The sequence below is a fragment of the Metopolophium dirhodum genome, chromosome 6, assembly GCF_019925205.1.
Source record: "Metopolophium dirhodum isolate CAU chromosome 6, ASM1992520v1, whole genome shotgun sequence".
In the NCBI taxonomy this organism is placed as follows: domain Eukaryota; kingdom Metazoa; phylum Arthropoda; class Insecta; order Hemiptera; family Aphididae; genus Metopolophium; species Metopolophium dirhodum.
In genome coordinates, this window is record NC_083565.1 from 26,323,011 (window position 1) to 26,444,906 (window position 121,896).

General features: G+C 29.4%; 5 protein-coding genes and 1 pseudogene across 7 annotated transcripts; 3 read left to right on the forward strand and 3 right to left on the reverse strand.

Annotated features, from left to right (window-relative positions):
* The first annotated feature begins 25,528 nt into the window (after positions 1–25,528).
* LOC132947587 (uncharacterized) lies at positions 25,529–26,815 on the forward strand. Its single transcript, XM_061017881.1, has 5 exons — positions 25,529–25,641; positions 25,699–25,800; positions 26,156–26,254; positions 26,432–26,677; positions 26,744–26,815. The coding sequence occupies exons 1-5, from the start codon at positions 25,558–25,560 to the stop codon at positions 26,813–26,815; spliced, it is 603 nt and encodes a 200-aa protein (XP_060873864.1). The 5' UTR covers positions 25,529–25,557.
* Positions 26,816–26,826: 11 nt separating this feature from the next.
* LOC132947588 (uncharacterized) lies at positions 26,827–27,843 on the forward strand. Its single transcript, XM_061017882.1, has 4 exons — positions 26,827–26,862; positions 26,948–27,069; positions 27,275–27,520; positions 27,716–27,843. Exons 2-4 carry the CDS (start codon positions 26,949–26,951, stop codon positions 27,841–27,843), a joined length of 495 nt encoding a protein of 164 aa, XP_060873865.1. The 5' UTR covers positions 26,827–26,862; position 26,948.
* Positions 27,564–29,633, forward strand: LOC132947099 (52 kDa repressor of the inhibitor of the protein kinase-like). 3 transcript variants are annotated; one of them, XM_061017297.1, is made up of 6 exons: positions 27,564–27,631; positions 27,716–28,209; positions 28,278–28,436; positions 28,537–28,729; positions 28,888–29,216; positions 29,292–29,633. In XM_061017297.1, exons 2-6 carry the CDS (start codon positions 28,153–28,155, stop codon positions 29,403–29,405), a joined length of 852 nt encoding a protein of 283 aa, XP_060873280.1. In that variant the 5' UTR covers positions 27,564–27,631; positions 27,716–28,152; the 3' UTR covers positions 29,406–29,633. The 3 variants fall into 3 exon arrangements, with proteins under 3 accessions (XP_060873280.1, XP_060873282.1, XP_060873281.1); XM_061017299.1 differs by having other exon boundaries at positions 28,278–28,364; XM_061017298.1 differs by having other exon boundaries at positions 27,581–27,631; positions 27,726–28,209.
* An 8,547-nt stretch (positions 29,634–38,180) lies between these two features.
* Positions 38,181–43,956, reverse strand: LOC132947589 (beta-galactosidase-like). Its single transcript, XM_061017883.1, is given in 8 exon segments — positions 38,181–38,422; positions 38,504–38,719; positions 39,019–39,156; positions 39,214–39,489; positions 39,555–39,892; positions 40,053–40,140; positions 40,142–40,249; positions 43,867–43,956. Coding segments are annotated over 8 exon segments (1,458 nt in total). The 3' UTR covers positions 38,181–38,218.
* A 3,243-nt stretch (positions 43,957–47,199) lies between these two features.
* On the reverse strand, positions 47,200–54,571 carry LOC132946711 (ring canal kelch homolog; annotated as a pseudogene).
* An 11,006-nt stretch (positions 54,572–65,577) lies between these two features.
* LOC132946764 (hillarin) lies at positions 65,578–110,556 on the reverse strand. Its single transcript, XM_061016823.1, has 12 exons — positions 110,216–110,556; positions 103,509–104,314; positions 95,546–95,662; positions 95,216–95,412; positions 74,452–74,719; positions 72,465–72,547; positions 71,977–72,120; positions 71,085–71,303; positions 70,259–70,467; positions 68,380–68,510; positions 67,067–67,324; positions 65,578–66,381 (listed from the first exon to the last, which is right to left on the reverse strand). Exons 2-12 carry the CDS (start codon positions 104,070–104,072, stop codon positions 66,025–66,027), a joined length of 2,547 nt encoding a protein of 848 aa, XP_060872806.1. The 5' UTR covers positions 104,073–104,314; positions 110,216–110,556; the 3' UTR covers positions 65,578–66,024.
* Positions 110,557–121,896: the final 11,340 nt, after the last annotated feature.

The following is a 121,896-nucleotide window of genomic DNA, read 5'->3' on the forward strand; positions in this document are numbered from 1 at the left end:
TATATTTTTAGCTCCATAATTTCTGTTAAAATATTAGGAAAATGTATTAAGTACCATAAAAGTGCTAAATTTGAGCTATTACTTAAAATATTATATTCATAACAAATTATCATAGAAGGTTATACCACATACTTATTATAGTTTAATTTAACTACAACATTCTAGTAGAGTCTGATAAAATTTGGTTTCACGACTTTGATCATACAAACTTTAAATACTATGGGTCTGAAATTTAGTTTATATAGATCTAAATAATCCAAAACATATATTGCTTCAAAATATAAAAATAAAGTGTCTTGTATTGTAGTAGGTAGCTTTCAAAAAAAAAACTAAAAAAAATCATACTTGAAATCTATGTATAATATACGTATATTGTAATAAATGTTCAAATGTTTACTATAGTACATTATAAAAAATTAACTTAAGTTCAATATAACACATTATAACAGGTGTTCAAATAAACATTTCATACCAAAAATGTTGTTAATTCACACAGTCTCTCTTCAATTTTAAATTTTTCTTCAAATCATCTACAAAACATAAATGCTTAGTAAATTGGAAGACTTGATTAAGTATTTAATAATTTATCTAAAAGAGATGTGCCGGGTCGCCACATTAGTATATCGAGGGGCCATGGTGCAAGTGTCGTCCATAAATATCATAAAATATATTATATTAGAAATACAAACTTAATATTTCACCAACAGTAAATAGTATAAAAAAATATTACGAAATATACTATACTCATATTATATTATGATTGTAGTAGTTACAAACTCTTGAATTAAGAGTTATGTTTGAGGATTTAATTAATTTCCTAAAAGGAAATGCCTCAAGCTTGCCTCAGTAAGTTGAGGGACCGTAGTTAAAGTGCCGTCCACCAATAAATGACCCGAAAAAAAAACGATTAATTCAAATATAGAAGGTACTTATATCATATACTTTTATCAAAATATGATTGTGTTAGCCACAGTCTTGTGTAAATTATATTGTCTTATGTTTTCCCAATCTAATAATATAAAATACTGAAAATTAATGAAATCACAAATATTAGTAGGTACAATAGAGAGACTGTGCATTGATTTACAAATTTGTCTTAAATTTACTTTTTGCATAGAGAATAATACGAAGGTGGGCTGGGCTTAGATGCTGATAAATCATTAATAGAGACGCGTTGATCGCTTTTATGTGCTTCAAATCAGTGGCGTAGCCAGGATTTCTAAAAAGGGGGGGGGGCAATAAAAAACTTATAAAAATTAAATTTTTACTGTTTTAATTATAAAAAATAATTGAGATAATTCGTATACTTATTATGTGACTACATATAACACTAAATACATCCGGCTGAAATTAACAAAATATTTAACAACTTTTTATTTATAATAATTTATTGCAAACAACTTAATAAATATAAGGTAAATATATTTAATACTATTATTATGTCCAATCTACAACTTTCATCCTCCTAGGAGATTTATTTATAAATGCAGTCATTATATCTTTTTCTACGTTTTCATATTCCAATTCATCTTTATTTATTGTAGCTAAGGCCAAACCATTCAACCTTTCTTCATTCATTGTAGCTCTTAAATATGTTTTCAGTCTTTTATGAACTGAAAATGTACGTTCTGGAGTAGCGGATGTTACAGGCAGAGTAGCAAATAATTGAAAAATCTTCTTTATATTTGGAAAAAGCTCTGTGCAGTGTTGAATTGCTTCTACAGCAGTCTCTGGTAAATTTTCTCTCAATTGCCATTGATTTCTCCGTATGAATAACTCGGCTTTCAAACATGTATTCATGCTAACTAAAAAGTCATCCTCGTAAATAGAAGCAGCAGCTAAGATTGCTTGGTCATCATAATGTGACAAATTAGATGGTATGAGTCCTTATAGTGGTATAATTGTTTCTAGTATTTTATCAAATCTTGAATGCAACTGTAAGATTAAATTATCAAGAAATGGTATAAATATTACTATTTTATAATATTCCTCTGCGTCTTTGGCATTGACATTGTTTCGGGCAGTTTGTCTCCCACAGATTCGAGGCATGCGTATTTCAATTTCAAGTTCAGAAGCTATTGTGGTAACATTTTTCATTATTTCCTTAAAGGATTTATCAGCATCTTCTCGAATGGCTTCTAAAGCTTCTCTAACAATCATAACATCATTTAAAGCTTTAGATAGGTCCTGCTGTTTACTTTGTAGTACTTGACTTAATTGTATTATATATGAGAAGCAAGTTACAGCTACTTCCAGAGAGATAAGGAAATCACTCTTAGTTATAGCACTCACATATAACGACGCTTTGGTTGACGTTTCAGGATTTGTATCATATTTCTCAAGATGTTCTAGAGTAGAAATTATATAAATGTACAGTTCTTTGAATGTTATAAGTGAATCATGTCGATCAACCGTTGTCGATCATCGTGTTTCACAAAATTTTTTTAATTTTGTTTTTTTTGTATTATGACCACTTTTATTAGAATTACCTGCATCAATGAAATGTTTTAATTTATCCATACGTTTCGCTGAATAAGAAAAAAATGTAGCAACTGTACCAATTATACCGTTCATATTTTTAATTGAAGATACCTCGCATGCCTTTGAGAGACAGAGGTTTAAAGAATGACTAAAACAGTGGGTTACTGGGTAGCCGACGATATATAAAATTCACTGCTGATCACCTAGACCAGTGGTGGCCAAACTTTTTTTACCTCGGGCCAGAAAAAAAAAAAATTTTTACCGCGGGCCATAAAAATTTTTTTTACTTTTAAGTAATCAGAATTTTAGGTATAGGTATATAATTTCATATTTAACGACGTTTTTATTGTACATAATAATTTTAATGTCTTTATTTAATACTTAACTTAATAATTACTACAAATGAAAAAAAATTAAATCGGCTTACATTTTCAAAAATTATTTTTAAATGAATTATTAACTACACATATAAAAATAAATATAAAATATACAAAATATCGTTTTACACTTACAAAACATATTTTAAAATGTATTAATTTGACTGATCACGACTGATCACGATTGCTGTAGAAACTACAATGTAGATAAAGTTGGTCGCGCCGGTTAGGTTAACCTAGACAAAACGATTGGTAACATTAGACGTGTTAGTAAGTGGTGATACCACGACGTATCACCACACTCACGTTTGTAACCGAATAGGTACAACTACAGCGGCACAGATATATATAATAAACACGATTTAAGAAGACCATCATAAATCGTGATAATGAATAACATTGCTACTTTTTTAATACTATGGACGTACTGATCTAAAAACAATAATAATAAAAAACACGGTCGATGGGGGGGCATGGCCCCTCTGCCCTCCCCCCCGGCTACGCCACTGCTTCAAATTGTTTACAAGAGTGAGCTGGGTATGGCTCCATCATAGATAATAAAGATATAACATAATGGTCTTATCAGCGGTCCTCGAGGGGAACAATTGAGGCCAAATAAAGTATACCAATATCGAGTATCGACTTTCAATATAAAGGAGCCTCAATTGCCTTTCGCGGGAACGCGGCCTAAAATGTATTTAACATAGGCGTGGACTATCCATATCTTTATTATCTATGGGCTTCATCCATAGCATGGATTAAGGTGTCAACAATCTAAGGATCAACTTGATAATCAAACACTTAAGTTCAGCAACCGGCAAATCAGGATCTTTTTATTCAATGTGTCCTAATAAGTCATAAGAAGGTTAGTTAGGTAAACCTACGGTTAGTTGAAGCTATGGTAATGATAGACGACTACCATCACCGGTCGTGAGCTTTGCGATGATCTTATCCTACTAACTATCAAGGTAATCGATATTGTAAACATAACAATGAAAGGAAATATTTAAATATTATTAATTTGGTTAGGTTAGGTTAGGATAGGGCAGGAAATTAGATGTTAACTAATTATCATAGTTTTTAACACGGTCTTAAAGACTGTCAGCAAGAGTTGTACCAGTATAGTTATTAAAAACTTAAATACAGCCAACATTAAATAATGATTTTTTTACCACAACAAATTATAAAATGTATTTTAAAATATAACAAAATATTATTTTATCAGGGTTTTATAAAGTGTTCAATACTTGTGAGTTTTTGTAAATAGAAAATGTATAAAATCAATAGTTTTAATTTAATATATGGTTTTGTGTTTTAATATCCTATTTTCAAAGAATTCTCAGGGTTTCCTTTCCACATTTTTTTACATTGTACTAAATCTAATTTTTTTCCGCACATATTTACAAAGACTAAAACTATGTTTTTATTTGCATTTAGATTTTATAGTTTGTAATTTAATATTGACTGTGGACCCACCAAACACAATATTATTTTAAATTAAACATTTTATGTCCTTCATAAATTACAATCACATAGTAGAGTCCGTGCAGGACCTTTTCTCATTTAATTTCTTTGCATCCTTTATAATTTACATTCATTTTTATACATTTTCTAATACATATATTACCGTGATACACCTCTGATCATAATAACTGTTCGCATTATTATAATATAAAGAACACCTAGTTTTTGGATTGTAGTTAATGTGTATTGCAGTATTTAGCTTCCAGCGTATTCTTTTGTTTAGTGTTATTTCACCCAGATTTCTCAAACAATTATTTTTACACCCTCCTTCAATTTTTTTTTTTCGGAATGCAACTCTAGTTGAATATTTTGTATTGAACTTGAAAATTGATTACTTGGTGCCCTATGAATAATCATTCTTTAATGAACTAAATATTTTGAATAGTTTCTTCTATTTAAGATTCTGGGCATTTAAGTTTGTACTTTGTAATGTGTATTCCTAGAGTTAAATTTTTCAAAATTTTTTTTTGGTTTCCTAAAATGCATTTGCCTGCGGGCGCCAACACCCTCTTTCAATTTTTTTTTTATGATTTAACCTCTAGCCAAATTTTGGAAACATTGACAATCTGGTACCCTTTGAATAATCCTTGTTTAATGAAATAAATATTTTAAATAGTTTTTTCTGTTTAGGAAGCTGGGGATTTTAGTTTGTACTTTGTAATGTGTGATCATACAGTAAAATTAATTCAAATTTTTTTTTGGTTACCTAAAATGCATTTGCCTGCGGGCGCCAACACCCTCCTTCAATTTTTTTTTTTATGATTTAACCTCTAGCCAAATTTTTTATACATTGACAATCTGGTACCCTTTGAATAATCCTTGTTTAATGAAATAAATATTTTAAATAGTTTTTTCTGTTTAGGAAGCTGGGGATTTTAGTTTGTACTTTGTAATGTGTGATCATACAGTAAAATTAATTCAAATTTTTTTTTGGTTACCTAAAATGCATTTGCCTGCGGGAGTCAACACCCTCCTTCAATTTTTTTTTATGATTTAAGCTCTAGCCAAATTTTTTAAACATAGACAATCTGGTACCTTTATATAATCCTTATCTTTAATGAACAAAATATTTTGAATAGTTTCTTCTGTTTAAGATTCTGGGCATTTAAGTTTGTACTTTGTAATGTATATTCCCACAATATAATTAATTTAATTTTTTTTTTCTTTTTATAAATGCATTTGCCTGCGGGCGCCAACACCCTCCTTCAATTTTTTTTTTATGATTTAACCTCTAGCCAAAATTTTTAAACATTGACGATCTGGTACCTTTAAATAATCCTTATCTTTAATGAACTAAATATTTTAAATAGTTTTAGATTCTGAGCGAAGCGATGAATGTATTGATTCTACAATGATGTGTGTTTTTTTTTTTTATTTTTTTTTTACTTTTTATTTTTTAATTTTTAATTTTTTTTTTTATTTTTGTGTCTGTCATCACCTTTTAGGACAGTAAAAGTGCTTGGATTTTCTTCAATAGTAACTTTTCTGATAGGAAAGTGAATCTAGTTGGTACTTTGTGGGGTCAAAAGTAAAAATTTCCCAGTAGTTTTCACAAGCGACGTGAAAAACAAAAGAAAAATTAAGGAAAAACGGGAATTTTTACGCAAAATCTGTTTTCGAGAAAATCGATTTTGTGTTTTTGGTGTAACTCTAAAACAAATGACCGTAGGGACATGAAATTTTGACTGAATGTTTATATTAGCATTTTCTATACACCATAAAATTTACAAAATATTTTGACTCTTTTTGAGCTGTTTACGGCCATTGTCAGTTTTCAATTTTTTTAGTTTTTTTTTCTATAAATATCAATAAAATTTTATCTGTTGAGTAAAAAAGCTTGAAAATTTAATAGAAGGCTCCTAGGTTATTGTTTCAAAGGCAGATGAAAAAAATTAAAAATCCTTAGTCACAGTTTTTATTTATAAGCATTTAAAGTTCAAATTTTGACAAAATACGGAAAAATCACAAAAAATAGCAAATTATTTTGAGTTGAGAATTCATAAAAATTTTTCTTTTTAAATCTAAGATTTGAAAATGTAATATAAGATTACTCATAAGTTTGTCTACCTTTATCAAAAAAAAAATGTCTGGAAGAAACTTAAATTAAATTTTTATGAGCGTCTGAAATTTATTTTTTTACAACATTTGATATTTACTCGATTTCTCATGTAACAATTTTCTTATTTTATTGTAATTAAAAAACGAATGACTGTAGATACTTGAAAATTTCACTGAATGTTTATATTAGCATTTTCTATACACCATAAAATGTTGAAAATATTTTGACTCTTTTTGAGCTGTTTACGGACATTGTCAGTTTTCAATTTTTTTAGTTTTTTTTTTCTATAAATATCAATAAATTTTTATTTGTTGGGTAAAAAAGCGTGAAAATTTAATATAAGGCTCTTGATATATTGTTCTAATAGCAGTTGAAAAATATTAAAAATTCATAGGCACAATTTTTTTTTATAAGCATTTAAAGTTCAAATTTTGACAACATTTATCAAATTTATAATTTATTAATTATTTTGTAGTTAAAAATTTATAAATTTTTAACTTTTATGGCTAAGGATTGAAAATTTAAAACAAGGCTCCACGTAAATAGGTTATATATAAATTACTTTATTCACAATAATATCATCAAATATACTTGGTAAAATCATAGGCTGACTGACCGTTTTCGCTCAGAATCGTTTTTCTTATACAATGATATTATATCATTGAATTCAAATTTAACACCATCCATTACAGTGACCCACTTGTAACCTACCGTACAGCAGAGCGACATCCACTTATCCACCTTTTTTTTTTTTGTTTAAGAAGCTGGGCTTTTAGTTTGTAGTGTTTGTACTTTGTAATGTGGAATCATACAGTAAAATGTATTCAAAATTTTTTTTTGGTTTCCCAAAGTTTATTTGCCTGCGGGCGCCAACACCCTCCTTCAATTTTTTTTTTTTGGAATGCAACTCTAGTTGAATATTTTGTATTGAACTTGAAAATTGATTACTTGGTGCCCTATGAATAATCATTCTTTAATGAACTAAATATTTTGAATATTTTTTTCTGTTTACGATTCTTGGCATTTTAGTTGGATGTTTGTAATGTGTATTCCCACAATATAATTTATTTAATTTTTTTTTTCTTTTTAAAAATGCATTTGCCTGCAGGCGCCAACACCCTCCTTCAATTTTTTTTTTATGATTTAACCTCTAGCCAAATTTTGGAAACATTGACAATCTGGTACCCTTTGAATAATCCTTGTTTAATGAAATAAATATTTTAAATAGTTTTTTCTGTTTAAGAAGCTGGGGATTTTAGTTTTTGTACTTTGTAATGTGTAATCATACAGTAAAATTAATTCAAATTTTTTTTTGGTTTCCTAAAATGCATTTGCCTGCGGGCGCCAACACCCTCCTTCAATTTTTTTTTTTTAGTAATGCAACGCTAGTTGAATATTTTGTATTGACTTTAAAATTGATAACTTGGTGCCCTGTGAATAATCATTCTTGAATGAACTAAATATTTTGAATATTTTTTTCTGTTTACGATTATTGGCATTTTAGTTGGAAGTTTGTAATGTGTATTCCCACTATACAGGGCCGTATTGCGGTTTGGTGGCACCCCTGGCGAATCACTGCATTTGCGCCCCCTCCCCCTCCTCCAAATTAAAAATATACATTAGTTTATAAAAACATTTGAGATATATAAAACATGTAAAAACACATAGTACCTATATATCAAGTAATAATAACTAATAACATACAACTATTGTGTTTAATAATTTTTAATTTATTTTTATATAATTTTTACACAATATTACAAAGGTACTTTTCTTGATTTAATTGAAGCAAATTGATCAATGACATTTTCGATGAAAATCACTTAATTCATGTTCAGAAATTCGAGGATTTAAGTGTTGCAACCAATCGGAAAAACCGTCGTCACAAAATGGAGATTTTCGCTTATGGTTTTTTTTTTTAAAAAGCAAACATGGGAAACAAAACAGAGCGTCTGTACTAACACTATAGACTAACCACTGTCTTCTCACATTTTCACCATTCGGTAAATATTTGAAAAACCATTTACCATCAAAATGCCTACCATCTGCATTTAATGGAAAGTAATGATTTACGTCAAGGTGATACGGTTCCTGTTCAACAATATAAGTTCGAATTTTATCTGTTAAGATTGGCCAATTTCCAGGGTCACTAACACATTTTGTATTAACAAACATATGTTCATCTTTCTGAAAAATTTGTTGTTCAATATTCTCATCTAGGTTTAGTGCATTTTTTGACTCTATGAGTGTCAAACTTTCAAGATCAGTAACACATTTTGTATTTACTAATAAATGTTCATCTTTCTGAATAATTTGTTGTTCAATATCCTCTTCTAGGTTTAATAAATTGTTTGATGTTGATTCAAGTACTGCACAAGGATTTTTTTTTCGCGATTTTCATTGTTCAGTTTTTTAGTCAACCAATTGGCCATATTGGTTGCCAATTTTTCGTCTAATTTTTTTTTTTGCTTCTTTCCTTCTCAAACCATGCACCTGAATGTTTTTTTGAAGTCATTTTATGTCTACCTATCCTATTCAAAAGAGGTTTGATAATGAATATAGTGAAAATGATAGAAATAATAGGAATTCTATATATTTATTCTTTAGTCAACACTTTTTAATACACATGGTATATGGTATACCTAATAAAAATTTTAATGCATGTAATATTTATAAAATATGTATCATGAAAGTTAAAACTAAGGTTGGGCGATCGTATAATACATCGTATCACCCTCCAAAAAAAGGTATATATGGGCATCTAACAGTAGATTATAAATTATAGAAAACTGAAAAAGTATTATAATTGAGGTAGTAACTAAAATATGAAATTTAATTTTAAAGTTAGATAAAATTGTGGAAATTTTGTAAAACCGGCATCGGGATCCTTAGTTAATTTACCTACTCTTCTTAAATATTATAGTTCGTACGAGTGCGAGTGCTTAAAAGCTAGAAAAATGAATTACCATAATGTTGTGCTTACGTCAATTTTTCGTCAACGAAACTACGTCGAGACTCGGCAACAATTCAATAGAAAATAAAACCGTTGTACTTCGATTGTACTGTACTTTATATTATTATTATATTATTACTATGATAGACCATAATAATTTGTTTACAGTTTTATTTGAAGAAACAGTACAATAACGCGATAACGATAAGTCGATAATACGACTGGCCCGACGACCGACATTACAAAACGATAATATCTATATTAAGAATTACGTACATCACTGTTTAATAGAAGCTCAAATAACATATTGCTAATAGTAATGTCTTAATCTGAATAACAGGAAATGTACATTTTGGACACGAGGATACGTACCTACAATACTTAATAGTTGTGCTATAATTACATACATATCTAATCTATTATATTAATACTAAATCATACGTATAAATACATATAATTCATATGCTCTGTCCATCCTAAAAGTTATTAAAATAAATATACATTTTTCAAATATTACGTGAAAAATATTACATGAGTAGTATTGAAATTTGCGCCCCTCTCAGAAGTTTTAGAATTGCGCCCCTGGCCCATGCCCTCTTTCCCTGCTCTGAATACGGCCCTGCCACTATATAATTTATTTAATTTTTTTTTCTTTTTAAAAATGCATTTTCCTGCGGGCGCCAACACCCTCCTTCAATTTTTTTTTTATGATTTAACCTCTAGCCAAATTTTTTATACATTGACAATCTGGTACCCTTTGAATAATTCTTGTTTAATGAAATAAATATTTTAAATAGTTTTTTCTGTTTAAGATTCTGGGCATTTTAGTTTGTACTTTGTAATGTGTATTCCTACCGTTAAATTTTTTTTTTGGTTTTCTAAAATGCAATTGCCCGCAAGTGCCGACACCCTCCTTCAAAATTTTTATTTATGATTTAACCTCTAGCCAAATTTTTAAACATTGAAAATCTGGTACCTCTTGAATAATCCTTGTTTAATGAAATAAATATATTAAATTTGTTTTTTCTGTTTAATATTCTGGGTAATTTAGATTGTATTTTGTAATTTGTAATCATACAGTTTAATTTATTCAATATTTTTTTTTCTTTTTAAAAATGCATTTGCCTGCGGGCACCAACACCCTCCATCAATTTTTTTTTTATGATTTAACCTCTAGCCAAATTTTTATACATTGACAATCTGGTACCCTTTTAATAATCCTTGTTTAATGAAATAAATATTTTAAATAGTTTTTTCTGTTTAAGAAGCTGGGCATTTTAGTTTGTACTTTGTAATATGTGATCATACAGTAAAATTTATTCAAAATTTTTTTTTGGTTTCCCAAAGTTTATTTGCCTGCGGGCGCCAACACCCTCCTACAATTTTTTTTTTTTGGAATGCAACTGTAGTTGAATATTTTGTATTGAACTTGAAAATTGATAACTTGGTGCCCTATGAATAATCATTCTTTAATGAACTAAATATTTTGAATAGTTTCGTCTGTTTAAGATTCTGGGCATTTAAGTTTGTACTTTGTAATGTGTATTCCAAGAGTTAAATTTTTCAAAACTTTTTTTGGTTTCCTAAAATGCATTTGCCTGCGGGCGCCAACACCCTCCTTCAATTTTTTTTTTATGATTTAAGCTCTAGCCAAATTTTTTGAACATTGACTATCTGGTACCTTTATATAATCCTTATCTTTAATGAACTAAATATTTTGAATAGTTTCGTCTGTTTAAGATTCTGGGCATTTAAGTTTGTACTTTGTAATCTGTATTCCTAGAGTTAAATTTGTCAGAATTTTTTTTTGGTTTCCTAAAATGCATTTGCCTGTTGGCGCCAACACCCTCCTTCAATTTTTTTTTTTACGATTTAACCTCTAGCAAAATTTTTTATACATTGACAATCTGGTACCCTTTGAATAATCCTTGTTTAATGAAATAAATATTTTAAATAGTTTTTTCTGTTTAATATTCTGGGTATTTTAGATTGTACTTTGTAATGTGTTATCATACAGTTAGGTTAGGTTAGGTTAGGTAAATGCAGGCAAATGCAATTTAGAAAACCAAAAAAAAATTTAGAAAAAATTTAACTGTAAGAATACACATTACAAAGTACAAACTAAAATGCCCAGAATCTTAAACAAAAAAAACTATTCAAAATATTTAGTTCATTAAAGAAGGAATATTCGTATGGCACCAGGTTAGGCTAAATTTATATAAATTATATTGTGGGAAAACACATTACAAACATCAATCTAAAATCTCCATAATCTTAAACAGAAAAAAATTATTGAAAAAAAATTGAAGGGAGGTGTGGGCGCACGCAGGCAAATAGATTTTAGAAATCAAAAAAAAAAAAAATTACAGTAAATACACACATTACGAAGTTCAAACTAAAATGTCCCGAAACTTAAACAGAAAAAACTTTTCAAAATATTTAGTTCATTAATGAATTATTCAAAGGGTACCAGATTGTCAATGTTTAAAAATTTGGGTAGAGTGAAAATCATAAAAAAAAAATTGAAGGGAGGTGTTGGCGCCCGCAGGCATATAGATTTAAGAAAACAAAAAAAAAATTTGTAAAAAAATTTAGAAAAAACTATTCAAAATATTTTGTTCATTAAACAATTTTCAAGTCAATACCTACTAGAGTTACAGTATTAATAAAAAAAATTGAAGGAAGGTGTGGGCGCCCACAGGCAAATAGATTTTAGAAAACAAAAAAAAAATTGGAAAAAAATTTACAGTAGAAACACACATTACGAAGTTCAAACTAAAATGTCCCGAAACTTAAACAGAAAAAACATTTCAAAATATTTAGTTCATTAAAGAATTATTCAAAGGGTACCAGATTGTCAATGTTAAAAATTTGGGTAGAGTGAAAATCATAAATAAAAAATTGAAGGGAGGTGTGGCGCCCGTAGGCAAATAGATTTTAGAAAACAAAAAAAAAAATTTGGAAAAAAATTTAGAAAAAACTATTCAAAATAATTTGTTCATTAAAGAATGATTATTCATGGGGCACCACCAAGTTATCAATTTTAAAGTCAATACAAATTATTAAAATATTCAACTAGAGTTATAAAACTAAAAAATAAAAATTGAAGGACGCAATTGGAAACTGAAGGCAAATGAATTTTAGAAAACCAAAAAAGTTTTAGAAAAAATTTAACTGTAAGAATACACATTACAAAGTACAAACTAAAATGCCCAGAATCTTAAACAAAAAAAACTATTCAAAATATTTAGTTCATTAAAGAAGGAATATTCGTATGGCACCAGGTTAGGCTAAATTTATATAAATTATATTGTGGGAAAACACATTACAAACATCAATCTAAAATCTCCATAATCTTAAACAGAAAAAAATTATTCAAACTATTTAGTTCATTAAAGAATTATTCAAAGGGTACCAGAATGTCAATGTTTAAATACTTTGGCTAGAGTGAAAATCATAAACAAAAAATTGAAGGGAGGTGTTGGCGCCCGCAGGCATATAGATTTTAGAAAACAAAAAAAAAAATTTGTAAAAAAATTTAGAAAAAACTATTCAAAATATTTTGTTCATTAAACAATTTTCAAGTCAATACCTACTAGAGTTACAGTATTAATAAAACAAATTGAAGGGAGGTGTGGGCGCCCACAGGCAAATAGATTTTAGAAAACAAAAAAAAAATTGGAAAAAAATTTACAGTAGAAACACACATTACGAAGTTCAAACTAAAATGTCCCGAAACTTAAACAGAAAAAACTTTTCAAAATATTTAGTTCATTAAAGAATTATTCAAAGAGTACCAGATTGTCAATGTTTAAAAATTTGGGTAGAGTGAAAATCATAAAAAAAAAATTGAAGGGAGGTGTTGGCGCCCGCAGGCATATAGATTTTAGAAAACAAAAAAAAAATTTGGAAAAAAATTTAGAAAAAACTATTCAAAATATTTAGTTCATTAAAGAAGGATTATTCGTGGGGCACCAAGTTTTCAATTTTCAAGTCAATACAAACTAGAGTTACAGTACTAAAAAAAAAAAATTGAAGGGAGGTGTGGGCGCCCACAGGCAAATAGATTTTAGAAATCAAAAAAAAAAAATTACAGTAAATACACACATTACGAAGTTCAAACTAAAATGTCCCGAAACTTAAACAGAAAAAACTTTTCAAAATATTTAGTTCATTAATGAATTATTCAAAGGGTACCAGATTGTCAATGTTTAAAAATTTGGGTAGAGTGAAAATCATAAAAAAAAAATTGAAGGGAGGTGTTGGCGCCCGCAGGCATATAGATTTTAGAAAACAAAAAAAAAATTTGTAAAAAAATTTAGAAAAAACTATTCAAAATATTTTGTTCATTAAACAATTTTCAAGTCAATACCTACTAGAGTTACAGTATTAATAAAACAAATTGAAGGGAGGTGTGGGCGCCCACAGGCAAATAGATTTTAGAAAACAAAAAAAAAATTGGAAAAAAATTTACAGTAGAAACACACATTACGAAGTTCAAACTAAAATGTCCCGAAACTTAAACAGAAAAAACTTTTCAAAATATTTAGTTCATTAAAGAATTATTCAAAGGGTACCAGATTGTCAATGTTTAAAAATTTGGGTAGAGTGAAAATCATAAAAAAAAATTGAAGGGAGGTGTTGGCGCCCGCAGGCATATAGATTTTAGAAAACAAAAAAAAAAATTTGGAAAAAATTTAGAAAAAACTATTCAAAATATTTAGTTCATTAAAGAAGTATTATTCGTGGGGCACCAAGTTTTCAATTTTCAAGTCAATACAAACTAGAGTTACAGTACTAAAAAAAAAAAATTGAAGGGAGGTGTTGGCGCCCGCAGGCAAATAGATTTTAGAAAACATAAAAAAAATTTGGAATTAAATTTACAGTAGAAACACACATTACGAAGTTCAAACTAAAATGTCCCGAAACTTAAACAGAAAAAACTTTTCAAAATATTTAGTTCATTAAAGAATTATTCAAAGGGTACCAGATTGTCAATGTTAAAAATTTGGGTAGTGTGAAAATCATAAAAAAAAATTGAAGGGAGGTGTGGGCGCCCACAGGCAAATAGATTTTAGAAAACAAAAAAAAAATTGGAAAAAAATTGGAAAAAAATTTACAGTAGAAACACACATTACGAAGTTCAAACTAAAATGTCCCGAAACTTAAACAGAAAAAACTTTTCAAAATATTTAGTTCATTAAAGAATTATTCAAAGGGTACCAGATTGTCAATGTTTAAAAATTTGGGTAGAGTGAAAATCATAAAAAAAATATGAAGGGAGGTGTTGGCGCCCGCAGGCATATAGATTTTAGAAAACAAAAAAAAAATTTGGAAAAAAATTTAGAAAAAACTATTCAAAATATTTAGTTCATTAAAGAAGGATTATTCGTGGAGCACCAAGTTTTCAATTTTCAAGTCAATACAAACTAGTGTTACAGTACTAAAAAAAAAAAATTGAAGGGAGGTGTTGGCGCCCGCAGGCAAATAGATTTTAGAAAACATAAAAAAAATTTGGAATTAAATTTACAGTAGAAACACACATTACGAAGTTCAAACTAAAATGTCCCGAAACTTAAACAGAAAAAACTTTTCAAAATATTTAGTTCATTAAAGAATTATTCAAAGGGTACCAGATTGTCAATGTTTAAAAATTTGGGTAGAGTGAAAATCATAAAAAAAAAATTGAAGGGAGGTGTTGGCGCCCGCAGGCATATAGATTTTAGAAAACAAAAAAAAAATTTGGAAAAAAATTTAGAAAAAACTATTCAAAATATTTAGTTCATTAAAGAAGGATTATTCGTGGGGCACCAAGTTTTCAATTTTCAAGTCAATACAAACTAGAGTTACAGTACTAAAAAAAAAAAATTGAAGGGAGGTGTGGGCGCCCACAGGCAAATAGGTTTTAGAAATCAAAAAAAAAAAATTACAGTAAATACACACATTACGAAGTTCAAACTAAAATGTCCCGAAACTTAAACAGAAAAAACTTTTCAAAATATTTAGTTCATTAATGAATTATTCAAAGGGTACCAGATTGTCAATGTTTAAAAATTTGGGTAGAGTGAAAATCATAAAAAAAAAATTGAAGGGAGGTGTTGGCGCCCGCAGGCATATAGATTTTAGAAAACAAAAAAAAAATTTGTAAAAAAATTTAGAAAAAACTATTCAAAATATTTTGTTCATTAAACAATTTTCAAGTCAATACCTACTAGAGTTACAGTATTAATAAAACAAATTGAAGGGAGGTGTGGGCGCCCACAGGCAAATAGATTTTAGAAAACAAAAAAAAAATTGGAAAAAAATTTACAGTAGAAACACACATTACGAAGTTCAAACTAAAATGTCCCGAAACTTAAACAGAAAAAACTTTTCAAAATATTTAGTTCATTAAAGAATTATTCAAAGAGTACCAGATTGTCAATGTTTAAAAATTTGGGTAGAGTGAAAATCATAAAAAAAAAATTGAAGGGAGGTGTTGGCGCCCGCAGGCATATAGATTTTAGAAAACAAAAAAAAAATTTGGAAAAAAATTTAGAAAAAACTATTCAAAATATTTAGTTCATTAAAGAAGGATTATTCGTGGGGCACCAAGTTTTCAATTTTCAAGTCAATACAAACTAGAGTTACAGTACTAAAAAAAAAAAATTGAAGGGAGGTGTGGGCGCCCACAGGCAAATAGATTTTAGAAATCAAAAAAAAAAAATTACAGTAAATACACACATTACGAAGTTCAAACTAAAATGTCCCGAAACTTAAACAGAAAAAACTTTTCAAAATATTTAGTTCATTAATGAATTATTCAAAGGGTACCAGATTGTCAATGTTTAAAAATTTGGGTAGAGTGAAAATCATAAAAAAAAAATTGAAGGGAGGTGTTGGCGCCCGCAGGCATATAGATTTTAGAAAACAAAAAAAAAATTTGTAAAAAAATTTAGAAAAAAACTATTCAAAATATTTTGTTCATTAAACAATTTTCAAGTCAATACCTACTAGAGTTACAGTATTAATAAAACAAATTGAAGGGAGGTGTGGGCGCCCACAGGCAAATAGATTTTAGAAAACAAAAAAAAAATTGGAAAAAAATTTACAGTAGAAACACACATTACGAAGTTCAAACTAAAATGTCCCGAAACTTAAACAGAAAAAACTTTTCAAAATATTTAGTTCATTAAAGAATTATTCAAAGGGTACCAGATTGTCAATGTTTAAAAATTTGGGTAGAGTGAAAATCATAAAAAAAAATTGAAGGGAGGTGTTGGCGCCCGCAGGCATATAGATTTTAGAAAACAAAAAAAAAAATTTGGAAAAAATTTAGAAAAAACTATTCAAAATATTTAGTTCATTAAAGAAGTATTATTCGTGGGGCACCAAGTTTTCAATTTTCAAGTCAATACAAACTAGAGTTACAGTACTAAAAAAAAAAAATTGAAGGGAGGTGTTGGCGCCCGCAGACAAATAGATTTTAGAAAACATAAAAAAAAATTGAAAAAAAATTTACAGTAGAAACACACATTACGAAGTTCAAACTAAAATGTCCCGAAACTTAAACAGAAAAAACTTTTCAAAATATTTAGTTCATTAAAGAATTATTCAAAGGGTACCAGATTGTCAATGTTTAAAAATTTGGGTAGAGTGAAAATCATAAAAAAAAAATTGAAGGGAGGTGTTGGCGCCCGCAGGCATATAGATTTTAGAAAACAAAAAAAAAAATTTGGAAAAAAATTTAGAAAAAACTATTCAAAATATTTAGTTCATTAAAGAAGGATTATTCGTGGGGCACCAAGTTTTCAATTTTCAAGTCAATACAAACTAGAGTTACAGTACTAAAAAAAAAAAATTGAAGGGAGGTGTGGGCGCCCACAGGCAAATAGATTTTAGAAATCAAAAAAAAAAAATTACAGTAAATACACACATTACGAAGTTCAAACTAAAATGTCCCGAAACTTAAACAGAAAAAACTTTTCAAAATATTTAGTTCATTAATGAATTATTCAAAGGGTACCAGATTGTCAATGTTTAAAAATTTGGGTAGAGTGAAAATCATAAAAAAAAAATTGAAGGGAGGTGTTGGCGCCCGCAGGCATATAGATTTTAGAAAACAAAAAAAAAATTTGTAAAAAAATTTAGAAAAAACTATTCAAAATATTTTGTTCATTAAACAATTTTCAAGTCAATACCTACTAGAGTTACAGTATTAATAAAACAAATTGAAGGGAGGTGTGGGCGCCCACAGGCAAATAGATTTTAGAAAACAAAAAAAAAATTGGAAAAAAATTTACAGTAGAAACACACATTACGAAGTTCAAACTAAAATGTCCCGAAACTTAAACAGAAAAAACTTTTCAAAATATTTAGTTCATTAAAGAATTATTCAAAGAGTACCAGATTGTCAATGTTTAAAAATTTGGGTAGAGTGAAAATCATAAAAAAAAAATTGAAGGGAGGTGTTGGCGCCCGCAGGCATATAGATTTTAGAAAACAAAAAAAAAATTTGGAAAAAAATTTAGAAAAAACTATTCAAAATATTTAGTTCATTAAAGAAGGATTATTCGTGGGGCACCAAGTTTTCAATTTTCAAGTCAATACAAACTAGAGTTACAGTACTAAAAAAAAAAAATTGAAGGGAGGTGTGGGCGCCCACAGGCAAATAGATTTTAGAAATCAAAAAAAAAAAATTACAGTAAATACACACATTACGAAGTTCAAACTAAAATGTCCCGAAACTTAAACAGAAAAAACTTTTCAAAATATTTAGTTCATTAATGAATTATTCAAAGGGTACCAGATTGTCAATGTTTAAAAATTTGGGTAGAGTGAAAATCATAAAAAAAAAATTGAAGGGAGGTGTTGGCGCCCGCAGGCATATAGATTTTAGAAAACAAAAAAAAAATTTGTAAAAAAATTTAGAAAAAACTATTCAAAATATTTTGTTCATTAAACAATTTTCAAGTCAATACCTACTAGAGTTACAGTATTAATAAAACAAATTGAAGGGAGGTGTGGGCGCCCACAGGCAAATAGATTTTAGAAAACAAAAAAAAAATTGGAAAAAAATTTACAGTAGAAACACACATTACGAAGTTCAAACTAAAATGTCCCGAAACTTAAACAGAAAAAAACTTTTCAAAATATTTAGTTCATTAAAGAATTATTCAAAGGGTACCAGATTGTCAATGTTTAAAAATTTGGGTAGAGTGAAAATCATAAAAAAAAATTGAAGGGAGGTGTTGGCGCCCGCAGGCATATAGATTTTAGAAAACAAAAAAAAAAATTTGGAAAAAATTTAGAAAAAACTATTCAAAATATTTAGTTCATTAAAGAAGTATTATTCGTGGGGCACCAAGTTTTCAATTTTCAAGTCAATACAAACTAGAGTTACAGTACTAAAAAAAAAAAATTGAAGGGAGGTGTTGGCGCCCGCAGACAAATAGATTTTAGAAAACATAAAAAAAAATTGAAAAAAAATTTACAGTAGAAACACACATTACGAAGTTCAAACTAAAATGTCCCGAAACTTAAACAGAAAAAACTTTTCAAAATATTTAGTTCGTTAAAGAATTATTCAAAGGGTACCAGATTGTCAATGTTTAAAAATTTGGGTAGAGTGAAAATCATAAAAAAAAAATTGAAGGGAGGTGTTGGCGCCCGCAGGCATATAGATTTTAGAAAACAAAAAAAAAATTTGTAAAAAAATTTAGAAAAAACTATTCAAAATATTTTGTTCATTAAACAATTTTCAAGTCAATACCTACTAGAGTTACAGTATTAATAAAAAAAATTGAAGGGAGGTGTGGGCGCCCACAGGCAAATAGATTTTAGAAAACAAAAAAAAAATTGGAAAAAAATTGGAAAAAAATTTACAGTAGAAACACACATTACGAAGTTCAAACTAAAATGTCCCGAAACTTAAACAGAAAAAACTTTTCAAAATATTTAGTTCATTAAAGAATTATTCAAAGGGTACCAGATTGTCAATGTTTAAAAATTTGGGTAGAGTGAAAATCATAAAAAAAAAATTGAAGGGAGGTGTTGGCGCCCGCAGGCATATAGATTTTAGAAAACAAAAAAAAAATTTGGAAAAAAATTTAGAAAAAACTATTCAAAATATTTAGTTCATTAAAGAAGGATTATTCGTGGAGCACCAAGTTTTCAATTTTCAAATCAATACAAACTAGTGTTACAGTACTAAAAAAAAAAAATTGAAGGGAGGTGTTGGCGCCCGCAGGCAAATAGATTTTAGAAAACATAAAAAAAATTTGGAATTAAATTTACAGTAGAAACACACATTACGAAGTTCAAACTAAAATGTCCCGAAACTTAAACAGAAAAAACTTTTCAAAATATTTAGTTCATTAAAGAATTATTCAAAGGGTACCAGATTGTCAATGTTAAAAATTTGGGTAGTGTGAAAATCATAAAAAAAAATTGAAGGGAGGTGTGGGCGCCCACAGGCAAATAGATTTTAGAAAACAAAAAAAAAATTGGAAAAAAATTGGAAAAAAATTTACAGTAGAAACACACATTACGAAGTTCAAACTAAAATGTCCCGAAACTTAAACAGAAAAAACTTTTCAAAATATTTAGTTCATTAAAGAATTATTCAAAGGGTACCAGATTGTCAATGTTTAAAAATTTGGGTAGAGTGAAAATCATAAAAAAAAAATTGAAGGGAGGTGTTGGCGCCCGCAGGCATATAGATTTTAGAAAACAAAAAAAAAATTTGGAAAAAAATTTAGAAAAAACTATTCAAAATATTTAGTTCATTAAAGAAGGATTATTCGTGGAGCACCAAGTTTTCAATTTTCAAGTCAATACAAACTAGTGTTACAGTACTAAAAAAAAAAAATTGAAGGGAGGTGTTGGCGCCCGCAGGCAAATAGATTTTAGAAAACATAAAAAAAATTTGGAATTAAATTTACAGTAGAAACACACATTACGAAGTTCAAACTAAAATGTCCCGAAACTTAAACAGAAAAAACTTTTCAAAATATTTAGTTCATTAAAGAATTATTCAAAGGGTACCAGATTGTCAATGTTAAAAATTTGGGTAGTGTGAAAATCATAAAAAAAAATTGAAGGGAGGTGTGGCGCCCGTAGGCAAATAGATTTTAGAAAACAAAAAAAAAAATTTGTAAAAAAATTTAGAAAAAACTATTCAAAATATTTTGTTCATTAAACAATTTTCAAGTCAATACATACTAGAGTTACAGTATTAATAAAAAAAATTGAAGGGAGGTGTGGGCGTCCACAGGCAAATAGATTTTAGAAAACAAAAAAAAAAATTGGAAAAAAATTTACTTTAGAAACACACATTCCGAAGTAATTGTTGAAAAACATTTTAAATGTTTAAAAAATTTGGCTACACTGAAAATCATAAAAAAAAATTGAAGAGAGGTGTTGGTGCCCGCAGGCAAATGAATTTTAGAAAACAAAAAATAAAAATGTGGAAAAAATTTTACTTTAGGAACACGCTTTAGGAGTACACGGGTACTCAGCGTTCTCCCAGGTATAGCCGGTTAATCTTAAAAAATATTTATAGATAAAAATCTACTAGAGTTCAATGAATTGAAAAAAAAATTGTTTGAGAAATCTGTGTGAAATAACACTTAACAAAAGAATACGCTGGAAGCTAAATACTGCAATACATATTAACTACAATCCAAAAACTAAGTATTGTTTACATTATAATAATACGAACAGTTATTATGATCAGAGGTGTATCACCGTAATACATGTATAAGAAAATGTATAAAAACGAATGTAATTTATAAAGGATGCAAAAAAATTAAATGAGAAAAAGGTCCTGCACGGACTCTACTATTAGATTGTAATTTATGAAGGACATAAAATAATGTTTAATTTAAAATAATATTGTGTTTGGCTGGGTCTACAGTCAATATTAAATTACAAACTATAAAGTCTAAATGCAAATAAAAACATAGTTTTAGTCTTTGTAAATATGTGCGGAAAAAAATTGGATTTAGTACAATGTAAAAAAATGTGGAAAGGAAACCCTGAGAATTCTTTGAAAATAGGATATTAAAACACAAAACTATATATTAAATTAAAACTATTGATTTTATACATTTTCTATTTACAATAGGTAAAGTAAGCATTGAAAACCTTATAAAATCCTAATAAAATTATATTTTGTTATATTTTAAAATACTTTTATAATTTGTTGTGTTAAAAAAATCATTATTTAATGTTGGCTGTATTTAAGTTTTTAATAACTATACTGGTACAACTCTAGCTGACAGTCTTTAAGACCGTGTTAAAAACTATGATAATTAGTTAACGTCTAATTTACTGTCCTATCCTAACCTAACCTAACATAACCAAATTAATAATATTTAAATATTTTCTTTCATTGTTATGTTTATAATATCGAATACCATTATAGTTTGTAGGAAAAGATCATCGCAAAGCTCATGACCAGTGATTGTAGTCGTCTATCATCGCACCATAGCTTCAACTAACCATAGGTTTACCTAACTAACCTTCTTATGACTTATTAGGACACTTTGAATAAAAAGATCCTGAGTTTCAGGTTGCCGAACTTAAGTGTTTGATTATCAAGTTGATCCTTTGTTTGTTGACACCTTAATCCATGCTATGGATGAAGCCCATAGATATGGATAGTCCACGCCTATTTTAAATACATTTCAGGCCGCGTTCCCGGAGGGAAGGCAATTGAGGCTCCTTTATATTGATAGTCGATACTCGACTTGGCATCAATTGTTCCCCTCGAAGATCAGACCGCTGATAAGACTATTATGTCCTATCCATTATGTTATATCTTTATTATCTATGATGGAGCCATACCCAGCTCACTCGTGTAAACAATTTGAAGCACATAAAAGCGATCAACGAATCTCTATCCATCTTGTAATGATAAAAAACAGAGTGCCCAATTTTAAGTGGAGCTATCCATCGACCGCCGCCCAGAAATACGGATTCCCCGACGGAACGCAAACGCCGCCCGTAACTACAGATGGCGCTATCCGAACGCGCTCCACCCGCAGGAAAAACTGAGATTTCCTTATGAAAATAACAAATTACAAGGACAAAAAGTACATATTCATAATCAGTGCATTTCAAACTATAAGATGGATACTATCGAACACTTCAAACCTGTAGCTGCATCACAAAACACAGAGAAGTGTCACACGATATTCCAATCGGGACCGGCAAGCATTGTACTACAGAAATACAGGCCGCCGACCGCCGTATCATCATTGCAAACCCTACCCACTATCATGGGTAGGCCAACAATTTTAAATAACCACCCTCACCAACTTTCGTCCTACTAGTAGAGGCAAAACCCTGGTATAGTTAACGGCATAACCTTCAAAGCAAAGCAAAGCGTATCATCATCATTCTCCCCGCTGAGAAAAAGCGAATAGTGAGCCGGACGGTATTACGCCACGAACGGACATTCTACAGTTTGTCCCGGCATATACCCTCCACCACCGCCGCAGTGAGTCGCGAGGTATATATTGTCGTTACGCGTCCACCGTTACTGAGCGCCGCCGTCCGAGCCGAGTCAGCCAGTTCCATCCGACCAACGTACGACCACCAACGGAACAGATTGTAAAAGGTCCAACACCGTTTGCCGTTTTTTTTTTATCAGCATACAGACATCCGAGCCAAGTCACACTGCTGAAGCCGCCCAGCTGTTCACGCCGGTAATAATTATATTACCGTGCTACTGATCCCGTCATAATGAACACCCGACCAAAAACCGTGAGTTTTATGTTCACGCCTTCCCCCCCCCCCACCCATGTTTTATGTGATCCTTTATTAAACTATTTTATCTGTACACTCGTAAGAGTATAATTAATTAATTCAAAATAAATACTGTACAACAAATTATTAAAATTGTGTCTGTATGAAAAATAATAAGTTTTTGAGAATAAACGCAACAACAATTCAACCAAAAACACCCTGCGTTTAATTTTCATTACAATCTCATATCTCAACCTTCATATTCTCTATGCAAAAAGTAAATTTAAGACAAATTTGTAAATCAATGCACAGTCTCTCTATTGTACTAATATTTGTGATTTCATTAATTTTCAGTATTTTGTATAGTTAGTAATGATTAGTAAACCTAACCTACTGAGGCAATCTTGAGGCATTTCCTTTTAGGAAATTAATTAAATCTTCAAACATAACTCTTAATTCAAGAGTTTGTAACTAATACAATCATAATATAATATGAGTATAGTATATTTCGTAATATTTTTTTATACTATTTACTGTTGGTGAAATATTAAGTTTGTATTTCTAATATAATATATGTTATGGTATTTATGGACGACACTTGCACCATGGCCCTTCGATATACTAATGTGGCGACCCGGCACATCTCTTTTAGATAAATTATTAAATACTTAATCAAGTCTTCCAATTTACTAAGCATTTATGTTTTGTAGATGATTTGAAGAAAAATTTAAAATTGAAGAGAGACTGTGTGAATTAACAAAATTTGTGGTATGAAATGTTTATTTGAACACCTGTTATAATGTATTATATTGAACTTAAGTTAATTTTTTATAATGTACTATAGTAAACATTTGATCATTTATTACAATATACGTATATTATACATAGATTTCAAGTATGATTTTTTTTGAGTTTTTTTTTTGAAAGCTATACTTACTACAATACAAGACACTTTATTTTTATATTTTGAAGCAATATATATTTTGGATTATTTAGATCTATATAAACTAAATTTCAGACCCATAGTTTAGTATTTAAAGTTTGTATGATCAAAGTCGTGGAACCAAATTTTATCAGACTCTACTAGAATGTTGTAGTTAAATTAAACTATAATAAGTATGCGGAATAACAGTACCTAACCTTCTATTATAATTTGTTATGAATATAATATTTTAAGTAATAACTCAAATTTAGCACTTTTACGGTACTTAATACATTTTCCTAATATTTTAACAGAAATTATGGAGCTAAAAATATAGAAATACCTATATTATGTCACGGTCCATAGTTGATAGTTTTGTTTCATTTATAATAATAATGCTTTTTAATATACTTTTTCATAAATTAATATTTATTACAGTTGGCTTTTATGATTTGTTTGAACTATTAGTACGTATTTTTTTGGGGAGATCCCTATTATTACAACACCGTTACCAATATGCGTTTTTTTCTGGTTAGTTAATATAATTGCATGTTTTCATGATTTCTTCGTATTTATGCTTATTTTCTTAAAATGTTTTTATATTTTCGGTTCATCCGTTACCTACCTACATACCTACCTACCAAGTGTGTAAATAAAGAATTTTTTGTGTAAACCAATTTGAATTATTATCTATTAATTTAAAAAAAATTAAATAAAAACGTTTTCATTCAGTATTTTTTTGAATATTTTTGAATATTTCAGTGCATATATTTGCCTGTTTTTAGTGCATACATGCAGGCAAATATTTAACACTTTTTCATTGCATTAAATTCACATCCCTGCTAATTACTTTTGTCCAATCATAATACCTACCACAATTAATGTTAAATGTCAAATTGTCAACAATCAACTGCTTCTTCAACTTGATAACACTTAAGAGGATCAGTGGCGTATTTACGGGGGGGGGGATAGATCCCCCTTGGCCTTTTTTTTTTTTTAGTCTGTTCCCATAAACCTTAATATACCTACTAGTATGCAAACCGCAACTGTAATTACCTGTAATCAGTAATCACAAATCACAACTAACGATGTATGAAATCTGATATTATTATAATTAATGAGGAGTGAATATAGGCAAAATTATACACAATCTCTTATCTCAGTGGAACAAATGATAACGTTTGTCCCTGATTTGTATCCACAGTGTCATGTATTCTATTATTAGATCATAAACAAATGTACGATATTTTGATAATATGATCTAATATACCTAACCTATAGTAGGTAATATTCTATTACACAGTAATTGTTTATGATAATCATTAATCTATGCATACTATTCGGTGTTCTGTTTATACTTCATTGCTCAAATGATAATAAATTGAGTATTAAAACAACTATTTAAGAAATATTATATTAATTCGTGATTGAAAGTGATATTTTATGGTCAAATTTACTTTTATTTATGTACGGTATTTTATTTTTCAATATAATTTACCTACTTTTTTCAATGACATCAAAAAAGAATACCTTGTTATCATTTTTCACAAGCAATAAAAAAATTCGAAGAGAAAATGAAAATAACGAGACTGAAGTAAGTGCTAATTTTTGTGAAATTTGAAATGTAAATTCAAGTTTTTGTGATATTTAGGTGAACTCACCAGTAAGAAAAATTACAGAAGTAAACAATTCTGCATGTACCACAAATTCTTTAGAAAGTTTTAGTGAGGCATCGAATTCACGATTACAGCAAGTAATTAATTATTTCATTGAATATATAAAAAGTTAATTGTTCAAATTTCAAATTTGTTTACTTTGTTATTCTTAAAAAAAAACTAAATTAGTTATGCTTATATAGGTTTATATGCTTTTATGATCAGTGGTCACAGCTTATAAATTTATAACTCACTTAAATAGATCTCTTAAATTATTTAGGCATTATATTATTTATATTATATATTATTATATATTTATTAGCTTCAAATAGCATGTTTTACTTGACATATGGAAACAAATACAATTTAATAATTTGGCTTAAAAATTGTTTAATATATTCTAGTTATTATTGTGGCATTAATATAATAATATGTTTCAATTATTTATTAAAGGATGATTTTATTTGTGAAAATAATCAAACGCTCGGCAATGCTAATGACATAGGTTATTTTGTAGAATGTTTATCTTTAACAGATGCTGATAAAAAGCTTGTAAGTTACATACTAGTTGATAAATTATTTCAATACTTAACACATTAATATTTATTGAATTAGTATTTTTTTTAAATTATGCATATTTATTTTTATTTAATGTCTATATTTTAAATTTAATTTTATAATATTTATTAAAACTAATTAGTTTGTTATTTAAAATGATATTTATTCAAGGTGCTAACTAATCTATGGGTACCAGATGTTGAATATAAATTCCCATTGCTTGCAAAAAATGAAAAACGTGGCTTAAGATTTCAGCATAAATGGCTAAAAGAATTTAATTGGCTGGCGTATTCAAATGTCAAAAATGGGACATTCTGTAAATACTGTGTACTGTTTGCAAAAAATGGTGGTGTTGGAAGCCAGCCTTTGGGTAGCCTTGTTACTGTTGCTTTCAGCAACTGGAAGAAGGCAAAAGAGGTTTGATAATTTAAATGATTTATTCCAGAGACATTTGCTAAAATATTTAATACATTTTTTTTTTAGACTTTTCGGGCTCGTGGAAGTTTGAAATATCATACATTGTCTGTTCTAGACTCTGAACACTTTTTAAAATAATAGAAAAAAAAGGAACTGTCTATAATAGAACGCATAGATAATAATAGGTAGGTAATATTAAATGCATAATATGATAACCCTTACTTTAAAGTTTAAATTTTTGAAGTACATTGATTCTGTGAATTTGTTTAGAATGGTACAAATTGAAGAAAATAGAAGGAAAATAGGACCAATTATTGAGTGTATAATTCTATGTGGTAAAGAAGAGTTGGCTTTGAGAGGACATAGAGATTTTGGTGATATCTTAGTAGATGGTAAGCATAAATATAGAAACTAAAAACTAAATTGTATAAACTTTTACCATTTAATAATAATAATACTTAAGTATAATTAAACTGAATTATCAATGTCATATAACTATTGGACAATAATGCTCCAGTCATGCTAATTATGGATTTACAATTATTATTGTAAAAAACATGTTATTATTGTTTGCAACTTTTAACTTTTATTTTTTAGATGATTCAAGGCAAGGCCATTTCCGTGGTATTCTCAAGTACAGAGCAAAAGGAGATGAATTTTTGCGTAATGTTCTTGAGGGTTCAGGGAAACGTAATAAATATACGAGTCCAATTATACAAAATGAAATAATTCAGTCATGTAACACAATTTTACTAAGGAAACTAGTTAATGTGATTAATAAATCTAAATGTTTCTCTGTTCTGGCTGATGAAACAACCGACATATCGACTAAAGAGCAACTCAGTATATGTGTTTGATATATTGATAAAAACAGTAAGTTGCATGAGAACTTTTTACGATTTTTTGAAATTGATAGCTTGACTGGTTATGACTTGGCTAACTCAATATTAAATGGTAATTGTAAATAACACATTTATGATTTATTTATTTATTCACTTTATTTATTTATATTATTTAATTACATTTTTTTGTTGGTAGGCTTAAACAGATGTGGAATTGATTGCAATTATTTATATGGCCAAGGCTATGATGGGGCCAGTAATATGGCTGGTCGATTTAAAGGAGTACAGACTATTGTGAAATCTAAATACCCCAACGCTATATAATATGTACATTGTGCAGCACATTCGCTGAATTTAGCTGTTTCAACAGCTAGTGGCATAAAACCTATCAGAAATTGTTTGGGGGTGATCGAAAAAGTTTATAATTTTTTCAATACCCCTAAAAGAAATTCTGTTCTTTTAAATACCATTGAGAATTCAAATAATGCACCCCAAGTAAAACAACTCAAACGGCTTTGTGCTACTCGTTGGATTCAACGTTATGATTCTGTAAATGATTTTTCTGAACTATTTTCATTTGTTCTCAATGCGTTAGACATTATATCTGATTGGAAAGAATCAACAGATGCTGAAATGCTTCAGAAAGCGTTAAAAGATTCAGAGTTTATGATTTCTTTGATTGTTATAAAGGTTCAGATAATATCTATTTTATATACATTTAGGTACATATATTGTGTTATTTTTAAATTTTGTTTTAGGTATTATTTTCTTATGGACTTCCGCTGTGTAAACAATTGCAAAAAGTTCAAATTGATTTGAAAAAGACAATACTCATAGTAGAAAATGTAATAGCTACTTTAAAATGTATCAGAGAAAATAATGAAATAGAATTCAAAATTATCTATAATAATGTCAAAGTAATCTTTTACTTTAATATACTGTTTAATATTTAAAATAATATTTATGATGTACCTACATCATAAATATACCCCCCCAATATTTATTAATATATTACAGAAAATGGCAGATGATGTTGGAATTGAATTGCTAGAGAAAAGAATTTCTTCTAAACAAACACATAGAGCTAATCCAAATTTACAAAATCATTCTACCGAACAATACTATCGTGTAACAGTATTTTTACCATATATTGATTACTTTATATCACAACTTACTGAGCGTTTTATAAATCATAAAAGTATTTTTGAAGGTATAAACTAGTTATTACATATTTTATATTATATTTTCAAAAAAAAATCTCTATTGACATTATATTATTATAAATTATAATATAAGTACAAATACTGAATAGCTATATAAATAACTAATTTGCCAAAGTATTTTATTATTTGATATTTACTGTTATAGGGTTCGATTGCATTTTTAAAACCCAGCCATTGCCACTAGAGATAAATGACCGAGAACAATTTAATAAGCTTGTGAACATATATTCACCCGTTGTAGATAAATTCAATAGCATAGCCGAATTCAATATGTGGAAAACAAAACTATTTACAGATAATATCATTCTTAGTTCAGGATTACAGGCATTAGAAATTTGTGATAAAGAATTTTATCCCAACATTTACATGTTGATAAAAATATTTTGTACGCTTCCAGTGTCAACAACAACTCCTGAACGATCATTCTCTAATTTAAAAAGAATTAAAACTTATCTCAGGAATAGTATGAATGAAGTAAATTTGCAGATTTTAAATTATGATATATTATTGAAAGTATTTATAAAATTGTGTATTTCATTGTTATTATAGACTAGACTGAATGGATTGGCTCTATTAGCATGCCATACAGAAACAAAGATTACACCAGATGAAGTCATTGATGAATTGTCTCTGAAAAATAGAAGACTGGAGTTTGTTTTGTAAAATCACTGCAAATAAATGGCTATATGTGCCTATGTGTTATATATACCTATGTAGATAATAGATATCAATGATCAATATAATTATATGATATTTTACATTTTTACAGAACAAATTATTAATTAGCTAAATATTTTATAAATTTATTTCATTGTGTTGATTATTATAAATCTATATTAAGCTATTAATATATTTTTTATTCATTAGATTATTATGTTAAACTTAAAATGCTATTCATTGATTAATATTGTCTTTTAAAATACCTATACTTGATTAGTGATTAAAAATTAGGGATTAGCAAAAAAAAAAAGTCTTGCATGACTGGTTTCTTTGAAAATGTATTTCTAATTTCTATATCCCCCCCCCCCCCTCAAGAAAATCCTAAATACGCCACTGAAGAGTATGTCAGATTTTTAGCGCACCATTTATTTCTCTCTCTGACCCACGCACAATCATTTTAGTGTTTTCTTAATCGTACATTTGGTATGCTACGCGTGGGTCAAAGATGGAAAACAAATAGTGCGCTGACATCCCAACCAGCAACAAGTTTACACGAGTGAGCTGGGTATGGCTCCATCATAGATAATAAAGATATGGATAGGACATAATGGTCTTATCATCGGTCTTCGAGGGGAACAATTGAGGCCAAATAAAGTATACCTATATCGAGTATCGACTATTAATATAAAGGAGCCTCAATTGCCTTCCCCTCAGGGAACGCGGCCTGAAATGTATTTAACATAGGCGTGGACTATCCATGGTGTCAACAATCAAAGGATCAACTTGATAATCAAACAATTAAGTTTGGCAACCTACAACTCAGGATATTTTTTATTCAAAGTGTCCTAATGAGCCATAAGAAGGTTAGTTAAATAAACCTATGGTTAGTTGAAGCTATGGTGATGATAGACGACTACCATCACTGGTCGTGAGCTTTGTGATGATCTTTTCCTACTAACCATCAAGGTATTCGATATTGTAAACATAATAATGAAAGAAAATATTTATCAACTGATTACGTTACGTATTACCTACGTATTGTTAACATAACTATTCTACCTTTACACTTTTTCTTCCCCCGTCTCTCACAGCTATATACAGGTTCAGCCACTCTCATTCCACTCCTCCATATGATCGGTATTCTGTCTATCCATCTCTTCTTCAGTCTTCTCGCCCCTCATTTCCCCCCTAAATTAACTTCTATAGCCACTCTCACTATCTCTTATCATACAGTGACCGAACCACCTAAACCTATTCTCTCTTGTTTTCACTACAATATGTACACTACCCTTAATTAATTCATTTCTTATTCTATCCTCTTTTGTACCTTAACACCTAACTTATTATTCTCATATCTGCTACCCTCACTCCACTTACCTACCCTAACCTTACATTTCTTTTTCATCTTTCCCTTTCATACACCAAACATTCTGAAATCCTGTTGACCCATTTCCTTATCTTCGCCATATCACACACTTCCTAATTCCTATTCACTCAGTCTCTAGTTACCTACAAGTCATCGTACTTGATTCTCGGTGAAAATATTTAAATATCATTGAGCGAATTCCCTACTCGAAATAATTACTTAAAAAAATAATATACCTCGCCAATTTTCTAATTTTTAACACGACTCTATTGATAGCCGGAATAGTGTTATACCAGTATAATTACAATACAAATATTGAAAAATTTCGGGCAATACATCCTTTGATCAATTAACAATAATAAAAAAAAACTTACTGAGAAATAAGAAAATACATACCCCGTGACGGAATCAAAACTGCTACGGAACTTAGTCTTCGAAGCACTGAAACGTTCACACATTTCAATCTGCTTATGATATAATATTATTCCCAGTTTGAAAATTTTCACTGACGAATACCATTTCTGAAATAACACGCATCTCATGCAGTAAAATGTTCAACAATATTCTAATGACCTATTCGTTACAGTCTACAGATATTATATAAACCTACCAATAAATACCTAATATTAATTTTTATTACACAGAGTTTGTATTTTTAAATGTTGTATTCAAGGATTTATAATTTTTATTTTTATACCTAACAAAAATTACATTTATTCACAAGTCAGTTATCAACTAGAACTCGACTACGAGTAAGACAGCGTTTGGATTGTTCGGACTGGCGAATAATTTATTATTATTATACATTGCGCCTTTGGTAGGTAGTAAACGTATATGCTTCTACGTTACTGAGTTAACAGATTTTCCGTGACAATAAAAATTTAATTCAAGTCTAAAAAGTAAGTAAATGTAAGCCCCAAAATAATATGAAAATAAACTAACACAACAATCGCTTAAAAATTAATTTAATTCAAATAATGAGATGAACCTTATTAGACCATTTAAATTTTCCAGAACAAGCCCCCAGTTGGTCGCATGCCAATTTTAACCATAACTAGACCATAAGTTTATAGACATTCTATAATGCATTATCCTGCCGGATACTACCACTAGACACTGTTGGGGAAATAATATTTCTTTAGTAATTAAATTACGATACGAATTATAAGTTACGTAGGTACTTGTCCAATACTCGACTACCAGAATTTAAATTAAAGAATGTGATATACCTAGGTAACCTATCGATCGATTCTAAAACAGAAACTTAACCTAGGTACAAATAATATCATAATATCAAATAGTGAAATGTGAAAATTTGAAGAAAATTTCCTATAGGTATATCCCGTAAAACCCCCAAAATAAAACGTACGTTTGAGGTGTTCTCTTAAAACCCAAATGTTTAATACCCGTATCCGTATGCGTCGAAAATGTATGTTTCACATTTAACGAAAACTAAAACTATCGTGACGGAACGGAATTACGAAGAACGTATAAGACAAAAATAATCGTCACCAAGTGGTAGGTATAATCTGCTATGTACTTACAAATCATATTAAATAACATTAATCATTATGTATTTTCTTATTTTATTAGGTATAGGTATAAAAACCTACCTTCCTACTAAAACCATTGCCTAATCATTGATTTCAAATTTTAAAAATTATTCTACTATAACAATAAATTAACAGTTGTAGGCAAAGTATTATAATTTAAGGTATTTTTCATAATATCTTAATTTTTGTACACCTATAACAACTGGATTTTAAAAACTACTCTACGCCTAGCGAGTATATAAGTTTGTCTGACAATAAATATTTACATTAAGTCTACCGCGTCAACAGAGTAGAAGAACAAAACTTACGTAATTATTTATTATTCCGGCGAAACGCGTTCCCTTCGAGTGTATAATATTGTCTAGTGTCAGAGCTGTGCATCTCCGCCAAGGAAAATGCATATCTCCGATCCAAAAGTTCAGTCTGGATGTATTGAGATTAATGACATTTATAAAAATAGGCACCTAGCTTAATAACCAGAATGGAACGAAATATGTGAGTACGTATTGGAATCGCTGTTCGTCTCAGACGATTGTCATTTGCCATAGATTATTTATAATTATAACCTCACCGTCCTAATCATAGCAAATATATATATGGTCCTAACCGATGGATGATGGATATTTTTACATTATCTTCAAAAAAACATTTATTTGTTTCTATGCGGTAAATTGAATTCAAATTTACAATATAGATAACGGTTTTTTTACTTGGTTTATTAACAAATTGTAATTGATATAAAATAATAATTAAATAAAAATAGTTTTATTGATCCCAATACTTAAAAATAATGTTTCAAATAAAATAATAAAAAGAATTTAAGAAATATTTTAAAATAAAAAACTTCGACAGTAATTCCATATTGGCAAGTGTTGTTTTCTATAGCTGAAAACTGAATAGTTATAGTATCGAACATAATGGGTACGTAAAAAATAGAAATATAAGTAAAATAAATTACCTTTATTTAATTGTATTTAATTTTTTTTTAATAAGTTTTTATAAAATTGACTTCAACCCATATAAATGTTCTAATTTTATTTTTCAATTCGTTGATAATATATGAAACGAATTTTTTGCTTGGAAAGCAATGTCATAGAAAATTCAGAAAATGCAGTTTATATTTAAATCCGTGGCCTAATTTTAAATAATAATTTCTGATGCAAACAATCAGTCGTACCGAAATCGAACATCTTAAACACTTAATATAAACAATTTTTCACACACGCGTCATGGTATGAAAATAAAAAATATTTATAATTCATATTTATACCGATTTTCTACCGATTTATGCCGATCTTCTATATTAATAATAATTATAAATATATAGCAATAACAAATCATTTTTGAATAGCGGCCCACCGGAAAGTTCCCAGTATCCCGCCGGCTCAGTCCACCCCTGGTTCATATTGTAACCAAATAATCTATTATAAACACAGTTACTTTTTACAGATATTATAAGTTAAAATTTGGACGAAATTACATATTAAAACCAAGAATAACGATTTTAGTTATTTTGTTGTAATTTAAAAATAGTAGGTATTCGCGGATTTATGAAACTTTTAGAGTATATTATTATAATATATATACACGATGACACTTTCAAATGTAATTTTTTAGGCAAAAATGACTTTATCCTACTAAATTGTATGTACTAATGCCTAATAATAAAATAAATTACTTTAATCTCAATATTATTTATTAGTTAACGATGTCTTTGCTCAGAATCGTTTTTCGTTTGTTCGTTTTGTATTTTAATAATTTATCCATGGATATATTATTATTACTAATAATTATAGTAGGTGTGTTTGTTCTATTTCATTAATTTATTTAATACTATACCAATAAATGTATACGTCCCTAATCTCTATGATATAGAATATAGATATTAGGTGAACAATAGAAGTTAAGTATGTGACACTAAATTAATAGTTACCTATAACTTATAACGTTGTATTTGGAAAAAAAATTATCAGTTATTAATTAAAATTGTATCTTATGACTATTATCAGTTATAAGCTATAACATATATTTCTATAAATTAAACCAAAACATATATATATTAAGTACCTTATATAGGTAAGCTCCTATTAATTATAATTATTCTACGAACAGGGACTGGAAAAACGACGACGACGTTTATATCTCACGTATTTTATACATTTCTAACTAAAATATGCGCATACAACACTTGGATAGCACATTTTTCGTGACATTAAATATTTATTTTAAGTCTTAAAAGTAAATTTAAGCCCCAAAAGAATATAAAAACAAACTTACTTTAATTATCGACTCTTTCGGCAGAATCCGTGACGTGTGTGAACTGTGACACCCATGAGGAAACGCTCCAGATTACGGAACTTAATATTGGAATTTATGAAAAATAAAATTATACGAAACGCAGTAAGTTTTTTGCTCAAATTTTCGTTGCTTATTGAAATTTTAGAATTTTTAATCGACTGTGTCTTCTGCAACGACTTGGAGATTTGCCATAGATAAATAAATAAATGATATAGATATTATACTAGGTACGTCAATATGATGAATCCACGGATATAATATAATGCAACTTTTTATATCAAAGAGTTCCGTGTTAAGGACCAATTTGTTTATTGAAATTTGATATGACAATAAAACCAAAATAGTTTATAATTTTGAATTTGAATTATAATAATATGATATAGGTATTATTTAAATTATTATTTTAGTTTATCAATTTAATTATTGATTAAGGTGGTGAATAGATATCAGAAGCACAATAATTTTTTTATAAGAGTATATTGTATTTTATGAATTATTAAATAAAAATGTGATTACTGGATTTTAGAGTTAACATAAAGCCAAACGTATACAGTAAATTCATCAAATACCATAATACCAACTAGATTTCTGAAATTCTAAGTATATAATTTTAGATTCTGAGCGGATCGATGACTGTATTAATTTTATAATGATGTGTTCTTAATTTTTTTTAAATTTTTAAATTATTTGTATTTATTTGTTAATAATAATTAAAACTTAAATATTAGCAGTAATCTTGTTCCTTTCACAAAATGTTTTTTAATTATTTTTAATTTAATTTACATTTATACGTTTGGCATTTATCCCAAAGTGATCTCTCAATTCAATTATGAATTTAATAGTTACATTCTCGGTTACATTAATTGGATTATAAATTAGAATAAACTAAAGTTTCCAGCTTCTACTACAACATTATTTTATATTTTATTTTATGTTATTAATTTTTTAAATGCAGTCTGCACCTTGTGTTGGTGATTTTACACGTAATATAAAAAATGTATACTAGTGATGAGTAGGTTAGGTTACCAACCTGATTGTTTAATCAAATTATTTACACGATTTCAATAAAAAAATATCTATGAAGTAAAACATCCGCATTTCTATTAACTATAAATTCATAATTGTATGAACTATACATGTTACATATATTTTTCGAAAAAATTATTTGTGTATTGTTATATTATATTATAATGAAATTAATAATTATAGTAAAATATATAATTGCAAGACATTTAATACCTATATCTATAGCCATCTATAGGGTATAAACTACACTAAAAAAGCTGTAAGTATGCTAATAAAATATATGGGGTGTATAATGTATTTATGTATATAAAAATATAAAATATAAAGATTAATAATATTATATTGTTTTAAATATATCGCGCAAACCTAAAGTGATACCCGGCGTATAGTATAACATGCAAAAAGTTGCGTATTAAACTTAACTAACCTATAACGAAGACGGTCTCGCGTATTTTATACATTGCGCTTTTGGGATTAAACTTATAAATGCTTCTACGTAACCCAGTTAACAGATTGTCCGTGGCAATAAATATTTAATTTAAGCCTAAAAAGTAAATGTAAAATAGTAATAATATGAAAACAAACTTACGCGTAAGCATCGACTCTTCCGGTGAAACCTGGCTAGAGTGCCGCCGTCACCGAAGAAACTATCTTTATCCATCTTCATCTCGCTCTGAACTGAAACTTGAAAGTATCAAAATATTTTATGAAAATAACCTGAATACCTGATCATAACGAAATGTGTGAGTTTGTGTTAGAACTTACATTATAATGTATACGGCTCATAACTGTCGGTCTATATCGATGGCTTATTACTTATTTGTTCACTGAAATTATTAAAATTGTTTATCGTCGCCGACGAATGTCGACAATTGACGATTGCCATAGATATTATAAAATATATTATTTACTATGATAAATCCATAGAACTTTATATTATACTAAGTATCTATACAGTGTATTGATAAATATTAAATCGAATGTACTTTTACAGAAAGTACTTTGTGATCAGCAATGTACCTATTCTGGTTATCTATTTCAGTTATAGTTTGCATGCCAAATGACTACCGGGATTTAAATAAAAAAATGTGATTTATAGGTAATCTATTGGCTATTGATCTATTATAAAATAGAAATTTAACCTATACCAATAATATCAAGTTTTAACAAAATCAATTTTAGTTTTTGGTGTAACTTTAAGTCAAATGATCGTAGATAGCTAAGGTACATGCAATTTCCCCTGATTGTTTATAATAGCATTTTCTATACACCACCAAAATATTTTGACTTGTTTTGGCTGTTTGCGGGCATTTTCAGTTTCCATTTTTTTTAGTTTTATTTTCTATAAATGTCAATAAAGTTTTAGTAGTGGGGTCAAAAAGCATGAACATTTAATAAAAGGCTCCTGATATATTGTTACAATAACAGGTGAATTTTTTTAAAATAAATAGGCACAATTTATGAACTTTAAAATTGAAAAATGATATTTCAACTTTTGTAGCTAAGGTTTGAAATTTGAAAACAAAGTTCCACGTAAATAGATTATTCTGTAACCAAAAAATCTAAAAAATTTTTTTAGAAAAAACACAGTTTTTCTTATACCTAGTTATTTTATATTTTTATAATCAAATTGGACGAAATGAGATATTTAAACAAAGAAGAACGATTGTAGTTCGTGCTATACCTATTTTAAAAATATTATTCGTGGGTAATTGAAACGACTAAAATATATTATTATATACAAATATGACAATAAACAAATAATAATAATTCAACTTAACCGTATCTATTCATACGTTGCAGATCACAAAGATTTCTGTAAAAGAACACACAATTTATCAATTGACCATATAGGTACTGAGTATTATATAAGTTTAATGGATTTATCATAATATACCTAATATATTTTGTATCATCTATGATAATCGCCAATAGTTATCGACATTAGTCGGAAACGATTAACAATTCTTTGATAATTTCGGTGAACAAAAAAAATAAAATGAGCCAACAATAGACGGACAGTTTGTTAAGCAGTAGGAATATATAATATTAAAATATAAGTTTATACCACGAACTCGCACATTTGAGTGCGTTCAGGTTATTTTCATAAAATAGATACTTTCAAATTTCAGTTCAGAGTACTTTTTAAACTTGAATTATATATTTATTGCCACGGACAATGTTTTTACTGGATGACGTATCGTCATCTGGTATGTGGTGATGGAATCACTAGAAAAAATTATGTAAATAAAAGTTTAAAAAACAACAAAATACCTAGGTACTCAATTTGAAGCTTCTAACGCAAAAACCATACTGTGGCATCCACTCACTTCCGTCGCAAGATACCTAGATTGCATTGCTATACACAATATATGAATTATGTAGGTATCCTAGCTGGGCCCTATCTAGTTGATGTTATGAACTGTGAATTATTGCTTGTCAATGAATGGTTTTATAGAATGACACACAGAGTTTAAAATCACGATAATTATTATATGATAAAAATAAAATAAATCAAACATTTAATAATTTTAATATATTTTTCTTAATCAATTATATAACATACATTTTATCTATGTCATTATAGGACCATCAAGAACAGGTTTATCCACAAATTTCACGGACAAATCTTGAGATGTACCTTCAAGTTCTAATATCACTAGTGTATTGGCATAAGGTGATGGTTTTAAAAAAGGAGCTGGCACATAAAGTGTAACTTGAGGTCCACCAAGTGGCCAATACCGACCTAGGTTTACATTGTTTAAAAACACTACACCCTGTAAATATCGAATATTATTTTTAAATTGTAAATATGTGGATAAAAGTCGACTTAACAGTATTAACTTGTAAGAACACACCTTTGTCCAGCCTGAAGTGTCCAAATAAGTGTCTAAACATTTTGTATAGTTAACTGTTAATGTAAACTGTGTTTTATAAAATGCTGGTAATTTAACACTGTTGACGTTTTCAACTGATTTGATTGAAGAAATCCATGATGTACCATTCAAAGGATATGCAGTCATTTTCCAAGGGCTTAATATTTTATTTCCGAGAATCACTTGATCAAAAATTCCCTAGAAAATATAATTAGTATTATTTTACATACAATATTTTAATTCAGTAATTATACTCAGTTGGTAGTTAAAATAAATATAATACAATCTAATTCAGTGATTGTAAATATTACCACTTTTGTTTCTAAAAAGGTAATGTAACCACTCGCCAGTCTGTATCTACACAATTTATCAAATATTAACTTCTATGGTAACTGGTAAGCATTATATTATACTATAATACTATAGTATACTATTATAAATTATACTATTTCAGTCTCAGACCATGAATAAAATAATTTATTGTCAGCTATTATTACCTTCCTATCTTCAATTAAGTCTCCAAAATTCATCCTTCCCTGATTCTCAATTAAAATGCTTAGGTTTTGAACAGTACGGTTAATGTTTAAGCTTATTGTAGTATTAGCTTTCAACCGATTCATAGTACCCACTTGTACCTAAAAAAAAATTTGAACACTCATGTTTCTAAAACTATAACTGCAATGTAACTCTACTTGATCCAGGTAAATGATTGCTCGATCTCTAACCGTGTTCACAGTTAGGTTTACTGGATTTTCAACATTTTTTTGATCATCTGTTAATGTTGTTTCATACATTACAAAACCAGTGTTAATATCTAAGTCCTCAAACGATAAAGGAACATCACTGATCACTGGTTTAATACGTTGAGCAACCTTTTCAAATATGCTAACCAAAGGTCTTAAATAGAATTTTCCATAGGCACCTTTGGGTGCGGGATTTGGTGATATCTCGTTTGTCACAGCATATTTCTTAAAAATAATTAATTAATAAACTGTATATGTATATTGGATAGTTAACTGTTATTAAAACTCACGGCTTCTTCAAGTGTCTGTTTAATTTTGAAATACTTTTCTGTAGGGTCTACAGCTTCATCCAATGGAGCATTATAATCGTATGAGGTCAACTGTGGTAAGTATCCAATACTTTCTTTGGTGTCATTTGTATTCGCTCCCGATGTGAATCCAAAATTTGTACCGAAAATTTTAAACGAAGCATTAATTGCCAACATTACTTTCATTTGTTTTACAACATCGATGGGGTTGACTATAGATACTGATTCTTGCCAATGAGTTAACCAACCGGGATAGAACTCTGAGTTCACTAGTGGACCTCCTTTTTGAACCTTTCTCATGAAGTCAAAACACTGAGAAGCTAAAACAAACATATAAAAATATACTATAATTCAAATCTGCAATAAATTTAATATTTATTAATTCAATTTTATAAATTGGCACGTCTTTCAGTGTTTTGATGATATTTTTAAATTTTTTCACACACCAAATAATCTACTTTGACTTTTTGTAATACTAACCGTTTGATGAAATTCCAAAATCTACAGTTGCGTATACTTCTGGAATAACGCCACAGTCAAAGTATGACTGACCACATCCATCAATTGTAATTTGTAAAAAGCGCAGCCTTATTTTCTATATAACTCCTAAATAAATCACGTATCCATAATTTATACCCAGAATCGAAGGCATAAAAACTTCCATACTCATTTTCTACCTAATGAAATTTATATATATTTTTTTCATCCTTGATTGACAATAGAACATTAAAGATATCTACCAGGCAATCAGAAAAAAATTCCCAAAATATTAAAAAAATAATTTCTGAAAAAATTTCTAACACTGTATAAGAACAAATAAATGTGGAATTGTGAAAATACAAAAACAAAAATGATTATATATACTTACTCGTTATTAGTTATTACTTGTTAAATTCCTGTTCGGTTTTTAATGTAGTATTAAAATATAATTTTGATCTGCAACATCATATTATGATTCAAGTTATTAACTTTGCTTATTAAAACTGCTTAGTACTGCTTACTTTCAACTTTTATCACTATTTTGTCACTAAGTCAATAACGTTCCGAAAAGTGCAAAAACTAGGATTTACCACATTGTGACTAAAGTGATGAGTACTGACTGTTTTAAAACACTAATACCTGAAATATATCTTTAACATTAATTTAAATATCACAGTTGGATTAATTTAATTATACCTTAACGGAACCAGTACCGGTTTTTCAAATTTTCCTCAATTCTATAAAATTTGAAAATTATTACGAAGTTCAAACTAAAATGTCCCGAAACTTAAACAGAAAAAACTATTCAAAATATTTAGTTCATTAAAGAATGATTATTCATGGGGCACCAAATTATCAATTTTCAAGTCAATACAAAATATTCAACTAAAGTTACAGTACTAAAAATGTTTAAAAAATTCGGCTAGAGTTAAAATTATAAAAAAAAATTGAAGGAAGGTGTTGGCGCCCGCCGGCAAATGCATTTTAGAATACAAAAAAAAATTTATATAAATTATATTGTTGGATTACACATTACAAACATCAAACTAAAATCTCCAAAATCTTAAACAGAAAAAACTATTCAAAATATTTAGTTCATTAAAGAATTATTCAAAGGGTACCAGATTGTTAATGTTTAAAAATTTGGCTAGAGTTAAAATCATAAAAAAAAAATTGAAGGGAGGTATTGGCGCCCGCAGGCAAATTGATTTTAGAAAACAAAAATAAAAGTTTGGAAAAAATTTAACAGTAGAAACACACATTACGAAGTTCAAACTAAAATGCCCCGAAACTTAAACAGAAAAAACTATTCAAAATATTTAGTTCATTAAAGAATGATTATTCATGGGGCACCAAATTATCAATTTTCAAGTCAATACAAATTATTCAACTAGAGTTACAGTACTAAAAAAAAAAATTGAAGAGAGGTGTTGGCGCTGTAGTAAACCCAAAAGCCATTATACTATTTTAAATAAAATAAGTAAAATAATAAATTATACATAGTATAATTTATGAGTAGAAACGTAGGTATTAATATAATCCTAAATAACATAATCCTAAAGGGCTAAGTAGATTGCGCACATCTGTTGGTCACTATGTAGCGTACTGTAAAAGAGGGCCTAACAATTGGGAATTATTTGATGACACTATCAAAAAGTCAAAAGCAGTCAATCAAAATACAGTTGTATTGTGTGAGCTTCTGATTTATACAGTATAATAAAATAAATTATCAAAGCATTTGTATACCATAAAATGTACAAATAAAACATTTTGATTAACTGAATTCAAATTGTATAGGTACTACATTAAAATAACTTGACAATAAATTGTTATCTATTTAAAAAAATTCCAACCTCCAAGTGTAACCAATTTTAAAAAATAAAATTTAATAAGATTGTTTACGAAATTTCTATTAAACGTTTGAAAAACTCTGTGTAAAGTTCTAATAAATACTTAAATATAATACTGCAGAAGTGTAATGAGTGGGGAATAAAATACTTCATACCTGTACTTATACAATAGGTGCCTATACCAATGGAGGTAGGAGGTATTTTATGATTCAACCAGCTTCAGCTGCCTGAGAAGAGGCCGAAAACTTATTAAATTGGGATAATAAAGCAAAATTATATGTTGATTTTGATTCAACGTGGATGCGTCTGAGTAAAACTAAAGTTAAATTAATTAAAATATCAAATGGGGAACTTTATTTCAAAATTTTCTTAACCAGAAATTACGTTTCGAAAACCTTTAATTTAAAAATATAAACTTGGTGCAACTCGAATTTAACTTTGTACACAGTTTTGTATTATTACCAAAATTAAAATCTTAGATTTAAAAAGAAAAATTTTTACAAATTCTCAACTCAAAATAATTTGCTAACTTTCGTGATTTTTGAACTTTAAATGCTTATAAAAAAAAAACGCGCGAAATAGTCGAACGTGTTTGTTCGCGAACCAGACACGTGCGAATTTCCGGGTATATCGTGCAAATTCGTGCTAATCACGTGCTACATTTTGGTATATCGAGTTTGTTATTATTTTTAATTTTTCACGTTGGGTGGTGCTGGTGAGACGTCTCTCCAGCACCGCACATCATTTTTTGTCATAGAGTTGTATACTTTGTCATGCAAATTTTGGCGATAGTCATGCAAATTCATGCTAATTACATGCTAATTTCCTGTAAAAAAAAATTGTAAAATTTTTGAATGGGTGGTGCTGGAGAGACGTTCGTCTTAAAAATTCTGGGGGGCTACAGCACACCTAACAAAACTATTAATTTAAAATAACCTATAAATGCCTTATATCTAAATAAATAAGGAATATTTTTTGGAGGGGTCTGAATCGTAGTTGAGGGGTGGGGGCTATAGCCCCCCTCTCCCCTCCCCTGTAGTTTTGCCTCTATACATGGGCCCTATATATTTGGTCGCACACCCACCAATATGTACCAAGTTGCGGCACTGCTGAAATTATGTATTTGTGTATTAATATAATATTATGTATTATTGTGCAAATGTGCTGTATACCGACACGGCTTTGTATACGATTTCGTTATTATGTCCAAGCGTTCAGCAATAATTAGTACATTTTCCGTCAGCGAGTTTACATGTGCCGTTGGTATTATCGATTGGGACTATAGTCAATTTGTAATTTATATGCAACAACGAATAAACAAATAAGTACAAATTTCAATAAATAGAGTACCTATATTATTAGTGGCGTGGCGAACTTCATAACTTATGAGTTATGAGACACAATAATTTATATTAGTAATTATAAATACTTATATAAATCATTACATATTTACATAAATGGTAACTGAGAATGATTGGCTTAGTCTTAGTGTGTACTTAATAAATTATTTACTATGTGCTTAAAATGTGCATGTGTGAAAAAAAAAACCAACCGATAATGCATAAAGTGTTAAAACGTATATTATAATAAACAGTACGACACCTTACTCGACCGACCTAGCTATTATTGGTTTTTAGAATATAGCAGAAGCTCAGCAAGTACATTATATAAACATTATGTTTACAATCTCTACCTATATAATATAATATATTGAAATATGTGAACGGAGACACGTAACCGCGCGAATTGTATGATAATAATTATTATATATTAGATAAATATACATACATAAAAAAAAAACAATAATAATAAAATATATCTGTAAGATAATAACAATATAATATTACGGTTATATTTATATTATATAGGACGCGGTGTATAAACTTTAAGATGTCTGAGGTATACAGAACGAGAGACAAGGGATATTATTCCTTATATATACACCTCGGAGTGTTTATACCTACAAGTGAACTGCCGCAAGAGTTAATTCTTTCGGGTCTACAGACGACAATGATCCATTGGTGAGTTTTCTTAAGCCGGTGGTGTGCTAGCATAAAGGTTGTCGGGGGTCCTTTGTACAGACGAGCCCTGCTACAGCCATATGTCCCTCGTCGTAAGTATATAACGGCAGTTAAAATTCCAGTAGTTTTCAAAAGCGCCGGGAAAAACAAAAAAAATTAAGGAAAACCTGTAATTTTTACGCAAAATAGGTTTTCCAAAAAATCAATATTCGTTTATGGTGTTACTCTAAAACGACTGACCGTAGATATATATAAACATTTAAAAAAAAAATGTTTAATTGTCTCGAGCTGTTTACGGACATTTTGAGTTTCCAATTTTTTTAGGAATTTTTTCTTTAAATGTCAATACAGTTTTATTCGTTTAGTTAAACCACTTGACAATGTAATACAAGACTGCCAATTAATTGTTAGAATAATAGTTGAAAAATATTAAAAATACATAATCACAATTATTTTATATGAGTATTAGTTCAAATTTTGAGAAATTACGTAAAAAATACGAAAATGTGCAAATTATTTTAAGTTGGAAATTCAAAAAAAATTTCGTTTTTGAATTTAAAATTTGAACATTTAATACAAGATGCCTTATAAGTAAGTCTACTTTTATCAAAAAAAAAAAATATCTACCTACTGGAAGTCAAATTAAATTTATATGAGAGTTTGAAGTTCAAATGCAGCCTAAGACATTACTAAGTATATTTTATGATGTTATTGTGAATTAAGTAATTTATATATATAACCTATTAACATGGAACCTTATTTTAAATTTTCTATTCTTAGTGGATTATTTTATACATTTTTACTAGGTACAAAATAACTATTAAATTTTGTAAAAATTTGTACTTTAAATTCTTATACAAAAAAGTGTGGCCTATGTATTTTTAATATTTTTTTCAACTGCTATAGTAAATTAGTAACAATATATCTAGAGCCTTGAGCAAAAAAAACTAAAAAAAAGGTGGGCAAGTGGATATCCCTCTGCTATACAGTAGGTTACAAGTGGGTCACTGTTTAATGGATGGTATTAAATTTGAATTCAATGATATAATATCATTGTATACGAAAAACGATTCTGAGGGGTGATGTTTTGTCAGTGTGGATATTTTATATTATATTTATATTGTTATTACTTATTATTAATACGGTAGCCAGTAAGTTGAATTAATATTATAAAATTACAAAAAATAAACTATAATCTTTATTCTTGGTTTTTACTTATTTAATATGTAGTGCTGTCCAAATTTGAACTTAAAATAACTAAAAAAAAAAACTGTATTTTTTTATTTTTGAGATTTTTTGGTTACAAAATGTTTTGGCTACCTACGTGAAATCTTGTAAATTTTTAGAAATTTATAATTCAAAATAATTTGCAAATTTTCGTGATTATTACGTTTTTTGTCAAAATTCAAACTTTAAATGTAAACAAAAAAAAAATTGTGACTTCATTTTTAATATTTTTTAAACGTCATTGTAATAATTTATTAAATGTATTAAATTTGCTAGCCTTTTTATCTTACACATAAAATTTTATTGACATTCATAGAAAAAAAACCTAAAAAAGTTTGAAACTGAGTATAATCGTAAACAGCTCAAAACAAGTCAACAATAAACACGTTCACAATTAAAATAGCACAACTGAAATAATTGCAAGAAAGCAATAAAAAATGTATTTATTTAGAATCAGAATGACATAAACAAATTTATGTATGTATATTATATTACCAAGTATATTTGATGATATTATTGTGAATAAAGTAATTTATATATTTAGGTACCTATTTACGTGGAACCTTGTTTTAAATTTTCAATACTTAGCTATAATAGTTGAACATTTTATACATTTTTAACTACAAAATAATTATTAAATTTTGTCGAAATTCAAACTTTAAATGCTTCTAAAAAAAAATTGTGGCTATGGATTTTTAATTTTTTTTATCTGCTATTGTAACGATATATCAGGAGCCTTGCATTAAATTTTCACGCTTTTTTAAATATTAATAAAGTTTACCCAACAAATAAAACTTTATTAATATTTAAAGAAAAAAAAACTAAAAAAATTGAAAACTGACAATGTCCGTAAACAGCCCAAAATTTTTTTTAGGTGTATAGAAAATGAAAATATAAACATTCAGTAAAATGTTCATGTATCTACAGTTATTCGTTTTTGAATAACAATAAAACAACAAAACCGCTACACGAGAAATCGAGTGAATATCCAATATTGTGAAAATATGAACTTCAAACGCTCGTAAAAATTTAATTTGACTTTCTTATAGACATTTTTTTTTTTTTTGATAAAGATGCACAAACTTATAAGGAATCTTGTATGTATTACATTTTCAAATCTTAGAATTAAAAAGAAAAATTTTTATGAATTCTCAACTCAAAATAATTTGCTAATTTTCGTGATTTTTCCGTATTTTGTCAAGATTTGAACTTTAAATGCTTCTAAATAAAAACTGTGACTAAGGATTTTTAATATAGTAGGAGCCTTGTATTAAATTTTCAAGATTATTTACCCAACAAATAAAGTTTTATTGACATTCATAGAAAAAAAGACTAATAAAATTGGAAACAGAAAATGTTCCTAAACAGTTCAAAACAAATCAAAATATTTTGAAAATTTTATGGTGTATAGAAAATGCAAATATAAGCAACTAGTGAAAATTTCAAGTATATACGTACATTTTTTTTATAGTTACACTAAAAACCAAAATCGATTTGGTGGAACCCCAATTTTGCGTAAATATTCTCGTTTTACCTTAATTTTTATGTTGTTTTTCTCGGCGCTTTTGAAAACTATTGGGAATTTTGACCTCCCAATGCACCAACAATATTCACTTTCCCATCCAACAAATACTGAAGTTGAAAGTTGAAGTTTAACTATAACTTTAAATCAACCGGTAATTGGTAACTATATAGGTACTATAGAAATACTATTGGCCATTGTCGTCTAAATGGCTTATGAATGATATTTTTTTGTTCTGAACAAATATCATACATAAGCTGTTCATAAATAATACAGTTATAGTCTATAGACTATTGTTGTAAATGTATTAATCAGATTTAAATTCTGTAAACAATATTACAAAATATATCACTTCATACTTGTATGGTACCTTACGTCCTTAAATCATTATAACCGCCAACCATTCTACATCATAGTGTAATTAATGTAAATACTGTATTTACTTTTGCTTCTGTTTAAGTGCTCAAATTACATAAATATAAAAACTGCATAAAAAATAAATGATAATTGATAAATAACTTTGCCAAGTCAGAACAATTTATTAGTTGCAAGAGTATAATTCAAATATAATTGGGTATTAAATAGTTTTATAAATTCTATAGGCTTGTTGAAAAGATTCAATAATATCTTGTCAATCAAAATGAAAAATAAAAAACTTTTAATCTAATTAATTTACACAAAATGTTAAATATATAGAATATAATAAATTATACATAAATATTAAACTAACAATAAGATTGTTAATGCCGATTATTTCTTAAATGTTAAATGTGGTGGCCTATCAACGACCACTGCTCCATAAATTGGAAGATGGCTGGTTGACAATGTTTTCATTGACCAGGAATTTGTGTTGGAATTGTAAATTTCTAGAGAATTCAAATAAATAGATCCGTTTTTTCCACCCATAACATACAACAATCCATCAAACACGACTACGCCTACATTTAAAAAAGTAATTATTAAATATATTTTTTTTTAAAGATTAATTATTAGTTACCAGGATTTTGTCTGCACAAATTCATATCAGCAATAGACGTCCAAACTCCAGTATTTGGTCTATAATAGGCCTCAACACTTTTTAGTGTTACTGACGCATTAGTTCCACCATTAGCATACATTATGCCATCTAAGACTCCTATACCAGCTCCTAAGCAACATACAGACATTTCTGCAATTGGGTTCCATGTATCAAGAATGGGATTAGAACATTCGACAAATTTCAAACATGATGAACCGTTAAAACCACCAACCTAAATAATTTAATTTAATTCAATTGATGACAAACTTAAAATAATAAAATTATTTACTGCATATAAGAGGTTATTGAGCACTCCAACACCAAAATTACTTTTCTTATTAGACATACTAGTTACCATTCGCTATTGTTGAGAACCAAAGTTAAAAACCTCTACACTGTTCAAATAATTATTTTCTCTAAACTGAGAAATATTGTAGTTAGCGTTATTAATAGTAGAACCTTCAACTTCACATCCGCCAACCTAGTATTTAATACAATTCATAATATTTAAAAGAAAAAATAGGTAATATATTAGCATAACTTACAGCGTATATACAGCCATCTAATACTCAAACGCCTACATTTTTTCGGCCAACTAACAATTTGACCTTAGGTATCCAACAGATTGATTGTGAGGATACATCAAGCATCTCAACAGAACGAGTAGAATTTTTATTCCAAGAATTTCCACCCACAGCTACCACAAATTTATCTTTAACAACGCAAAGACCAGCTCCACCACGCTGTATAAACATTTCTGGGGCAATCTGCAATAGGTTTTTGGCTGGGTCATACCAGTTTGTGATACATCTGTTTTCTGAATAAGACTAACTTAAACCTAGAACAACCTAATAGAATTAAATTATTAAACATAATTTAAAGATAAATAAATTAAAACTAGATCATACTTTTGGTAAACCACAAGACTGTTTACATTTACTCCGAATCATTTGCGAAATACAGAAAGGATGTACTGGCATCATTAAATTATAAAAAAGAGGTTCATCAACTACTTTTTCTAAAAAATACTCTTTTGAAGCTAAGGGCAAACGTTTATGTTCCATTAGTTTGAGCAAAAAATCTTTTCTAAAATTAAATTCCTGTTTTACCCAATTCATAACACATTCTGGTGTCTGCAGTGCTTGGTTGAGGTGTACCGAATATATTACTAGTTGGCTGCATGACTGGTGTTACAAAAGAGAATCCTGTTCCAACTGGTTTTGATTGTTCAAATGCAGTATTAGGTTTACTAGAGCCCAATAATCCACCTCCAGTATTTTCTCCTATCGAAGCATTTTGTTGGCCAAATAATCCTCCACTAGATGCCGATGTTGACGTAGGAGTACCAAACAGTGAAGATCCACAAGCTCCACAAGTTCCACCTGTATTGGAACCTAATAAAATACTTTCCTTTCATCTTATCTTTTACAAATTAACTATAAATAAAATTTAACCTACCTCCAAATGCAAGTGTTGTTGAGGTTGCACCAAAAAGTGGTTTATTATCATTCGCTCCAAATAAATCTGTACTTGTAGTTGGTGTAGAACTAAATACAGTTTTAGGGAATCCAAAAATTTCGCTTTCAATATCGCCCTATGATAAAATAAATGTGATTTAGTTTAGGTTATAATAATATGCTAACAATTATTGTAGTTTCAAATATTTGTCATAAATTATAAAACTAATATGAAAAATTAGAAAAAGTTACCGAAACATAAAATTATTCTTATTTTTAGGTTACCTGTTGTCCAACTTTGCAGTTTGCAGAATAATCTTCAAATCTAAGTATCTCAAATATTTTTGTTTCATATTCTTTCATAGTAGTTATTGATTGATGTATAGTATTATATGTTTGTTTTAAACCATTTATGACCATTGTATCAGTACCAGCCACAGGATTAAATTTAATGGTTGAACCGCCAGCACATGTTTCTTTAGATCCTGATGTAGCAGTAAAGGTACCTGTAAAATATTTGCAATGGATAACATCAGTTTAAAACTGTTCTAAGTCACTTTGTACGGTCGAGCATTAAAAGTGCGAAATGGTAAAAAGGTACATTCTAGAACACAGACACTTTGTACCGTTGGGTATAAATGTTCATTTCAGAATGCGAATAGGTACTTTGTACTATTATATACATAAAGCATATATTGTAAATAATGTATTAGGTATATAATAAAGTAATAAGTATATATTATAAAGTCAATCATTGAAATGAAAAAATTTAAAATTAAATAAAAAGTAAATTAAAAATGTTTTACAATAATATATTATATTAACAATAGTCAAAACAAAGTTTTTTTAATTAACTGGTTAGATGACAGCCAAATATCACTTGTTAACTACTATAATAATTAATAAATTAATTTAGGAACTTGATGTATTAAAAATCTTGAAATTATCAAAATAATCAAACAATTAAAAATTATAATTGTATTATATTATTATCAAAAGTTATGTTAAAAAGTAAATTAAAAATGAGTACAATATGAATATGTAAAAATGACAAATAAAAATTAATATTGATAGGTACCCACGATTTCCCCCTATTTGGAATGCATAAGAGTAGTATATAGAGCCTTCCAGCACACATAACACAAAAACATCAGTAAATTGATTTTAAACACATAAACATCAGTAAATTGATTATAAACACAAAAAATCAGTAAATTGATTTTAAGCAAAAAAACAACAGTCAATTCCTTTAAACACAAAAACATCAGTAAAATCAATTTAACACAAAAACATCACAATAAAGCACTACATTTTGACAATTTACACATAAAGATCATAAAGCAATACTTTTTATAATTAACTCAAAAAGTTCACAAAAACAATTATAAAAAAAGATGCGAAAAACATCACAAAGCGCTACAGTTTCATAATTAATGCAAAAACATCAGTAAATTGATTTCAACATAAAAACATCATAAAAAACTATTAAGTGAGGTGTCTAGCATTTTACTAGACACCTTTTCATAATCATCTTAATAAAGAATGTTTAATAACAAATTTCATAAATAAAAGAAAGCAACTACTTTTTCATAAATTTTAAGAAGATATTTTCAGGGATGATGTTTTAATAGCTCATTAAACAATAATCCGTTTCAGAAGTTAGAAAAAAAAAAATACTTCAACAGTTCACTAAAAGAACATTGGAAGTATATGATTTGATAGAAAAAATTCAAATGAATAAACAAATACAAAATATATTTAAGATACATGAAGCTAATTTTAAAGTATTTTTAGAGAAGCTATAGAGAAAATGTTAAAAATTGCCCGACAAAATTCAAATTATGAAAAAGGTAATCTAATAAGTATTATATTAATGAATCCGAAATTAAAGAGTTTTATATCTACTTGAATGAAATCGGATAATATTTTAACAGGTTTAAAATCACAAATTTCTAACATATTAACTTCAGACGAAACAATTGATATTACCAAAATTACTTTTAATATTCAATTAGTAAAAATACAAAGATGTTTAAAAGGAACTAAAATAATAAATTTATCAGAAAATATAAAAACAAAAAATAGTATTATTTAGATTAAGAACGATGATAATTTATGTTGCCCGAGAGCTATTGTTGTTGCATTATCTATTCAAACAAATAATATTTTAGGACATGAATTAGAAGAGAATAAAATTAAATAATTGAAGATGGATAGAAATTTCAAAAAGATTTAGATATAGAAATATGTAAAAAATTACCAGAATATAACGAAGAAGGATTCACATTGATAGATATTAAAAATGTGGAACTTGCACTAGATATACAAATGAATGTTATTTGTGCTGAGAATTTAAATACTGTAATTTATAAGGGTGAGGATAAAGAAACTAAAATTAATTTATATAGAAATGGTAATCATTTTGATGTATTAATTCAGCTAAAGGTTTCTAAGGGTCGTCTTATTATTGTGAAAAGTGTAATAAACCATATGACAATGAAAATAAACATAAATGTGTTCAAAATATAAATTTAGGTATGTAAATTGTGTAAGAAATCTGAACATTTAAGTAGTACCAAAAATAGAATATATTATAATCTATATAAATATATATATTATAAATAATATATTGTTAAAAATTTAATAGAAGATGTTATAATCAAGGATGTTTAGATCATCATAAATATGTATGTCAATAAGTATATAAATTTATTGAATGCAACAAAATAGTGTTAAGACATGAGCGACATAAATGTGGATATAGTGTAAGTAGAAATTGTGAACAAGAAGTGAAAATAAATTAACATCAATGTTATATGGTACATAGACTACAACAAAAAGGTGGTAAATGTACTGATCTTCATTATTGTACTAAATGTAAAGAAGGTTATAAAAAATATCAGAATTGTAATTATACAAAAACATATGTTTTTTGATTATGAAGCTCAACAAGAAACAGGAGCTAATATCGCAAATAAAATAATTGCGCATGACTTTGATGGAAATAAAATTCTAACTAGCAACTACAAAATAAGACAATAGGTAGGTAAGTAATGACTAATGAGTGATAACCAGCACTCAGTACACTATTTAAATTTGACAGGTCTAAATGTGATTAAAACGAGTTTTTAAGATCATAAATTAGGATCGCTATACATACTCGTTTGTCTGGGACTGTACCAGTTTTAAATAGTGTTGCACTGTCTGGATAGTGATAAGAAACAATTGTGCCGGAATTAAACTTCAATAATTATGTTAATATTTCTAACAGAAAAATAATATTGCTCTATAAATTATAAAATAATCAAGTTGAATACTTAATTGACTGACAAAATCAATTTCTAAATTATTTTTTCCAGCTCGGACAACAATTATTGACAAATACCTGTTTCCTCGCGACAATTTTTGTAATCACTTGATGCTAATATATAATTTTTCTATTTACTCATTTTCAATTTTAACAATTAGTTAGTTTTGATCTTATAACTGCATGTCATAGAGTCTTGTGTGGTTATTAAGTTACCAAAAAATAGAAATTTCAAACAGGCAGTTGACCGAGGAAGACTGGTAAGATTTTTTCCGTATAAATTACCCAAAAATGTTTGTCCTAGCTTAAATAAAATCAAATATGACAACCCTATCATAAATATCCCAACCTTAATGTTTATGCATATGGATTACCAGTAGTAGAGGCGCCTAACATTCTGGTGTTTGCAGTGTTTGGTTGAGGTGTACCGAATATATTACTAGTCGGCTGCATGACTGGTGTTACAAAAGAGAATCCTGTTCCAACTGGTTTTGGTTGTCCAAATGCAGTATTAGGTTTACTAGAGCCAAATAATCCACCTCCAATATTTTCCCCTACTGAAGCATTTTGTTGGCCAAATAACCCTCCACTAGATGCCGATGTTGACGTAGGAGTTCCAAACAGTGAAGATCCACAAGTTCCACCTGTATTGGAACCTAATAAAATACTTTCCTTTCATCTGATCTTTTACAAATTAACTATAAATAAAATTTAACCTACCTCCAAATGCAAGTGTTGTTGAGGTTGCACCAAAAAGTGATTTATTATCATTCGCTCCAAATATATCTGTACTTGTAGTTGGTGTAGAACTAAATACAGTTTTAGGGAATCCAAAAATTTCACTTTCAACATCATCCTATGATAAAATAAATATGATTTAGTTTAGGTTATAATAATATACTAACAATTATTGTAGTTTAAATTAAAAATGTTTTACAATAATATATTATATTAACAATAGTCAAAACAAAGTTTTTTTAATTAACTGGTTAGATGACAGCCAAATATCACTTGTTAACCTACTATAATAATTAATAAATTGATTTAGGAACTTGATGACCTAAAAATCTTGAAATTATCAAAATAATCAAATATGATTATAAATTATAATTGTTTTAGGTATATTATTATCAAAAGTTATGTTAAAAAGTAAATTAAAAATGTGTACAATATAAATACGTGAAAATGACAGATATCGATAGATAACCCAAGATTCTCTCCTATTTGGAATGTATAAGATACTGGAATGTATAAGATACTTAGTTTTACCAAATAATATTTCAACTTAATAACATGGCCTGGTTATGACTTGTTTATATTAAATTTATACTGTATGTATATTGTATATCATAGTACAAAGTGTCCGCGTTCTACAATTTAAAACAATGGACAGTGCTAAGTAATCATTCACTGTTTAAGATACCTGAAGTCCAGTAATTGTAATTTAAATTACTTTGTGTATTTACTTTAAAGGATCATCTTATACTTATAAGTACCTACTGAATAAATACTTTAATTTCATCTGATCTTTTGCAAATTAACTCTAAATAATGCCAGTGTGTGAATAAATGCAGGCGCAGCAGCAGTAGATGCAAATAATCCCGTATTAGTCTGTGTAGTCTGATTAAATGTATGTATTTATTTTACCAAATCCTGACGTGTTTTCGGTCCCTGCACTGGATAATGCACCTGACTCAGAACCTGTCATATTGAGTATAACATAACACATACTTTACCTACCCATGTTGGTAAATATTATTGCGTACACAGATTGATGAAATGTTATAATAAAAAAACTATAATTATTTTAATAATTTACTTATTGTATGTATAGCACTAATGTGGGTAATAACTAGTATAAACGAAATAGTCAAACCACTTACCAAACATTCTAGAGTCTCAAAAATCTTCAATTCAAAATCGTAATTATATAATGTCAAATCGGAGCTTTATCAATAATAATTAATAAAGAAATACACTATATAATAATAAAACAACGTGAAACTTATTCAAAAACACTCCGAATGAAAATATCCGAAATCTCTGTGACAAACGACAATCTTTTACAGTTATGCCATGATTGACAATTTTTTTAAGCAATGCTACTGAAAAGTGAAAGTTTGACACGGTTTATCTTTTATCTACGGGTGAACAATACCACAGGACACAGATAATATCATAGAACAATATTAATTATCAACCAACTATTCTATTCCGCGGTTATATTATACTGGTTATAGGTTCTCTGTTCCACGAGAGAATATTCCACGCGATGAGTCAGTACCTCGGTGCAGTCAATGCGGACCCCTATTCCGTAATTTGATAAAAATGTTAACACCGTTTTGTTCAGTATCATCCAATTATCTTTGTATAGTTAAATTATAATTATGTCTACCGTTTATAAAAATGGTTGGAAGTTGTGTTGTATGTTATCTACGTTTTGGGTGCCGATATCTACGTTATGTACAGAGACCGACATTGCCGGTATGATTTTTTAACATGCAAATCACAGCATTCAGTTTTAATTTCATCTCTGTGTTATAAGCCAGGTAGGCTTACAACGAGGTTTTGTAGAAAGTAAAGGTAACTCAAAATAAATAACAATTTGTTAATTAATTAAGTATATTTTTAAAATAAACACACACATATCGACAATGATAAAGTACGAGTCATACGCTTGTTGTAAGACTGTTCCTCTACTGCCCTTTACAATGCACTTATATATCTGAATTTATGTTATAATTAAACAGTTTATATTCGCACTACATACTTTTGTTACTTTCCTTATGACTATAATGTTTTGCACAATTGCACAACCATTCGCATAACCCTGATATCTGTTCATTCACCATTGAATATAAAGTATTGATTAGTACTATGTGTAATGTGTTAATAATATTACAACGACGTAGGTGGTCTTCTACATCTGAAAGCAGTGTATTTAGATACATATAAAGCGAATTTAGGAGTTAGTTGCCTAGTTATTAACCTAACCTAATATTATTAAATAAAAATGTATGTTGTTATAGCTTGGGTTAGTTGCCTATAGTTACTAACCTAACCTAACTTAACCGTAGAGTCAACCACCCAAGTCCGAAGAAGAAATAATAATATAATATCGCTTTGATGCGTCTAAGGAATCTTTTAAAGACACTTTTACACGATCTATTCGACAATTGCGCAACTACAATATTATAAATAGACAATAGTGATAACCGATAGGTAGGTAGGTACCTATAATGTATTATATCCTCGTATACCACTCACGGTGCACCACAATTACATAATTATATATAATATATAATAGATATTTTATATTTTATCGGCACCCGATAATTGTTGTATAGTGCTTTATCCACGGACCAGACACGATGGGTTTATCATTAAAATATGTTTGTATGTAACCATCTAATATCTATATATTATTTTCCTTGGATATCGCGGTGATCGCGTCCGTAAGTACTAACCTGGCAAACATTTAAATAAACAATATTCTTTTTCGTGAGCTGAAAACTAAATGTGTGATCTACTTTTAGCTACCGATAGGGTTCGAAAAAATAAGCTATAAAAGTATAAACGCCCTCCAAGTTTTTTGTTCAACTTTAATTGAAAAATTTTTTTTTGAAAACTCTTGCCCCCCAAAATATTGTCATATTTTAATTTTGTAATAGGTATTTTTATTCTAACACCAAAATTGAGCGAGTTGTATTCAGACTGCGTAAACGCATTTTGTTCATATGGGTCCATAGTTCATGTAATCGTGTATTAAACTGATAATTCAGATTCATCAGTAGGCTTAAAATCGAACTATATCTGATGTTCCAAAAAAAATAAATAACGACTAACAACCACTAAATAGGCCCCGAAAAAAGCGTTTAGCACAAAGCCCCGATATTTACCAAACAGGCCCTGAATCTAATGTTTTTAATTGTAGTAATTGTAGTAATATAACATGTTATATATATTGTTTATATTAAACACTGATTTGTTTTGAAAAAATACTACCAGTTTAAATTAAGTTAAATTTTTAATCAATTAAATATATTTATTATTACTCGTATTATAATAATTTATATTTATATTACTTATTATTACAAATATTATTATTTATTAGTGTTAATCCAACGACTGTTACACATAACAAAGGCAATATCCCATGGCAATAGTCTCAATACCTCATTATATTAGTTATTAATATCCAATCATTACTAAATATGAATGTATTATACATTTATACTATTTCTAGACATCGGCCAATGATAAACTAACTTAAAAACAATTTTAAATGTTTTAAAATATATTATAATCAGCAATAACTATAAAGTATGTTATTCACAGTTATAATAGTAATTACAAATTATCTTACTTTATAGTAAAAGAGATGGATTCTGTAAAACGTGTTTTACCATGGACTAGTGGCCAAAAACAAGTTCTGAAAACCAACGGATGTAAACCTCAAATATACATAAACAGCTGTCACACTCACAGTTTATTTGAAGTCCTATAAAGTTAACGCAGGTACCTGTGACGTTTTAGTCATTTTAACTACTCATCTTAGATCTATGTGTTAGTTTTAATTCATGATTATTCAATGAAATTCAATTGCACCACTTTCGTACGCGTAAGCACATGTCAATTTTATAAAAATTTTTTACACGAATATTGAATATATTAGTACTCGTGTTCATAACTCATCGTTAATAAATGTAGATTCTCACAAACGGTAGTATGAAAAAAAAGCATCCAAGTACCAAATATTTAAAAATGTGTATACCTAATATGGATGATTGATAAAATACTTACATTGACGTACCTATAGCCGAGCTGACGCGATAAAACTATTGTTTACGCAAAAAATGGAAAAATTATGTTGATGTGAATTAATATTAATTATATACTTGTAGGTATTTCCATTAGTAGATCCGATGAGTAGGTAACCATCAGTCACCAGAGAATATTCACAAGACAGGCAAAACCACACTCTATAGAATTAGCTAGTATTATATTAATATGATCGAAATGCAAATCATAAAATCTAACATCGAATGGATGTTTCTGATTGAACTATATTATGTTTCCCAACCACCCAGCGACATGGAAATTATACATTATCTTAACCAACAGAAATATATTATACGTTCGAATATATTCAACCTATCTTTGAACTTCAATCGCTCATATAAAATGTATGTGGCTTTACCCCAAACATATTTTTAATTAATTAGTTTTTTTAACTTTGTAGGTATACCTTCGATACATTTTCAGCTTATCGATGCACCCATATATTTTGTTACCTTAACCTAGTTTAATATACGATAAACCTATTGTATAGTATTAATAAGGGGCCTGGACGTGACTTGTTTTTTAGGTATGTGGTGAAGTGTAAGTTGAGTGTGTATGTGTTTGTTTGGTAAAATTTGAATAATTATAGTAAAATAATTAATAATTAATTTTTAAATAATTTTAAAAACTCACGGTCGTCGGTACACTGCTGGCCAGCTGCTACCATATAGGTACACTATATAATAGGTATAATGTCACTTGTACAGTTGTACCCCTCGTGTTCTAGGCGCCTAGACTTTATTCTGTGCCACGATTAAGAGAAGTTATCTTCTCTGTATTACTTATTATTTGTAAATTATAATAACGACTGACAAATTAATAATAATATTGTTTTAGATTTAATTTTTCGATGCAGGTAAGTGGTAACCCTGTTAATTTTGTATACAAACCTAACATAGTTGAGATAGAATTATAAATTAATAATAACACATAACTAATATAAATTTTATAATATTGCTGTACAACATAATATTATAATTATAGTTGAGTATTGACTAATGTAATGTCTTATGACATCCGGTCAGTGCCGCAACAACCGGGTGTGTTGCGTGTATCAAACACACGGGCCCAGGGCCCCAACCCATAATGCCCAATGATAAAATTTTAAAAATATATAAAAAATAAAACCATTTTGTTATAATAATAATTATTAATAAAGATTTAACATGATTGAACAATAAGAGATCATAAGTCAAAGTATGTTTCCAAATTTGGAAAAATTTATTTTACAATAGTCAATAGGTTAATTTTTCAATTTTCAAGAGTAAGGGGGGGGGGGGGGGCATTCATTTTATTTACACACGGGCCCAAATTGGCGTAGTTACGGCTCTGCATCCGGTCCAAATGTTATTTTGTCCTCAAAAATACACTCTATGAGAATAATAAATTATCCTGTCCTGCAGAATCAACCCAATTCGATTATTTTTATATTATTAAAAGGGAAATATTCTACAGTACACGATAAATACTAAGCTATTTTTACAAATTATTTTATTCCATTAGGTATTTGAAAAAGTTAAATAAAAAATCAGAGTTCAATGTGGGGCTGTAGAAAGTCTTCTTTCAGATAAAAAAAAACAGTCATCAAAATCCGACAGTTTTTTTTTTAATATCGTCTATTGACCGTCGTAAGGCATTAAAAATATTACGATAAGTAGTTGAAAGTTGATTGTTGTGTGATATTTAATTGCTACTTTTTCTCTAAACATTTTTAAAAACTAAGCTTTTTTATGGTGTTATATGAATCCAATTTATTTTCATCAAAATGGTTAACTACCTATATTATATGGATTTAATTTTTTTCAGGACTTAAAAAATGAGTATAACCTTAGTGAAACTTTAATAACTTTATAAATTTAGGTAATTTGAAAACCTACCTTATAAAACAAATAAAATACGTCGGGCAATTATTATTAAACAGGTTTATTTTATGCACACAAATACAATAATTACAAAATATACAATACTTATAAAAAATATACCAATACAATAATATTACAAAAATATACAAATAAAATAATTTTACAAAATATACAAATGGTTCAACTGAATACGAATTATACACGGCCCCCGCGCTCGGGTACAGTCTCGTTAACATCATTGCCCGAAACGTCATTCTCCGACGAGTTTTTCGTCACGGTCTCCTACAAGAGCACACGTCATTAGTAATTTATTATCTATTAACCGATATTTTCCTGTATATTTTACTTTCGAGAAATAAGGTCTGTGGCCTTAGTCTGCCTAGCTTGCAGCTGTCGGGTTTTTCCCTTGATTTTTTCTCGAATTCGTCGGTGTTTTCTAAACGAACGGAAACGACTAATGTGTGATACTGTTAAGGGTATAGTCAGGTCGATATATTATATAATATTACTTTCCGCGGACGTCGTCTCAGCATTTTTCAGCTGGTCGACGCTTCCTATTAAACGGTTTAAATCCATTTTGGCGTTCGACACTTCAAGTCTCAAGCTGTTAATTGACAGCCGCTGCTCGTTGACCGCTGTTTGTAAAGTGTATATGGCGTCAGCCATATGATGTTTTAACGCCAAGGATTGCATTTTACAAACTTTCAAACTGTGCTGAAAATCAAATCAAAACCGTTTATCAGTACCGCGATACTATGATTGCATTCGATTGTACTAAAGTCGTTATTCGTTTCATACTTGTAGATCCCTGATCGACTTTTTATCGTCTGCGTCCTTAATATACAGTTCTAGAAAGTATAGAATTATATGAAAATATTTTTAATTAAAAAATAAAACTCAATATAATTTAATTATATATGGAAAACTAACCTTCTACTGATTCCGATCGCGTCCTTTTAATCAAGTTTTCATTACTAGTGGACCGAACACTTCCCGTTTCTGCATTGAAAAACTCGTCCGTGCTCTATTAATATAAATAGGTACCTACTATTATATATTATGTACTACTCAGTTTGTATTACAATTTACAATGTATATGATGTACCATATTTTATATATTAAATTATTACGTACCTTTAAATAATATACACTATAAAAAAATATTTGTGTAAATGTACACAAAATGTGTGGCAGCACACATTAATAACACCCATGTGTTTATAAATTTACAACACATTACTTGTAAATATACAATCATAGCGAAGTTGACCACATTTGATGTGTACAATTATCAGTAGGTCGCAGTTGAAATTTACTTATCTTATGATTTTTAAATTTAACTATTAATGTGGGTTGAAATTTACCAATACATAATGTGACTTGTAATTATTTCATATTAGTTACAGATTAATAGTTAAATGTACAATAGTTAAAAGTTAGTGAATTTCAATTGTTACTAATAATTAAATTTACAAATTCATGAGTGTAAATTTGCACTTATGGTAAATATATTTATCTACCTATCTAACCTAAAAAGTCTAGAATTGAAGGGTCTGGTAAAAACCTGGTATGTCCTTGTTTTTAAAAAAAAAGCCTGGAATTGAAGGGTTCAGTGCAAAACCTGATATTTTCACTTCTTAAAAAATGTTTTTTATTGTGGTTTCCTGATGGAGAAATAAAGCTTCATATTTCGGTGTAACAAACCGTTATGTCTGATTATTAGTTACGGAGATATAAGCAAAATGGACTTACCAGGTTATTGCGTTTCAAAGCAAGAACCTGGTATGTCCGGACATACAAGGTCTTTGCTCTGAAACTTATTATGTTGGTCATACTATAAAAATAATAAAAATCGAATTTATGAGCAAGAGTAAGCCCATATATTTATCCTATTTATAGGTCATAAAATTGTTTGTGTTAATATAATATTGTAACTTGAATACATAACGTCAATAAAAAAAAAGTAACACTACATGTTTTCTATATAAACATAAAATGTATGACAAGTATTTAAGAATTTAAGCGTTTATTTCTTCTCCTGAACAATTTACAAAAGTGGACATACCCGGTTATTTGTGTATCTCTTTGTAGCTACCAGTGAATAATGACTTTCCTGAAATCAAATATACCTATCGCCTTAGTACGTTTCCGAAAACATAAAGTGAAATAATGATGGACCTTTCACAAAATGTGTTCGTCGTGATAATAGAAATGATATACCAGCTGCGCCGATGCAGGCAAATTAAATTCCGGCTAACAATTCTTTAGAGCAAAACATTTTGGAGCTAAGGTTTTAAACAACAAAATATTATGAGTACTATGAGTTTATTTGTAATCCGTAGTGATGTGTATATATTATTATTATCACGTTATATTTTTATAAGCAATTAAGCCAGATAGTATATTATTATAACAAACAATTATCGTTTAATTTATAAAGTCTTAGTTTTTTATCGAACTGCATTCACAAATTATTGTTATAAAAATCTGAATATGTATAAATTACGTCCATGCAGTGGCGGACTGGCAAGGGATGCCAGGATGCGATCACTTCCCATGCCCCCATGTGCATTTGGAAAAATAACTTAAATAAAAACTGCTTAAAACAAAATAATTATTTCTAATCATTGTATTTGTCTTCGACAAACGACCATGTATTATTATCATTGAATAAATGATAGATTTAATATTGTGCACTGACATGGGTCCATAGCTGTTGTTTGATTATTTTTATTTTGTTATATTATATTATATTATATTTATTTTATAATACAATAGTTATCTAAGACATATATTATTATTTAGGCATTTTTTACCCATATTAATATTACAATATACTGTAATAAAGTGATTTAATTAAAAATTTATAAAATTTTCATCTTTTATAGCTAAGGATTGAAAATTTAAAACAAGGCTCCACGTAAATAGGTTATATATAAATTACTTTATTCACAATAATATCATCAAATATACTTGGTAATATCATAGGCTGACTGACCGTTTTCGCTCAGAATCGTTTTTCTTATACAATGATATTATATCATTGAATTCAAATTTAACACCATCCATTACAGTGACCCAATTGTAACCTACTGTACAGCAAAGGGACATCCACTTATCCACATTTTTAAATTAAATTGTTCAATAATGAACATGATAATATTATGTAAATATGTTTGGTGATATAGCCGAGATTTTAAACTGTCGGTATTTTGAACCGTCAGGGTTTTAAGCTGTCGGTATTGTGATTTGTCGGAATTTGGTATGTCGAGATTTTACATATCGGGATTGCAACTGTGGGGATTTTGACACAGGCCCGTGGATTTTTTTATGTTGTATATATTGTGCATTTTTAAAGTTTAATCTCGTCTGAAGTACTAATACATTAACACGAGCGTCGCACGTCATCGGATGATTAATGTAACGTCCGTCGTATAATCGTCTAGCATATTATAATGTGCCTATCGGTTGTAAATCTGACGGACGACGAGTGTGTGACCGTCTGCTGTTAGTAATCGCCAAATTCAACAACTGACGTAACGTACCTACGTCGATAAAATGCTCTTGTGACCCCAACCTAAACCCGCAGTTTCCCATCGACCAGCTCGTAAACTCAATAAAATTAAACTTTTGCAACGTTTATTTGCAATAGTAACAGAATGAAGGCCGTATATGTCATAGATGTTTGTATTGTTGTTCTACGCATAGTAGTGTCTACGCTTGCATCCTAGTGTGCCTGGACTGGCCCTCCAATTTTCGAAAGAATAGAATTACGTTGACACGGCGCATTAGATAGGCAATTCGGGCACACAAACTTCGCGTGCGGCGTTTTTTTCAATATTATTATCTAATGTTTGATCTTATGCACGAATATAAGTTAGCTCACGCAGGACTTACAAACATAAAGTTTTTAAAAATGATGAAAATCCTCTTGAGTTGCTCGTCAAAGAATGAGTCCAGGCCTGAGGCCCAGTGCTTGAAGATAGCTGTTATCGTAGATAATATGTGTATTGTGTTAAAATGTATTACAAAAATTATTAAACAATTTATAAACGATTTATTATAAAAATAACAATTATAACTTCAGACTCTTAAAAATTTACTACATTTTCCGTGATTTCGTTTTTCCATTCTTATTTTATGTCCTTACAAAACATTATCTTTTGGTTACATTTTATATTGTTCATATTATATATGCATAACGCTTAAAATAAATTAAACCAAACTGTTTCTTTTATGAAATATTGTTTTCGTAGAATAGTTTGGTTGTTGCATATTATAGATCCCTGCAATACCTTTGCTGTGATCGACGACCACAGAGGCGTGATAAAAAAATAGTATGTGTGGCTCGTACAGAAAGGCAATTTCAGTCTTGATCGCCGCCGACTGAAAAAGCTCACTTCCCGTCATTGCTACGCAATATACTATTTTTGTTAAGTCATTTAATTTGTTTTTATTTGGTATAATATATTGATAATAAACGCCAAAACGGTATTATAAAATTAATTTATGAAAATTACAGTTAAATTTGTGACTCCCTATATTAAATGAATAATACATAATGCCGTCCAGTGCCGTACTTTGAGGGGGGTATGCAGAGAGGGTGTCTAATCCCTCCCCCAATTATGATCTTTTAATATTTAGTCGGAAAATATGACGTTTGGTCAAAGTTCTCGGCACCGTCGGTATTTTAAGAGTATTTTTATTATTTCCAAAAAATATTTATATATATTTATATTTATAGTTTTTATTTGTATTAAACGACGCCGACATTTCGAATACCTACACCGAAATCTAAAAATAGACGAGTTTATCTGCAATTAGTGTACTGACGAATCGCCACTGACACGAGATGTAGTGCCACTGTATAACCCGCTTTCTATGTACTTATTCTGTGCTATAAATCAGAGATTCCCAAACTGGGTGGCAATTATTGTAATATATTATGTTTTGGTGGGTCATGGAAAATTTTGAAATATAATGTTTATTTTTATAATTGTATAAATGTTTAATAAAACATAACTTTTTACTCTTTTCTTGGTCCTTTTCAAAATAAAAACTAGGATTAATGTATTGATGAACAATTCATTTTAAATAATCACGGAAATCTTTTTGATAATCGAAATTTATATTTTTGTCGTCTTACATAGTTTTGTGTTTTCATCACTATATTTATAACAACTGCGCTACTCAAAGAAAAGAAAAGAAATAATAAAATGGTTACCAACACAGTTTATGGTGGATCTTTGATTGAACCCATTGGTCTTTATATAATAAAAATATTAAATAAATATATATATCATTTTTTGATTATTATTCTAAACATTTTCAAATTAATACAAATGTTATTTATTTTAATACAGCGAAAATTTGACAATCCAATCTAATTAAGATATTATGTACTAATAATACTGTGTAACTTAGATTAAAAAATAATTAAAGTAATTTGTAAACTTTTTTTATTTAGGACCTAATTTTTTATGCATATATCTGCATATTTTGCTGCTTTTATCCTGCATGTTTGCATCATATATAACCTCTTTTTAGTGCGTATGATTCCATCTTTAAGTCGTATAACAAAATATGGTATAACTACGTAATATTATTACTCTTTAGATTAAGAACTATACCTCTAATACATGTATGACTTGTAATTATTGTAACTTGCTTGTAAATAGTCTTGCGATAAATAAATAAATACTGAAATAAAAAAAATGTACATAAAAATTATTAGGCGGACGAGCTTTGAGTGGTTCCCAGTTCAGCCTTGTTTTCCTCTTCTTTTTTTGAAAAATTAGACTTGTCTGGATTTTCGCAACAAGCCCTTCGATTTTTTTACGCTTGACGGTAGGTAAATAAGTAAATCTGAGTCATCGTCAATATTCTCAAACTCTTGCAACATATTATGCCAGGTGTCTAAACTCATTATTTTTTGAAAATATTCTTTCTTTACATACCTAATTTGTTCAAAAACAACATTCCTGAAGAAAAAATAAAATAATTTTCTATTTTTATCGGTATAATTGTATTACTTTTTAATGAGACACCGTACATTTTTTATTTCATATTCTGAAGCAGAATAATATTCAGAGTATTTCAATCTATGACAATCAAATGTCATACTAGCAGTTCATTAGTTATAACTTTAAATACTTATATAAGTCATAACTAATGAACTACGCTTGTCCACAATTTGATGTTGATGGATTAAATGCTCCAAATAATATTTCGCTTCAGAATTTTAAATTAAAAATGTACGGTTTAGTTCAAAAAACTTGAAACTTTTTGAAATAATGAGTGTAGACACTTACGAATGGATCACCTGATATAGAAAAATAAAAAATACTTTCACAGTGGTCGGTACTTGTTTCGTTTTCAAACTTATCGTTATTATTACACAATAATATTCAATAGGTATGTATAATAAATATATATATTTATATATTTTCAGTATTTAACATTAATACATTATAATATAGTTGTCTAGAATCGCATATATGTATATTATTATGTTAAGTTATTGTTTTTTTTTTCAGCGTTAAAAATATTATATATACGGTGTAGGTAGGTATACAATATAAAATATATAATAATATAGACAACGATTTACAACGAACAATTTTAATTCTAAAATAAAATTCGTGAATTATATTTTGTACTTACCCTATATGCGTACATATATACAGTTATATGTATACAGTATCATAAGTATATATATATACACACAGTAAACACGAACCTACGACAAATAATTGTTTACTTGAGAACATAATTATTCGTATACTATTATATGCTTATACGTATAATATAGAAACGACGATACATTATTATATTATTATAAAATGTGTTATCAATAATACGTAATGTTAATTTCGTTTCGAACTGTTTATCAAGTATTTGCAACAGTGGGTGAGCAGGTGCTTTTCGCCGTGGATGCCGTTGCCGTTGGCGAGCCGGTGCTGGTGCTGGTGGTGATTGTGGTGGCCGTTCTCGTCCGACTTGTGCGACGATATCTCTCGCGTGTACACGTCCAGACCGTACTGGCCCTCTTCCGGGAACCCGATCAGGAACGTGATGAAATCGTCCACGATCGTGTGCGATATGTACTTGGACAGCCGTTTCTCCTCCACGCCGTTCTTGTGCAACGTGGCCATGAAATCCGTCAGCGGCTTCGACATCCGGAACTGGATTTCCAGTTCTCGGCCGGCGAACACCAGTGGGTCCTTGATTTAAAAAAAAAAACGATTAAAACGCATTCAATATCTGTATGACGTTATATTATGAAAAGCGTTATGTGTTCTGTATACACAAATCTACTAAATAATATAATTGTATACTTTGTACCTACACCGGACAATCGTTAAACTTTTGCAAATATACAGGGTGTAACAGATAGAACTGACTTTTGAAATAACTTTTGTTCTAATCTATATTTTAATTTTTTTTTTTTATACATAATTTTTATAGTCACTTGCGCCACACATATATTATACGAAAAATTATTTTTATTTTTTAACTGAAAATAAAAAATTTTAAATTTGATTTAAATTTTTTTGGATATATATTATATTCAAAATAGCCAATTTGTGAATCTGATTATAAGAACAATTTTGATAGTAAAAACATTTATCTAAGTCAAGTAGTTTATTTTTTAGAATTTTTTTTAAATATCAATATTTTTTTGATTAAATTCATTTGGAACGTAATAAACGATTTCAAAATATTTTCTTTGGGAATTTGCTGACATGAGTATGTTTCTTATTAATACTAATCATATAATTTTAACAATTTTTGTCATACGTTTAAATAGCATCATTTTTTTTTTTTTTTTTGATCAGGTCTTTTTAATACTCCTTATATATACATAAGTGTTAGACATTAGGTGGGTATTGCACGTGCGTTACATACCTGATGTGATATGGGTATGAGGCCAAAGAGCCGCGTGGCCTTCGTAGGACCCCATTCGCCGCTGGCGCAGTCCGGCAACGGCACCATGACAGTTTGCAATTCTTCACAAATGATTTTGAACTTGCATACGCTCTTAAACTTCATCGGCTCACCGGTCAGATACTCCTTGGGTGTCACCGAATTGGCGAATATGTCCAACAGGAACGCTCCGCTGTTGGGCGCGTGCACGCGGAACGACACGATATTGCCCAGGACAGACTTGAACCATACACACACACACACACAGATGTATATTATAATATAATAAACGCACAATAATGATCATTACACTATAATAATAATATTATGTTATACATATCGGCCAACTGGTTCGCTTAAATACATACAGTGGCGCCGATCCTTATACCCAAGTTTGGCGAGTGTCATGTAGTGAATTATATCTGCGTTCCTCTGCGTACACATATTACCAATTAGTAGGTGGGTAGATTACCTACTATTAAAATTTGATACTCGCCATAGTGATTTTTTTGTAGTTCGGCGTCACTGCCTACATATTTAAAGGAACCAGTAGAACACAATTCCCATATAATTAAATAATATAGGCGCGTATTATAGAAATTCACGGCCGATGCGTTGTGACCTAAATCACCTAATACCTATATAGTGATTATAATGTTGTAAAGCGAGCTCAGATTTTCAAAATACAAAACAAAATATATCGACAAGATTTTACGCAACCATATTGAAGCCTCTAAAGTAAAAAAAAAAATGTTCACAATTTTATATCCAATTCTTTAAAATGTTGAAATACATAAATTGAATAGAAAAAAATTAACAATTTCTGTATAAATGTCTATTATAAAATAAGTATAGCAACTGTAGAAACATCTTCTTCGATGTTATTATACTTAATAGATATTTCATTTGAAAAACAACTTTAATTTATCCTTATTATTTTCAAACTCGCGAGTTTCGAAAACTGATAGATATACTTAATAGAAAGAATACATGTTTCTAATATATGAACAACGTTGTTAAACAATGTACTTCATATCAAATAATCTATCATTATTTTAATTGTATAATATGGTACCCAATTCTAAAGACTAGAACAAATTTTAAAACAAGTTTTAAAAAAACCAAAGTAAATTTAATTGTTTTTAATACCGGGAGACACTTGACGGCCAAGTACCTATATTCCTGCAGGATATCCAAGCACCCTGTATGGCTATGCATATAAAACATAGCCACCGTATGATTGTAATGGATTTAAATTTTATTTGTAATATAATAATATAAATAACGTTCTATACCTGCATGACAAAACGCTTCAAGCTCACTCCGTCGTACGTGTCCCCTTCGCTCTCGTAGAATTTCAAATTGTAGTGGAATATCAGGTTGGATTGCATGTTGGTCGGTATCGCTATTCTCACTGTAGCGGCTCCTGAAATCGTAAATTTATAAATATCAGCTGGTGCACCGCGAGCGAAAGTTTTGAATAATATTTTCACGCCCTCCTGGTTTCGCACGGAGGCAAATGTAACGCGATTATAATTATTAAGGACATCATCGCAGTATCGCATACGCCGGAAGAAGTCCGTGCGTCATTTCGAAACCGCTACACCGCGCCGGATAGAATATCATTATTACTTTACTCAGTTATTAGACTTGACTCGCCAAATAATTATCTCGATTCTCCAACGTCACTAATTGACCACGGCGTCAATAAGTAACGATATTAATATAATACATAAAATATTATATTATCATACAAAAAAGTATAATAATACGAGCTTGGCGTATATGGATCCATATAAATTTATGTCTAACACCATCTGATTTTTTTTATCTACTTTATCGTGACACCTAAAAAATATGCGTATTTTTAATTTATGGCCCGCCCAACAAGACGTATATTGTCGAAAAAACGAATTAATTTTAAACCGTCCACACGCGTGGGCCATATTGAAAATACAACAAAAATATTTTAAAAGAACCAAATATATTGTACGCGCGAGTTTAGTTGGCTTGTATACAAATTAATGTTTCCGCCTTTCCGGTACATAAATCGATGGAATACTGCAAATCTATGCCACGCAAAAAATACGGTTTCCTAGGTACATAGTATATACATAATATATATTATATGCTGTCATTATAGAAATCCACTTTTGGTGGTCTTGTATAGGTACGTATATAATATTCTTTTGCCGATTTACCACGCTTTTTAATGTAGAAATCGCTAGATTGACGAAAGTCTGATTATAATTGCGTGGCATTCGACAGGATTTAGTGTAGCGTGTTGCGAGACGACATCGATTTGCATAATTTATAATATTACAGGTATAGGTCGTATCATAAATATTTTATTATAATATAGACTGCACAATATCATTACGCTAAACTACCGTGCGATTATATTATACCTTAAGATAACCATTTGTAATTTAAGGTATGTTAGGAATTTTTTTTTTCATAACTTTTAATTTTGCTTTAATACTATACATTTCCAGATGCTCTAACTTCTAAGTCTAACCAATCAACTCGAGGGGTTAGTTTTCATCACGCAGAAGTTACCCAGGAAAATCAGTTCCACTTGAATAAAAAATTAATGTCAGAATTGTTGATAAATATGTACAATGAATAATAATGTAATATAACGTATAAAAATAAGAATTTTTTATCATTTGTTTCGTGATTTTGCATTCAGTAGTTATAAATTAAAATTCATTTTTTTCAGCCAACTGCACCTATACTCAAGCAAGTTAAAAGTAAATTTACTTCCTCATTAGTCTAGGTAATTTGTTAATTTATGATAGACAATAGGTATAGTTCCTATTTCTTATATTAATTTATACTTTATACTACCTACGCGTGATATTATTTATGGACTGTCGTAACTCATAAGTGTATTATATGGGGCCTTATTATGTTGCTATAAATACTCTAAACTTTAAGGTTTAAAATCTTAAAATAATATGAATATGATATGTATATTGTATATAACAAGAACAATAATAATTTAGTACACTAGTAATAATAACAATAACGCAGTATCACCTTAATTAGTCATTACTCATTAATTATATCATATTTCCATATTTTTATAGGTACAGTTATATTTTATTTATAATATATAAACTACCTACCATAAAAGTAATTAAGTCATATTATATAGGTATAATATATTACCTGTTGCGTCCGTATACATGACAGCTTTTGTGTTGGAGTCTGGGAAGTAGAGGCCGTATCTAAAGAACAGAGACCTGACGAATGGTAAATCCTCAAAATCTCGTTGAGTGATAGGGTTTTTGAGTAACTGCCATTCGGGTTGCAGTGGAAAAAATTCGTAGATAAACTCTCGTGGGTCCGTTAGGAAGTAATGGTCGTCGTATTCATACCTGCCAAATATCGTATTGGTATTAAATATTAATCATTAATATTATATTATTGTGTTGTATAAAATCGATAAACAACAAAAATATGAGTGCTGGCATTTCATTTTTTTAAAAGCGGGTATCGTAAAAAACACACTTTGAAGTTTAAATAAGTAATAACTTTAAAATAGTTATGATTCAAATAAAACATTTTGCACTTTAATCCAAGTAAAATAATATTGACAATGAATAAGTATAATGGTGAGCGTGCAACTTCTCAATTTAGGTATTTTAAAATACATTTATTATAACGTGTAAGTTATAATAAAAAATTGTTTTCACATAAATATATTATATGCTCCATAGTACGCATTTATACAGGATTGAAAGCAGACAGGTACCTATTGATGTATACTGACTCGGAAATCGTTTCACGGTTCAAGACATGAGACGTTAATAATTGTTATGAGAGTTGTTACTTATTACTTATTAAGTATATAGGTATAGGTAGTTACCTACCTCGTACCTACTCACACCACGTTGTAAATTGTGATGTCAAACAAGTAGGTAACGTTATTTGTATATGATGAAAACGCGAAAAAATCCTTAAATAGCTAGTCAAGATATAATTCATAGCTAACCTTAAACTGTCGGATTTCCCTTTAGCTCCCACTTTGGGCACTTCTTTGGCGTTGACTAGATGCCGTGCGCCCCAATTGCATTGCACGAACCGCCATGCGCCGGCTACGTAGACGGCGTTCCACGAGTTTCGGAATCGACTGTCTTCGAAATGAACACCTGGTTGGTAACCGGCCGACTTCGAGTAGCCTTTGATGACGACGCAGTGTAAACCAGCATAGCTGCGCATTCAATTTGTTATGAATTTTAGGTTGGTAAATATGATAAATGATGCTAAATTTAACGAGGCTAGGCATTACCGAGTTAAAAGTTAAAATTAAGTTAAAACTTTAAATTTATTTTAATTAAGTTAATTAACTCGTTACCTTTTTTCAAATTAACTTTTAACCTTAACTTTTAATTTAACGTGTTATCATCAAGTTAGTTTTATTCAAAAGTATCAACATTTTCGTCCGAAGAATAATGCAATTTTTTTAATGAGGTTTTTCCTTTGATGTATTATTTTAAATTTCTCCAGTAATTTTCTTGAGTGTAAAGAAAAACTATCTAATAAACCATAATATTATGTGTCTGGAATTTTTTATTTTTGCAAATTTGAAAATGTTAACTTAAAACTAAGTTAAGTTACTTTTTTCAAAGTCAACGAGTTAACGAAAAAAATATGAATAACTTTTAACTGAACTTAACTTTATTATTTTAAAATAACTTAACTTAACGAGTTAAAAAACCCGTAAACTTGCCCAGCCTTGCTAAATTATATAGCGTCCCAAAGTGTTTCGGACGGTCTTTGGCATTAAATCAATCATTCAATAATATATTGTAGTATTAAACCTAATTATAATACGTGTTAGGCGTAAAGACCACTACAGTATGATGATTATTTTGTAAACGTACCTGCATAGTCGTTTGAACAGTACGTGGTAACTTTCCGTTCCGTGTTTAATACCTCTGAGGAGGCCCATTGGCGTGTCACCCCTCAGATTGTCATCGAAATTCATTGTATTTAAGTTTTTGACAGTAATCCATCGGAAAATCGTCCTAGATAACAACAGTCGTGACGAAAATTGTAATTTATTATTTACGGTTTAATTTGAATAGTAAACACTGGGTTGGAATGAAAATACAGAATACATTTATAAATAAATTGTATGAATTAGACATCTGCAGTTTTTAAGAAAATAAATCGAATGCAGTTATCAAAATCTAAAATTATTCATTATCTATTTTGATATTTTCAATATATATAATTAATAAGTGCTACCATTTATTAAACATAGTGGTATATTTAATCAATGGCACTACAACTAAATGCTTAGGTACATATAATATGTAATATAATATAATGTTATATACATTAACTTTTTAAAAATATTATATATTACCTGGCTTTTTCTATGTCTGAACCGCATTTTCCCACCAACATCCTTACTAAATCTGTAAAGGTTTTTTGGTCTTCTTGCGCTACCTGTGAATATCATCATCAGGTACAATATAAATATATATTATATAATATTATTAACTCATTAAATTGAAAAATTAAAATTGTTATTTATGTTTTATACATATTTTTATATTACATTAATATTAGAATTTATTTTGTTCTATTCTGTGAATATATTGTAAAAATGATTTTGTAGTTACACAATATATTACTATTTTTATTTATTAAAATGTCATAAATAACTATGTTATTATAACATGATCGTATACATGGTGGGAGTTTTGGGGGATAGATCCCCTCCATTATCTTTTTTAATATATAATATTACTACCTAGAGAGCACTACCCTGCCATTTATCTTAGACAATATAACAAATTTCCCCCCTCCCAAATTAAAATTCCTGTCTACGCCACAGATTGTATTTATATACGAGGGATTAACAGTTAGTTATGACAGCAGGTAATCGTATAACTTATAATATAATATAATGATGCTCATAAATCGTAATACCTAGTGGATAAAATATAATTGATAAACACATCAAAACTGCTGTCAAATATATTCGTTTTAATATTTCTCAAGAAACGTAGAAATGTAGCGCTAAACGTTATTGTATGTTTTCTTGTCATTGTATACTATACCAGAACGAATCGAAAATAAAAACGGTTTTAATAACGGAAACTATCGTTTGAAAAGGATCATCAAAGTCTATAGACAGAGTGTTTAGTCACTTTTTCCCGTGTTATAATGCCTACCTTAGGTTATACACCTACTTCAGCCATCGTACCGAGAAAGCTTTTTTTTCAAACGAGTTCAAAAAAATCACTGTAAAATATTCGAAATGGATAAACCATCATCTATTAAATAGGCATTATTAGTTTGCAGGTACTTCGTTGCTATACATTTTTCAATAACTATAGAATTTATAATAATACATATAGTAACTATAGGAGGTACCTATAGCTATTTAAAAAAAAAAAAATTTTGACTGTTAAAAAAGTATTGGTTGCTTTAATGTAGGAAACGTTACTATAGTTTCTTTTTGGACCTCTACAAATTATTATTTAGGTTTATCACTATACATCACTCTTAAGCTATTTAATATGGTTTTCGAACAAATTACTAAATATTTTATAGTTCCTTCTAATTACTATAATTACTATTAAAAAGGAGTTAAACCGTTAACCTACGATGATCAAACAAACAAACATTATCTGCAATTAATGGTTACCATATACGTTTATTAATAATTAAAACCCAAGTCCGTGTAGGTAGACTGATAGGTGTTTTTAATTCAAAAACAAGATAAACCGATAAATATGATAGAATTAATTGTGTTTGGTTAAATGTGTACCTATTATCATTATTACTTTTAATTGTTCTGTATCTCGACACAGTTATCACTGCTAACACAATAATATAATAAAATAATAACAATAAAATTATTAATGAGGATTGCAGGTCGAGTGTTGACTGTTTAAATACCTATGGCCTACAGATATATCCGACTGTAATATTTTATTATGATGGTGTACTTGAGTAGCCTGCAATAGGCATATAATATAAACGCGACAAGTGGTTGACGGGAAAAAGAGCACGACTTACGGACGGTTGCCTTACGTGCTCACATTTTGTTCGAAACGCCATATAAAATTGATATAATAATCAGGGATAATCAGTCCTAGAAAACTTGTATCAAGCGCTACGATCGATTACCTAACCCAATATCCTTTTAATTGATAAAATACCTAAAATATTATGGTCTTGTCTATATAGAGTTCACTGTGTTCATATATATGTGCAATGTTTTAGTACCCGTCATACCTTTACCTAGGTATTAACTTTTGCTGTTAGGACATTTATTAGCAATTATTACAGCTTCGACGAAGCTTTCGATATCTTTCGTAACATTTATACCAGGGTCTTACCGATATGGCGATCTGGTCGATGTGCGCAAACTCCAACGGGTCCGAGTACAGCTGGAACTTTGCTTGGGCCACACCGTGCGGCGACGGGGGCAGCGGCGCCTTGCCCGGATACGGTTGCACGTTGTCGTTGAGCGCCTCGGCCGTCTCGTCCGGTATCGTCGAGTCGTCCAGATAAAGCGATTCGGCCATCATGTACTCGCTGCGCTTCTCGTTGATCAGCTCCAACATTTCGCTGCTCTGCTTCTCCACCAGAGCCGCAGTGGCAGCTCTGCAAACGACAACGATTTATCATTATTATAACTTATAAAGACCGGATTTATGTGTACAAAAAATCCTCAAAATATGCACTTAAAATTGAATCGAAAATATTTTATTTGAAAATAATGAAAAAAATAAGTATTAAAAAAGGTATAGAAAGATTTTAAAAGTATAAAAAGTATTTCGTCGTCTCACTAAGTTCTTTGCCATATAACATATTCTTTATCTTCAATATATATTAAATATTAGACCACATTAATAAAAAGTGAAAACTAAGATAGAATTCATATTTTACCTTATTGCTCTGGATGATCAGAACTCAGAAGTTGTTTAATGCAAATTAATTAATCTATATAATGTAATATATATATATGTAGTATATGCAGTGCCGCAACTAGCGGGGGGACTGGGGGTGCGTAGCACCCCCAAATAGGTCTCCTTTCCACTTAAGTGGGGCCCCCAAAAACGGCAAAAACACAAAATGTTTGTTTGATAATTATATTTATGTGTGGAAATTAAATCAACAATCAATCCATAGAGTAGGTAATAAAACTACAAGAATAAAATATTATAATATTATGTAATAATTTATTTGTTCATATTTAGTATTTAATATTTAGCTTATATTGTGATTGTGTGTATTTAGACACATCTTCTAAGACGTTTTATAATATTTTATTTAGGTACATACTTAATATTTTTATGATAACAATTTATGACATTCATTAGTCATTACAGTGTAAATGCTTAAAAATTAAGTTGAAATTACAAAAGTAAGTAATTTATTGCATACTCTTTTATAATGAAGGTTTAATGTTTAAAAAACAATAAGAACAAGAATATTTAGAAAACAAAAAAAATTGACTAGGTACTCTATAAAGAATTTTCTCTAATCAAAGTAAAAATATTTTTTAGAAAAATTATAAATATAATTTATTACAGTAATAAAATTAAGTTATGACAAAATCCCATTAAAAGGGCCCCACAATAAAATTTGCACTAGGGCCCCCACAAAGCCTAGTTGCGGCACTGAGTATATGAGTATTTCATCTCATCTTTGGCAATACAGACTGGTCGTAATTTTATCGTTATTATGTGGCTGTGAACGTGAAAATACGACGAAAAACAAATATAATATGTGCTATAATAATAATATGCACTATAAAACTACAAATATGCATTAAATATGCATTTAATATGTAAAAACGTTGAATACAATTAGCTTTATTTTAATAAGAATGATCTAAATCGGGGTCAATTCTCATCAGATTTCAAAAAGCTTATTCCAATTCATATATGCATTTGCATGTATAAATCCTGTCCGGGCTGTCCCTAATCATTATAATAATAATAATTATTATTATTATTCGTTTGCACAATTGCACTGCATAATTATATTAGGTATCATCGTATACTTCATCCGTTTGTGGTGTTCCAAATTGTACTTTATTCTACACAGAAAACTGGTTCGTGCCCCATAACGATTGCAGCCGTTAATATTATCGCAAAAGTACGAAATACATATTATATAAGTAGCATTAATATATATTAAGAGGCGTCGGTTTAACTAGTGGGACTAGGAATAAGGCTTAGTCCTTCAATGCGAATTTACTTTTTAGCCCCTCATCCTTGATAAAAAATTAAAAATACTATCACGGGTTCAAAGTGTAAAATAATTTACGTATGACTGTACGTAATATAAAACATACATCAGGTCGACTATGATCCAAAAAAGATTCAGTGTTCTGACTGTAATAATTATAGAAAGATAATTTAATAATCATTTTCATAAGATAATCAATAATTATATTTTATAGACATTTGCAGTTTAAAAATATATAATATCATAGGTATTTATTTTATTGTTTACATTTTATTTTTAATGACAAGAGGACGCTTATCTATAAATTCGCTAGGCTAAATCGGTGTGAAAAAAATGCACCAGGATGTTTGGACCACAATATTATCATTTACATAATGGTTTATTATCTCGGTGCGGTATGATGCTGTGTGATAGTTTTAAATCGGTTCAGCCTAACTAATTTCTTGTATGGGACTCTTTATGGTTCATTTTCAACTTTTTATTTTACAGAATTCCCTCTTAACTGGTTATAGGTGTTATAATATGTTTCCTCTCTTTTTAGAGATAAATATAATTATCAGGTCACCCGAGATCCACGAGATTGCATATTAGACTATAAGCAAACCACGGTAGATTATAATCTACCGTAAAGTAAACTATACTAACTCATTTCAGTATATTAATGCGGAGAACACAAGATTATTATTTATTATAAACAAGACCCATATCAAAGATCAAACGAAATGTTTACATATGTGATAGGTATGGTTATTGGTTATTAATTTATTATAACATGGTTATACTAAATATATGTGTATAACTGTATGAGTATAACGTCCAAGACTTCAAAAACCTCCTAAAAAAATAGTTATAAAATATAGGTACTCAGCTGCTGCGATTCGTCTGAGCAAAGTTTCAGCTTCTTATCATCAATAATTTATTTTATCAACACTATAAAGTGTAATATTATTGAGCGTGCATGCACGTAAAGGAATTCAAGTCTTCAGAATTAATTATACGTAATGTCACAGTAGAAGTTAGCCTTACGCCTTTACCCGCATATTATAGATACCTGCAATGAATTTACTTTCAACAGATAAAATTGTGACATCAGAAATAGCGATCTCGTATACGCACTATAACAGGCACGCCGATGGAAATAATACATTAATAATGAGCTGTTAAAACGTGACGAAAACGCGAACTAAACCCGTTAAAATACACATTCGCAGAGTACCTACACAATATATTATATACGTACCTAATAATAATATAATACAATATAATTACACATACGAACGCGCGCTAGATGTTGTTACCTAGCTATAATATCTCGGCAAATCTGTTAGAAAACGAGTTTTTTTTTCCTTCTAGTTTTACTTTATGTCATTGGCGACCGCGTCTAGCGAAATATTTTAATCCCCACAGACCGTCAACCCGACGAACCAATTCAATATAATAGGTTACGTCTATTGTGTAACGACGATGCTGTAGCCATTTATTTCACGTGCGCATCATTGTCACAGTGTCGCGGTACATCGAATAAAAATGTATATACGTATATGGTATATTACCTGTATAATATAATGTAAGTTATAAACGGCTTTCGGCATGACATTCAGTATATTTATATATAGGTATACGTGTGCAGAGTGATGTATTAAACTGGTCACACTAATTTAAGTCCATTTTTTGCTTTTTAAAATGTGCTAATATGAGTAATATGATAATAAATTATATTATAGTTATAGAAGTATTTATAACGCTACACATTGTTGACCAAAAATCTAATTTTTTTTACTTCTATGTAGGTATATAATAATATATGTGCGATTTGGCCACATTTTTATATTGTTATATTGATGTAACCGAGCCGAATTAAAAACAATTACAACATGGTATATATGCCTACTGTTTAAAAATAAATAATTTACAATGGTTTCCTTAGATTAAGTTGTACGTATCAATAAGTTTTAGAAATGTAACGATTTTGTTGGTGTTGTCTTGGATTGGGCTGCTTATTTTTGTTAAATCGAATATATGATAAAACAATGAAAGTATATTATTTACTGCTATATACTATTATAACGTGGTCTGAGAATAATCAAAATTTCATATCCCCTTTAAAAAAAAAGCTGAACACGCCACTGCGTCATACGTGATCCAGGAATGGTCGGGAAAATTGTTAACGGTTCGCTGTGGGCTGTGGGCTGTGGCGGTGCCGATCAACGCGTAATCACGCGATTACCGGAAATGTGTACGACGAAACACCGCCGATTCCGCGGAAATATAGTCGTCGAAACTATAGCGACCGGAAGTGAAACCCCAAAGTCCTCCGTTGGTCCTCGACTGCGACTACGCCCCAGCCAGGTCTGTTAATCGAACGGTTTGAGGTCGGCGTATGAATTGGTAGATTTGTACCTATTGTTGTAATAACGGTGGCGTGTGGTCATAATATGTAGACATATACCTACTATTCATATATTATATAATTATTCGATAAATGGAAAAATTTAAAATAATGTAAATAAATAAACAGATATTATATAGCTGGTGTTGTAAATAAATCGCATTCTGTGTAAAATAAATCATTTCGAAAATGACTGTAGGCTGATGAAAAAAATCACCGGGTATAAAAAAAAAACGTTACCCCTCCCGATAAGTTGTTGGGGGCAGTGCGCGTTGAGTAAAATTAATGCGTGAATAATTATTAATTAGTATTCACATTATCATATTCTATATAAGGCATAGCGATAATTTCTGAGCTCACATGTTTATAATATATCATTACGTAGTAAAATACAATTTCGTAATTTTATGGAATATCCGACATTTTATAACTGCAATACAACTGTCGCGCCAGCGCCAATATTTATAACAATATTATATTGTTATTAAAAAATAAAATTTTTATAATATTGCCTCGTCGATGCGTGTTGTTCGATCATTTAGATTGCATTCTATAGGTTATAAGTCTAAAGACCGGATTTATATGTTTTTACATATCGTTACTGGGTCTATGCAGTCTTATGAGAGTAAAAAATGTGGATGATTTGTTCAATTCTGAATGCATAGAAAAAAGTTTTTTTTGCATATTTGAGAATATTTTATGGGTTAGAGAATATTTAACTCATTTAGCATATTTTGGAATATTTCGTAAATTGTGAGAAAAAATTTGTATTTATTTTTAATTTTAATATTACGGTACCAAGAAAAAATTTTTTTGAACATTTACAATTTTTTATTTTATCATTTCCAACTCTTACTAAAGTGCAATAATATTCCATTAGAATACGAAACTATGAATACCTAATAATTAACTCACTATTAATATAAAATTGAAAAAAAAAAATGTTAAATGCATATTAAAGTAAATATAATGATGTTTATTGATTATTTTTGCATATTTTTGCTTTTTTTTTGTATATTTTTTAAATTTTTAAGAGAATATAATGAGAATATTTTAAGGTTTTTTCGAGAATATTAGCATCATATTTAAGGTATTTTAAGAGAATATAAATCCGGTCTTTAGTTATAACACTATAATAATATGAGTATTCGATGTAAACATTCTAATTCGATTCATAACTGCACCGTGCAATATGCGATGGATGTGACATCGATTAATCAAACGGCGTCCTACCCATAATAGCTATATATGTAGCTACATTATTGCAACGAACTAATAGGTACGCGTATATGGCCTCCAAAAGCAACAATTGGTTCTAGGCGACTTGCAACCGCGGGTCGTGTAGGCATATCATCGTTTATGTCGATGAATAGCAGTACAAGACGTGTACAACATACCTATAAGGCCTACGTATCTATATATATATATATATATATATATAATATATTATTATTATTATTAATTATTATTGTTACTATATACAATATTATCGCCTTGCTATTCAATATTCATAATATTATATTATTGTGTCGGACGCGTATTGTATTATTGTCTATAGGCTATTTATCGGATGTTATGAGATATTATCATGTTATAGAAACACGACTATATGAGTGGATATTATATTATATAGGTACACCGTTGCAGTGTTCAATTAATGGCATGGTATAATATACTATATATTGTTATTATTATCTCGATGGAGATACAGATGTCGCCGCACAGGCATTTTTGACATATATACCTATAAATCCTTTGCCTATAAATCCCGTTAAATTTTTTACACGACATTATATCCTACAACACCATCGTCCTTCATTATTTATTTTACAATAACTGACAACGACACGTCGTAAACCTGCGAGATCAAACTATAGAAATATTAAACATTTAAAACTATACAAACTATTATTAATATTTAAAATATACAAAACGCGTATGTTTACTCGAGGGATATATCTAAACAGATTTAGTATATATAATCAAATTAGCCGGATCATAATTTACGAATGGGGACCCGGGTTGCTACTTGGTCTATAGCACTCTGGGCAGGTCCACCTCCTTCTGTGGGCTGCAGGAAAACCCCGTCAAAATCGGTTCACCAGTTTCGAAGCCATATTCCGGTAAAACAGATAAACAGAAGGTCAGACAGCCAAATATTATACATTTATGCGTATTTCGCGCACCATCACATATTTTAATCTTTTGCGTTCAAAAATCGCAGCGCATACAATTTGAATACTTAATATATTTTGTAATGTACAAGATATATAAATAAAAACAATAATACAATTTTAAATAATTGCAAAGTAGGGAATTTTCCAAAATTGTGCGGTCATGTTGTTAGTAGGTACGTACATATTTGTAAGTTTGCAGCCCACTGCCTACCGTATGAGAAAAGCGATGATTTTCCAAATGAATCCCCGACGGCCGACGCCTATATTTATTTATATCAAGTTTCCATGAAATAAACAAAAAATCTGATCAAATGATAATGGCTATTTTATTTTGTTTAACCGATTCCAATAACCGACTCCAATAACTCTAAAATATATAAACGAAAAATATTAAATTTTCGTGAGCAGAAACAAAATTCACGTTTGAGCCAACATTTAGGGGTTGAATTTCGGGATGAAAAGTTACTAACTACTACAAAAAAGACCGAAAGCCCTGAAACAACTGCAGGGGAGCCAACTTATAGTCAACACAGGATTTTTTGAGTTTTGAGAAATCTTTGCAGACGTATAAATTTCAATTATTGAATCAACGGGTTTAAAAAAGTGTGCTAAGTGATACGGACTCACTATGAACCGCGCATTCAAACTTAAAAGTGCAAATCTGGTGCAATATATTATGTCGATTAGAGCGAATATTTTTTCAAAATTCAATGAAACGTGATTGAAATAACAAGACGAGCGCTGTTAAGGGACCCACCCTCTTATGTGCCAACCTCCAAAAATACATTCATATGACAATAATATGCACAGCGTGTACCTATTTACGTTGCACTGCAGCAGGTCCTCTATATACATTTGCATAGGTTGGTTCTCGGTACCGTTTAGTTATTAATGTTATTTATTATATACTATATTATATACGATTCCATACGTAATATCATATTGCGGTATATACATACTCTATGTATATTGTACATATATATATATATATACAGCGCGAAAAACCTGTTGTATCGATGCGAACCGATACACAGCCGTTTCCCACGCGTGTTTTTACACACTCTGTGCATCGACCGCGATGCGTGTTCGACTATAAAACGACCAAAACGAGTGTGGTGGGTATTATTATGTGCTGTGCAGTTTCGATTTTTTAATTTTTTTGCCATTTCGGTTTTGGAGGATTAAAAAACGATTTTCCAACGGGCGCGAAAGTGACCGCGGGGGATTCGCGACGTCGGGCCGAACGAATATAATATGGGTAGGTATATTATATAGGTAGGTACTACTCGCGGTGCGCGAAAACAATGACAAAGACGATAATATATTATAATATAATACATAATATTATAATGGAAAAATAAACGATCATCCGACCCGTAGAAAGTGCGCACACGCACGTACGCGGCGGCGTATATTTATACTATAAGGTACGCGTTTGTAAGCGCGGCGGAATGTGCGCGCGACTTTAGCCTATTTGCCAAGAGGCGTGACACGCACGCACACAAGTCGGTCGGTGCCAATACATATAATATAATATTATACCACTGCTGCAGAATGCACACACGTGCAGATGTATAATATTATTATCATCCAATAATGGTACATTATCTCTGTCCACATACAATCCGTGTGCAATATTATATTATACAGTTTGTAGGTACACACGCGGTATGTGCACATTGTACAATTATTACCTATGTAGGAGGTATATGCGATGATAGGCGCGCGCAGAGTTTCGAGTCAGGCGCAGCCGACATTTTTGCCGGCTCATATTTTCACTCGGACGCGGCCTTATACGTGACCATTTAGTTGACATTTTTCAATTTCAACTCAAAGAAAAAATGTAACCTTTGTCGCGACATCTTGTATTTGTATACAATATTACAATGTACTGTGGTCTGTGTTAAGGATAGGCTGATACTGAAAATATCTGCTCGGTAATTCAATACTCACTTTCGACAGCCAACTTGTACATGTTTTTCATAATTTGAGCATTACAAGAAGACCCAACTTGAACGGTTATAGACCGGTTCGGCCCTTAAAAATCTATTCAAACCGTTCACGGGCAGTAAGAGCACACCCATGGGTATATTGCAGTAATATAATGGTATCTGAAGTCTGCAGAAATAAGTGAGGAAATCGTGAAATATTTGATTTTTTTTAAATCGATTTGTTTTTTTGAAGACAATGTTGATTGTGTAATAATATAGTAAGTAATAAGTAATAACTTGTGGGAATAATGACGAGATTGTACTTTATTGTTGTCGTCTGCAAATCATTAGACTTTGCCTTTTGCAGCAGATAGGTATGAACTTGTAAGTTAAAACAAAAATAAGACTGATATATTTGGTGATAAATTATTAGATAACAAGGAAATAGGTATAAGGTAATAGGTTCATAAGTAAAATATCAGTGGACAAAATATTGTAGGAATTAACGTAGTGTGATAATATTGTTAAGTTATTAAATGTATACATTATATCCTGTAAATTAATAATACAAATATATAACAGTAGTCAATAATCAATATACAATATATAATATTTTATATGTATAATCTTTCCATTAAATGTTGATGATATATAAATATATTATATAGGACCAAATGTTAAATAACTGGTAGAAAGTGATGGAGATTCAGTTGAAATGTTGTGGAGTAGGTACCTACTATCAAAACTCAATCTCAATTTACGCCACCGTATACGGTACAGCCAGTTGTATATTTTGATTTTCTTCACCAGAACAGTTAAAAAAAATCTAAGAAGGTATTTGAAAATTAAGAGGTCAATTATATACTATACTTGCTCGAATCAGAATTTTAAATCAATCTAAGTATAAGTTAAGATCACACTCTACAAACTATAGTCTTTATATAATACCGTAGAATGTATACAAAACCACTGCAACAGCAGAAAATAATAATGTAATTTAACATATTATTATTAACGTTGCGTAGGGTGTTGCAGTTATTATACACGATAGTCGCCGTGTGGTCATTAAAAACAACAAAAAAGAAGCTTTTTGCATAACATGTAGATTGTAGGTACTCGACTAACGTCGAAACGAAATCGTCCAAGGTGCAGTTGATGGGTATTGAAAAATACATATATTAGTACTTATACTGCACATTAGTTGTGTATATATACTTTACATAATACATAGATGGTTTTATTATATTTGGATGTATACATATCTATATATTATGCATATTGTACCTATATGATCGTAGAAGTCGATTACAAAACTAACGCGACCCGTTTCCGTCTTGTAATAATATACCAAATAATATAACCCAATAGGTAGGTATAGTCAATAATATAATAATATAGTATTAGGTGTATACTATATACATAATAAATACAATGATAATAGTGTTGGCGACAACGACCTGACCTGTAGCATATATTTCGGAGACAACTGGTTTGCAGGTTTTCGGACATCGGGAGGTATACAGTCTATACATAATAATATACGTTTTTTAGTGTATTACGTATACCAGCAGTGGGTAACATGTCTAATGATTTCGAATTTACAATACATTTTTTAAATCGCAAGCGGAAAACGATAATACACAACGCCGTCGATACTTTGTCGACATAATAGGTAATATTGCAGCAGTCATTCCACTCAATCGGCATGGATCGTGTCAACGATAAAACTGTGTTTATTTAATATTATTTTATTATATAAGTATACGAGTCGATCTCGTAGTCCAATACTCCAATGCATCGTGCGGATTTCGTATTGTATAATACTATATCATGGTATTATAGTTTTATATTATGGTCCATGAAGGATGATCATCGATAGCCATATACTATATAATATTATGCGTATTATATACATATTACCATTGACTCGGCGTAAACTGTAGTTAGTATATATAATAACATGTAGTAATTGATTAAGTTCTGTTCAAATCGTCAAATGTCAGTGTAAATTATATCTCAATTATCATCCGACCACGCTAAATTGGTCAACACGATAGTAAAATATATATGCATTTAAAGAATAAAGTACCTATATTCAACATTGAGTGTCTTAATAATTTAAAGAGATTTAAGTAACACTCGTGTATATCTACTACTAGCTATTGATTGATTGGATTCGTATACGTGATTACATTTACGAAGACTTTAATTCTGTTCTATAATATAAAAATTATTGGACGAAATTATCATTCAACAGTATAATAATAGTGGCTATAGGTGGAGTGTTCATTTAAAAAAAAACTTATTAAAACATTAAAAATCCATGTTTTAACCCCGATTATGGTTTAAAATTTATATAATTTTAATCGAGCATGGAATTAAATAAGTAGTATCATACATCCAATTACATATATATAATATGTTACAGTTTATGTTTTTATTTATTATATAGTATACATGATGCCTACTGTTTTATAGTTTTTATTTTGTGGGAATTTTCAATGAATTTTCTATTAGCAACAGCTTCACGCGTTCTATTATATACTAATGTTTTAATTGAATGCAATTATGTTATTTAGGCCAAGACTAGAAGTTTTTTATTTTTAATTCAGAACTTTTCCTCTGACTGGCGCGTATTGCCATTCTAACTGATCCGAAACTAATTGACGTTCCTATTTGCTTCACATAAAAAAAAAAATTATCATTCTTTCTTTTACCCTCAGACGTGGATAAATTCGTTTGTCACGACACAAGATGTGAGTTTATGAATTTAAACTGTAACGCAGTGTAACGCGGTGAATTAATACGGAGGTCTAACGTCGAAACACAAAGATGAGAACAACAATATAGTTGCCAGTATAAATAATGCACTGATATAACTGATTAAAATATTTTTCTGAATTTTAGAAATGTTCATGACAAGAATTAGCATACAATAAATAATAATATTGTACTAATGTATTATGTAATATTATCACGGATGTCCAATAGATAGAGATGTTTAGTAGATGTTTTAAATTCCGTTTTATACATGCACTGGCCGAGAATAAACGAGATAATATCTAATTTATCATATAGAAATCATGTCTGCGAGACAGTGACTATAATTGTGTGTGACGAACATTTTTGTTCACAACTTTCTGACATCTGAGCCTGCACCCATCATGTCCTAAATGTAAGTATGTTCCATTCAATTAATTATAAATATATATTGATACAATAATTTAATGACGTTTTCAAAATCCTTATCGAGTCTACGCATTACAATAATGATTGAGTTCTCAGACAATCACTATATCTAACTCATGTTTTATAAACAGTTTTTTTTATGTATTCATATTTTGCGATAATTTTAAATTTAAAAAAAGAAATAGTATTATAGCTAATAAATGGTATATCCTTATAAGCAACAGCTGGTATAAACTAAATGTAATGCAATATATCGTCATTGAAAATCTCATGAATTACGATCGCATCGGGCTTAAAAGTTTGTTTGCAAGTACTTAACGTGAAGTATAATTAATGTTTATTGAAAAATAGCTAAATCCAAAATAGTATCAATATCGTTATAATACCAACGGTAATACGAAAGGCCGGCCTTAATCATACATAATATATTATTATCAGGCACCGCAGCTATATCGAGTTTGTCTATTTATATTATTATATTATTTTTTTTGTTTTCACGGGAATACTACATAAACCATAATATCTAAAGTCGGTGTTTAGAAAAAAATAATAATATTAAAAAAAAAAACCAAAGGAAAAAAAGGTGGATAAGTGGATGTCGCTCTGCTGTACGGTAGGTTACAAGTGGGTCGCTGTAATGGATGGTGTTAAATTTGAATTCAATGATATAATATCATTGTATAAGAAAAACGATTCTGAGCGAAAACGGTCAGTCAGCCTATGATTTTACCAAGTATATTTGATGATATTATTGTGAATAAAGTAATTTAAATATAACCTATTTACGTGGAGCCTTGTTTTAAATTTTCAATCCTTAGCCATAAAAGTTAAAAATTTATAAATTTTTAACTACAAAATAATTAATAAATTATAAATTTGATAAATGTTGTCAAAATTTGAACTTTAAATGCTTATAAAAAAAAATGGTGCCTATGTATTTTTAATATTTTTCAACTGCTATTAGAACGATATATCAGGAGCCTTATATTAAATTTTCACGCTTTTTTACCCAACAAATAAAAATTTATTGATATTTATAGAAAAAAAACTAAAAAAATTGAAAACTGACAATGTCCGTAAACAGCTCAAAAAGAGTCAAAATATTTTCAACATTTTATGGTGTATAGAAAATGCTAATATAAACATTCAGTGAAATTTTCAAGTATCTACAGTCATTCGTTTTTTAATTACAATAAAATAAGAAAATTGTTACATGAGAAATCGAGTAAATATCAAATGTTGTAAAAATATAAATTTCAGACGCTCATAAAAATTTAATTTAAGTTTCTTCTAGACATTTTTTTTTTGATAAAGGTAGACAAACTTATGAGTAATCTTATATTACATTTTCAAATCTTAGATTTGAAAAGAAAAATTTTTATGAATTCTCATCAAAATAATTTGCTATTTTTCGTGATTTTTCCGTATTTTGTCAAAATTTGAACTTTAAATGCTTATAATTAAAAACTGTGACTAAGGATTTTTAATTTTTTTCATCTGCCTTTGAAACAATAACCTAGGAGCCTTCTATTAAATTTTCAAGCTTTTTTACTCAACAGATAAAATTTTATTGATATTTATAGAAAAAAAAACTAAGAAAATTGAAAACTGACAATGGCCGTAAACAGCTCAAAAAGAGTCAAAATATTTTGTAAATTTTATGGTGTATAGAAAATGCAAATATAAACAACCAGTGAAAATTTCATGCATCTACGGTCATTTGTTTTAGAGTTACACCAATAACCAAAATCGATTTTGTTAAAAATCGATTTTGCGTAAAAATTCCCGTTTTTCCTTAATTTTTCTTTTGTTTTTCACATCGCTTTTGAAAACTACTGGGAAATTAAAATTTTGACCTCCCCAATGCACCAACGATATTCACTTTCCCATCGAACAAGATACTGAAGTCGAAAATCGAAGCATTATTTCGACTACTTATCGTGTACACAGACACAAAAATAAAAAAATAAAAAAAAAAAAAAATAAAAAAAAAAACACACATCATTGTAAAATCAATACATTCATCGTTTCACTCAGAATCTAAAATATTCCAATAGATAGAGAGGAGATAGTCAAGGTCCGGTGCGCAAAAAATACACTGTGCGGTGCGTTTACCGCTACGTGCCGGTGTTTACCGTTCGGGTCGATCAAATGTGTTCCGTCACTGGATCGGAACACATGCGGAAACCGTATGGTGTATGTATATTGTGTATTTATAATATATAATATATATGTAGCTAAGTACTTACCAGTGGCACAGCAAGTTAAGATTTTTAGGATGGGGTGGGGTTGGGGTGTCGCATTAACGACTATCGTAACGGTGTGACACTCCCCCAACGCCATACCATGTTAATAATAGATGAATTTCCATAGATTTAAAATATCTCATACGATTTGAGGTAAAATTTACAAGTTCTCGTGATTTTATTTGACTAAACATTATATAGTATAGGTTATACAGCATGTCAATCGATGCAATTAATCTCTATTAGACTAGTATTTATGTATGTTGATTCATTTTGGTATGTACTGAAACATTAACAATGTTTTAGATTCTGAGTGAAACGATGAATGTATTGATTTTACAATGATGTGTGTTTTTTTTTTATTTTTTTTTTTATTTTTTTTTTTATTTTTGTGTCTGTGTACACGATAAGTAGTCGAAATAATGCTTCGATTTTCGACTTCAGTATCTTGTTCGATGGGAAAGTGAATATCGTTGGTGCATTGGGGAGGTCAAAATTTTAATTTCCCAGTAGTTTTCAAAAGCGATGTGAAAAACAAAAGAAAAATTAAGGAAAAACGGGAATTTTTACGCAAAATCGATTTTTAACAAAATCGATTTTGGTTATTGGTGTAACTCTAAAACAAATGACCGTAGATGCATGACATTTTCACTGGTTGTTTATATTAGCATTTTCTATACACCATAAAATTTTCCAAATATTTTGACTCTTTTTGAGCTGTTTACAGCCATTGTCAGTTTTCAATTTTTTTAGTTTTTTTTTCTATAAATATCAATAAAATTTTATCTATTGAGTAAAAAAGCTTGAAAATTTAATAGAAGGCTCCTAGTTTATTGTTTCAAAGGCAGATGAAAAAAATTAAAAATCCTTAGTCACAGTTTTTAATTATAAGCATTTAAAGTTCAAATTTTGACAAAATACGGAAAAATCACGAAAAATAGCAAATTATTTTGATGAGAATTCATAAAAATTTTTCTTTTTAAATCTAAGATTTGAAAATGTAATATAAGATTACTCATAAGTTTGTCTACCTTTATCAAAAAAAAAATGTCTAGAAGAAACTTAAATTAAATTTTTATGAGCGTCTGAAATTTATATTTTTACAACATTTGATATTTACTCGATTTCTCATGTAACGATTTTTTTATTTTATTGTAATTAAAAAACGAATGACTGTAGATACTTGAAAATTTCACTGAATGTTTATATTAGCATTTTCTATACACCATACAATTTTGAAAATATTTTGACTCTATTTGAGCTGTTTACGGACATTGTCAGTTTTCAATTTTTTTAGTTTTTTTTTCTATAAATATCAATTAATTTTTATTTGTTGGGTAAAAAAGCGTGAAAATTTAATATTAGACTCCTGATATATCGTTTTAATAGCAGTTGAAAAATATTAAAAATACATTTGCACAATTTTTTTTTATAAGCATTTAAAGTTCAAATTTTGACAACATTTATCAAATTTATAATTTATTAATTATTTTGTGGTTAAAAATTTATAAAATGTTTAACTTTTATGGCTAAGGATTGAAAATTTAAAACAAGGCTCCACGTTAATAGGTTGTATATAAATTACTTTATTCACAATAATATCATCAAATATACTTGGTAATATCATAGGGTGACTGACCGTTTTCGCTCAGAATCGTTTTTCTTATACAATGATATTATATTATATCATTGAATTCAAATTTAACACCATCCATTACAGTGACCCACTTGTAACCTACCGTACAGCAGAGCGACATCCACTTATCCACATTTTTTTATTTTTATTTATAATATTGTTCGATTATTATATTAATTACTAGATTTTGTAACTCATCTCTACCATCATCGCAAACTTGCTTACAGGTGGTAGATAGATTCATCTTATTATACTATTGTAAACTTGTTCTTTTGAGCTCTGTATAATTTATAATAAATTAATTTTATTTAATAAAAAAAAAAAATTAAGATAATGACCTATGTGTGAGAAAATTTTTTTTATATTTGTTCCAACTTCATAATAATCTCCCAACCCCCTTCCTCCCTACAAAATACCACGCCATTATATCGGCCCACCTATATATATATATATAACCTACTTAATTTTTTTTTTATTGAAATATAATTTTATTATATTTTGCAACTATTTATTTTAATTTAAAGTACCCACCAAAAATATGGAAAATATGAAAAACGATTACTATTGATTAGATAAGAAACTGGATCAATTCACATAAAATGTCAAACCAATTGTATGACTAGGAGAGCCAAAGTGTATTTAAGTGTATGGTGGTGAGGTCGTAGGGGTTGGTTATTTGTGGCTATTGAGAATATAATATAATATAATATATATATATATATATATATGAGAAAGGGATGGAGTCGGTAATCTGAGACAGGGTAAGTAACCTGTAAAAAGAGTGAACAAACTCACTTCACGACTTCGTGTACTCTTCGTTGTGGAACGACAGAACGTGCAGTGGGGTATCATAGTGTTGAAGTCTATAATAATGACGAAGAGAGGAAAGATATATTTTTTCTTATAAGGACGAAGCAATTAAACCGTGGACTAAAAGGCAGAGAGAAGTCGATCATTTTATATTGTCGACATTGAAGCATTTTGAAGGAGTGTTTAGCCCTCACTGGTATCATTTCGCGTGGAAACTATTCTAAATTATTATTATTAATTACTATATTACTAGCTGTCCCGCCTAGCATAATTTCCCGTGCCAAAGCTTTATTTTTTTTAAAAAATACTACTTATATAATATCCACCATATTTCTAAAAATTATTATGGTAATATAGTATGTAGCCAACGGCAATCCCATAAATAAATAGAGTTCATACAAATATCCCATAGAAAAAAAGCGCTTACAGATTTTGCCGGATTTTCCAATTTTTCGGGCAACTATTCCAATTTTTCTTTCCGTAAAAACCTTATTCGGACTATTACGAACATTTCAAAAACAAAAATAATAAGCCAAATAGGTCCAGCAGTTCCAAGGTGATTACCAACGAACACTATTTAATTTTATTTTATATAGATGTACATCGATCTATAATTACACCGCTGGAAAAACGTCAACCCTTTTCCCGACTCGAGCGATGACAATGACTTTCCCCTCGCTCGACTCGCTCGTGAATTATAATTTTAGGTACCTATACAATTTTATATAAATGCGCACCCATATATACATATATATATATATATATTAAGTATTAACTATATAGTATAGCATATACTAAGTAAGTACATAGTATATGCGTGTGTGTATGTGTGTGTGCACGTATTTATGGTACCTATATAGAGTTTCATGGTTATCGTCGATCTCGTTTTTTTTTTTTACCTTCTCCGCTGGTTTAGTCTGCGTCATAATTTCGTGCACGAAAACCAATATTGACGCGGTTATTAATTATTATTATTTTATTATCGGTATAATATTCTTTTTTCCTATAAACATACAAGTATGGCGTAGAATATTAATAATCATAATATGGAAAAAAACGGGGTACTTGTAGGTATATAATAAATATATATGGTGATTGTTGTGATTTCTCTGAACAATTGGAATTTTCTAGAAATTTTCGAATATTATATTACATTAAAATAATATATAGAACCACGACAGGCTGACGGCGGTATCGCACGATCCTAACATTCGTTCCGATTCTTAAATATGATATATCGCATAGTTCGTGCGTAATTTTTAAAAAAAAGTGAAATCCCATGTAATATTCCGAGTACCTACCTATATTGAAAATTAAAGTATAGGTAAAGCTGTAAAGGGTATTAATGGTATTTATAGAGTAGTAGAGTATACGTACGCGTTGGCCGTATAGATTTTAATTATTATATTATATTGGTGGAAACCTAATATTATTGTTCCAAGTAATCGAGGGGAATAATTCAGATAAGTTGCGTAGCTTGATACAACTTATACATTAAACGAGAGAAAAAATTGTCTATTTATATCGATAATATGAGATATGTAATAATTATATATTTTTCACAAAATACAAATAATCAACCAGTTTTTATAATTTTGATCGACGAAAGTGGATTTCGTGCTCACGATTTAAAATTGAAAGTAGTTCACATATACACGATCAAGTCGAACACACAAGACATGATATGTTAAGTGTATATCCCACCTTAAATTTACAATTATATAGTTAAAATATTTCTTGTATTAGAGAATTCAAAATAATATGTACATGTTAATTTTTACGTTAGCTTGAGCCAATAAGATTATACATATTTTAACAGAATATAAGCCAGTACCTAATAATGTTTTGTAAATAAATCGTATCTGACTTATATGTTATACAATACCAATTCAGTAGAAACACGAGAAAACAAAAACGATGTAGATTAAGAACATATTATAATGATACAGAATAATAATTGGTACATTTGGTGAATATTTTATATGACTGTGGATATTTTATTTGTTTTTGCAATGTTTTTCAATCACTGAATACCAGATTTTCTATCATTAAGCTTAACAATATATTAACAACCGCTAAGTCGGAAACGCTAACTCGACATTAACGATAAACGATAATCGATAGGATTTAGAAACTCTTGACAGCAATAACGCATGACTCACTGCAGTCACTACTCGCTATACCAGCTGACACCTCGTGTTTTCGTTACCTACCTAGCTCAATCGTGGACCTCGGGGGATATCCGCATGTCTTGAGAATTTCTCCCGCGTACGTGATTTCATAATATTTATTATTCAGTTACCTACAGATACGACGCGAAATACACCTATACAGGTATAGGATACGTATAATACAAGTACCTACAGCCGCAACTACAAATCGTTCTGTCCATACACACGTCCAAGCTTTACCGACTGTGGTGAAGGGGGATAGGGGGCGTACATGTATATATATTTACATACATAAAATGTTATTATTATTGTTTTGTATACGTAAAAGCTAGCTGGTAGGTACCCACTATATAATATGGTACGCCTACGAATACCGCAATCATCACTATATATATATATATATACTAGGTATATAGTTGTTGCGATACCGCGGTATAATATATACAAGACCGACTGTTATCTACGGCACGAATCGGCGGCAATCGAGAGCCATATGCGGAGAAGAGAAAAACGAAAATCGCGCGATCGATATTGCCAGACGCGGACGCCGCTGCGGCGCTTTTAAGCCCGCGGTGCATAATACTCACGAAACGCGCGATGACGAGGCTCCTCGCCGAGGAGCTGCATTCCATCGAAGTGAACAAACCCGTCCAGGATTCAGTTTCATTACGTCCATAGGGGGCATCATTTTGTACACACACACACACACACACACATAATATAAATATAAAATATGTAATATATGTTTAATGCGTTTGCCGACGGTTCTCGTCGGATGTGTGAGTGCGTATGTGTAGTAGGTATACCGAGTGCACTAGCCGACGAATATTATTATACATGTTGTGTGCGCACTCTATTATAAATTATAATATGTATAGCAGTATAATCTGGTTTGGAAATAATGCACATTATAATCATAACATAATATACGCGTGTATACTATAATACATACCTACCACACATTCCGTTAATCCACCCATCCCCCTCCCATCGCTGCAACCCGTCCGTCAGGGTGACCCGTTCACAGCTGCTTCCAGCTCCGTATACCTACAGAGAGTCGTGATTTTATTCTGTTATTTTTCTTTTGAAATCCCCTGTCGAAATAAATAAAGAGTGATTCGTTCGCCCCTTTTATCCTTATTGAGAATGAATCCGTCAAAATTGTGGTTTTTCAAGAAAATGTGTACTTTACACTATAATGTTAATCTTCGTTTTCCCCCTTCTTTAACTATTATTATTTACATATTATTTAACTGTACATTTATGACTTTTTACTAGGAGCGCATTATATTATTATGTATAATTTAATTAATTAGCAGTACAAGAAACGGATTTTTTCGTTTGAAGTTGTCTTCTTTCTATACCTAGATGATACTGAGAGAAACTTGTAATTATACCAACGAGCTACCAAACTAAGTATCAATATCCAGAAGACAAAACAAATTAATATCTTATCACTCCTATCAGTTATAACTTTATTGACAATTAATTTAAAAAATCAATATATCAAGAATTTGTGGACTTGCTAAACAATAACTATAATACTGTACAATATTATTATATTTACCTGCTAATACTGATAACAACATCTATCTAAATGTTATAATGAATATCGTGTTATACATATAGTCGGGAATTTTACTTTTTTATAATATAACGTCCATCCTATCCCTGTGGTAGATTTCGAACGTAACATAAATATTTTTTTTCGTTCATACAAGCATGATTTTTTTGGCTTTTTCATTATTATTATTATAATAATAAATTGTTACATTAACAACATGAATTAATTTCGTTTAAAAATAATATAATATTGTCAATATCATTTTATTATTTAGCTATGATATTGTTTTCAACGACAATATACGACCGTAATGAATTAAGTACAAATGTACAGTTGGAATCCTCAATCATACACTTGTTAAAATATGGTTAATTTTTGGACGTGCTATGAAAAGAATAAAAATATTTTTCTTATTAAATCTTACAAGAGGCTATGATGTCGACTATGCTATGGTATGCATATAAGCTGATTATACATAAACTGACAAACAGATTTATTAGTTTAAGTTTGCAGCATCGTTGCCCACTGGCCACTAATTTCAATAGGCAAGTTTTGTTTTTTGTAGTACATTATACTTTGGTGTTAACTATGTATAATATCATGCATGCAGGCATATACCTAATCACGTCTACACATAATTTGAGTTATAATATATTAACCATCTATTGCAATTTGTAGTATTGTGCAAAAAAATCCAAAAATGATATTTTTTATAAGATATCCCGTAAAAATTTTAATAAATTGTATTATCTACTATCGAGTATATATTTCATCCACACATGACTCTTACCTCTCATGTTCCAAGAGTTTTTTAGTCAGCGACTCTTTCTTTTTGTCCCTCCTTAGTGTCATATTCTTTTCAAGATTGTCTCGTTCTTGTTGCAACTTTATCGTGAGAACTTTTTGTTCATCCGGCCGTTTTCTTTTCGTTTGAAGTTCTTTCTCAAAACGTATGGTCAGCCTTTCCAATTCTTTTTCCCATTCGTTCTACACGTCATCATAATACCAAAATGTAAAAAAAAAAACATGAATTTAAATATGAATATTTTTGTTCACTTTGACAATTTCTAAATTTGAGTTAAAACAATTAAAAAATGTTTATGATAATTATTATTCTCACGTTTATCTCTTCCTTTATACGAATGTCTTCGGCTTCCCGTTGCTTCGCAAACTTCCTGTACAAATCGTCTTCTTCTTTACGATGTTTCATTTCTAACCTAGTCTGTTCATCTTTATCCTATAAATACATAAAATAAAAAAAACAATTATTAACAAAATATAATAGTAAACTTAAGTCGTAAAAATAACTAACTTGAAGTTTTGACATTATGAATAGACACTAAGTTTAGAATCAATATTCTATGTTTGGGCCTAAATAAAATATTGGTGAAGTGCGGACAAAACTACTTTTATACCTATACATTATATATTTTTTAATTAATGAAGAAAGTAAACTTAAATACATTTTAATAGTTGTTGTAAAATATTTAATATATATATTAAATAAAATTCCCCCAAACTTTTAGTCTGCAATCACTGCAAAATAAATATTAAAAAATACTCGACAGTCTATTTTTCGTTTTAAATTAATACACAGTCAATATTATAATCTCAGCCTTACAGACAAGCTCCGTTAGATACCTACGGTTGTTGCCTTATATAGTATTGGTGTCGGAGGATTATTTGAAGCAATAATTAATACGCACATCCGTTTCTCGTGTAACACGACATTGGTGAATTCCACACAGATCGGTGGCAAGAACGATTATTTAAGATGCGATTGCATAGCCGAAAATGCTTATCGAAAATAAATTAAGGGGAGAGGAAAAAGACGATCCCGCGGGAAACAGCCGGGTAGGTCTTCGAAATCGTTGTAATAGTGAGATGACTCGTACTTTACGACCGTTCAATTTATATAACATATAGGTACCTAGGTAGGTACTCGCAATACTTAATATATTATTAAGGTACCGCTGGTCGCAAAAATACCGCGGCACCCAGCAGTAATCGCACCTACTTATACCATATACGGTAACCACTTACCAAATTAAACTGTACGTAGGTACCAATGTACCATATAATATGTACGCATACCGCGTGCCCGGCCGTACCAATATATTATTGTGAACGCGTATACCTACGCGTCTGTCAACGTACGGCGTAGGTATATACCGTGTATACCGTATTCCTACCTGGCTACCTCACGATTATAATATACGCGTACGACATGATACATATTGACTCGTGTGCGCGCCGTGTGTACCTACTACTAGCCATATACATTGGTTTACAATAACAATAATAATAATAATAATAATAAAATGCGTGTATATGTATATAAATAGGTGTGTGACCGGCTGACCTTAATATCGCGGTGCCTTGGTATTGACATTGTACAAACACGTAAATTTCGTGCCGATTTTTCACGCCTGTAAATCACCCAACTCTATACAACACATCAGTATTCTCCCGGCGTGCCACATAATATTATTACCATCACTGTACTATATAGTGTATATATATATATGTATTATATATACCATATAATATGATGGGTATGTACTATGTATATATCATACATATATAATACTACTGCAGACGAAGGTACGTCTAATATTCGCACACCGGGCCACTGACGCCACTCGTCCAAGTCGTATATGTAGGTGTGCAATGTGTACTTAGTAATTAGGTGTGGGATAGTTAATATTACATATTATATGCAATCAACGTCAAGTCCAATTCATATATATTCGATTTTCTAAATCGTACATTGAATATTTGTTTAATTCTTTTATCGAGAGATCAATGTTCCGAAATGTCGATCGTCGCGACAATATTAAAAAGTTTTCAAAAAATAAACGAAACCCTGCATTAAACATGATCATTGCATTATTGACAATTGCTAAATAATATTATCAACCTTTTTTTATCGGATTGAAAGAAAAAATGCCAACTACAAAATAGACGGAAAAAAGCAGTTTTATTAGATATTAACGCGTGTGAGGAGAAAAAAATTTCACCGACCGTTTTAGCCCGCGGGGCCTAAATGCCTGAAAAGTCCAAAATGAAAAAGAAAACAACATTACTCCCATGCAGCGCGCGGGGGGGGGGGGGAGGAGGGATATAAAATTCGTAGACGTGCGTCGAAACAAAACCGGTTCACGGCGCGGTTGGACGAAGAAAGTAATACACATAATATATATATACATGTAGGTACCCACAATGTGAGTTAATAATATTATATATATGTATGTAATATTATTATTGTATATCCATAGGGAGGTGATGATTGAAGCATGACGTCATGGATACACAATACGTTTCGGGGTAAGTTCGGCAACATCGCACTTTAATATACATTTACCGTGTTGAGTCATTGTATACCTAGTTTTTATTCGAATTTTTAATTGACTAAAACAGGAAACGGCCGCGTTGCTCAACGTCCAATAACAGTGATAATAATAATAATAATATATTATAATGCTGTACTGCAGCAGTGCAGCAGCAGCAGTATTGCATACAACAAATTAAGAATGCTCGAGCGTGTGATTTGGAGTTTCAGAGGCGTACTCAAGGGTTTGAACCCCCCCCCCCCCCTACAATGACCTCACTAACCGGTGCACTTTTGTGCGTTCTTGCTTAGCTTATACATAATATTATAATTTATAATTCACAGGAGCAATTTTCTAAACAAAATTTTTTAAGAAGGAGTTACTCCAGGAGTTTATTACATTGTTATACATTTAGCAGTGATGATCACTAATTATTAGTGTGAATTAAAATCGCTCGGCACGAAATGCGGAGCGTTCGCTGCATAGTGCGTATCGGACGTTTCAAGAACATTATAATGGCGCGCGTAATTCGTGCGATTTATACGATCGTCGGCCGCGACTACTGCACAACGATCGCGGGAGATAGCGTTACGCCTTTTTCGGCATCACCGTAGTACACAATATTATGCGCGTACAACCGCATACCGTACGTTTTTTTTTCTGGGTTAAAATGAAAATCCGAAAATCGTGAAATATTGTGCGCCACGCGCAGTCGCATCGTTTAAAATAATAATAACATAGGTACCTACCTATAACCTACCTACCTACATCTTCTATACATAAATTATGTATGGTTTATCGTTTACTTTTTGCGAAAATACATGTTTTTTTTTTAATCGTGTAGTCTTGGAATTCAACGGTTGCGTGACAGTCGTCTTTGACTACTGTATATATATATATATAAAATCCTTGGAATGCTTCACATATTATACACATAATATAATAGAGGACACATGTTTAAACCGTGTTTTTCACGATTCATTTAATGTCCCTAAATATTCTTATTGTTTAGATTTTTAGAAAAGGTACCTAGTGCAAAAAAAAAATAATAAAATACAATACATTATTATTTAGTGTGACCTGCACGATATCCATTAAATATTATTTCATAATATTAAAATATATGTTCTTTTCTAATGTATCGTTAACGTCTATAAAATTGAGTTATTATTATAATAATATATTTTAATGCCACATCAATGATTAATGTATGGACTTTATTTTCGTTGTTTGTTAAACTCGAAAACTTCTTGTGTTTTTTTTAAAAATAGTATTTTACAGTATACAAGTTCGCCATATTAGTATTATCAATTATCACACAAACGAATTTTCAATTTAAAATTATTATGACCCAATAACTTAAAAAATTGTGACGAAAAAAGATATTTTCAAAAACGTAATCACTTTTTGAGATAATGTGTATTATAAGTTAAACGAATCGCCCAGTATATATGTTTTATTTTATGGGATAGTGCGTGAGGCGATTACAGCCGTATATTTCACCATAGATATACTGTAGGAAATATCAAGTGCCTCAAGGACACAACTAATCTAATTTGTTCAATATAGCTATGGTTTTGTGTGAAAAGCGTCTAAACGAACACGGTTAAACTTAACCTAACCTGACTTGTATAGGTATATCGTTCGTGTCTATGGTAATGAATAATGATATACCTGTACATTTTAAAACTGCAGGTACATATTATAACAGTGTATTGCTATCGTCGTCGGTAATACGATGAAGATGGTTTTGTTTTCTGTTAACCACGGTGATTATCTTTTTGCATAATATCATATGTCCTTGTGGTGTTGTGCTAGGTTTCTAGTACTTGTAGGCCGAAAAGACCTAACCCACGTCCCCGCTGCGAAAACGGCGTACCTACACATGCGATGGAATGTGTCACATACACATGATATTTTATTGTTATACATATATAGGTAGATATTATATACGTCTACAGCGAATTCGTGACGGTTGTTAAAGTCACCGCGGTGTCGCTCGCAGTCAAATTATTATATTATATTGTTCTAACGTTTACATGCGGACGTCGAACTAAAAAATAATATTATGTTAAATCAACTCTCATTACCGCAATTTTTTTTTTTTAATTTCACAAAAATCGAATCGACTCAGTAATGTATTTTTTTTATTTTTTATTTTTTTCGTCCACCGCATCTTCTTTTTCGTTTATTATTATTATTATTCGTATTGTAATTCCGTTTCAATATTTACCGTATCTAATACACTGTGTGGTTGTGTGTGTGTGTGTATATATATATATATATATATTATATATGAGCCAAATAAAGCGTGAACTAGAAAAATAAATTGCAATAGGTCTGCGCACCGCAGCCAGAGAGAACCGCAAAATTCTAAAAGAACACTGTCATTGCACTTCATTCCCCGAGTCGACATTCCATTCACCACGCGCAACGATCGGTACGCTACCTGCACCTCCGCCACCGATGTATCTATATAGTCGTTGTCGTCGGCTATTATTTACTATTATACTATGTGTGTGTGTGTGTACACGAGAGAGAGAGAGAGAGACTATCAAAATAATACCAAAATTAATAGAAGTGTTGTACGTATATAATAATGATATATAATATATATATATAAAAACGTTGGGTCTTCGCTTTTCTACCGAATTTATACGCTCGTAATGAAATTAATCGTCATGATTTTCAGGGCGACGGCGTTGAATACCTATACACAATATATTTCCTTAATTTTATTCTCGCCACCTGCAGGCTTGCGCGTTGCATTTGGGTACCTATTCTTATTTTTTTTTTTCCGATGTTCGTATATGGCTTGAACCACAGCTGGGATGGCGCCCAGTCATTTCCGACCGATTACAACAGCCCAACAGCCGAACGATTTTGTTTTCACTTAGAAAACTTCCTGCTTCCTGGACCGTTTGAAAATTAAATTCGCCTTATTCGCTTTCTTATTTGGTAAACGATATCAGCAAAATATGACCCGTCATAATGTTTTTTTAAAAATTATATCATGATTTTTCTAAGTAAAATAAAATTATCTTTAAAACTAACAAATTTTTTTTAATATATTATCACTTTTTATATAAAGTGAAATAAGTTAAATGAGGTGAAATTGTTCAATACACAGGTATACGAGAAAAAAAACAGATTACTCGATATTAAAATTAAACTCTTATTGTGAACAATGTAATAAAAACAATAATAATTAATATTGTTTATGATTTTTCAATTCGGTATATTTATAAGTAATATTAGGTATTACACATTATTTAATCTATATATTTTGCTTTTTTGAAATTAAATACACAAAACAAAACGTTTCAATACCAGAATATTGTAAATGTCCTACCAATGTTATTGGTATGTACCTATACATATTATACCGACAGGCTTCTATACTATCATTTTTTTATTTAACCAGAATAAAATAATTGTTTTTGTTCTTACTCTATTGATTATTTCATTGACGTTAAATAAAATGAGAAAATTGTACTTAATTGTATTTAACAGCAGTACCTACTACTTTCCTTCCGAGAGTAGCAAATAACTATAGAGTTCTAAGAATCCAGTATTAAGTGAAATACTCACACACATTGACATAATACTGATAATTGATGGAGCATTTAACTATTGGGTAAATGTTTTTCTTTTAGCTTTAATGGAACTGATGTGTTGAAAAAAACTATTAGTGAATGACAAATAATGATAATAATGAAGCGTATCATATGTATTTTGCAGGTTTTTTTTAAAAAAAAAAAAATAGAAGAAGCACGGAATAACCGATAACGGGTGTTACATTATATGTATTTTTTTTTAAACTGCTTTAGGATATAAACAATTTAATTTTGGGTTATCTAATTAACTAATTTATCAATGAATTACACCCAAACCATAATATTATATAATAATTCAAAATCATATAATCCTTCCATTATTTATATTTTATATTTAACACATTATACATCATGAGTAAACAATATGAGTATATTATGACATAAACGTTACTAGTTAGGTATTCGAAGTTTAGAATAATATTTATGACTGCTTTGTGAAGTCGTAAAAACAATTAGTAATAAATTCGATGGCAAATCGATTTTTGTACATAAAGATAAATTGCATTAACGATGCTATACAACACAGATTTTCTTCTACTTTTAACACTTTATATGCATAGTAGATACTGTAAGTAGGTACTACAGACTTAAATTTCAACATATTTCAATTATGGGAAAAACGATTGACGAACGATGTACATATAATAGAAAGAGGTTTGGGTGTTAATGTTCTAAGCATTCCAAACGTGTGCAACGCGTGACTCGAGTATATTACGTAAAATAATCTAAAAAGACCTTTCGCCGATTCTTAATTGTTTTAACCACAAATGGTTCGCACACATGATGAGTATACACGTAAGTATAATAATGTATTCGTTGTATTGTTTCGTGTTATGCAAATGATGTAAGTACACGCGTACATGCAGACTAAACATTCGAAAATAAATTAAATAGACAGAAAAAAAACATAGTAGGTGCCTCCTATAAAATATACATCGAAAACTATTAAGCATTTCAATGTTCAATGCATACAATATTATATATTTATATAGGTGCATAATTGACCTATATATCCATAAAAATATAAGGGCCGAATAATTGATCGTATAATTGTATTTATTCGACGGAGAAGATTGTTGTATATATATCTTGAATTATAAAATTTACAGCAAGTTTAATATCCGTGCGCTTTTATATAGACGGAAATAAGGAATTAGGAAGAGATTACAAAAACTTCCTTATACAGACTGTTTCAATAAAATTATATACGTACCATCATGAAGTAGTAAATTTAGGTACCATTTATATACAATCCTGTATATTCCTCTAGAGTCTAGTTGTAAAATACGGGATGGATATAACTTATAGAACCATCGTTAGATACGTTTATACGTATCACGTACCAATGTATATAAATATAATATTATATTATACACCGGGTGCCGGGTACTGATATATCTCAGTGTTTGTCTCCGTCGATACATTTTTTTTCAATTAAAACTTTACGTAGGTAGGTATTAAAATGTGTCATTTACTCTTATTAGAAATAATGTTTTATTTACTTATACTCAATGTTTGCGTTGATATTCCATAGATCACTAATTTAAAATTTCTAAAATCAATTACTTTGTTACCTAAAAAAATGTTTGGTTTCAGTATAGGCACTTGCGCCGAGACACGTGCAAAGAGGTGCCAATGTCACTAGGGCCAATGTCACTACAGTGAGATTAACAAAATTAATAATAATACATACTAATAACGACTAATAAGTAGTTGGTAGGTACATATACTTAAAATAATTAATAATATAGGTACCTATTAGTAGGTATAATTTATAATTTGTAGGTATACGATAAGTACCTTATAATGTTATTGTTTATATATAAATCAAAAATGATTTAAAAATTAATAACTGTATAAATACGCACGTACGTATTACGATACAAGCGTATGTTCGGTTAACTTTGAGATAATATTATTTAAGGGGAAGTTAGCCCCCTACATTTTGAGAAATTGTATGGAAAAGTATGTCTACCGCGTACGGCGCCCAAAAACACACAATATAATAATTAGCAGGGCTGTGAATTTAACGCACTAAAAAACCTTAAAAAATGCATTAAAAATGTCAAAAAAAATGCAATCAAATATGCATTTATGCATTACACATTTATTAATTATACATCGGAACACTCACCAAATAACAGTGTATGGGCTTCTCCCGGATGCCGTTCTTGTTCGGGTACGATTTGTGGAGTTCGGTGGCGCGGAGCGCGTGCGCAATGTGCAGCGCCGAGGCGTCGAACCGGCCGTACTGGTAACCGGTGTCCGGGGTGGACGAGCCGATGTACGGCACCGGTAGCGGCGACTGCGCGCGGTTGTTGGGCGTCGAGCCGTTGAGGTGCTGCTTGATGTTGAGCGCCTCGGCGTCGAACGTGCCCTTGCCGCTGCCGCGTATCTGGTCGTTGACGTACGTCGTCGACTTGGGCACGTTCAGCGCGCTCCTGATGCCCACCGACGTGCCGTCCAGGTGGCCCGGCCCGATTTTCGGCACGTGGCTCGAACAGTACACCTCCTTGTCCTCCTGCCGGTGCTGGTTGTTGTAGTACGTCTTCAGCGTCAGCTTCGTACCGCACACGACGCACTTGAAGCATCCGCTGTGGAAGAACGTGAAGTCCTTGAGCGGGCCCACCCGGTCCACCTGGTACACCGTCTGGTAGCATCGCAGGCACGTGCTCTCGTAAAAGTTCGACCGGTACATGGTGCTGCAGCGCGAGCCCCTGCAGTATTGCAGTCGGGGCGACGGGGGCAGCGAGATCGTGCGCGTTATATCACAATAATATGGTCGGCGGCCCCTCGCATCATTATATTATTCTTATCGTATCGGAAATCATATACCTAGGTAGCGTATAACGATTTAGTGTGATAAACGATCAATGAACTGCACCAGTGACCTTACGCTAGACCGCGGTTGCGGGTGAACGTCGTCGTCGTCGTCGAGGCCTGCAAAACATATTAATAATATTATTATTTATAATAGACAAAAGTATAACCAACAGCGTGTATCATAAATGTGGCGAAAACAAAACCTCTTGTATACATCTTATAATAAAAATAATATATTATATTATATTATCTTATATAATGACGGAACACCATAGGTGTGGCTGTTACCGAATTGGTTCTCGTTTTTTTAAAACGTATTTTCAGGCGACCTGAGTTGGTTTCCGTATCTGTTCAGTTCCGTTACCAAGCTAGTATCAATAGTTCAGATTTTATATTTATAAAATAATTTTTGCGATATGAAATCCTGCTGAAAAAAACTGTATACGCGATGATCGAAATATTTGAAGAAAGTTTGCTTAAAATGTTCACCCCGACAACCTTAAATTTCAAATACAGTTTATTTGTTTTAAATTATTATTATTATCTATTACTAAGTTGGCAGTCCTAGGCCAGTAAAAATGGGAAGGGAAATGTGCGTACTTGCAGGCCATTATCTTACAGTGAAAAGAGGGAACCAACTCGACCAGTAATGGGATACATCACACATTTAAACGGGAATCAAATAGGCCGAATGGGAACCAATTCAGCTGTAAGCTTCAGTAAATACTCAAAATCGTTATGGACGAATACCTGCAGTAGGTATATTATGAGAAACTCACAATTTTTAAAAGTCAGCAGTAGACATTGTCATTTAATGTTACTATATAAATAAAAGCAAGCGTTATGTAGTTATCCGATCTATACGCTATACCCACAGAAATATTGACCCAAGTACGTATTGATATACCTAACTACACGTTGATGCTTACATACGTGTACTTACTTTTTAAAATTATTTTTCAACTCTACAATATAATTATTAGTTAGAATAAAGTAAAAAAAAAAATATTAAAGGATGAAAGCAGTTCCCAGCATATATATACTGTTAAATATATAGTTTCTTGTGTAATGTTTGTATAGGTACTATCGATGTACCTAAATATAAAATGTTTTGTGGTCAAGGAAACTCTCTCATAAAAATGTTAATAGCGTATATACTGTAATAATTGAACAACCACAACCGTGAGTATTTAATAATAACACAGCGTCTAAAATACAACTAAAAACGTAGAGGTAGTACAGGTACATAGTAAATAGTAGTATTATATATATGTATCGTAATTTATATTTAACGGTCGAATGTACTCCTATTTACTCTTATATTAGGTATTGTATGCCATATGGTTCATGATATTAAATAATATAAATATATATTTATTTATGTAATTCGTAGGTATATTTTTATCATGCATAATATATGTTCATTTTAAGCTTAGTAAGAGTGACGACCAAAAATATAGTTGTATTCATGGCATAACAAATTATACCTTTAACGCACTGATAACAGTACTATAACAAAGCAATAAGACCCTATGCAGATACCAAAAAAAAATAATTACTTTTTAAAAATATTGATTTGTGCTTACAACTGAATATAATGTAAATTTAATGTAAATATCACTATATGTCTATATGTATTATCTACCTAAATAATCAAAGTCCAACTGTTATAATAATTATTGTAAGCTAATCACCTTATAATTGATACATAAACAATAATAAGAAAAAAAACTAATATCATAAGCTCTACTTACATAATACAAATATTATAATTCGATATCAATAGGTACTGAATGAACTATTGACAAGGTAAATAATACATCAGTATGAAATCTGACGTATTTATATGTGTAGTAAATTAAACTACAAACATGGATAACTGGTTACACCCATTAAGGATTATATTATTATACAACCTATTGAATGAAAAACTGTAATATATATATGGATAGTTTATTCTATAGTTATTTGCTTTATACTTTTTATAGCGTTTAAACTGTTTTCAGTATTTTACTAGGTACACGGTTACTGGTACAAAGTCAGGGATTAGTAAACAGTTTTTCAGCACTCTCTAAATCAAGTAATTATTTTAAAACCATTTTGGCTACCCTAAAGGCCTAAAGCATGTTAATTTAGACTATGTAGTATGATTTGTTCCCCCGTTTATTCAAAGTTTAAGCCACGAAGTCGTGTCGTTAGATGCATTTTTGTTGAACCAAATGATATTCTTGTTTTTCTACGTAATTCTTAATTCCTATAATATAAAAATGTAGTCACTACTTATTTGTTATTAATTTTTAGTAATTAGGTAACTAAATTCAAATATATTATTAACGATATTTTGTTGAGGCAAACGGTGCAACGAAATACACCCACGTTTTAAGAGATTTAAATTACTCAAGATTGGCATTTGTTGACCGAAACAGTAGAAAGACTGGAAACAAGAAAAACAGATTGGGATATCAAGTTATTTTACACACACATATATATATTATAATAGATCTGCAATTGTTTTCAAAACGTTCGAAAAGTACCTATTGTTACTTGACAGTTTCGAATCCTTGAAAATGAATATGATATTTGATATTATTATTAAATAAATATGAAATGTTGTATTATTTCGTTATATTATATAGTCACATAATACCTTTTTATAAAAATGAATTAATCTTTATGGGAAAATATAATAAATTATAGTAACAAGGCGTTTAGGCGTTAATTATAAACTTTTTAAGAGCCACTTATAATGTCTATTCAAACCAGTATAATATTTTAGCTGATGAATTTTTTACAGTTATACATTTTCATACATGCGTATTATTAATGTAATATAGACGTATACTGTACAGTGTCTGTAGTAGGGATGTAAATCAGCAAAAAATCTTTTCTTTAAATTTTAAGTATACGGTCTAGGACATTTAAGTAATAGTACATGTTGTATTGATAAATGCAAAATAATGTGCAACAAATATTTAAATCATATACCTTCAACAAATATATAAGTATTTTTCATATAACATATTTAATTTGTTTTTTATTTTACATGTATATTTACAAAAACGAATTATCTTAATTTTGTCGTTACCTAATGAATATTGTGTATACAATAAAACTCTTTGTTATTGGAATTTATCTACGTAATAAATAAATTATTAGTGTTATTATTAATAATAATGTAACAAACAGCGCTTGGTGCATAAAATATAAATTAATGCATATCAATAGATTTTAAGGTAAGCGAGAGAACTAATGGTTTAGAAACTATGTAGGTATGCCATTTTTAAAGGACATTTCTCAAATCTATTTTTAGGCAGTAAAATAACTAAAAGTTATATAAAGCACCTCGATTGCTTGAAAACAGAGTATAAATTATACTCAAATATGCTGGAAAATGTTTGAATTTTTCCAAAAATGTCTACCAATTATTATTACTTTTCACATAAAAACAATTTATTTACATTGTACCACTTAATTATGGATATAATTTTTAAAAGTGCAGCAGATACTGAGATTTAGGCTTGTCGTCTTTATTGAAAAATGTTTTTTCTCCAAAATGATTTTAGTTTTTAGTGGATTTCGTGAAAACTATTGCTAAATAGTAAATATGAAAATAATAAATTGTATTATTATGTGTAACCATCCGTCTACATCATTGACTATTTATAGGTAGGTACTCCATAGAACTTATTGGTTTATGTTAATACTCAAAAAAGTGCTTTTCGAAATAAATCTATAAAAAATTGCATGGTAAAATCAATACATTCTTTGTTTCTTTTTTTTTATCTAATTAATATTTATTTTAAAATACATCTCTAACATAATTCTATCAACATGATAGTAAAACCATTTCAAAGTGTTATTTAATTATTACAGTATTTAATATACAATTTGTTATTTTACTACTTATTAAAAATTCTATTTAAAATTCAAAATTTTAAAATAACTTTAATTTTGAGCTTTTTTAATTCTTAAATACTTTTTAGCGCCTATTTAGTAGTGGCACAGTATTGCAAAGAAAAATCAATTATGAGAAAAAAAATACTAATTGGATGTGTTATAATAACAATAATAATTATCCTTGTAACGATTAAAATACACGTATCGTCTAAATGAACCTTCGCTTTTCAGGTGCAAATACATGTCCAAGTATCTGATGATTGTTTTATACATATTCTAGTGGAATTTATATTTTATAAGCATAGAATGAAGATATGAATAAATTAAAGCTCAATAAGAAAGTCCATAAATATGCATAGAAATATACACCTACATATAAAAATAAAAATAAAAGGTATACCTATTTTTAATTACCTATCATTAACTGTCAACATTTTTGCTATTTAAGTCTCGACTGTAATTATTGGAATCTAAGTTCTTATTGCGATTTACATCTTCAATTATTATAATATTAATGTATACGACTACAAATAGAAAATCGGTTATTGAGAGAAATACTATGCCGGGTTTGTTGCAACTAGTCTTAAAATGTTCTATTGATTGATAACTGATACGTACTTATTTTAAATTAATAACGTTTTAAAATAAGAACTTATTTTATACACATTTTACAAGAGCAGAAAACAATCGGGATATAAAATTAGAATAATAACTTTGTTTGATACTTGATTATACAATTATAATAATTTAAACTTGTACCTATTTAATTTATTATTGATAAACTGATAACATTAAATATCGTAGTGTTTTACGTATCTACTCCGTGTAAATGTGTAAGTCAATATTATAAACTATTGTATTAATAGTATCTAAATACCTATAATTATTTATATGAGTACAAGATTTTTTTAATATATTATAATTTATATCTTTGATCCACACGCAACATAGAAAATTTCGTTCAGGAAAATCAACCTCGTGTTGTTAGCTTTAATATTAGAGTACATTTAATTATTAAACTTATAAAGTAAAGAACATTATCTGTGTCCAAACATTGCGTTTTTTACGGTATTTCAATTTATATGCTATTGCTAAACCTATATTATGTGCATTTCTAAATTGTAATACTATACATAGGTACTCATAACTTACATAAAAATTTAAATATCGTAAAAAAGCAGTTATAAAAATTACAAAAACCAATAATATCACTAACTGTAAATTTGATAATAATATGTCAACTAAATCTAATATGTAAACTATAACAACAAAAGCTGCCGAACTCAAATTTACTGTGTTGCCGTGGGTTAGAGTGATAGAACAAATAACACACCTGTCATATCATCTTAAACCTTATACACATTTAATATTTCGATCTAAAAACAACATAAATTTAAACTATCTTTTAAAATTAATGAATTTAGTTACTGCTATAGATTTAGTAACTGTTAAAAAACCTTTCCTTTTATCAAGAGTGCCTGCAGTGTTGTAAACATTAAAAAATACAGTTTATTGTATTTGTTTATGCTCAATGCACAGACGTTTGAGTGATTACATGGCGATATCACAGCTTAAATAAAACATTAATTAGAAGAATTTTAAATGTATGTAAATAAATTATACGGAAACATGTTGTGCAATTGTGCGTATATAACTACCTACATTGTATGTAGTCTTACATAACATTTAAACTTATTACAATTAAGAACAGGTCACTTATTAAGTTAGATTACCAATCAAAAAATATAGTCTAAGCATCTATAATATATTTAAATCTACAGTAGATTTGGACGAATATTTTTCGTTATTGGTATTAAAATGTAAGTTTTAGGCATAAATCTAGGTATGTGTATCAACGTATCATATTGTGTAGTAATTAATATTGTTTTACGATAAATGATTTAGAGACTTTAACGGCGGATCAAATGGCAAAAATACTCCCTATAAGTTGAGTATACATTTTATCAAAAACAACAATTGTTAAAATTATATATGTACATTATATATAAATATTTCTAGAACTACAGTCTTACAAAGCACAATCCAATTTCATTAAAACATTTAAAATCTAACTTTATGGTTTTGTAAATCTATAATATATATAGTGTGTAAAGTACCTACCTTTGTTTATTCTAAGAATTTGACAGCATATATATGCATTCGCAATTTTGACAGATTCTTATTATCCACTTGCACACACACACACCGCGCACTTAAAGAACCACGACTGCATTATAACTCGGCCATTTTAGTTATTTTAACGTTTGGTTTTTTATTTAAGTGTCAATAAACATAAAAAAAAATATGTACGTAAAGTCACTCGAAAAACCAACGTGGTCGCGCACAATCACAAGCTCTCGATTTGTATTTATTTTGTTTTTAAAATATTTCACTTTTTTTTTTACTACCGACGTCGAGCGCGACACTTTTACCACGGTCCAATGTATTCTCGGTACTAACCGTGTTGCCGGAGCCGCGAACGACCTTACCAGTGGTTTTCTGGTTATACGGTTTCACCTGTGCTCCTCTCTACCAGTACCTATATGCTCGTTGTGTACGATATCCCCCACCATTCACATTAGTCTTGTATTCATGCTCGGATACTCGCAGTACCTGTATTGAAGATAAAAAAAAATAATCATTGCAAATAACACAATCATTTATTTTATTTTTCCAGAAGATCATTTTTTTATAGTACAAGTTTTAATTGTATCTAAACGTAAATACACGAAATGGGAAAACCTAAAAAATGTTTATGCATTTTATAAATTACGCTGTGCCCAGCAATGTAATAAAAATAAAAATTAATAAGTTAGTTGTAATATATATTATACAATAGACATGTTTTACGAATTCTTCTAAATAATTTCAAGAGATAAAGCAACACTGTTAACTATCTTTATTCGTTATAAAATGTCGAGACTATATTATTATAGAACCGTGTACAATTTTAATTATACGTGGATTCCTATACCAGGCTATACATGTACTAAATCGACTACCCCTTTTAAATTCTGAACGGAGCGATGAATGTATTGATTTTACAATCTCATAGGGATTTTTTTGTGTCTGGAGACATTTTCAATTTCCATATCTTTTCTGATATGAAATGAATCTCATTGGTCCCTAGGGATTAGGGAGTCAAAAGTAAAAAGTTCCCACTACTTTATTAAATTATTAGGAAAAACAAAAGAAATAATAGTGAAAACGGACGTAAACACTATATAAAATCAGTTTTTGACAAAATCTTTTGTTTTTATTCCAAATCAAATTACCGTAGAACATTGACATTTTTTACCAAATGTTTTAATTAACATTTTCTATACATATGACATAATTTTTTTAATATTTTGAGCTACCTATTTTATTGTATATAAATACAATTTGGCTAGGTCAAAAAGCTTTAAACTTGAATACAAGGTCTCTAATAAGTTGATATTATAGCTAGTTGTTTAAAAAACGTTAAAGATATATAGGATCAATTTTTTTTTAAGCATTTGAAGTTCAAAATTGAACGAAATTTGATATTTTATCTATCAATAACCGGTTTAATTATTTTGTGACTAATTCAAAAATTTTGTTCATGGGGGGACTTAAGTACTTAACTTTAATGTTTATTATTATATTTTACGATATGTACAATATATACTAGTTCCTATTTATACCACGAACATATTCACACCGTTCTATTGTTCTAATACAATAAATGAGTAAGTCGGTATTGATTCAAAAGTTAATATCAATAATATATTAAATTATATAAATATTAATATACACTATAAAAATTATTAATTATTAATTTTTTCCAATAAATTATTGTTGGTACAATGGTATGATACATAATACTATGTTAAATACCTAGGTTCCACCTATATATTATTTACTAACTAGTATTTACTAAACATTTTCAAAAGGATACTTGGATCTCGAAGATTCAGAATATTTACTATTTACAAGTATTTATAATCAATACTACTTATTGGTCGAGACTTTATTTTACAATAATTAATCTTCGATCGATGGATGCTTATATAACAGCAGTATTATAATTGAAATTAAAACTATATTTATTCAATTATTAAAATGAACGATGTTACAATGATACAGCATTGTTATAACTATAACTAATATAATTATAATACATTTAAAAATAAATATTTAAAATTACTAATCTGAGTATTTGACCCAATATTTGGATACAATTCATAAATTCAGAATAAACCTTATTAACCTAATACACTTTCATATCTTTTTTCATACATAAAACTGGCATAATGAATTGTAAAAAAAAAGTAACAACTGGCAATAATTTTTAAACACAAACGATAAAAAAATGGAGATTTATATTGTTGAAATCATTGTAATATAGTAATAGGTGTATAGTATAGATGATATATAATACTTGTAGGTATTAAATAAGTCGTAGGTATAGAAATAAAGAGCAAAAATAAATAAAACTCTAATTCGCCGAATTAAAGCTGAAAGCTCAATACTATTAGAATTTATAAGATGCGTAAAAGTCATTCAACAGTATAGGTATTGACGGTTCTACTAATACTACACGATTTTATGGAATATAACGAAACATTTTGGGGAAAATTAAAAAAAAGGAACTTATAAATTAATATTATGATATTTAAATTTGTTTTAATAAAATATTTAAAATATGTTTAAAAAACGTAACTATAGGTACCAAGTTAACGCGGATTTGTAAGTTAACAAACTTTATTTTATTCATACGAAATAAAAGAAAACCTATAGGTACTTATAACCTTGTATTATGGATATGTTAACTTAAGACAATAATACTACTGAATGTATATGGGACACTTATACATACTGGGGGCAATATATTTTAGAGCAAGGGATGTCGTAGCATCTCAACCAGTTCACACCTGGACATTGATACCTAATATATAATACAATTTTTCATTTGAATCAACCAATATACATGCCCATTTTTTATATGTACAGGTCAATTGGATATGTATCTCAATTGTATTATTTGTGACTGGAGTCATTATTAGTATAATCATATTATTTATATAAAATATATTAGTATTTTACACTGTTACTATTTGTTAGACACCTATTATTATTGTAACTTTGTATTCTTCTGCACAAAAATATCGGTTATCGCAACTATTTTCATTCTTAATAATGGCCAAAATCTTAAAAAAAAAATTATTATTATTCCTACTAATAGATTATTGTAATCTATAATTTTTAATCGACTGGTAAAAGGCAATTTTTTCCTAGTGACATTTATATGGGCTAAACAATAATGTTGCATTTTATGGGATGACCGAAGCTTTCTAAATTTTGCACGCGGTAATGTTCTACTGGCCATGATGAAATATTAAATTTTTAATTTTCTGGACAAGCAATACATCTGTTAACATAAAAATTTGGGTTTTGCTTTTCTGTAAAGTATTGAGACTGTCACTATTAGCTCATTTTGCATTCCACCAGTAGAATTGTATCTATAAGACATAATCTACATTCTATTAAATTTACGATCAAAAAGAACGTGTGAAATTTTATTTGTCTGCAGGTATCAACATTGTTATTGAATGCACAAAAAATATATGTAGGTAGGTACGCCATAAACTGCATGTCAGTACATATTATATGGAACTTATTTACATGCATATACGACTTAATTTTTAACAATTGATGACTGTCAAAACCGGATATACAAACTGTGAAATATGTAAATCGTAAACTAAATCGGATGTAGGCTGCGTAGTGCATAGTGCAGGTATATCCAATAACAATATAGCCATATAGGTAAATAAACGACAATATAATATATTTTATATTTTATGCACTATGTAGACATAGCTTATTCCAAATGTAGGTACCTACATGATTAATGATTATGGATGCATTATGCATACACGTAGTGATATACATACGTATTCGTATAGATACTGTTGCGTGACATTCAATTCACATGAACCGTGAAAACAAAACATAGCCATGAAAATGTTAGTGCGGTTATTTATATCCGGTCAGCTATATTGCCACATTTAAATATAAACAAACGCCCAACTTTCCCAACTACAAATTATAAAATAGTTATAGATAACAAATGATATAGATAGGTAGTAATTTTGTGTTTTAGCTTTTCAATAAAAATCAAACCATTTACCTAATTTGCGTAATCCTAAAATCAACGCTAATACCTACTGAAGACAATCAAAATAATAAGATAATTTATTAGAAACCTCATACCCATATCATTTTATAAATATTGTACATTATTACAACTTATAGTTGTTACCTGCAGCGGTCTGCAATGCTGTTACAATTTTCTAAAATAAATTTTTTATTCATTATTAATGAAATATTTAATACTACTATCGTTATAACGCATTTCCCAAAAAGAGTTAAATCTTTATAGTATACTTACACTTAGTACAGTAATAAATAAAGCTTGGTAAATAATGTGTCTAAACTACAACTTCGACTTATTTTTTTTTCTGTTAAATTTAAGAAGATACATTTTGTAATTCATTTTTATTTCTTGTTTACTCATTTCGTCTTCCACCTTTATACAAAATTAGGAAACAGATCACAATTGCTAATTCATCAATAAATCAATAAGACAATTACATTTAGAATACGTCCAACATAAATATAATTTGTCTGTTAAAATATGTATACAAGTTTAGTATGGAAGATAATGCTTTAAAGTTTTAAACATATCTTACAGAATTCCTATAAGAAAATGAGAAAGTAGGTAAATTATTTAAGATCGAGAATCAAGTTAAAAACACTTCATAAAATGTCAGAAATGGGTTAAGAGTGTATACACTAACCTAATTACCTAACCTTCCGGAACCCTTAACTCTTATAAAGCCTTATCATACTTCAATGCTAATGTATATACAATAGTAATCACTAATTAGCTATAGTATGACAATTAAACTTTAATATTTAGGGTGTTCATTTATTCCATTTGTCCACTATAATATATTATATATCTATTGTCGTCAAAATTTGACATAAAAAATTGATGTGCCTTTATATTAAACTTGTTTTTAATTTTAAGTAACAAAAACTTATAAACAATCTTATATTACATTTTAAACCTTAAGTAATAAAATTAAAAAAATTCATTTTTACATACAAAGTAATTCGCAAATTATCCTGTTTTTGTAAAAATGATAACATTATGATAACGCTTATAAAAAAAATTGTGAGCGTATATTATTTATATTTTAATTGGTTTACCAACAACTTATAAGGAACCTACTTAAATTAAATTTACAAGATAATTCATCCAAAAACGAAATTTTTACTGTACAAAATCGAAAAAAAAATCGACATTTATATTATCATATCCAGTAAATGCTAATATGGATCTAAAGTTAATCATTTGTGAAAGTACTAGGAATTTCGTACATTTAACCCCCAATTCCCAAAGCACCTCCAACCAATTTGCTACCAAAAATCATACTAGAAATTGACAATTAAAGCATTATTGGTGCTTTAAAAGGTGATGATGACAGACAGAAAAAATAAAAAATAAAAAATAACAATACATGTGAGTGTGTGTCAGTACACGACAGAAAGGAATACTTAAATTAATTTTTAACTTTGATTGGAATTAAAATAATAAAATCAAACTTGACTGCGGGTCGTTCTTAACATTCACTAGTAGAGCGATGATAATATATTTAGAAAAAACAATACATAAGCTTATGTTAGTAGTAACCGCAAGAAACATATTTTATAAGTATAGGACGTATAGGTACGTTTATTTTTCACTCAAACAGACAACTCTAATTCAAATAAGTCATAACGATTACCTCGAACTACATTCTGATAGAATATCCTAATTATTTACAACGTGTACCTACGAGGCCCATTTTTTTTATTATTTTATTTAGTTGATTAAATATTTAAGTTTGAAAATTTAAAAAAAAATGTGTTGAACTATATCCGCTGTTACCTATGAAGTATTTACTTAAAATACCGCTCAAAATCTTAAATATATTATTAATTTCTATGAACTATATTATTACCTCCATATAAATAAATATAAGTATTATTGACAGATTTATATAATTGGATACTATAATAATTAGTAGGTATCTATTAAATATTATTACTTATTAGTCTTATTTATATTTTATAGTATTAAGTATAATATGCATAGGTACATAAAAAAATTATAATTTAAATTAATATTACTATATACATTATACCTAAATAGGCAATGTAAAAAACAAACAAATGTTAAAGATTTTTTTGTAATTTATTAAATATGTTTTGCCTATCTAATAGATCATTTTAAGAAAATCGATACATTGTGGTAATTCAAATGGTTTAAAAAAGGTATAGGTTATAAGTAAGTTACAACAGATCCAAGATAGAGCTGGTACCCACAATATAATATGTGTAAAACGAATTTAACTATGGCAGATATGTAGGTAATATATATCAATAATTATTATTTTACAAAAGCACATAGGTACCTATGTAAATAGGGACACGAGGTCACCCATTCATTATAATTATACATCAGCTAGTATATTCGTGTTAACAATTTTTTTTTTCATAAGTTATAAAAATAAAAATTGTATACAAAAAAAAAATGTAAAGGTAGGTATAGGTAGTAGATATTATACTTGTAGTTAAACGCAATGCAACCATTATTTTAAAACGGGTTCACATACCTATCTAGGAATAATATGTATTTATGTACTAATATAATGCGATTGTACGTTTACTTGCATTTTACAAATCACCTTAAGAAGTAAACGAATTATTATTATTATTATACATATTATTATTATTATAGGTACCAGTGTACCACTATTCTTACTAATTCATGTGCCTAGACGATGAAATGTATATAATGTTCATATAATCAATGATAATATGTATAGGACATAGATACATTAATACATTATGCAACATTGGGAACCAACACACTATATACGTCATGTGAAATGAAATCGCCGCGCCACACGCATTGACCAACAATAATATACAACTTAAATGTACGTCATTATTGAAGTTTTGTAACCGTCAACGCTGTTGCGTATATACAACACATACTGGAATTGGGTGTTCTCCCCCCCCCTCCCTACCATTGACTTTTTTTTCACCATATATAATAATGTGAAAATTTCTTTATAGGACATAATATTATATTTATACATATTTTTTGTTTAATATATACGTATCCAACATCAATGGAAATATAGGTATATTGCAGTGTAGGTACGCCAATGGCCAATGCACATCAATGCACATCAACCGCACCCTATAGTACAAATAAACACTACAAGTCTACAAATATCGTAATAATTAAAATACAATTACTCTCTATAGTGATGTTTTTGTTAATTTTTTAATTTTGAGAGAATCGACGAGGAACGTAAAGGTTTTTACAATAATGGCTTAGATTCTTAGTATAGGTTTTACTTGAACTTTTTTTTATTACCCGCCAATATTTTCAAGTGAACAATTTTTTGTGTAGAAAGAATACTCAGAAATTTAAATTTAACACTATCTTCCGATTTGAAATAGAATATAGTCGGAACTCCAAAATAGGTATATAGGTAGTCAATATTAAATTTTTCCAATAGGATATTCTAAGTATTAAAGTTGAACTAACGATTTGCTGAGCGTAAATTTGCTATGTTACGCACTTGTAAGACGGAGACGACAAATGGCCGTGTGATGTCCTCTTAAGGATTGATCTTTAGTCCCCTTAAGAGCCTCCAGTCGATGAAAAAAAGTGACTTTTAGACTAAAAAGCCAGACAAAACTGGAGGAATTTGATTTGACGGATTATAATTTTTAAAACGGGTTATTATTGATTAACTAGTTAACAATAGGTTTGAGCTGAGGCGATTTTTAATATTCCAATTATTGTTAGTGTCATAATGAATAATAATGTAAATATAAAAATTTCATATTTTAGATTCTGAGCGGAGCGATGAATGTATTGATTACACATTGATGTGTGTTTCTTTTATATATTTTTTTGTTGTGTCTGTCATTATGGTTTGGAGCAGTAAAACTGTTTCGATTTTCTTCAACAGTAGGTATCTTGTTCGATGGGAAAGTGTTCTAGTTGGCGCAATTGGGAGTAGAAATTTAAAATTCCCAATAATTTTCAAAAGTGCCGGGAGAGACAACATAAAATTAAGGAAAAACAGGAATTTTTACGCAAAATCGGTTTTCGACAAAATCGATTTTGGTTTTTGTTGTAACTATAAAGTAAATGACCGAATATCTATTCGGTACATATGAAATTTTCACTGGTTGTTTATATTAGCATTTTCTATACACTATAAAATGTTAAAAATATTTTTAATTGTTTTGAACTGTTTACGGACATTTTCAGTTTTCAGTTTCCAATTTTAGATTTTGAACGGAGCAAGGAAGCTAGTGGTTTTACAAGGGTGTTTATTTTTTTTTATATCCTGTATACCAAATTTCTATCAGAAGGAGTGCTTCGATTTCAACATATAGTACCTTATCTTTTAACAAATTGGATCAAGATGGTACTTTAAGAGGTCATTTTTCGATTTTCTCAATTGTTATTTAATGCCACAGGAAAAACTACCGACAAATTACGAAAACCTAATAAAAATTTCTAACGCTTTGTTTATCACCAGAGCAACGAATAAAAAATAATAATTATATTATAATATTAATTCAACTAACAGGCTATAATAATTAATAATAACAATATAAAAAATACAGACTCACACACCGTCTCCGCTCAGAATCGTTTTTCTTATACAATGATATTATATCATTGAATTCAAGTTTAATACAATCCATTGACCCACTCTTAACCTACTGTACAGCAGAGCGACATCCACTTACCTACTTTTTATTTAATTTTTTTTTCTATAAATATCAATAAAATTGTATTTGTAGGGCCAAAAAGCGTGATAATTTAATACAAGGATCCTGATATATTGCCTAAATAACAGTTGAAAAATATTAAAAAATATATTGGCACAACTTTTTTTTATAAACATTAAAGTTTGATTTTTGACATCATTTATCAAATATAAAATTTAAAAATGATTGTATAGTTAAAAATGTATAAAATGTTCAACTTTTATAGCTAAGGATTGAAAATTTAAAAGAAGGTCCTACGTAAATAGGGTAAATATAAATTACTTTATTCACAATAATATCATCAAATATACATAGTCATATCAATACATCATAGGCTGACTGTCTTCGCTCAGAATCGTTTTTCTCATACAATGATATACACAATTCATTACAGTGACCCACTTGTAACCTACTGTACAACAGAGTGACATCAATTGCCCACCTTTTTTATTTTCAAATTTGTATCAAATAAATATAAATGGGAAAAAAACGCATAAGTACAGAAATATTTTACAAGAACGCAACCAGAATTCACACGAATATAAAATATAAATCTACTCGTGCACGTAGTTAAAATTAAATTACAAATAATATATCCTATTTACTATTTATTAACAAAATAGTAAAATATGTGTAGGTACATGGTGTTGGTTTCTATATTTTTAATTTTGTATATTAGATACCTAGGTATTTAGATAGGTATGCAGGTATTACTGTATTAGTACACACTTATTTATCTTATTATATGACAGACCTCAGACTGGACATTAAAATAACTAATAAGTGATAATTATACATGTTATACATGAATTTATACGAGTTACACTTAAAAAGAAGTAATTTTATTGTAGAATTTTACGTGGCCATGCTGCCGGAGGCCAACATATTAAAACGCGTAGGACTCGTAGGCAAACATTAAAATCACATCCGCTATTCAGCTATTGTACATGTATTTTGTACGTTGTACCATACAAACGACTTGTGGTATTCGATAATATTATGGGTAAGTCTAGCAAAAAGTTAACTAACGAATGCCTTTCGTAATCATACTATTATAATACATCGCCGTGCCCCAGTGTAATTAAAAAAAAATATATCATTAAAAAATAATCATGTGTAAGCATGTATACCTACATAAAAGTTAGAATTGTTGATCTACTTTTCCAACTCTGTGATTTCAGATATAATGTATATCATTTCGATTGTTAATGACAACAGAAAATTATTAATTATTAAATTAGTACTTAATCGCTTACTTGTTTGACTAATATTTGGACAGTTGGACATCCTAATTATTATAGGTTCTATAATTTACAGTACTCACGTCTACGTGTATGGTGTATATAAAGGTTTCGATTTTTCTACAATGTTCTGTACTGGCCGTCCCAAATAGAAAAAAACAGAGTTTTAAGTCATAATACCTATAACCATGCGTTTTATATCTCTAATATATAAAAATCTCGTTTGTGGTCGCACTCCTCGCGCCTAAACGGCTCGACCAATTTTAATGACATTTTTTTCGTATATTTGGTAAGTATGAGAATAGGTTGTTAAGTATTTTTCACCCTCCTAGGTCCAACCCGGGGAGGTGCTCAAACGGAGATTTTGAGATTTACGGTGGAAATTTTTTTTTTTAATGGTTTCTATTGGTATTATACTAATATAATTAGCAGAAATTAGTATTTATTATTTTGCCATTAGTTGCCATAGGTTAATCGGGCAGATCAGGTGCATGTAACGGCAGATTGTTCGCGAGCCTACCAGGGAGGCTGAGCTGCACCCAATAGGAGTTGTTCAACTTTTTAAAAGTTGTAATTTTTTACGGGCAACGAAGTGCGCGGGATCAGCTAGTCTTATTATATATACATTTTTATATAAAAACCACAATCGTTGGTTATCCAAGAATTTAGGTATCTATAGACACATAACGTGTAGATAATAATATAATATAGGTAGGTACCTATGAGTGTATAAGAAACAGTACCTATATATAACTGATTACTGATTAGTAGGTAATAGCTAGGTAATAGGTGTAGCTGTGTAGGAATACCAAGTACATAATATTATATAGTTAATTATAAAACGTCAATGTTATAATCATATTTTAATAAAGGTTAGTGATCTTATATACTATAGGTATATATATATTTTATATACACACCGTATATCTTATTATATTATCTTATATCTTATCGCGTATTAACTCATCCATCACCTGGTCCATAAATATTATGTATACCGTATACAAATAGGTGGGTAAGTACTTCAATATAGCGGTAATATTGAATTGGAATATCAGAATTGAGTTCAACAAATATCTTTTGGCTCTTTGTATTGAGTCCATTCAGTCTAATCCAGGAGACATCACATAGACGTTGGCCAAATGTAAACTTTTCAAAAACTTGTGTGTTTTTTTACACTGTTTATAAACGATAAAAAAACCCACAGCTTCCCTTTTAACACAGTTACTAATCTTTTGTATAGTAAGTATTTTGTTTCACACACTTCACGATAGTGTTCATGAAAATTAATCATATTTTAGTTTAAAATATTAACCGTGAGGGTTTGGTGCTGCAGATACAATTTTAGCCCCCTCCCCCAAAAAATGTCCCTTGTTGCGCCTAAGTTTGTAAAACATCTTTCATTTCAAAGGGGAAATTATAAAATACAAAAAGTATCTAATCGAGTATCTAATTATAACTTGGGTGAAAATATTTGTTAAAACGTATACTATATGTATTAAAATTGACCATAATAAATATTAAAATTTGTTTTGTATTGACAGGAAAAGTCGAGAAAATAGAAAAATACCTAGGTAAATGAAATTTAATAAACAAAACCGGTGAATTTGCTTATTGAAGATAATATTGACAAATGACAATGATAAAATATTTTATTTTATTTCCGATATGTAAAGGTATTTT

Excerpts from the sequence above, each read along its gene's own strand:
- LOC132947588 (XM_061017882.1), top strand. The coding sequence starts at position 26,949 with ATGGTACAAATTGAAGAAAATAGAAGGAAAATAGGACCAATTATTGAG. Across the intron at positions 27,070-27,274 it reads TGGTGATATCTTAGTAGATG|ATGATTCAAGGCAAGGCCAT; the intron begins GTAAGCATAAAT and ends TTTATTTTTTAG. Across the intron at positions 27,521-27,715 it reads ATCGACTAAAGAGCAACTCA|GCTTAAACAGATGTGGAATT; the intron begins GTATATGTGTTT and ends TTTTGTTGGTAG.
- LOC132946764 (XM_061016823.1), bottom strand. The coding sequence starts at position 104,072 with ATGTACCGGTCGAACTTTTACGAGAGCACGTGCCTGCGATGCTACCAG. Across the intron at positions 95,413-95,545 it reads GTATAAAGGAAGAGATAAAC|AACGAATGGGAAAAAGAATT; the intron begins GTGAGAATAATA and ends GATGACGTGTAG. Across the intron at positions 72,121-72,464 it reads TCAGACATAGAAAAAGCCAG|GACGATTTTCCGATGGATTA; the intron begins GTAATATATAAT and ends GTTGTTATCTAG.
- LOC132947587 (XM_061017881.1), top strand. The coding sequence starts at position 25,558 with ATGACATCAAAAAAGAATACCTTGTTATCATTTTTCACAAGCAATAAA. Across the intron at positions 25,801-26,155 it reads CGAATTCACGATTACAGCAA|GATGATTTTATTTGTGAAAA; the intron begins GTAATTAATTAT and ends TATTTATTAAAG. Across the intron at positions 26,678-26,743 it reads ACTGGAAGAAGGCAAAAGAG|ACTTTTCGGGCTCGTGGAAG; the intron begins GTTTGATAATTT and ends TTTTTTTTTTAG.
- LOC132947099 (XM_061017297.1), top strand. The coding sequence starts at position 28,153 with ATGCTTCAGAAAGCGTTAAAAGATTCAGAGTTTATGATTTCTTTGATT. Across the intron at positions 28,437-28,536 it reads TTATCTATAATAATGTCAAA|AAAATGGCAGATGATGTTGG; the intron begins GTAATCTTTTAC and ends AATATATTACAG. Across the intron at positions 28,730-28,887 it reads TCATAAAAGTATTTTTGAAG|GGTTCGATTGCATTTTTAAA; the intron begins GTATAAACTAGT and ends TTACTGTTATAG.